Source organism: Colletotrichum lupini, chromosome 8 (assembly GCF_023278565.1).
Source record: "Colletotrichum lupini chromosome 8, complete sequence".
Taxonomy (NCBI): domain Eukaryota; kingdom Fungi; phylum Ascomycota; class Sordariomycetes; order Glomerellales; family Glomerellaceae; genus Colletotrichum; species Colletotrichum lupini.
Window position 1 is genome coordinate 57975 of NC_064681.1, and position 121896 is coordinate 179870.

Sequence of the window (121896 nt, forward strand, 5' to 3'; positions counted from 1 at the left end):
ACGTCTACTACCTATACGACGCCTCCTATTAGTACTAGTCCCCTTAGCAACCCGATTAATCAGTATAAAAAGACTAACAATATTCTCCCATCTCTACACCCGATAACTCAACATCTAGTATACTAACTACATATCTCAGCTTTCCCACTTACCTTCCTCAATACCTCATTACCCGCCTTTTTCAACACCTTCTCTAACACCTTCCTCCCGGTTCAGCTAGATATACTCTTTAAGTCCAGCTCTAGTTCCAATTCCAATTCCAACAGCCCGAACCAGCCTCTACCCCTAGATATATCAGTATATACTACTACTTCGGGGGCTAAGTTATCTCACCGGTCCTCTCCGAATAACAAAGCTCAGGACCTAGAAGTAGCCACTCCTTATACTAACAAAATCCTGCGCCGTCAGCAAAACACGATTACTACTCGCAAGTATAAACAAAAGAAGGTTAATCGCATCGACGAACTAGAATTATTACTAAAGGAGATAACTCGGGAAAGGGACGATTTACGAATCCGCCTCGTTCATTAAGAGGCTAAGACCGAAGCGCTTAAGAGTGTTATGCATAAGGATATTAAGTAGTAACGCCTTACCGGGCTTCGCCTCCGTTACTAAGCTTATAGTAAATAAATAGGCGCGCTAGGTAGGTCGGATATTCTCGTAGAATAATCAATAAATAAAACCCTCGATTAGTTATAATATATTCCATAAAGCTACTTATAACGTCGCGGCACCTTTATAATAACCCTTTGGCACTTATTAAGTTATAAAATAAGATTATAAATTAAGCGCGATCGTAATAATAACAATGCACCCGTAATTTAACATAGCTTATTCTATATCTATACACTAGTTTACCAACATTAGTATAGTCACCTTCAGGCTCTTAGTTATAATAGAATAGCAAACGATAATTAATATCTTAATTAGTCTATAACAAGTAAGGGTTCAATCACGAATAGTTCAATACGGCTCTCCGTTATATATACTCATATACCGCCACATAAGTAAATAAAACACCTCCTCTCTATAAGTCGCGACGACGAAATATACCAGTCGTCACTAACATAAGTACCAGACAGTATTAGCGCGCCTAGGAGGGAGGAGGGGGTTTCTAAGGGAGGGGCAGACTTAAAAAGCGCTCACTTTCGGGATCTCCATTAGCAACTCAGGGTAGCGCCAGTCATCCTTTAACACAAAAATCCCTACTAGCGCGGATAAATCATCATAAGCTATGCTTAGCGTCTCATTTAGATCTAACCACTAACTAACTAATTAAGGCTAATCAGTCTAGGATTATAACTAGTTACGGGCGGAATACAAACGGAAACTTTATCTACCGATTATCCGTTTTAAAGTCACCAATTAAGAAACGGGACGGCAAAGGACCCCGAGCATTCATATAATTGCATTTATAAAGTTAAGGGTTCTTCAATACGGGTTCCACCCCGTTAGTACTAGTTTAGTCAAAAGGCACAAGCTACACAATTTACATAATATATCCATTTATTCCCGCCAGCAACGAGCTACTCCAGTAATATACATCTCTATATTCATATACGGGTCGATTTAACTTAGAACGCATTAGCCGCCATCTATCCTACCTATTCTAGGGTTCTAGCTATTCGTTATCTTTAGCTAATTATAACATCACGATATTATCATACTAGTAGCATCGCTTAATAATCTTATACGAGGTTAGGCGAGGCCTCGGGACGGGACTTAGGTACAACCACCTCATATCTTCGGGACTAGTATCTATTCAGATCCCAGCCTCTTTAGGCAAATCAAAGTGTTTTTCGCTTAAAACTCCATGCATTTATAATCTTATCAAATAAAAACTAAGTAAGTAACGATAAGAAGCCGAAAAATAAAAAGTCCTTGCGGTCGCAAGGGTCATAATACTTCCTTCGTATATTAAAGGGTTACGTACGATCTCGATGTTTTTAGCATAAGCTATACTAAAAAGCTTCTTTATATATAATCTTATTATAATTAGCGAGATAATATCAGTACATAGCATAATATCCTTATATTTTCAAATAGGAAAAGAGAAAATATAAGATATTTTTATTAGGATGTTAATAAGTATACGACATAGGGAAGAAGCTCATAGAGGCTAACTACTATTAAGGTCTAAAAGAGGAATTACTAAAATCTGCCCTTCCCTCGAGGTATATTACTAGCGCTCTATATATACTTAAGCTACTTTTTTATTACTTAGTCCCCTTTTTTATACTCCCTTAAGCTATCCCTTAACTAACGAGGCCTAACTAGCAAGGCTTAATAAGGTGCTTCCTCCCCTAGGTTTTATCCTAAAGCTTATTTATAGTTTATATACGCTACGTTAATCCCTTATTTAAGAGGTCCTTAGATATATAGTACGAGGGCGGGTATAAGCGGCGCCTATCGGCCCGAGTATAGACCCCTTACTTTAGATAATAGCCCCATAATTCTATACCTAGGTCGCTCCTATTTATAAACCGTCCTTACGACTACTAGTACCTGGGCAGTCGTCGCCCCACTTTTATTTATTAATATTAACCCCCTTCTAAGCTACTATAATTCCGAATTCCTTCTCTCTTTTTTTTTTTATCCGTAATTATCCTTTTTATATATAGTCTCTTATTTTTATTAGTGTCTATACTACTCCCTCGTTACGTAGATATTACGGCTAACGAATATTTCTTAAATCCCTATTCTCGTATACTCCCCGCGCCTAAGTAAGTCTTTTCTAGAGTCGTTCCGTAGTCGCTACTAACTTATTCTAATATAACTATAGCCCCTAATCGTAGCGTCGCTATTATTAATAATAAAACGGTTATTAGTACTATAGGTATACTTAATAGCGGCCGTAGTAGCGGTCTACTTAAAAAGCCCGATATCCCCTTTATTCGCCCTAACCTCGTACGTATATTACTACTTATATACTATTTATATTAACCGTTATAAACTCTTATTAAAAAAAAAAAAAAAGCGAACGCTAAAAAGATCGGGGTCGGCTAGGTATACCCGCTCCCCTACCCCGCTTACGTTATATATAAGGCGCTTAATCTAAAAGCCGAGTATTATAATTAGCTAGGTTAGTAATTTATAGCCCCTAGTTCGCTCCTTTATTTAATACTTTTTTAAGATCTAGCGTGCGTTATATTAAATATACCGCACAGAACTATTTTTATAAAAATATAATAAGCACTTAGTACTATTACTACTCTGTCGCTTTTTTTAAGTATTATACTAATAGCGTCTTAGGTCCCTAAGTCCGCAGAATCTATAATACGAACCCTTTAGAGTACCGCACTCGCCTCTAATAGTAACGTCTATAATTTAGAGGTTTATCGCTCCGTTATCGCTCTATTATCGCTACTACTTAGGTCGTTAATATTACTCTATAGCTCTAATAAACTTACTAAATCGCTACTAATAATACGCAAAGGGTACTTAAGCGCGCTAGTAAAAAGGCCCGCTCGACCCCCGTTATTAATAATAATAATAATAAAATAACTACGAGCTCCTCTTACGCTACATTTTTATCCTATAACGACGCTATAATCGCACTACTTCGCACTATTTATAACGAAGTACGCTGCTTTAATAACATTCTAACTAATATATAGTCGCCCCGCCTACGCTCCGTATTCGTAGCTAATTATTTATAAATTCGCTAATAATAAGGAGATTATTTCTTCCGTAACGACCCCTAGGATAATAACTAGGGCGGCCCTTTTATATATAAGGGCGGTCCCTCTATAAATAAGGGCGGTCCTTTTGCGCGTCGTAAGGATTAGAGAAACGGTTAGTAATTAGCGCGTTTACGTTACTTAGTCGTAGCTATATAGCCCCTTTTTTTTATTATTAATAGCTAGTTCGCTACGTTATTAGGCTCCTTAAGAGCTAGGGCGCGCTACCTAATTAAAACTCGTTCTTTATATATACTAATTAACGCTACGTCTTTAATATGCCTAGCTAGCTCTTACGTATCTTCGTCGCTACTATATCCTTTTTACTAGATTAGGTATTATCGCCTCTTCTTCGGCCCTCTATATTATATAATATTTTCTATTTCGTAAAGTAGCTCCCTATTTATATCCCCGATAAGTAAGGGCTTTTAAGGGGCTTCCTCGCGGTATTAATACGGCTCGAGTAAGGATATATAGAACATATTATATATTTTATACTACGTTAGTATGTCTAGTTAATAAGCGACCCCCGCCGTTCTAACTATTAATTTAACTTCGAATAGGCCTAGATACTTATTAGCTAACTTCTAGCTAGGACGCTACTTCCTAATATTCTTTTTTAATAATAATACTTAGTCGCCTATTTTATATAATATATCTATCCTAGCTTTATTAGCTTATTACTTATATATCTTACGTACTTTTTATATAAGGGGTCGTAGAGCTTCTTAGTTAGCTCGTAGTCGGGCCGCACGCTCCTCGGCTAAAATATTCTATATACCGTCTCGAGTCCCCGTTAAGATTAATATAGGGTACGTAAGTAAGAACCCGAGTAGGGCCTTAGTAAGCGCTTTACGGATTACTAAGTACTAAGCGTTATTATATATAAACTCGGCTAGGTAAAGACGCTATGCCTAATCTAATTAGTCCTAAGTATAAAAATAGCAAAAGTACTACTCTAAGTATTAGTTTTGCCGTTTTATCTAACCGTCCGTTTATAAATAGAACGCAGTATTAAAACGCCTCTTTATTACTAAAAGGTAGTAGAGATAAGTCTAAAACTTATTTATAAATAACGACCCCTTATTAAAGACGATCCCTTAAGGTATTCTAAACTTAGTAAAGATCTTTACGAATAGGAGGTTTGCAAATCCCTAGGCTATAAGGGTCGTCCTCGTAATAATATAGACGCTATATTTCGTAAATCGGTTTATTACGACGAGTACTGCGTCGTAGGGGCGCCTCCCGATTAGCGTAATTAATATAAGTAAGCCCGTAATAAAGTCTAGCGATATCTCTTATTATAACTTAACCGGGGTAGGTAGGGGGCGTAATAAGCTATATAGCTTATAGTAACGAGGCTTCGTCCGCTAGTATACTATATAAGTATTAATATAACTTTTTATATCCTTACTCAATCTATCTTAGTAATAGTAGCGTTTTAGTAGTACTATTATCCGCTTTATACTATAATATCCCGCCGTAGGCGTATTATAATATACTTCGATAACCTCCCTTTTTAGCCCCTTATATAATAATACGTAGGCGCGGCCGCCATAGTATAGTAACCCTTTAGAGTCGTATACCTAGCTCTATTATTACTTTTTTCTAGCTAAGCGAGGCCGTCGGTTCCTTTTAGTTTACTACCTATTCCTTATAAAAGCATCCTCTTATTAAGCAGCCCGTAGTTAACTTATTATTAATAACCCCTCCTTACCGAATACTATTTTAAGTACTCCTATTACGTCGGAGTCCTATAAAACGAGTAACTCGCGATTTATAGTTTTAATAATAAGCTTAAGTAGCTCTCTAAGTACTATACTATAACTCTAACGCCCTAAGCTCGTAGCCCCGTTACGCTTCTTAAGGTACTCCTCGGAGTTCCTTTAAACCAGAGTTCCTAACCTCTTTTATTTATTTCTTTATACTACTATTAGTTCTATTTTTAGAATACTTACTATCCTTTTTACTTAGGAGCCGCTCCCGCGGCTCGTTTTTATATACTTTATTATTATAACTCTAAGGGGCTCTTATATATTTCTAGCGTTATAGAGGTCTTCTCTTATTTTTAATAATAACTCCTCCGCTCTACTATTATTATTATTTTTACCGTAGTTAGGTCTTTATAATAGTCTATCCGCTAGGTTCTTTATACTTAGCTTAAACCTAATCTCGATATTAAACGCTACGAGTTCGTTTAGTTAGCACAGCTATCTCCCGTTTAGTCTCTTTTTTATATTTAAGAACTATAAGTTAAAATAATCTATAAATACTACGACCTAATCTCGGCTATAAGCGAGGTAGTATTATTAGTTCCTTAATATATTTACGATAGTTAGTAGCTCCGCGTCTTTTATACCGTAGCGGCTCTCCGTATTTATTAATTTCCTTAACTTATAAGTAATTAGGTACTAATTACCCTTAAATAATTACGTAATTACTAAGCTAATAGCTCGAGCCGAAGCGTCTATTTATAACCGTATAAGTAGGGTAGGGTCGAAATGTCGTAATATTAGCGCGTTAGTAAATATTATTAATAGCTTTTTAAACGACTCTACGGCTAATATTAATAGCTCTAATTATCCCGGTTTTGCTTTCCTTAGTAAGTCTATTAGAGGTGCCGTTATTTTAGTATAGTTACTAATAAATCTATAGTAGAACCCCGTAAATCTAAGGAACGTCTATATATTTTTAACGCTCTTTAAAAGTAGTTAATTCGCTATAGTTTCGGTGCGCGCGGGTTCTATTTTTATACCTTTATTAAATATAATATACCCTAAGAATCCTATACGCGATATATAGAACTCGTATTTACTACCGTTTAGATATAGGTTCTATTACTATAATCTCTATAATACGCTACGTACGTGCTCTTTATACGCTACGTAGTCGTTACTATATATTAAAATATTATCTAAGTATACGATATAAATAGTATTAACTAGGCCGCTTAGAACGTTATTAATATACGCTTAGAAAGTCGCGGGCGCGTTAGTTAGCCCGAAAGGTACGACTAAGTACTCGAACTACCCGTATTTAGTATAAAAAGCCGTTTTCTACTTATCGCCCTCGGCTATACGTATATAGTAATACGCGTTCTTAAGGTCTAGCTTTATAAAGATAGAAGTATTAAATAGTTTATTTAATATCTTTTTAATTAGTAGTAACGGCGTTCTATCTTTTTATATAATCTTATTAATCGCTCTATAGTTAACGTAAAGTTATAGCTCTCCTCCTTTTTTAGGTATAAAGAGGATAGGTACTCTTACCGGGCTTATAGAGGGGCGTATCTAGCCCCTAGCCTCTATTTTTATTAAATAATCGCACAGGATCTTAAGCTTATAGTTTAATAATAGGTAAATAGGTCCTTAGGGAATAGGCGCCGCGTCGTTTAGCTTAATATAATAATCGTACGGTGCTCTATTTAGTAACGAAATAGCCTTTTTTTTTAAAAATAAGTTATTAAAGTCTTAGTAACGTAGCTTTTAGTCCTCGGCTACGCTCGCTAGTACTACGTCGCTATTTATAACTAGGTTAATTATAATATACGCGAGTATTACTAAAACTAAGTCGTTTAGTAGCCCCCTTTTTAGGGCGTCTAAGCGGATATATTATTCGTAAATTAGATACTACTACTTCTTTTATTTCTAACTAATTAGCGGGTCGACATCCTCTAGCTAAGGAAAACCGAGGATAAGCGTAAGTACTATAATATTAGCTATTATAAAGCGATATAGCTATATTTTTATTACGTAGTTATTATTAGTAATTCGAAGCCGTAAGTAGTAGCTTCTTAGCGTCTCTATCTATTTACCCTTAATATTTACTAGCTATAGTAATAGGTAAATTCGTAGATTAGCGTTAAAGCTATTAAGTAGCCCAATACTAACTACGTTCCCTTTTGCTCCTAAATCGATAAGGGCGCTTAGCTTTTCCTATGCGCAGTTTAGGTATATATAGGTCGGGACGTCTAAGCGCCGCCCTTATTAATCGCTAGTTACTCTTCTTATTAAAATAGTATTTAAGCTCGTTACTAATCCGCGCTATTTAGCTAGGGCGAGGTCTAATTAATAGCTAGCGGCCTTGTGCCCTTTCTAGTTATATTTATAATATATAACGCTCGGGTAGCTATTAATAAGGTGCCCGGTTTTACTATAGTTATAGTACTATTAATACTACTCCCGCGGTCGCGGGCAATCCCTTATAATATAGCTAGTCTTTTTATAATTATAATACGTAGTATCCTTACTAAGTAAGTTACGGCGTGTTCTTTATGTATTCGACTTATTAGCGCCCCGGTATCTTCTCGCTAGCTCGTTCGAGTTTAAATTAAAATATTACCTAAAAGACGTTCGTAGGCTCCTTACTAATAGCGAGGATTATTCGATACGTCTTATTAGCAATACTAGCTATAAGTAAGTCCGCGGAAGTTCTATTTATAATATTATTACGAGGTATAGTTCGGGCCGTAGCTTACTTATTAGCGTAGAGATCCTCTATTTCTCTATCGGGACATATTCTAATTCTATCTCGAGCTTATTAATACGGCTAACGAACTCGTTAACTTTCTCTTTTTAACTTTACGAGGTACTATTTAGTTATATACTCGCTACTATTCCTCGGCTAGTAAGATTAAATAGGTTATTTTATAAGAAGGTCTTTAGTTCCTCCTATATAACCTAGTTTATTATAAAACTAGGGGTCCTTTAGTAGTTAAAGATATAGTATATTTAGGAGGTTTTTATACCGCCGCTTAGGTAGCTAATTATATATATTATTTTATCGTAGTCTATTCTTATTTATTAAGCCTATAAGTCGAAGCGATAGTAATAGTTAAAAAGGAAGCTCTATAGATCCCGTACCGATTTACTAATATATAATAAATTAAAAAAGGATAGCGGTTTAAATATAAACGTTCTACTTACGGCGCTTATTTAAGTTAGGAAGGAGCTAGTAAATAGGGGCTTAAATAGTATAAACTTATTACTTTATCGTTACTCGAGCGGCGCTTTAAGTACGGCTTTATTTATCGAACTATTCTTAGTCCGGGGGTTTATATTTCCGTTTATATTAAAACTAACGTCCGAGGCCGCTATAGCTAAAACCGTAGCCCTTAGCGCGGGGGCCGGGCTATTTAAAGAGCTCTATAAGCGTTCTAAATCTACTCGTTTTCTATATAAGCGCTCTTCGTACGTTACGATAAGGATTTTTTTTTTAATTATCGTTTTTATTCCTATAGTTTTACTAGCCTATTACTTATCGTTCGGTTTAAGTATTAGTGAGTAAGGGTAAGAGGTTTACTATTTTATTTAAAATTTATTAATATTTCTAGCGATGCGGTCCTTTTACGTCGCCGCTATGTTAATAATTTTATTATACTTCGTTCTTATATCGTTTACTAAGGAGGAGGCGACTCTAGGGGGTCTAATAAAAAAGAGTCGTCTTTTTCTTATTATTATAGTACTAACTACGCTCTTTTACTACGTCTCGTTCTTATTAGCATTTTAAGCTTCTAGCCTAGTCCCCTTCGTAAGTAGAGATTTTAAACTATTAATAGGTATATAATATAGGGAAGAAGCTCATAGAGGCTAATTACTATTAGGGTCTAAAAAAGGAATTACTAAAATCTACCCTTCCCTCGAGGTATATTATTAGCGCTCTATATATACTTAAGCTACTCCTTTATTACTTAGTCCCCCTCTTTATACCCCCCTAAGCTATCCCTTAACCAACGAGGCCTAACTAGCGAGGCCTAATATAGGATCCTATTAGTATCCCTATTATAGGGTAGTTAGTTCGAACCGTAGTTAACGAAGAGATTAATTAAACTATATAAATATCTGCGTAGGTATAAAAAGGAGGTTCTAACCGTAGGTTAGGCTAGCTACGATAATCGTAAATAGGGCCCCCAATTAGCCCCTGCGCAGTCGGCTATATACCGCAGTTAAATTAAACTTCTAATCTAATACTAACTTTCTCTTTCTTTTATTAATTTAACCGCTACGGTTAGAAATATAATTCGACCTCGGGCCCGTCTACTAAGTCGTCTCCTTTTCCCCCTTTTTTCTATTCTTTTTATATAACCCATCCCTCTATTCGTACGGTAACTTTTCCACTACCCACGAATTACTCCAATCCCTTATTTAGTACTACTTTTATAAAAGCGTCTACGAGGTTATTTTTATTATTAATCTAACGGATCTCAAGTATCTCGCGCCTTTCGTATAATTACCTAAGGGCTATAATATCGATTATAAACCTCTTTTCCTTCGTCGTTCCCAATTTAATAAGGCATTCGTATAGCGAGTAAGAATCGGTATAAATAACCGTTAGAATAGGTAAAAGGCTAATTTAATTAGTAATCTTCCTTAGCGTCGTTAAAATCGTATAAAAGAGGTTAACGCCGTTAACTATACCATAAACCTCCGACGCTAATACACTTCTTATTACCCACTTACTTTTAGTTAACGAGTAATAAATTATATTACTATATATAATAAATTCGCTCTCGCCCATACTCTCGTTAGCTAGGATAATAATATACCCTAATTATAAAATAAAGTCGTTATTATTCGTAAATAACCTATTAATAAAGACGTAGAGCTTACTAATCGTAAGGTCGATCGGGTAGTAAACGAGACCTCGATCGAGATTCGTTTACTACTACTTAAGCCGCTTATTAAGTACCTCGACGTCTCATTTAGTTAGATCTATAGCCTACGCTACCCTAGCGTAGTTAAAAGTTACTTCGGGCTAATAAATACTTATAATATATACCCCTCGCATAAGCTTAGCCTTATACCGCTTTTTAATATTAATTACGTTCGGGTTAACGAGGTTAATCTTCTTACCCTACCCCTTTTACTAAAAAACGACGGTTTCCCTTTCGATTATAAAAATCCCGCCGTTAAATACTAGGGGGGTATTTATTATAAGGACCTCTTTTAGCTTCGCTACGAAGCCCGCTTTTTAAAGCTCCTTATCCTCTTTTTTTATAAAGTTAATATCAGATAGGCCTAATATATCGTCGGTTTATATTCCGATGATCCTAAATTAGTCGCCTTCGTACTCCGCGACTAGTAAGCACGGGTCGTACGTAGAGGTAACTATTAATAGTTAATTAATATAAAAATCGTAGTAAGTAGCCCACTAATAGGTACCCGATTCTACGAGCCTATATAGTAGCTTAAGCACTTTAATAATCGTGCTTTCTAAGTACTTACTAGCCATTTCCTTCGGTAAATGGGCCAGGATTTTCTTTATAAGCCCTGTAGCCGATTAGGTATATGCCTAGGTAATATCACGGCTCTAAATCTCGTATCCCTTCTTCCGCAACGATACTATTAGTACCATTATTAATCGTTAGCTACAACGCTATATAGTAGGTAATTATATAAGCAGCGTCGCCTTTTTAATATCGCCGTACCCCTAAATTACGTATCTAAACTTCTCGTATAGTTAGGGTATTCCTTTTCCTTTAATTTTACGAACCATTCGCGATTTAAATATACGGAGGTTTATATACTTTTCTAGATCGTAGAGGATAAATTAATAGACCCCTCGATCGCGCAGAGTATCTATTTTAATAAGATCTAATCCCTTATACGGCTTTCTAATAGTTATAATTACGCCTTCCTTACGTAGTTTAACTACTAGCTCGAAATCGGCTTTCTCTTTTACTATATAAAAGGTATTAATTACCTCGTCGCTAGTAATAAATTACCGCGTTAGTACTTACCGTTATAATCTCCCGCGACGTATTAGTACCCTTTTAGTAATTTCCTCTTCTTTATCGTCTATTAGTACTACTACGACGATTTCGTTAAGGATAATTTCTTATACTTCTACCGCGGGTTATATAGCTTCCCCTAGCTCTTCTTCTTCTTATAGGCTAGAAATTACTTCGATAGGATCTATATAATATAGTTTAACTACCGTAATTAATACCTCGAGTAGCTAGTCGCAATCTCTCGCGACTACGTAAGAACGCTCGTTAATAGAAATTAATTTATATAGCCTAGCCTATTATTAAGTAATTTCGCGCTATACTCGTATATCTAAATTTAGGGGTATATCTAAATTAACCCCTATATCGGGCCTATTGCGCGTAGTAATTGCCTTATTAACTTACCTTCTTACGCTTACCTCGCGCAGTGCCCGTATTACTTTTTTAACTACTTAAACTCGCTAGCTTACGTCTAGTAACGGTAGCGAGGCTAAGGTCGTTCTTAAATATACTCTAAATACTAAAAGCGTCGGTATAAGCCCGTTAGGCCCCATAGTATCGTTATAGCATTTAAGTACTATCTAGAGGCATTCGTCGTCGTTAGAATCGGGATTTTCCTCTTTAATAATTTTAAACGCTCTTTTTAACTACTAGTGCGCCCTTTCTACTTTTCTAATACTATAGTGCGCTTCGACGGGCACGACTTTTAACTATATACTATAGGCCGTCGCATTTTCCTTAAATTTTACTAACTTAAAACTAATACTAGCGTCGGTTCTAATACCGTCTAGCGGTCCCTAGTATATATCAATCTAGCTTTTTTATAGAGCTACCTATACTATTTTTACTTACAGATCCCGTAGGAATTGCCCTGCTTAGAATAATATAGCCTCGTCGATTATATATAGGACCGGTTAACTATTTAAGTAGAAGATATCGACGACGATCTCCTAATTAAAGTTAAGCTTATTACGCAATTTAAATTTAAATCTGCGTAGGCTCTGCGCATTTATTTAGCATTAGTAATATACTTTCGTTAACTACTCTAGCGCCCCTATTTCGATATTATTATTACCTAAATACTTTAAAAGGTTATATAGCCTCGCAACCGACGGGTAGCTAAATCTTTAGTATAGTTATTTAAGCTCACTTTCCGTTAGGTAATTAATCGACTTCGTATCGTTAGTAAGCTTTATAAACGCGTACCCCCATCGTCGTTCGACTATTTCGAAGTGCTTATGGCTAGAGATTTTATTCCTCGTATTATTAAATATAATACCTAGTCGATCCATATTTTTTAGATATAGGAGAAATAGGGTATTAACGGGTAGGATATAGAAAGTTATCGTTCCGAAGTGCGTCTCTACTTCTATCGTACTTAGGGCGACGATTTCTTTACTTAGGCCGAAGCTAATTCTCGTAATACCCGCTATTAACGTATTAAGCATTATTAGCACGATTTTCTATAGCGCTTAGAATTGCCCTTTTCCTCTTATTAACTATTATAATGCCCTAGTATCTAGGATAATTTTATAGAAATTATCTAGGCCGTACCTTTCGTTCGCGTGGAATGCCTATACGAGCTTAGTATTTGAGTAATCTAAGTAGTATAAAAAGGACCCCTCTAGCTACTCCTAAAATTACTTAGCACCCTATCTCTTTTCTTTAAATATTAAGAGAGTAGAATTCTATGCTATTAGATTCGTCCTTTCGCCCACCTCCATATCCATCGTCTAAGGGACCTTCCTTTACTATTTATAAATAAAAGCCTACTTATTAAGGGCTTTTACTACCTTTTATTCGTTTAGCCTCGTATATCCTCCTAAAGCTAACGGGGCAAAAAAAGAGTAGTTAATATTATCGACTTCGTTATAATCCAATTCGTTAGTATAAGGGGTAAGATCTTCCTTATCTTCTAAATCTCCTATAGAGTACGGGTACTTTAGGCCGCTAAATTAGCTACTTTCGCTAGGTTCCGTACCCCCGGATCTGCCCTTATATATAATAAGGAATTAGTTAAATTAATAAGGGCTAGTTTTACTATCTACTACCCTCGATTTTCTATATTATTCGTACGATTTAGCACGCTCTTCCTCGGAGTAGTTACTTAACTAATATCTATCTTTTTTATAAATAAAACACTACTTCTTCCGTTACTCTGCTCGCGAGTTAAATCTCTACTTATTTAACGAATCTAGGATTCCCTACTAGCGATTACCATACCTAGCTTCCTTTCCTTTCCTATTATACGTTCGGTCGACCTAATGCTATTAGTAAGGGCCGTCGTATGCCTAAAAGTAAGTTTAGCGCGGCATTCTTACTTTAATATTAAAACTAGATCTTAACCTCGAGTAAAGCGTCTCGTAGTCTTCGGGTACTTAGTACAAAGTTATTTTCGCCTCTAGAACGCGCTAGACTACGGTATAAAAATATCCAACTTTTCGCTCGTTAGTCCCCTTATTTAGCTAGGTTTTTACTAGCTTATTAATTCGATCGATAAGCTTTTCGAGGATTTCTACTCGCGATTTGCCCTCTATTATCCTAGCTATAGATATAAAAAAAATCGCTCGTAGCTTAGATAGGAGCTCTAGGTTCTTATTATAAGTCTCGAAGCGGCTTCGGATTATATTAATTATACTAAGAAAGTCGTTTTAATTAAGATTACGCACCGCTTCGTAATAATAATCAGAGGCTTTACCTACGAATACGATATTAACTACCGAATAGTACTAGTATTCCTTAATTCCGACTTTTTCGTAATAATTATAAAACATCGTTAGGGTTTCTTATAAGACCTCATACTTCCCTCTAAAATACAATTTCTCTTTCGGGAAGATCTTTTTAAAGTCTATAAACTACCTCGTATTCGCCGCTAGATTTTTAATATTTATATACGATCCCTACGTCGCTACGTACTATTAGTAACTTTAGGTAGTCTACTTCCTTTCCTACTAGCTAATTAGCACCGAATTTCGTATTAGTAATAGCGACGAGCTATAGATCGAAATAAGCGGAATTATCAATTATCGTACTTCTAGTACTATATTTTGCCTCTATATATCCTTCTACAACGACAGATTGCCATTAGTAATTATAAAAAGGAAATCTAGGTCGTTTACCCTTTTTCTAAATTTGTTAAAGCGATTATACGCCCTATCGACTTATACCTAGGTCCATATTACGAATTCCTCCTCCGTAATCGTTATTACTAGGATTTCGTAAGGTTCTTACGATTATAATTGCGCTAGTAGTACCCCTTACCTATAAAGGAATCTATTAACCGCTTTTACGATTCCTAGGCTTACGCTTACGAACTATTCGTCTAGCTAATAGCTAAGGTCGTTTACGATCTCGTAAAATAGGGGTTACCCCTATAGCCCCTTTTTCTCGTAAACTTTAGTTAAATAGATTAATACTATGTTAATTTACTCGCCGTTAGGCTAATCTGCGATTTTATATATCTACGTCCCCTAATAGTCCGGGTTAATATTTACTTACTTATAAGGGATTGGGATTCTATTTAGGATCGGGTTTCGTCCTCTTTTTCTTTACCTTAACTCGCTAAGGGTCGTGCTCTAGCTTATGCCTATATTAGCGGTCGCTAGCGTATTTAATCTTAACGGGGATATATCTAATCCGCGCGCCGGTCGTAGTAAATCCGTACTTTCGCTACCTAACGAATTTATCGGGGTCTAGGAGATTCCCGCTTCCTCTCGCCGTCTTGCTACTACTTTCGTTTTTACTATTTCTAATAATTATTACTACCTTTTTAAATCGCTAACTATCGTACCTACTAAGATCCTCCTTTTCGTTTAGTATAAAAAGGTAGGTTCTAGTAGTTCCTTTTAATAATAGTAGCAGTAGACGTTTATATTACTATAGTAAGATATAGTAATTAGTCTCGGGATCTTTACCGGTTACCGATTTTTTAAAATTAGTAATCTTATACCGTAAGCTAGTATAAAAAGAAGCCCTTTAGCGGCCCTCTAGAGGATTCTTTTCTTTTCCCTTAGATCCTCGTCTTTTTAGCCTTTTCTTAGGCTAATAGTAACTCTAGCGGGAGGTCGTAGGACCACTTTAGGGTAGCCGCCTTCTTCTTAAGTTAATCTCTAAGATCCGTAATACTCTTAACTCGATATTATTAGGACCTCTAAATCCCCTCCTCCCTCGTTAGACCGTCCCCTATACTATATTCCTAAGTAATACCCGGGGGGTAGTTAAGGGAGCTACGAGGAGGTCGTCTAGATCGCGGGCTTAAGGGCGTACCTATAAGATCCCCGTAGTAATAGACTTTTTTATATACTATAGATCTCTTAGCTTAATAACTCTTATAGGGTTATTTTCGTCGCTAAGTAAGAATATCTATGTTTAGAGATCCCCTTCTTCGATCGCGTAGTACTTTTTTATATTATATTATTAAGCCCGTTCGTCGCGCTAGTTAATTAGGTAGGTAGTCGTTATATAGGGAATTCCTTTTACTAATTTAGCTAGTTAATTTCTAATCGCAGGCCGGCCGCGGGGAAGTTATTTAATAAAAAAGGCTACTTAAAGCGACGGTAAAATACTAGTTACCTAAGTAGTTCCGTCGACTAGCGTAGTTTAATATAATAAACGTCGACCTCTCGTAAGTAATAAAAGGCTACGATTACTTAATTCCGTATAGTATTCGAGAATCGCCTCCTTTTTTATTTACTTCTATAAAGTTAATTAGTATAAATCTCCTATCCCGTGCGGTATTAAGAAGTCGTTTTTTCTACGTAGTGAGATACCTTACCGATCTACGATAGTAAAATTTAATTACTAATTAGTATTAGTATCCCTATTATAAGGTAGTTAGTTCGAACCGTAGTTAACGAAGAGATTAATTAAACTATATAAATATCTACGTAGGTATAAAAAAGAGGTTCTAACCGTAAGTTAGGCTAGCTATAATAATCGTAAATAGGGCCCCCAATTAGCCCCTGCGCAGTCGGCTATATACCGCGGTCGAATTAGACTTCCAATCCGATAGATCCTTTCGCTTTTATAAGTATATAATATAAAAGGGGGTTTATCGTTAAAGAAGCACAAAATCATTAAAGAACTATTCTCCTACATGCTCTGTCGTAGATACTTTAGCACGCCGGTATTACCGGTGCCGAAGTAAAGTACGTCTTATAGTATACGTTATTACCAATATGCTTGGCCACACTAGGAGGGGGATTGAGCGGACCGCCCTGCTGGTTGGCATTAGGGAACAAGATGCTAGGGCCGTTTGGAGAGAGAACGCTGGTTGGGCAACCGAGAACGGTGTTGCCGAAGTAGGGGTCAAGCTTGGAAATAGCCCATGTAGTCGCGGCAGCCACCTGCTCCGTAGTCCCGGCGACGAAGAGTGGCACCAGTGAATTGATACCCTGGTAAACATCACACAGCAGAGTTGTGGCATTCAGATTTCCTGTGCCAAGCTGCGCAACAGCCGGAGTAACAGGGTTGCGGAGGTAGATGAGGAGACCCTCCAGCACTGTCTGAACTGCAGTGTACGGCGTTGCACGACGGTACCAGTTGGCGGGCCATGTTTCCGGTACGTACTGGAATTCCCCCGTGGCGGAGTCGTACTTGGCTCCGATAATAGAGGAGATGGACTCATAATTGGCAACACCTCCTAGTCCATAGGTGCCATTGCTGAAGAACTTGGACGCCAGATGTTAGTAGCTACTAGAGAATTAGAGAGAAGGAAGGAACTGACGTTAGGGTAGAAGGCAAAAGCCCCAAGAGAGACGATCAAGGGGAAAGGGAAGTAGTAGAGGTAAGGGTTGTTTTTCTGAGAGAACATGGACAGTTGTTGGTATTGTGTACCCATGTTGGTCAGATCAAACTGCTTCGTTCCGCTCTTCGCTACGATGTCAACGTTCTGCTTGAACAGACGGGATGAAAGGTGGTGAGCATCGCCACATCCGTTGTAGAAATCTTCTCGGTTAGGTGAAATATCGGCCTAAGAGGGAGGTTAGACATATTTCACGAGCCAGAATTCAACTCATAGTCTCACCTCGACTGTTGAGTGCCTGTTCAATCCGCCAACATTCCCTGGGCCAGATCCCAAGTAGAAAGACTCAGTTGCGATATCTCCGTCCGTGAGGACAGCAAAAACACCGAGGATAGTTGACAAATCAGGACCCATGTTGAACCCGCGAGCAGTGGCTTCAATTACTTGGCCCAGGTTGACGTGGCCGTCACGAGGCAGGTAGCCGTGATTCGCAAGCAGATTCAAACCCGGGCAGGGTCCTCTGCTATCATTGGGGCCAGGTGCAATGAAGTCGTAGCCTGGTTCGGGACGCTTGTTTGCAGGGTTTAATGCCCCTTGAGCCACAGCGCCGAGGAGTCCGGTAATGGTGTTGGTGAGTGAGCCGATGATTCCGCCGAGGATCTGTGGCTCGGGGTTGGCTTCAGGTTCTGCGTTGCGCTTGATCAAAATTTCAAGATCTTCCTTTGTTGCCATAGATGGAAATGCGGCTGCTGAGGCGGCCAGCAAGGCTGGCAATGTACATTGATACCTCATTGCAAATAAGCAGCAAGTAAGTATCCGTGTTATGTGAAGTTGTGAAGAAAAATCAGGCCAAAGAAACAGCTAGAGAATCTCTGGATGACGACGAAGGCTTGAGGTGATGAGAAGACGGTGACTTTATAACCAATATATTTGAATGACATAGTCCGTTGGACTACATTTAACAGGAACAAATCTCGGAATGATGACATAGTTCCAAAATAAATGCCCACGACACTTCGTCGACGCACTCTTCCCGGGGAATATTTAGTAGTGGTAGCGACATGGAAACGGCTATGCGGGAAGATTTGATCCCGAGTGTAGCGTATCGGTCCGCGGGAATGGCGTCGTCAACGGCGCTGAAGCGTAACCACTAGACACTATAGTACCTATTGAGCTTGTACTTTCCCCGGATATGTACTCCGCAATAACATGTCTGGGGATCGGGAGGGCACGACAAAAGAACCTGGCTGTTGGTATCCCTATTACAGGGTAGTTGGTTCGAACCGTAGTTGACGAAGAGATCAATTGAACTATATGAATATCTGCGTAGTAGGTGTAAAAAGGAGGTTCCAACCGTAGGTTGGGCTGGCTACGATAATCGTAAATAGGGCCCCCAATTGGCCCCTGCGCAGTCGGCTGGATGCCGCGGTCGAATTGGACTTCCAATCCGACACTGGCCGTGTGCTAAGAACGATTCCAAACTATTACCGACATGCTATTCCTGTCCGCCACGCACGCAGCATCCATGCAGTGGCTGTCCAATATCAGCATTCTCTCAGGTAGTCTTGTCTGAAAAGGGAGTAGTGTTCAGACTATCGCGCGGGACAAAGGACTTCCGTCGGCAACGCTCGTGGTATTGCGCCCTTGTTATGACGTCTAATTTCGCTATGCTATACGTTCAAGTGCCCAATCACCTCTTCGGAGAACTAATAAGCTCGTCCAGGAGCAGCATAGGTGACAACAAACTTGCGGACGCCCAGTTGATTCGCGCTTATTTCCATAGTTTAGTATCAAAAGATCGTCATGGACGAGTCGATGCTAAACCTCGGCACAGTCCGTGGAACGAACATGGCTCAGATCTAGGCATGCAGCTTTGCAGATCCCCTATTAACTCTGTCTTAGCTCAAGTTCTTTCCGTGCCCTCATTGACAAATTCGTCACGTTTGATTGGTGAAATGCGCTTGCCAGCTTTGATCATCGGGAACGATGTTGTTGTTGGAGTAACACCTGGTCATGCTTTTTCCAATAAACTGTCTCATCCCTTTGAACAGTGTCATAGAACCAACCGGGCTAGGGGGGCTCATCGTCCCCTTCGCTCAAACTTCCCTCACCTCCTACGGCCGGTTTTCCCAGTCTGAACTCCCGTACATCTATAATTCCTATTATTGCACCCGGGTGCTACTTCTAAGCCATGACTCTATGTTTGAGACCAGACTTGCAGCCTTTTGTCTCTCGTCTTCTTTCGGTTCGGCTGCATTCGTGCTAGACCCTCCATTGGCACAAGTAATGATTGATTGAAAAAGAAATAGAACAGGGAGGAGAAATAAATAAAAGGAAGCTAAGTCGAGGCATCAAGGCGTTTCCCAGACGGGCCGAATCGCAGAGAGTAGCGCTAGTGCACAGGATGGGGACACGAGTGCATCAAGTTACAGGCCTCTCTGGATCGTATTCGGAAGATGCCAAAAGGCTCCATCCGTGTGCCCTGTTCACCTTTCCCTCAGATGTTGCGCAAGCGCACCTGCGGCCCACGCCGTGCTACGACGCACATCAACATGGTCAACCAGAGAAACAAGCTCATCTGAAGGCGCCAAGACCCACGCATCCCAGGTATTATTCCTTCTTCTTGTTCTTCCCAGGGAATACCGACAGCTTTTCTCAAACTGGGTGAATGCTGGTAGATCAACTCATCCGACGGCCCGAGCCGCAACTCTCTGAACAGGAATGTGTGATTAGGATAAGATGCTATGGCGATCTGTGCTGAGTGATGCTTCAGCCTGTGATCATTTTGCGTGTCAGATTCTGAGGACTCTCGCGGAACATGCATATGAGAGTCAAGATACAGTCTCAGAAAAAAAAAGCAGCCTTTTCTTAGACATGCCGTTGCCTCATAGGAAGGTCGACTAGCATTTTCTGGAGGACCCAGGGGTGTTCATCTCCCTTGCTCCCTGCTCTTCAATCAAGTCGGCTTGTTTACGACATGGGATAATCCAAAATTTTGGAAATTTGTTCGGCCGAATGGATCTCTCATTCTGTATGGTTCCATGTCCGCACGAGCACATGAGCCAGAATGCAATGACACGTATATCTATTAACGCATTAAACCCTGACTTTGTCAATTCTACATGCCACAAACGGAAAGATCTTGGCAGCACGAATGTTGCAGAGTCAATGGCAACATAACTAAGCGTCATCTCACAGATGGTCTGCTTGAAATTGCGCATGTTTTGAGTCACAAAGCTTGTCCTTTTCCTCCCTTCGTGTGTCTACATCCCACATCCTCGACAGCTTTAGGCGTGGTCTGACGCTCCATCTTCTTTGAGGATCTGACATCCACCACGACGTCCACTTCGCTCGTCAGCAGGACGACATCTGAGACTCTTCAATCATCTCAAACTTCCCCGAAGCGTCTGTCCCTCTCACAGTCAGCAACAGCAACGAACCCATTGACGGCCTCGAGGGACATCTTCGTGCAGCAAAACTTTCCCGAACGACCAAGCTTGACAACTTTGCGAGCGTAGTTTACCAAGGATCAGAGTTCATTAGCATCCTGTATCCTCTCCATTTCGCCGGGTACCCTGGCGACCATCCATAGACACCTACGATGAATACGTCCTCCAAATCTTTACGTAGCAAGTATGAATAGGAAGCCTCAGTGCGAAAACGACGTTTATTTCGTCTACATCGTACATTGAGCACCAATAGAGCAGCGCGAGACACCATTGATGAGAACTTCTGTGAAGCCTACGTATGAAAACGGAACAGTTGCTCATCATGGCTAATTGCCAATCAGACATAAATAAGGATACATATGAACAACCCAACGGTTCTCATTCCCCATCTAAAACAACTGTGAAGAGTTTTGGCAAGGTGAACACCACACCAAGCACGCGCACAACGTCCTCACAAATCACCCCTCACGTACCTCATAAACAAAAATTCTACTCTTGCCCTCTTCCGGCGCAAAATACAGCCTCACTCGTCCCCCAACGACAGCAACATCCATCGGGTTCTTCGTCATCAACACGCTCTTCCTCCCCATGCTCGCTTCTATGTGGTCCTCATCCCCCGTCCACGGCATAACCCCTGTTCTTTCCATGAACGGCACCTCCCACAAAGGAACCATCCCTTCCACTTCAACAATCGCCAACCCACCCACCTCCAACCCCGGCGCCAGCATCGCGATGCCGGAACAAAGCATCAGATGCCTCCCGTCGACGATGCCGAGAGATTTACAGTCTTGGTAATCGATCCAGTGTGAAGGATTCACGATTGTTGTCTGAGGTCCGTCGACTTCCCCATTGTAATCCACTTCACCCCGTTTGCCAAGTTGAGCCTGTTTCCCCTTTCCTATCCCACCGCCAGTTTCGCCCTCCCATGTCATCCCGGCCTTGCTGATATCCCATCTCCTCGCAACTCTCCCACCCCACCCCAATGTCGTCAACGTCCCATTGTGGACATCATGCACGATCCCACCCTGGTGATCCGCCACCTGGAAGACCCTCTCCATTTCCACGCTGACCGGATTAACCCTCACCACTGTTGCCGTCGAATTCGGTCGGTACTGCGAGAGCGTAGCCCAAATATGTCGCCCATCAAAATCAATCCCTCCGTTATGATACTACATCCTTCGTTAGCCATCCGTCTGACTTCAAGGGGGCTGCAAAGTGACACAGGCCCCTAAAGAAGAGAGAACTGGGGTGAAAAGAATATCTGAGTCGAGATTTACCTCCAAGTCCCCTTCCTCGGAAACAACCCAGTCCCCAACACGTCTTCCGCGCCCGTCAAACACCACGAAATGCGCAAAGCCCGCCCCGGCACTCCGATCCGTCCCATCAATCCATTTTCCGTCAGGATACTTCTCCGTCGGGACGGTATACTCCCCTGCCGAAACCCAAAACCTTTCCTCATCACCATTCTCCTCATCATCAACGTCCACTGGATCTCGTTCTCTGTCATTCCCCTCCATATCACCACCCGCAAGCCTCACAATTCCCTCCGGCTCCCATAACTCCCCCTCAAGCTCAATAACCTTGACAAGATCCAGTCTCGCACCCTGGCCACCACTCATACTCGACCGAGACAACCCCGTCAACTGCTTCACAATCTCTGCGCCATCCCGGGCAGCCCCAGGCTCAGGAAGTGGTACGGGCGCTAGCGGGACATTGGGCGTCGGCCTCGTGAGATTCTTCCACTTCATTGTTCCTTCTACGACGCTGTTGCTGGCCAAAAACAACAAGAGGAAAGGGTGCGGCGCCCGGACCTTCATCACGGTTACTCCGTGAACGCGGTCTCTGTCCAAGGGCGCGAGTCTCAAGGGAATGCGAAAATTGTACAATCTGCTGCAGGTTTTGGGGAGAATGTAACCACAGAAGGGGCAAGTTGCGTCGAAATGATGCAAATTTGAAAAGGTCAAGTGCTGTGGATGAAGCAAGATGAAGCAATCCCTGGCCCAGCCGGAGATGTCGGAAGAAATCATGTCGATCAGGGCCCGCCCCGCACTCCCCGCCTCGGCCCGTGTTGTCCTCGGTTGCCTGTCCCGGACGCATTGGAGGTACACAGGTCGAGAGCCCCAGCACTGCATCTATTGACATGACGCAGATCCCAGTGCCGTATTAGGGCTTTCTTACATTCGATGCAAGTTGCCTGAGCGTCGAAATCCTTGATTCGATGCGCTTGCCAATCGAGAGGGGGCGGGGGGGGGGGGGGGGCCAACCTGAGAACACGAGCAGGCACACGAAGCATTTCAACTAATCTATTCTTTCCGATCAATCAAATGCTAAATACAGTGTGAATTAACCCATACGAACAATCACCGACATGGTGTACACGGTATAAAACATCATACCATGATGCCGGCAGCTTTCAAGCCGGGCATGTTTAGGCCCCCAAACTCCAGAGTACTCCGTCATGTACAGTGCTGCGTATCGCTGAGTAGCAGATGCAGGGCTTGACTATCATCCTTCATCCATCCATACATCAAGTCTCGTAACAGTCATCTGGCATCAATGTGTCAGACCGTCTTGCCGCCGCAGTCCGGTATAACGACGCCAGACTTGACCTTGCGGTTGACGTCCATCAGACCCCATTGGTCCTCCCAGTTCTTGTCTTTTTCGTTATACATTATCTTCCATGGCTCATCAAAGGCCGAGAACCAAAAGTAGTTGGTACCATTAGTCAAAGCGGGACAGACCCACTTGTCCAACAGCTCATTCAGCTCGTCGATACCGGCAACTGAGGCATTGGGGCAGCCCGTAGCAGTGCCATCGCCGCAGCTTGTGCCACCTTTGGTCGGCCAACCAATCTCGGCAATCACGTTCTTCTTCTTGTCCGACTTGAAGAACCCACCGGCTTGATTCTCCCAAAATGCGTAAGTCCACATGGCTGCGTCCTTGGCGTTGGTTCCAGAGAAGAACGGGTGGATGTTGGCCATGATGTAGTCACTCTTTGACGCCAAAGATGCCGTCCAGTCGTCGCCCAGGTCTGAAGTTGCCACAGGCAGGCTAAGTCCCTTGCTGGTCAAGTTGGTTCGTACCTCTTGGAGTAGAGTCCCCAGTTCCGACTCGGTCATTTGCTTCCGGAACAGAATTTCGTTGGCGACGATGAGACCCTCGAAATGCTTGTCTCCGTACTGGTCCAGAATATCCCACATTTGGGAAAGTTGTCTCGCGTTGGTTGTCTTGTTGCCATCCTGCCATACACCCAACCAGATCTTCACTGTGCCCTCCAGTTTGAGTTGCTCAATTGAGTGAATAAGCATCTGCGTCTGGTTGCAGTCTGTGCCGTACAAGCGGACAGTGTTGGTCAGTTGACTGAGAACAGCAAGATCACGGGTGATGTTGTTCTGTGAAGGAGGATTGTGATAACAATCGGGGTACTGGGAGTTGAGAGGCGTGTAGTCCATTCCGGGGAACACCTTATGCAGTTCCTTGTTGTTCATAAGCGCTTTGATTTCGGCACTGTCGGCGCTGAGGTCACCGTTGGAGTTCTTGTCGTCGTCTGCTGATTGTCCATTTCCTGAGCTGTTGCCGTCGCGACTGTTTCTAGAAATTAATCCACCTGCAATGCCACCAGCAATGGCACCGGCGATGAGGAGGATCACTCCGAGAATAATGCAACACTTCCACTTTCTGCGTCCCTTGTTTTGCTGCGCCATCCACTCTGATTTCTTCTCTGGTGAGCTGAGGTCAATGGCGCTGCCGTTTTGATACTCGGCCGTTCCCTTGGGGTCGTAGTAGCCGCTGTGATTTCGGTTCGCCATCAATCCTGCTGCGGCACCTCCCGCAGCAGCCGCGCCGGCTGCGCCAGCTGCTTTCGTCTTGCCTGTTCGATCGCTGTTGGAAAGACTAAGCATCGAGTTTCGTCCACTTTTGGGCTTGCCGTAGTCGAGACCATCATCACCATCGTCCGCGATAGAGTTAGGATCCACCACGCCAAGGTGTTGGGGGTGTCGTTGGTAGTAGGGGTTTTCGTTGTAATAGTCGTTGTAGCCGTATGGGCTCGAAGATGGGGATAGCCTGGCCGGAGAAGCGCCAGCTCCGCCGAGAGCCGTCAGGCTGGAGTGGGAGTCTCGGTCCGGAAGACTGCCTTGGTAGCTACCTTGGTAAGGACGCGGGACGGCATTGCTCATCTCGTATACGTCGCCTCCCGGTTGACTGTAAGCTTGCGGTGGTGCACTGGGCTGCTGAGACTGTCCTCGCGGGGTCTGGCCAGCACTTCTCATGGCACCAACCCCGCTCTCCCTGGCGTTACGTTCGGCGACGGTGTAAGCGATACCAGCCATACCTCCTGATGCCGTATCGCTAAAGTTATCCGCGCCAGGTGTGATATTCGGATTCAGATTGCTCTGCTGTGGAGCCGCATAACGATCGGGGCCCCAGTCGCGGTGCACCGGAACCTGCGGAGAGTTGTCGATGGGGGATACGGCTTGATGAGCTCCATATGCTGTAGCGGCACCGCCCACGGCACCGACAGCAGCCGGTGGTGGTCCCTGGCGATCGTTCCTCCGCTCAGCTCTCATGCGGCCAAAGTTCGGGTCATGATTGGGTTCGGAGTACTGGTGATCATGATGGTATTCATGAGGCGCGCCGTGGTGGTACTGATTATCTTGGTAGTACTCTGGGGGATTGGGGGCATGAGACCGATAAGCCTGGTCTAGGGGCTCTCGCTCGGCATCGCGGCCGTCTTCAAAGTCGTATCGTGGCATGTTTCGGGCAGGATGTATATTTTCGAGGTAACGTCTCGCAACCCTCGTGGGTTGAATGGTTGACTGACCAACAGCCAAGAAGTTCTGCTCGATTGTGGTGGATGAGGGAAGCGGAGAAATCGAGGGACGCTGGGTAGACGGGAGTCGACTTTGGAGGATGGCCGGCTAATGCGTGCGGCGGTTGCAGGAATGCGGGTGCAATTTCAAAATGTCTCGGAACAACAACTGTTTAATTGTGAGTGCGGTTCTCGCTGAAATCGGCATGTGTAAAAGCCCGCCTAATCATTCCAGCGTAGCGACTGCAGCGAGATCGGGAAGAGACCGCATCAAATTGAAGAGGTGCATGGAGAACAGGTGATGCAGATGGGAAGCAGGGAAAGAAACACTAACCTCCGTGCACCAGGTCTCCCGGTGACTCGGATTGAGAAGCCGGCAGGCGGACGACGCAAGCTAGTCGCCTCCGCCTAGTAGAAGTAGTGTCGCGGCGAGTTTGGCGATGGTTGAGCGTACAAAAGGAAGTTCGTGGGACAGTCGCAGAGACGTTTGGCACGTTTGTTTGTTCGAACGGGCGAGCAGCGAGAAGCCGGGGAATTACCGGTGCGACAATGTCGAGGCGAGGAATCGCGCGTTTTTGAGATGACTGTCTCGAAACCCTGGGTGGGATTAGGTGTATGGAGATTGCAAACCGTCAAAATGGGCTTCGCTCTGCCAGAAACCGTAAGGGGGAGAAAAAAGGCAGATGTTGAGGTGAATGGGGTGTGAGCGAAAATGGTGAGCAAGCAAGCCCCCGAGAGTGTTAGGCGCGGAAAATCTGGCTGGGCATTTAGGTGTTTCGCCCGCAGCAGCGCCAGGTAAGAAGTTCGTATTTTGGTACACCCGTGCGGCTCCCTTGTCTGGCGTTGCGCTTGCTCGTATTGGCTTGCGACCCGTCTCCAAGTGTTGTCGAGGAGCTCGAGTACTGGTATCTGCCCGCGGGGTGCGCGCGCAGGAAGCGGGAGCCGGAGGAATCGTTGTTTGGAGTGGTTCGCCTTGGAGATGCTGAAGACAAGGCTTGGAAGGATTGTTGTCGGCGTCGGGCATGAGGCATTCGACAGAAAAGAAGGAATGATACGGATACAATAAGGTGGGTAGCACGATGGACGGTGGCTTGGGTGGTCTTGTGTTCGTGGATGTTGGCTTTTCAATCTTGGCCCATGAAGACAATGGACGACCCGACGTCAATCAGTGGAGAGGGACTGTACCGTAGTACCGAAGCTGCAACGACGATATACGTAGGTACCTTGGAAGACTCTATGTATACCGCGGGACTTGCGAAAAGAGGCAAAATGCGCCGCGTGTGAGACAAATTGGGGGGCCTTTAAGCTCTAACAGGATGGGATGGCAGGAACGGGGGCAGGCACAGCTGAAGCAAAGGTACCTTCAATGTAAAGCACCCCGTACCTAGGTACCGTAACCTCTCGTGAATGCTTCCTTCCTCAGCCATATTCTTCCCTTGTGTGAACAGATTGGGGACAGATTGGCATTTTCACGGGAGGAAGTAATTGCCATAGCCATTTACAGATATCCTTCCTTGGCAAATTGGTTTGGTCGCCGCCTCCTTTCACTGGCACCCGTTCTCCATACCATATATGGCCTCATGAGTCTCGACAACAACGGGAATGGTGCGTCGATAACAACGGCCCAGCCTTGTCCCTCCAAGCTGGAATCTGGGGAGGAGGAACCTAGCTATACCTGCCTCCCCTCCGAGCCCCAGCCCCTGTGCTCACGGGACTCCTCCCTGACCCCATCTGCTTTGCCGAGTGCCGTCATCCAGGACAGGGGGGCGCCTTAGGATGATGGGATCAGACTGAGAGAGTGGAGTGAATGCTGTTGCATTTGCACCTTAAAAACCTAAGCCCAGGCAATACCAGACCCGCCTGGTATCCGGCTAGGTAGTTTTCTCGGAGTGAAAAATAAAAGCAGACTAGGGGAAAGGAGAGGCACATACCACACCACAGTGACGGGGGGCAAAAGGCCCGCTGCAAAGCTGGGAAAAAGCAAGGCAGCCCGAGCCAAGCAGGTTTATTTTGAGTCCCCGGCCGGGGCAACAAGGGAAAGAGCGGCCCTTTCTGTGCAGCCACTGATCCATGCCTCTCGTTCTCCAGCCGTACGCAGTACTTGTACAGAGTAAGCTCATGATATGCAAACACCACTCTCTGTTTTTGACTTTGCCTTACCTTGGTTGCCTTTCTATCGTACAATACGTAAACCTGGGCCATCATCCATGCCTTTTGCTGAGACCAGCTGAGACCGTTGGAGATGGCGGAGGCCAAGGTGCTAAAGAGTACCTAAGTTGGGTGCATAAGGAAGCGGCTGTGCAGAGACCGCAGATGAATGAATCCCCGAAAAGCAGCCGGTGCTTTGCTCATGGTACCTTACCTAGGCGGCACTCGAGTCACCACTGCTAAACGTCCTCCTTACACCAGCTACTCGTCTACCAACCGGACGTCTTCGAGGGGCTTCACTTTTGGGACACGTTTGCGACTGCAATCTAAGTAAGACCAGCGACAAATCGCTGACCGCAAACTGAGTGTGCCCACTCACGAGTCTGAATGAATGTTTCTTTAGTGGGCCGAAGCCCTGGCTGGCTCTTGTCCCTCCGGGCCTATGGACAGACCGTGGTTGGCTGAGCGACCGCTGGCGCCTACCCTGTCTATTTGAGGTGTGGCTGCGCCCCTCTCTACATAGTACGGAGTACCTACTGCAGTATACCTACACAGTAAACCAGCCCACCACTTCTCCTGGAAGCCCGTGACCCTCACTTCCCCCGCCCTCGCTGATCCATCCATTCGATTGTCGTTCTTGTCGTCCAACCTCTTCGTCTCACTTTACTTAGTACGAATGCGTGCCCGCCGGTAATCCGTACCTGAGCGACAGCATTCGCGAACAGCGAAAGAACCGACTTCGTCAGCAACACGGGTCCTCACCGACAATGCTCCGACCACCAGGTCGTTGACGGCTGCCGAGTCAACGCTACGACAGAAGTCTGTTTTTCCAACAAAAGTATCGTCCTCAGTCATGCAAAATGCGACGGGGGGCCGGTGATCGTCAGGCCCACATGCAACCAAGTCCATCAAAAGCGAACACACAGAATCAAGCATCATCCACCCACACAACCAACCTCCAGACAATCAGACTGTCGCAAATCGAATCCCATCATTTCCCGCCCGTAAACACTTCACGCAACTCTGCGTGTTGGGTTCGCTCGTAGCTTTGTACGGATTGACAGCGATGATCAGCAAAATCCGAAACTGTCATCCCATCCTTTGGCTATTTTACTTCCTCCCTCCAGTGCCGCAAAAGCTCCTGACCCCTCTCAAAAAAAAGAAACCCCAGCAACCTTCCCTACTGAATCAATCTGCCTCTAAAATCAGCAAGGAAGTCCCTTTTGCCATCACTCTTGAAGAGTCCCCGGCTTCTCAGTGCCCCTTCATCTCAATCACCATTGCCGCCTTCCGCCTTCACCGTAGTCGTATTCTATGCTTTGGCTCCCGCGAACCCCCCTACCAAAAACACCAAACCTGAAGCACACTGAAGCAGCACCGGCCCTGCTTCACTCTCCCTACGGAGTACTGCTGCAACGCTAACCCATGTTTTACGCATGACATCACCAAATAGCTTCAAACAGGATGGATTCCCCTTTCAGTCATCGGCGCTCACCTCTGCTCTGGGACAATTGATGCTACGTAATAATTTGAGCTTTTCCACGAGTGTTCACTCACACGGCTGAAAGCGAGAGTAAGAGTGAGGAAAGCCACGCCACACTCTTCTACCTACCATATTGCTGACACTCCACCTGACGCCACGTTCTGCCTGCCATCTGCTCTTCCAGCGTCCAGCTTTACGCCGGCCTGATCAACCCTCGTAAAATACACAGACCACCGTCCTATTCTCCTGAGAGGTTCTGCGAGACTGCAAAACCTCGTATCGGCGAGTCAGGCGACTTGCGAAAAAGGCAGCTCGACCAATATGTAGGTCCATAGCGCCATTAGTCAACTCTCAGTGAAGTGAACCATCATTTCTATCTGTCTCCAACTACCCTCAACTAGTGCCCGGCATCCTTTCTCCCGACGTTTCCCGCCAATGCCCATCATCTCCCACTTTGAGAGGCTCAACCTAGATATTTTGCGAATCACTCCCGCAACCTTATCCCCAAACTCTGGGACTAACGCGTGCAGTATTGCGATACTTGGATCAAAATCGTGTTCTCTCCTAGAGCTCCTGCAGCTTTATTTCATAAATGGGTATTGATCTGCCATACTAGTGCTTCAAGCACCGTCGAATGGGCAGAGCTAATGTAGCCCTTTGCAACACAATCGAAGGGTAGGTCAACGATGATATACGCTCTATGAATCTCTCGTCACGTCACAATCATTATTGAAATGCTGGGGAGTTCGTTTAAATGTTATGTAACCGCCAGACAATCTGATACTTGTACCTCCAAGTTCACAGTACATCAACAAGCCAGACGAAGTATGATTTCTCAGGTTCAAGTAGTGTATTCACACCAACTGAATTGCCTCAAGTCAAGTCATTCCAGTGTAACTGAAACAATAATCCCCATTCGGAAGTCATTCATTCACATCATGATGGTGCTTTTCCAAGCCCGTCTCGTATGACCTGCATCACATGCACCGATGCTAAGTGGAAGGCCTGATTTCGCAGCTGCGGTAGTCTAGAAGAGAGTCTTGACCAGAGGTTTGTGATTTCTTCAAATTACAACCGCTCGTAACGAATCACAGTAGCCCTAAATGGGACGTGGAAGTAAGAGCCCTTTCGACAGCACGTCGAAGACAGGTTTATTTGCTATCAACTTACATCCAAGTGTGGCTATATATGCTTGAGCCAGTCTCAAACACAACTAAGTGGACTTTATGCATGGACTTGAAACATAGACTCTTTTTGAAACTCGAACGAGTACACACAGGTTAAAATCTTTGGCCACGGATGTCGAAGGCTTGGCTTCGATGTGCCCGGAAACTTCACAGCGATGTACGATCCTTCTTGTTTTCGCCCATCAGGTATAATTATGAGCTTATGTCAGCGCTGTAATGGCAGGCTAAAAAACACCTATATGATCTGATAAACGACAGTAAGCCGTATTTATGTACGCCAGACTTTTGAGTACTATCTGTAGTCGCAGTGCTATCGAGCCGTTACGGGTTCCGAAGTCTAAGGAGCATCCATTTCGGCACATCGTGTATTTGAAAACTTCACCGGCTGTATCTAGTTGAATGACATCTGCAGACCTTTCTTGCCAGATTCCTAGTGAAAGATTCGTTCTATCTGGGCTGAAACAGTCGGTCCAGAAGCAAGAGACCTTGAGGCTTAAAATTAAAAGCCTTGGGTGAAAGCATCCATATAGTCTACTGGAATGGCAAACCGATATCGAGAACGCTTCATTCCATCTAGTAATTCTTTTTGAGGAAAGGTGGCGCTTATAACATTTTAGGTACTGGTCAAGTCACTTGCAACGATCACAGTAGTATATAACGTTTACAAGACGAAGTTACACGTATTATATCATTGCTATCGGACGTCACTCAGTGCTTATGAACTTCTATTTTGATGCGATTAGCAGTACTAACAGAGCCTCCAATTCTACCATAGCAACAAAAGCCTCATAACGCTTATCGTCTAAGATTAGTTAATGATACATGAAGATAGTTAAGGTACAGAGATAAGACTAGCGTAACCGCCCTCCGCTGCCGTTATATCCCATTTACGCGACGTTGCTATCCTTCTGATTTGTTTTGTTCATGCTTTCATGGGGGAAAGGAGCACCCTTGGAAGTAAGAACAATACCGGGCTAAGAATTAAGTCGTGAAAACGTGGTAAGTTCTGAACTCTTCCGATAGTGATACTTATGAGGGAAGACAGTGCATTTTATGTCATTAAGCAAGGGCGGCGTACATGGGTAATAATACAACTTTATTGTTTTGTTCAGTTCGACGAACGTTTACCCTAGAGCGGAACGCTACGTATCCCTCGAGCATCTCATTTTACGTATATGCATCTTTTGAGTAAAGATAAGGCTTAAGAAGTTTTTGATAATCACGACTATTAGCAATTATCCTTCTTTTATCCATGTAAATACTCTTGATGCAACATCTTGAACTGAATCGTTCTGCCCGATTCTCAGCTACGATGAAGCCATTCACCGAATAGTATGTATCGTCTTCAAACTGGACAGACGTGCTTCTGATAACTGAGATTCAATTTGCCAGCTGATGTCTCATCTTAGTCAATAGCATGAGCACTCTCGGACCAGTGCTCGTGGAGAGCGAGAGGTTGCTAGTGTGGATCGACTCGGTTATCGGCAGGCAGGTGAGACGCAGTTGGGCCCCATCACACGTGTTCCAGATTTCGTTTAAGCCCCTGGCTCAGACTGAAGGCCCCCCCAAAATGGCAAATCTCCCAACCCCAAGAACATGTCACCAGCCCGAAAGCTCGCACTTGCGTGATACCTCAGGCTTTACGTTTACAGGTAGGTTACTGTAGAGTTGAAATCACTTGGAATTGATTTTTCCGTCCTAAAATCATATTCTACGGTCGTTCCATGCACAAACCGTCTTGATAGACGTGCAGAAATTGCTTGCAGCCTCAAGCTAGGGCTCGTTTCATGAGAGCCCGTCCTGCGCTTAGCACTTGAGAGACATGAAACACGTCAACGCAACACTCCAGATGTATCAAAGGGTTTGCTTGGCTGAGCACAGATGACAAGAGCAGGGATCATCGCGAGCCCACCCGACCTTCTCTGCAAGGGAACCAGGAGTTGGGAGTGCAAAGATTCGTTCGGGGTTTCATCGGCCATCGTCCCTTCCATGAGGAGATGGCCAACCCTCGCTCGTGAATCGAGCTCTCAAACAGCCATTGTAGCCGAGTAGAATGAGCCGGTATATCCTGTATGACGGGAGAGAGAACCCCGTATGCGGATCTTACGGTAGACAAAACCAAGGCGATCCCCAGGTTTGATTATCCTCTCAACAAACCAATGTGCGGTTGCTATTGTTCCCTTGTTCTGCATTTTCTAGCACGTTGACCCTCCCGCTGTTACTCTCTTTTCCAAGATCAAAATGCCCCCCAAAAGCAACCACTACTCAACAGTATCGCACTCGGATACATATGATGATTCCACTACTGAAGTCGACGAGTCACTCATGGGCGATGAGAAGCAATGGCACTCAATAGACCTGAACGTGAAAGGGAACCAGGGAGGAAGCACTTGGAAAGAGGTCAAAATTTTCTTGCGGAGATATCGCTGGCTTATCGACACACTTCTCCTCCTCACGAATATTGGTCTCTCGCTAGGACTGTCGTTATTGTTGTACTATCAGTTTGAAGACGCCAAGTTCCCGTCGCGAATGACACAAATTGGCGGCGATTACACAGGCGCTGGCCCGCAATGTAAGTCAGCCCCCAGACTAAGCCATGGTATGGTCCGCTAAGCTAACTGTTGTGACCTTCAGTCCCGATCGAGATCAAGAAATTTGATGCCGACCATGCCGTGGTGCCTCCCAACGCAACAGAATTTCTTTCCGAAGCTACGCTGAACCAATGGCGATCGCTTTTGCCTGGTAACGCCACTAGCTGAGACCTCAACTACAAGATTGATAATTCACTAACACCGGTATAGCTGGTGCCGGTTGGAAATCCGAGGATGATGGCCCTTTCTTCACCACTACCATGACCCATCAATTGCATTGCATCGTACGGTTCAACTCTATTGCTTCCTTGGAGATACATTTACTGACTTCTTGTAGTTCATGATGGGACGCATCTACTCTGGAATGGTCACCAACAAGACTGACATGTCTAGAACCGAGGCTGATATCCATTTCTATCACTGCATTGACTATCTGAGACAAGCAACCATGTGCTTAGCGGATCTGGCACTTGAACCACATCTGATTACGGACGCGGATGACAACGGGCCTGGAGATGGTAGTTGGAACGGCATGCATGGTAGGCGACTTCTCCCCCCTCGACAAACTGCAGATAATTCCAAGCAAAGGTGTGTCAATCTCAAAGAGCGAGAACTAACCCGGACGTACTCTCAGTCTGCAAGAATCACGATCAAGTGATCAAATACGTAGATCGTAAGTTCAAACAATAAACAACTCTAAATTGACAACAGTCTAACACTGAGTCACAGGGCAAATCAAGGAAGGAGTTCGTGTGGTTCTGCCGATAGATGACTGAGCACTAGAGATTGGAGTAGTTTTTGAGTGGCAGCGTCTTTATCCCATTGAGAATACAATACAACAGTAATACTCTTCTTCGGACTCTCAACGAATGAATCATACGCAGCACCATGGGTCCACACAGTCAGCCTTTTTGGAAAAGAGATTGTGCAATAGGCGACATCCACCTACGGAATGGATTCCAAGTAACCCAAACTCATGTTGGTTGGCGCCAAGACCTTCGCCGCAAGCCTGTACCCACGTTCTCAATAAAGGATCTCTTCTGCGCAAGACATAATTGGACTACGCCGCACGCAACAGCTGACTTGAGTCTAGTCAGTGCAGCTGCACACATCGGCGCCAGCGGATCGCGAGGACTGGCAACCAGATTTGAGATCTGTGATTGGAAGTGTCCTTCAAGGATGCCTGTCAGTTTCCCATAGCCTCAATGCCTGTGGACGGAGCTACTCGCATGCCTGCTCTCGACCTTGCTTGCCAGCTGAAGCTTTGGCCGCAGCCTGATTTCCCTGGTATTAAATACCTCTGGCTCCGGAAGCCAGGCAGTTGGACAATACAATGAGTTTCTTCTGCATCTTCCCTTTGTCATCCCTCGACCTGCGCTCCGTCCATCTCGTCTGATTGAGCAGCTGAGCAAGCCAGCGATAATCGGAGGCTTTGAGGGACTAACACTCGTCATGCATCTACTAGGTCGCGTCTCACTCTGCCTTCTCCTCTCGGCCCACGGAACACAATCCGAAAACCGTTTTCGAAGACCGCCTGGTCCGGGTCCCTCAGGTGACTTCCGAGATAACCCTGTTTACCCGTTGGGAACCCAACTTGATCTACAATGGGAAACGGACTTTACGGCAATCGACTTAATCATCTGGCATGAAGCGACGTATCCGAAGAGTGAAGCAACGTATGCTTCAATTATCTGTAGGTCAATACATTGCGAGAGATTCTTTGGATGAGAGCTCAGAAATGCAGCAAACACGCGTGCGCTGGGCATGCTCTGGACGGTCAGCTTTACTGGCTTCCCTTCGCACCATGATCCGACTTTGAGCCCGGTGTACTTCATTCAGATGTTCAACCACAGTGCTTCAGTGGGAGACATCACTTGCCACTATTTCAACATTACCAACTCCGTAGCATCCACCTCGGCGACAACATCGACATCCCCTACGTCGACAGCTTCGACTTTGACGGCAGTTGCTACACTGGTTGAAGCATCCCCAACCGCGTCACCTGGCTCTATTGGAATGAATAACGGCGCATCTACCGGTGTAGTCGCTGGCATTACAGTGGGCGTCGTTTTGGGAACGCTGGCTATCATGGGCCTAGTGGGTTGGGTTATCTGGAGGCACTTGCGGAAGAAGAAACAGGGTCATGGGAGCGGTGATGCCGGGGCAAGCGACGTGGGGAACTTTTCTGCTGTTCAAGAAATCGGGCCCTCTCCTCCTCTTCGTTGGAAGTACGAGCTTCCTATGAATGCTCAGCAACATCGTTATGAAGCTGATGGAACAGAAGTTGTGAGGTATGAGATGGCCAGCGAACTTGGTTCGACTGACAATGAGAACAAAACTTTGAGGGTGAGGGGTGACGCAATGTTGAGAGAGCCGTGAGCAACCTATGTATGGATCGGAGGTAAATAGGACTTACGTGAAAGCTGTCGAGAGGAAGGCTCAATATCCAAATACCTAGATGAAATACTCCGCCATTATTGAACAGCATGATACTAGCATTCACGGCAGGCTCGGGAATGCCGTCGGTCTGTGGCATCTAGCAAATTGCCCTTCTTGAGGATATTGGAAATCATCATGTAATGCCTTACTTACTTGAAGCATTATATCCAGCTTCGGAAGCCGCCTCTTCATATTGATATAGCTGGAAACCTCGAGGCTTAGCTTTTCATGTGGAATCCTCAATACTGAATCCGTTGTTTGAGCACAAACTAAAGGGTTGAACAACCACCTCAAACTACTTATGCTATGATTGCTTTCTAATTATCCTGGCCGATAATTTCTGAAACCGGCTCAACTACCTGCTGCTGGATAACCGACATGAACATCACCTCTCGAGATCGGTTCAATGTTAGAATCAAGGTCCTTCTCGCGCACCCGCAAGCCCATTTGGAAGACGACGCTACGGGCTTACATCTATAATACTCAAAGTTTCCCACAATTTAAGACTCTTTCCCGGGGTAAATAAATGGTACTGAGGCATGTGAGCATGTCGTTTCTCGAAATGCTACAGTTCACTCATACGATGAACACAGGAGGTCTCAGGTAGACAATGGTGTGAAAAGGAGTGTAGGCTACTGGGCATTGAAGTCCAATTAAAGTCACACCTAGCAGTGAACGTGAGTCCATTATTAATGATGCCGCTAACGTAGCATCCAGGTTAGACAGGTTAGACAATCTACTGTAGCCATGCTTTCACCAAGTTCCTCAGCCCACTCGCCATCCATTCTTCATCAATCTTCGTCATAGCATCAAAGCCATGCTCACCAGGCTGGACCGCTAGATTGAACTCCAACTCAGGGTCAACCTCCCTAACCAACTCTTTCAACGCGACATTTCCTTTCGCCGGCACAACACTATCATCAGCACCCTGCCACACGAATACACCACCGCGCGGAAACTTCTGCCCAGCCCTCAACCTCTCAAACGGAAAAAGCTGCTCCTTCTCGAGCGGGAACATCTTGGGAAAACCGCCGTGTTGAAGATTAGCAAACATGAGGAGGCCCCTCTCGAGATCTCGGTCGTTGGAGATGAGTGCAGGTGCCTCCCCATTACGAATCTTTTCAAAATGGTCGTCAACGATGCTCTGAGGCAGGGCTAGTCCGAATACCGGAGCCGTCGGCTTCTCCATGAAGTGTGCGTCGGCAAGGTCGATGCAAGGATAGGCGGCTGTCACAGCCCGGATTTCCTTGGCATGAGACAAGCCTGTCATGATACTCAGGTAGCCTCCCGCACTGTCACCAGCCGTCAGGATCCGATCCGTGTCAACATCAACGCGGCCTCCAAGCTCTTTCTTGAGAAAAGGGGCTAGCTCCTTATGAACCCAGGCCCAATGATCCTCTATATCTTCGAGGAGGTCTTCGATAGTGGACTCCGGCGCGAGACGGTAGTTCGGGCTCACTATTACAGCCGAGTGGCGTGCCGCAAGTTCCATGTGCCAGGGCGCGAAGAATCCGGGATAGAGACTCGCGCCGCCGATAAAACCGCCGCCGTGGTAGCGTAGTATTATGGGGCATGGTGAGGTCACCGGGCTCGAGGCAACTGTCAGCTTCTTCGGGATGAGGACATCGGTGGTGATGGAGTGGTCTGAAATTGTCTTGTAAATCGTTGTCAGGGTGGTGAAGTCTGAGAAACGAGACATGTCGTCTGGATGCGGCAGGAGATCCATTTTGGCTTGTTGGGTGCGTATCTGGGCCAAGTAGCTTTATGATAAGCAACGCTAGTTGTCTGAAAAGATGAGAGGACCTAGCCTCATGTAAATGTTCCGTAGTCGCAGGTCTTTCAGAAGAGAATGGTTTCTAAACAGTATCTGTTGAGCTCAATATGGGTCTCTCGGTTGCTTTCTGTCCCCGACAGACACGCAGACCCACGGAAACTTATTAAGAAATCTCCACACTAATATACATTCTCAAACATCCCAACCCCGCGAATAGCATTGACTAGTGGTCTTCGGATGTCGAACATGACATTTGGAGCTCCGTGCTTCGGAATCCGGTCTTTTGAGTTTCGGGAACTAGCAGTCGTAGTCTCAACTTGGACCAAGCTGCAGGAGTCTTAATCCGCAAGCCTGAGAGTCCGCGCCAGTGGTAGATTAGACTTGAGGGCTAAAACGTCTGTTGGATCCCACCCTCGGGCCGGCATTTGCGGACGGCATGTGTCCGTATTGAACGAGGGCCTTCAAATTGGGTGGCCAGGGGCGTCAAGTTAAGGCCTCAGATGATCGCATTGATGGCCTATTTGACGTCAGTCTCATGAAGTTTGTCGGGTAGAAAGCCAACATTGTTCGCGGCAGACAAGCCCGCGTCAATACGCGGAAGGTTGGCAAATCCATAGCACGTTCAATACCACCAGTGAATTTTTTGAATTACAATCCAAAAGGAACCAAGTAATACACCGAGCTCTCTCTCTTTGTTGGGTCAAGGCCGTTTAGTTTTGCAATCACTGAAATACATAATTCTAAGCCCCCAACGAAAGTAGCCTCCTAGCCACAGAAAGGAGCATCTACAAGACTTACCGATGAATGTTATCCTAGTTAATACATTGTTTAGGAGTAATCGATATGAATCTAGAGCAAACGCATAGGAGATGCACCAATATATCACAAAAAGCGTCTATACGGCATCTTGCCATGTATACTTACCTACCAAAGAGACAAAAGATAGGTAGCTAAAGTGGGTAGCGTAAGGCTACTCCTCTTAAATACTGACATCATCGATCCTCTTCTATTCAACACCTGAAGGGAGAAAGAAGCTTAAGAGAAAGAGGAAAATTACATGAAAAGTTTTATTCCCCAGCTAAGCCACAACTGCAAACAAGGTCCACATCTTGACAACAAGTTCTGTTGATAGAGTACGGAAAACACATACTTAAATTTTCGTTGCAAAGGCAGAAGTCCTAAACCCCCAAGAACCATGTCAACAGAAGCGTAGACTAAATAAAGAGACTACCCCAGGAGACAGGGAGGATTACGTTATACCGAGAGAAGTTAGTACATAATAAGAAGTTGGATAGAACGCTATTGTCACGGCAGTGGGCACCAGGGCCCTGTGGGCCCTGTGGCTCAGCCTCAGGCTGCGAGGCTGAGCTCCCAGTGGTCACGTGACGAGCTAGACCGCTGGGCCCAAAGGGCCAGCCTGCCAGCTTCTACCTACTGTTCTGTTTTTTCCCTCTTTACGTTAAGTCTTTAGTTAATTAGGTTAATATAGTAGCGTTCTAACCTGCCTCGAGTTCCCTTTTATAATACTACTTAACGTTACTTAATTAACTATTCTTTAGAAATAGAATAATAATATCTTAATTAATTAACTACTAGCTACCCTTATTAAGAAAGCGTATAAGAGAGCCGAGCAATAGCTAGTTAAATTAATTACGTATAAGTAGTATAATCGATACCCTCTAAATATATACCCCCTTTATTAAACGTAATAGTTAGAGGATATAGCTAGGGAGGCTAGGTTTCCTTTTATACTAACGGCTTTTAATAGAGCCGCCGCCTTTACGAGTCCTAATAGAGTATTATAAGCCCTAATAAAAGTACTAAGCTCCTAGTTATCGACCTAAAGGTCGCACTATTTAACTAGCTAATAAAGCGCTTCTTACCCTCTACTACCTAGGCCAATCGCTTAGCGTACTTTAGTAACGTAGCTAACTAGCTTACTTCGCCTATCTATATCTATAATAATATCCTCTTTAAAAAGAATACTAAGTAATATATCGACCTCGACCTTATTTAAGAGCTATATTTTAAAAACGATAGAAAGACCCTATTTAAGTAAATCGAATAGTAACTAAAGATACGTATCGCTTAGTATTAATTAGAGTAGGTCCTAGCGTCCGTTATTAGCTAGCTAAGTAATAGTACTAAGCGCTTATATATAATAACCCGTAAAAACCTCGACTTTATACGTACTACTACTATAGAGCTCCGTATTATAAAAAAAGCCCTTACCTAAGCCTATATTAATAATACGGCTATAGCTAAAAAGCTAAAGTAATTAAAAAACGGCTCTTAGGCTAGCTCTATTTAGGATACCGCTACCCTTAGCGCGCTAGAGTAATAGCTAGTACGCTTAGAAACGTAAAGTAGTTACGAGACTACTCTAACCTCGTCCTATCCCGTTACTTACGGCTCTTAGAAAATACTTAACGTACCTATTTTTATAAGTAATAATACTAGCCTTAAGTTCGACTACTAGCTTTAGCATATTACGAAGCGCTTAGAGAACGCTAATTATAGTACGAATAGGTACTACTTAGAGTATATTATTAATAAGATTAGAGGTAGCGCTACGGAGTTTATATACCTATTACTAACCTCTAACGAGATTACTACGGCCGAGTAGTTACTTTACGAGCTTAAGTCGGCTTATACTAACCCGACCGCTATAAATAACGCTAGCTATAAGCTAAATATACTTATAATTATATTTAAAGACGTTTACTAAAAGCGCTCTATATTCGCTAAGCTCGCGCGTATTAATAAGCTTTTAAAGTCCTAGTAAAAGCGCCGTTTTTATAATAAGCTATTTATATATTTTTATAACTAAGCTATGTTAAAGTACTTAAACGATACGGCTACTTTTTAGAAATATACTAAATACGTCGCTTAGCTAACTAACGTAATATAGCCCCTTTTTATAAAGGACCGCGCGGTTAAGGCTTCTAGCTAGACTCGCTAAACCTCGGGTAAAAGTAATAAAAATAATAAAAGTAGCGGAAATAATAGAAGTACTAGAGGTACTAAATAGGACCGAGGTCGCACCTCTACCCGCGAGACGATCCCTAAAGCCCTATATTAAAAACTTAAAAATAGTAACGCTTACTTCGTTTATAATAATACTAGATATATCTTTAAGGACTACCCTAAGAAGCCGAAGACTACTATAGCCGCTATTAACGCTATTACGGGCCCTGCTAAGATAGAGTCGGGTTTAGAAAACTAGACCCCTTAGTAAAAGTAAACTCCTAGCTAGGGAATACTATTACGAAGGTAACTTTGTTTACCTTATTATTCGCCTTATTATCAATATTACGTAAGCAAACTATATACCATATTAATCTACGATTTCTGTAGATTATTATAGGTATTGATTATGTAAGCAATACTGCTTATATAAGCTTACGTGAGCAATGGAAAGTACTGGAAGGTAACTAAATAATCTAGAATTTACTCGAGGCGGAATTACGTACTACGATTACGCATTTATTTACGTATACGCTTATTAATTATATCATAATTAATAAGCAATGGAATATTCTAGTAGGAGGTTTTTATGCCTATATGTAGGCGTGTATTTGCCTACCTAGACCTTTCGTTAAGCAAGCAACTTCTCATATAGTAATTTAACTATATTACTCTCTTTACTACAAAAACCTCTTTTATATACGCTTATATCCCCTATGTTCATATATTCTTGCTTCTATATGAATATTCACTTTTTATATTCTTTATAAGAATACCCCGCATTACCTCGTTAAAGCTATACGTGCTAGAAATACGTATAAAAAGGATAAAAGATTAGTAATTAATTTAGTAAACCTATAGGATCTCGTAGGGGGTTAGCCCCTTAAGATAGAGCTTATATTAGTATTTAATAGATATAGAATTCGCCTAAGAGCCTTACTTAATACGGGAGCTAATAGGTATGGATTTATAAATAACTACGTAACCCCTTTATTATAGCGGTTCTACGCGGCCCTATTTTATAAATTACTGTACCTAATCCTTACTACCGGGTTTAATAAAGAGCGATTAGATAATACTAGTATAGTATAGACCGCTAACCTATATATTAATTAACGGGTCTTTTTAAAAGCACCCCTTTTTTAGCTTAATATGGGCCGCTACGACCTAATCCTAGGGTAGAAATAGTTCGAATACTACGGGGTAAACCCTAATATTCGCTACCGACGGCTAATATAGCCTAAGGACCTACTACTATAAGAGACGCCCTTTACTATTATTAGGGATATCGAGGACCTATATACCCCGGAAGTTATTAATATATAATATTAAATCGACGCCGACCGCTAGTAGGACTTATTTAAAATAGATATAACCCGCTATAACTAAAAGCTTTAGTAATAGCGGGCGAAAGGTACGCTAATTAGGATATTACTACGCTTATTAAAAACGATAGCCCGTTAAATATAGTGGTTAGATAAGGCTAAGGATACGAGGAAAATAGAACGCGCCCTTAACGGTACTACTATCGCCCCTATAAAGAGGGTTAGATAGTAAAAACTATATTTAATAATATTATAAATAAATATTACCTTTATTAGCGCTCTCGTATTTAAAAAGAACTTAAGGTAGAACGACGTTAAAATAGGCTTTATATTACTCTATAAACTAGACCGTATTATAGAGGATAAGAAAGAGGAGGCGGACCCCTTATATAACGACGACTAGGTCACTCGCGACTTTATAATAACTAACTTACTAAAGTACCTACGGCCCTAGACCGACGTTTTTAATAAAGCAGCTAGCGATATACTTATACCTTATAGGCCGTATAACTATAAAATTAAGCTCTTAAATAGCGGTAGAGAGAAGCTAACTTATTACCCTCTATATAAGTAGTCGGTACCGGAGCTAGAGGCTATAAGAGCCTATTTACTAGAGTACTTATAAAAGGGATTTATTGAGCTAAGTAATATTCTTTTTACGTCGCCGACGCTATTTATAAAAAAATACGATAGTAGTTTGCGCTTTTATATTAACTTCCGTAAGCTAAATAAGGTTATAAAAAAAGACTACTACTTATTACCGCTTATTAATAAGACCCTCGCGCGGCTAGGTAGGGTAAAGGTATTTATTAAACTAAATATTAAGCAGGCCTTCTACCGTATTTACCTCGACTTAGCTTCCGAGGACTTAACGACGTTTAGAACTCGCTACGGGGTATATAAATATAAAGTAGTACCCTTTAGGCTCTATAATAGGCCTATTACGTACTAACGATATATAAACGAGATATTAATAAAGTACCTAGACGACTTCTATATAGTATATATAAATAATATCCTAATCTTTTTAAACGACCCCCTCTAATACTAAGAGCACGTTACTAAAGTACTAGACCGCTTACGAAAAGCAGGCTTATAAGCGGATATTAAGAAATATAAATTTAGCGTTACTTTTATAAAGTACTTAGGCTTCGTAGTTTTTATAAAAAGTATATAACTTAATAAGGAGAAAGTCTTTATAATTAGAGACTAAAAGCTACCTATATTACTTAAGAGTATTTAGTCTTTCCTCGGGTTTTATAACTTTTATAGGAGATTTATAAGGGATTACGGCCGCTTAACTAGGCCCCTTATAAGACTAATAAGTAAGGGAGTTCTTTTTAACTTTAGCGCTAATTATAAAACGGCTTTTAAAGCTATAAAGCTAGCGCTAACGTTAGTACTAATCCTTTACTATTTTAAGCTAGAGTTACTAACGCGGCTAAAAACCGACGCTTCTAACTTAGTATATACCGGAGCGCTACTATAGTAATAAAAAGATAACGGGTTATAGTACTTAGTAACCTTTTATTTAAAAATAATAAGTAGCGCAGAGCTTAACTACGCTATTTATAATAAGGAAATACTAATAATAGTACTATATTTAGAAAAATAGCGCGCGGAGCTTATAAGCTACGAGTATAAGTTCGACGTTATTATAAACTATTAGCTATTACTATTCTTTATAACTAAACGCCTACTTAACCTATAGTAAGCCCGCTAGGCCGGTACGCTAGCGGACTTTAATTTTTAAATCTATTACCGCCCGGGGAAGGAGAACGTACTAGCTAATACCCTATTACGAAAGATAAAGGATATCCGTACTTAGTAGGTACTAAAGGAGGCTAATAGGACCTAAGTCTTCTTATTACTAGGACTACGATCCCCCGATATTATAGCAGAGCTATAGGCGCTATTAGGCGCCGTAGTTAGTTAACTATAGCTTATAATTAGCTCGCTCTTATTAAAAAACGAGCTCTAGGGGTATTTATTAGTAAAGAAGATTCTAAAGCTTAATAAAGACCTTATTATAGCGTCCTTCGTATTAATATAAGCGTTAGCGGCCGAAGGGCGCGAGCGCTAGTCTATTTAAAACGACGGATTATTAATAATAAACGGGAAGCTCGTAGTACTTAAAGAAGAGAACTTTCGTATTATAGTTATCCACAAGGTCTATAAATAAAAGCTCCTTACTTACTTAGGGCGTAATAAAGTTATAAAAATAATTAAATAGCGATACTACTAGCCGGGCCTAATAGTAAATACTTATTAGTACGTACGGAACTACTATACTTATTACTAATTATAAAAGCCGCGCAATAAGCCCCTAGGGGAGCTAAGGCTACTTCTAGTACCCGACTACCCGTAGTAGCATATTTCTACCGACTTTATAACTATCCTTACTAATTAAAAAGGATTCGATAATATTTAAGTAGTAATAGACTGCCTAGGTAAGAAGGCGATATTTATTCCTTATTATAAAACTATTATAATAAAAGATATAAGCCGAATGTTCTATAAATAGGTACTACTTATTTTCGGCTTATTAGAGACTATTATATTAAACCGAGGCCCCTAATTTATCTCTAATTTCTAAGGGGAACTCTATAAGATCTGCGGGGTTAAGCTATAGCTATTAACGGCCGACTACCCTTAAATAGACGGCTAAATAGAAGTATTAAATTAGTATATCCTATAGTAGTTAAGACTATTAGTTAACTAATACTAAGATAACTAGAGTAATATACTACCCGTAGTCGACTTTATTTATATTACTTAGCCTAGCGAGACTATAAGGCTATTATTATATAAAGTAGAATTCGGTCGTTAGCTACGGCTCTTTTTTAACTAGTCTAAACGAACTTACTAATTTAGCTTTATAAAAGAAAAGCTAAACTATATTAACGCGTAGCGTATAGCCTAAGGGATATATAAGGCCTAGGAGACTGCTAGGGGTAATATAAAAGTTATTTAGGTACGATATAAGAAGTATACCGACCGCCGCTAGCGCCTAGATAACCTAAAGCTAAGAGACCGGGTCTTTATTAATACTTTATATTAGAAATCCGCTAACGTAAATAAACTATAATAGCCGTGGGCCGGGTTATAGCTTATTATTAGTACTAAATAGGGGGGTATATAGATTATAAAACTACTAGTAAGTAGCTAGGTATACCTAGTCTTTTACTTAAATAAGCTAAGAAAGGCTACTAACGACCTACTACCCGGGCAGAACTAAGACCTACTACTATTAATTACTAACGACGATAGCGAACTAGAGTATAAGGTTTTAGAGGTCGTTAAATTACGTTTATATAAAAAGAAACTATAGTATTAGGCGGATTAGAAAGGGTATAATACGGATCCGACTTAGTATAATATAAAGAGCTTTAAATATATACTAGCGGCGCTCTAGGCGTTTTATTACTAGTACTTAATTACTAAGGGCCCGCTATAAAACCTAAATATATAAATAAAAGCTATTATAGCTAGCGATTTACTATTACTAAAAGAAGACGATAATACGATAGTAGTAATTACGGCTATAGATTTGCTAAAATAAGGGGTAATTTAGAAGTTTATTTTTTTAGTACTGCGGATAGCGCCCTCTGGCATAGAGGGGGGGGTAATATTACGGTAGTAGGCACTAGGGCCCTGTGGGCCCTGTAGCTTAGCCTTAGGCTGCGAGGCTGAGCTCTTAGTAGTTACGTAACGAGCTAGACCGCTGGGCCTAAAGGGCCAGCCTACTAGCTTCTGCCTACTGTTCTGTTTTTTCCCTCTTTACGTTAAGTCTTTAGTTAATTAGGTTAATATAGCAGCGTTCCGACCTGCCTCGAGTTCCCTTTCGTGACACTATGAAACAAGGAATAGCTTGAATTTGCTGCGTGCTTCACGATTTCGGCAAGTCTAGAGTCTATACTGTTGGGTATCTGGTCGAAGACTATGACTAGCCTTCCTTAGGCTTGCGAGACTTCTACTAGGGACGTTCTTACTAACACTATCGATGATCAATTGTTCCCTTGACTGGGTGTTCCAGACGACTCTTTGAGGGCTGTACATAGTACATCATAGATCTTTCTCAAGCGTAATTCCTAGTTCCACACCCAAGCCTCCTTGGGTGATTTATGTCGCGGGTTGTCTCGAGCAAGTCGTTGTTCGCTGTCCTTTCTGTAACGTTGCCTGCCCAAAGGATCTTGTCGTCTGGCAGGCTGGGTGGAGTGAATGTAAGTGATGCTGGAGCTTACTTCTGGGAACTTTGCAGTTCGCAAAGGACTTTACCCAGGCTCTTCAAGCGACGAAACCGGACTTCGCTAATCACTGCCGCCGGGGCACCTAATTCTATCATCCTCGTAGCAGGCTTTGCAACGCCGAAAATATGTGGTTGTGCAATGGGATGAGTGGTGATCTCGCTAATCACGATATCATCAACAGATGTCCCATCTGTTGATCTACTGAGGGGGCAACCAGGCCAGCTTCTGGCTTCCCGAGACAAAGAGCGTTCCTAAAGAGACTCAGCTGAGGGAGAAAAACAATGATAGTAACGGATGGGGACTACGGCAAGGCATACCGCACCGCCGCACCACTAGCCACAGCCTGTGTCATGTCATTGAACCCAAATTGTACATGGTTTATTGTAACATTAGCCGCCATTGGTGGCATTCATCTAGCCTAATTCTCGAAGCCTTGGCCGCTGTAAGCAATCCTTCATTGTTGGTTTGCTCGTGCGTGCTTTTCTACAAAAAAACATATGGCCACCAACTGAACTAGTAGAGCCAGCATCTCAGAGGGCTTTACTCTGTTCTGTGCTGATGAGAGTCTCTGTCAATGAGTCTAGAGGCGGGGATCCCAGCCTCGAGCTTGCTCGTCGCCGTGGCAAAGAAGCGATCCATCAGCTGGTGGGCAATTGCGGGAGTTTCGGTGACAGAGTTGTTGCTCAAATGAGAGACTCCGTCCATGAACGAGCCCGACGAGACTCTGCTGCTTGTTGGAGTGATTGCGTCACTTCCTTCGCTGCGAGATACTGTGCTGGAAGACGTGCTCCTCTAGTCCACGTTACGTTCAGCAGTCGGGGCACCGCCACGCCAGAGACCGTAGAAACCGTCGCAATTCTTCCACATCTTGATCGTGCCGTCCTCGGAGCCAGTTCCGTACAGCTTGCCGTCGGGGGAGAATGCGATGGACCAGATGGGGCCATGGTGCCCCTTGAGAGTTTCTAATAGCGTGTTAGTAGGTATCCTGCTTCCAAGTTTCTATCCACCAACTCACCGATCTCGCCAGCGTCGTCCCAGCGGCAGACGCGTGCCCAGGTACCCGGCTCTTCGCCCATGATAATCTTGCGACCCTTGAGGTCCAAACCGACGCTTGCAACGCCATGCTTCAGTTCCAAGCGCTTGAGTTCGTCCATCGCTTGCGGGCCTCCCCAAAAGTATACCCATTTGCCGGCGGCCACAGCCAAGACAGGAAGGCCGCCTCCAATATCACCGGGCGAGGTGTGCTCGGGCGCCAGGGAGACGAGCTCACAGGACTTGATTTCGCCGTCGAGGACCTCCTGACGAATGACGTTACGGGTGGGCAGGTCGAACCACCTTAGGGTGTTGTCGGACGCAGTGACGATCGTGTTAGGATCCTTGGTCCAAGCAATGAACTTGATGGAGCCAGTATGGGTGCCTTCGCCAATCTCAAAGCCGGCCGAGGCAGGCACGGTGATGGGCGTACCGGTGGGAGAGTTAGGATCGGGGGCGAAATCGCTGAGGTCGAAGACGCGAAGCTTCTTCTCCATGCCTCCTGTGGCGATGAGCTCAGAGTTGTCAGGCGGGTAAGCGACGGCGCGGACGATGTGGTTGTGCTGAAGGGTGTAGAGGACTTCTCCACTATGAGTGTCCCAGACCTTGCTGCTGGTCATTAGTCACGGTTCGGAGTATGAGTGACGTGTGATAAGACTTACGCGGTGAAGTCGGCAGAGGCGGTTGCGGCGTTGGAGGCATCAGGACTCAATCTGGCCTGCCAGACAGCACCCTTGTGGCCAATGAAGGTTCCGATCCTGTGTGAGCACTCGTCAGCCACGCGCGGTCAACTGGTCTTGGAGGAGGAAGCTACCAATCGCCAGTAACACCATCGCGCAACATTGGATTTCCATCTGCGACAGGGTTAGCAAAACCCTGGTGGCAGCGCAGGATCATTTATCTCCAGCTTACCCTTGCAAGCAGAGATCATGTAGTATTGCTCTCCCTTCTCAAGGCCAGAGAAGCAGACGTGAGGAACAGGTCGAGAGTGACCATGGCAGGTCAGAGGAACATATTGACGCGAGGTCTCGGCAGCGGGAGGGGCAGCGGCAGCCATATCGTCGTTGAGGGGAGGAATTCGGGGTGCTAGGTGCTTGTTGGTTTCGTGAGAGTCGCAATCGCAACGTTTGCGCTGTGGATGGGTATCAAGTTGTCGACAAGTTGGATGCTTTGTTTTTTTTTTTTTTTTTTTTTTTTTTTGGCGATTGACAGTCGAAGGAGATGAGGAAAAAACGAAGTCAAGGAGAGTCAGTCAGATACAGCCGTTACGTCGTAAATATCGTGAGGAGTAGGTACGATGGATCGCGTGAGGGCAAGCAGCGCAGCAATAGCTCCAGGAAATAGAGCGAACGCACGTCAAGGGAAAGGAAAGAAAAAAGGAGGACGGGGAAAGCTGCAGGAGGATGCGAGAAGCAATGGGAGAGCGGCGCAGATGAAATAATAGTGGGGGGCTCCCCGAGTCGGAGCAAGGCCGATTTGCGCCTGGATTATGTAGGGTGCGATTGTTTGATGGAAGCCGCTGCAAGAGCAGGTGCGAAATGTGAGAGTGTACCTACTTGTTGGAAGCCGGTTCCATGAAAGGAGGTACAAAGGCACACCTTGTACCTTGTTCGGGAGGAGTCAAGGAGATTCGATGGACCCCTGAAACCAGGCCGGTCCTGCCACGAGCAGCCAGAACTTCAGAGTGACCCCGCGCTGCTCCGTGCAGGTCGCGGATTCTATTCCTACCTACCTAATACCTAACACCTAAGAGGGGGAGCTGCTGAGGTAAGCGTTCTAGCAGTGTGGCTTGCAGGCAGCCCTGCCTGTTGGAAGCCACGTGCTGCTTTGCTTGCTGGCCCCATAGATGTGGCTGACGGTATCCGTAGGCCCGCAGTACCTACCTAGGTATCCGTGAGGTACGTAGGTACTGTGGCGCATTGGAGCTTCAGCGTTCCCGCTTCCGTCATCATCGTCTAGCTACCTTACCTACTTGACTACCTACCTCCCCTCCATAACGTAAGGCAAGGAAGGTACCGCCCACCACCTCGAATCGATACGAGCGAGCTTTCCACCTAAAGAGCCACCCTCGGACTCTCTGGACTCTTTCTAATACCTACTTACTTTTCCCGACCTCCATCACATATTGCCAGCAATGACGACAGACTTCAAGCTATCCGCCCAGCTGTCTGGCCACGACTCGGACGTAAGCAAACGAACCTTCAACGCTCTATTCATCAGCTAATGCAAATGCAATCCACAGGTCAAGGCAGTCAGCTTTCCTTCTCCTCAAACCCTACTCACTGCTTCTCGAGATGGGAGTGTACGAGTCTGGCGTCAAACGTCTGGCCCCCCTCCGACTTTCGAACCCGCAATCTCAAGTCAAACATCCGAATTCGTCAACGCTGTCACATACTTTCAACCCTCCGAATCATACCCGGAGGGACTGATTGCCTCCGGTGGTAAGGATACAATCGTCGAGGTCAAACAACCCCAAGCTGCCCCGAGTGACAACGCCGAGAGACTTTTGATAGGTCACTCCCAAAACGTGTGCACTCTGGACGTGTCACCTCAGGGATCCTATCTTGTATCGGGCGGATGGGATGCTCAGGCCATCGTCTGGAATATCAACACCTGGGAACCTGAGATTCGTCTCAGCGGTCATGATAAGAGTGTGTGGGCTGTCCTTGCTCTTGACGAGGACACGGTAGTCACGGGATGCGCCGATACTAGCATCCGCATTTACAAGCTTTCCTCCGCCATTGCCGGGGACGCCGAACCACAGTCAACTATCCACACACCTGAAGTCATTCGTGCTCTTGCAAAGGTTCCCAAGGGCCATTCGAGCGGAGCTGATGTTGCAAGTGCCAGCAACGATGGCATCATCAGGCTTTGGAAGCTGAATGGTCAGCAAGTTGGGGAGCTAATCGGCCACGAGAACTTCATCTACGCTTTGACAAGTCTTCCTTCGGGTGAGTTAGTCAGCTCCGGAGAGGATCGCACTGTAAGAATATGGAAGGGGAACGAGTGCGTTCAGACGATCACACATCCCGCCATCTCGGTATGGGCTGTTGCTGCGAACCCGGAGTCTGGCGACATCATTACAGGAGCCAGTGATGGTGTTGCGCGTGTCTTCACGCGCAACTCTGAGCGGGCAGCCAGTGCCGATACCATCTCCGCGTTCGAGGAGTCGGTGAAGGCTTCAGCAATTCCTCAGCAACAATTACCAGACATCAACAAGGAGAAGCTACCTGGTCCCGAGTTCCTTCAGTCTAGGTCAGGTACTAAGGAGGGCCAGGTGCAGATGATCAACGAGGGCAATGGACTAATCACTGCCCACCAATGGTCCCAAAGTAAGTTTGATCTTAAAGCACTCTCTCCCATACACGGCTAACGGCGCAAAGGTCAACAACAATGGATCAACATTGGCACCGTAGTTGACTCCGCTGGAAGCAGCGGGAAGAAGACAGAACACAATGGCAAGTCTTATGACTACGTTTTCGATGTTGATATTGAGGACGGAAAGCCACCCTTGAAGCTGCCTTACAACCTATCCCAAAATCCTTACGACGCCGCGACAAAGTTTCTCAATGACAACGAGCTGCCTCTGAGCTACCTGGACAACGTGGCCGGCTTCATCACCCAGAACACCAAAGGTGCCACTCTAGGCCAGTCAGCATCCTCAGGTGGTGCTGATCCTTACGGCACCGAGTCGAGATATCGCCCAGGCGAGTCTGAAACTTCAGCTCCCAAGCTCCTACCGCACACCGAGTATCTCTTCATCACGGCCGGCAAATACGATGCCATGATTAATAAAATTCTCACAATCAACGCGAACATGATTTCGTCTGGTCGCAAGGACTCTGCCCTGAACCCCAACGAGCAAAGCATACTCAAGGCTGTCAAGGAGGCCATTGGATCTTCGACGGCGGTTAACCAACAAGGCATCGATCTTGCGGTCAAGATTGTGACACACTGGCCTTATGCCGAGCGACTCGCTGGCCTGGATCTGTTAAGATGTGTTGCTCCGGCACCTCTCGCTGCTAAACTCTCACTTCCCGGTGCTTCTTTCCTCCAGATCGCTGCGACCAGCGCTTTAGAGGCGACAGACGGTGCCGCGCCCAATGAGAATTCTGCAATGATGGCACTCAGGGCATTTGCCAACATCTTCAGCTCCCCTGAGGGTCGAGCGCTAGCCACGAAGGAGGCTCCTCTTGCAGCGAGCGTTCTAGAGCGTGTGTTGGGTATCTCCGGTGGTGCTGCGATTGGGCCTTCTAATCGCAACGTCCTACTTGCTGCGACCACTACTCTAATTAACTATGCCGTGCTCGCCTCGAAGGAGGAGTCCAAGCAAGAGTCGAAACGTTTCATTCAGGCCCTTGGCAAGATACTCTCTACGCAATCCGACTCGGAGGTTATCTACAGAGCACTTGTCGCTTTGGGAACGTTTGCTGCTACCAACAAACCTGAGGTGAAGAGTCTGGGAGGCGAGGGTTGGATCAAGGGGGCTATCGACCGCGTGTCGGAGCCGCGGGTGAAGCATGTGGGACAAGAAGCTCTCCAACAGCTGTGAACGGTGCATGGTGTGATAGGATTGATGTGGGATAATGAAGCTTGCTTTATGGAGTTTCCGGAAACATGACTTGGGTGACGGCTATGTGATGGCCGTAAGGGTGCGCGCCTGCTGACGCTCCGGCGAAACGGGAGGGAGGGGGGGAGACGCCAGGGGGGTTTGCGGTTATCATACAAAGTCAAGTAGCTGGCCATCTTGGACCGCTACCTATAGAGCAATGCATGCACCGGTAGATTACTGTTCATGGCGTTCTCCAGTGTGGCTAATTGAGCGTCTGGTACAGCTAAGCGTTCGATGTGAGGATGACGAATAAACCCGGCGTTATCGTTTGGCCATCATTATCGGACAGAGCTGCAAAGGGGATCCAACGAAGACGTGCTAGTCAACATCCCGATATTCCTCTGTCACATCTTATAGTACCAGTCTGCGTAATATTTCTGAACGTGTTTGTAATTGTGACCGCGGTAAGCGAGCATTGTTGATGGGGTGTACTTCAGAAAAGAATGAGTACTTCGTTTCAAAGAGGAAAAGACAGGGGGAAAAAAAAACACCTGCGGGCCGCAGCCATTTGAAGCTATCCCTCCATATAAAAATAAAATAAACATAAAAACGCCGTCTTTAATGCCTCCCAAGAATGTACAATAGTTCCCAAGGTATAATCCATCCATTGCGTCCATCCGACTCTCAGAGCAACTCATGCATAAAATTGGGCCGTGCTGCTCAGTCACGGCAGGATCCAGAGCGCACCGAGCACAAGCGGGAGCAAACCAGCGACGGAGAAGCTCGTTGTCGTCCTTGCGCCAGCGGATGTTCCTTGCACATACCCCGCGCCAGACTCTTTTGTCGTGATAGTGTAGACGTCGCCGAAGCCGATGTCGGTGGAGTTGAAGCAGTTTGTCTCGTTGACTTTTCCGATTTTCGGGTCGCCTGGCTCAGCGAATTCAATATCGACGCACTGTTGTTGCGGTATTAGCACCTTTCTACCTACCTCTCTCTCTGTGTCTCTTTCTGGCCGAGGTAGAGGGGCAGGGAAGACTTACTGAGAACAGAGCGGCGCCGTGAACAGCAAGCTCGACAATTTGGATCGTGGCGTGATCTCCGGCCTTGACGGTGGTGTTTGCCGGGAGGGGCACTTGCGGGAGGCAGACGGTGCCCGGGTAAGGGTTTTTGCTGGGACCAAGGATTTGGAAGACGGGGACCATGGGGAAAGACATGTTGATGGGACCGCCGTCGGGCCCGTCGCTGCCGAAGCCCATGTTGGCATACATCATTGCCTGGGCGTGGCCCTGGAACCAGCCTGGTTGGAAGGCGAGAGCACCACCCGTCGTGGGCCAGTAGGTGCGGTTTTGGGTGACGTGCATGCCGCCGCCTTTGGGGATTGATTAGTGAGGCTGAGTCTTTGACTTATAGAGTGTATGAGGGTTGAAGTTTGGCCGGGGAGAGGAGCCATGGCGATAGCGAAGGTAAGTGATTGACGGCCGAGGAGTGAGAACTTACATGGGTAGTTCCATTGCATGCCGTAGGGGAATGTGTCATTGGTAATGAGGTTATTACCGCGCCAGCCCGGGTATGAGATGACGATGTGGGCTGACGCTGTCGCGGCGAGGACGAGTGCTGATAGTATTGAAAAGAGCATCTTGGCGATTTGTGTATGGAAGGTGGCCGTCCAAAGTCCACGATTGTCTTATTCCAATGGCGAACACTCCCTTTTCTGCACTTGGAATCCGGATCGACGAATATACACTTTCTTCTTTCACAAGCTTTTCGTCTGACTGTCTGTCTGTCGGAACGGCTTGCAAGCTCGCCTGGAGATTTTTGAGGTGGTTGGTTGTTCGGATGGTTCGTTTGAGCTTTTGAGGCAAACCTCGCTTGAGATAACGAAAGATTCTCGAAAACAAGTCCAACTAGAGGGGAGTCCACAGCTTTGTTCAAGAACAAGGGTTCTGTGAGATCAAAGAATATTCTGGTGGTGGCACTAGGTGAGTCGAGTTGGAAAGAACAGAAGGGAGAAGGCGCAAATGAGAGACGACAGGCTGAATGATATTTGGGCGGGGGCGGGAGCCTGCATGGTAAGGTTACTATCTACTCCGTACTTCAAGGTCAGGAAGATGGCCCGGCCGACCGTTCCAGCCGCCGAGCCATGGATGTTCATTTCTGCCGTACCATTGGATTCGCACCTTGCAGCCATCCAATCGAGTCGGGTCGACCTGGCGTGCGCGTGGAGGTGTGAATGCGAATGGGGACACTCAGTCACACCAGGAAAGGGACAAGAGGACTGGCAGACAGACTGCAGTAGCCAGTAGTATAGGTATGCCTTCATCTGCAAGACGATGGGCAATGGCTGCCGTTCCCCTGCCGGGCTAGCGACGCAACCAATGGCAGACAGAAGCGCCCATGAAAGTGAGAGTCGCTGCGGGAGTGGCAGGGGATTATTCAATCGAAGGTGTTTGGGGGCGCACGAGGCCAATGAGACCTCGTATCACTTCGGTGGCAGAGGGGATCTCGACGATGAGTGGTGAGAGGGGGAGGCGACGAACAGGGATGCTGCGAAGTGTAAGCGCCGGCTTTAGACTACATTAGCTGCAAGATGCAACCTGGCACCGCTGTCACAGCAAATCCCCGTCCTCGGCTTGTGGCTGTTTGTTGGAGCTCTCCACGCTCATGTCTCGTCGAGGCACAAATCAATAAGACGGTGATCCAACGATATACGGCGTACTATCTGGTTTACTGGAATTGAACAGGACTGACTAGGGTGTTGATGGTTGTTGGTGTTGGATTCGTGCAACACCTCGCGGTGATGATTCGATCCCGTCGCGCAACATCCGAGTTGAAAGGACCGTAATGGCATGGACGCGTCGGCTCTGTCAACCCTAACGAGCGCTTGCTCGCCCTCGCTCGCTTTTCTCTTGTACTCTATGCCATGTGGTCAGTAAAAAAGAAAACAAAAAAGTAGAAGTTCAGACACAGAGTATTCCCGTCGTAGGGGACCTCCTGACCGCCATCGATGGAAGCCGAAGGGCGGTAAGCTGACGGCGTGGGTTGCGTCTATTCCGAGATGTCTGGGCCGCCTTGTGAGGTGATGCTGATCAAGAAAGCCAGCCTAAAAGAAGAAAGATTGACATGGTTTGGGGGTGGCCGAAGGAGTACCTGGGTGGGTAAGAGGGCCCGGGCAGGGTCTGACCTCAGAGGCCAGCGACATGTTGTGGAGAGAGGGGTTTGCAGCTTGCTGCAGCTTCCTGGCTAGACACGGAGCACATGTAAGTGCTGTACCTTAAGGAAAGGTATCTACTTTGCCATACCTGCCTTACTGTGTAGGTAGGTAGGTAGGTAGGTAGGTAGGTGCGAGTGGCCTCAAAGACCGACGGAATGAGAAACTTGAATTGATTTGTTTTAGCGTGTACATTTGAGTCTTTGGGTACCTTAGGTGTCTCGGTGAACTCTTTCCACTCAGAATTTGGGGGGAAACATGGACGTTGATGGATACCTTACGTCGATGCTTCTATTCTTGGCCTTCCCTCCCAACCTTTCATCCTTCCTCCTTGGTCCTTCTTGGAATCCTGCCGGGGAGGACCAACGCCACTGTCAGATTTTAGCTGGAGCCGTGCAACCGCAACCTTCTGTGCACCTTCCAGGTCTCCCTATTCTCCTACGTTCCTTGCCTTACGTAAGATGGCTGCGAAGCTACGTAGTCTTCACCGCCTGCCAACTGGCATTCATGGGTCCTACCCTATCAGTAGGCGGTAGCCGAATTCTGCCGGACAAAAAAGTTCATCCCACCAGCGCAGCATCTTGCTTCCAAGGCATAATCAATAACCCCGCGCCGTTGGACACGCCCATCATGGCCACGGCCGAGCGACCCAAGGCCGAGGAACCCAAAGATGACGAATGGATTCACGTTAAATCCAAGTCCCGGCTCCGGCGAAGCGCCCCCAAGCTACCTGTCAAGGGTCCTGGCGCAATCTCCAAGCCTACTGAACCCCGCAGCCACAAGTCAGTCATCGACATAACGGCCGAGTACGACTCCTTCAAGTCCAAGTGGCGCAAAACAAACTGCTGCCTTAGTTTGAAGAAGCTGGTGAGGGACTATTACGAAGGCCATCGGAGAGTTCGCAAGGCGGTGTGTCTCGGTGTGGGCACGTTTGATCCTGAGGACGGAGGCTGGGACGCAAAGAGGAGGAGTTATATCCAGCTCGACGCCTTTTTGACCGTCGTCGAGGTTTTGTGTATGCCTACGCTTAGCCGTCGCAGTCCGGTATACCAAACTGCACTGCAAGCTCTCAGCTAACCGGATACCCAGCCGAATTGTGTAAAGAGTCGATCTCGTGCTCCTTCCAGGAACCTCGCTTCACTCCCAATGACAGAGCATTTCTTACCAGTCTTGGTCATGAAGTTGTCGAGTCCCCTGCTGCATTCGAAGCCGTGGATGAAGAGACGCTGGTATTTGCGGTACACATGTACCGGCCAATATATGAGGCGACGCTCGAGAAGGCCATGCCTGCCATGTTTGTCGGGACAGGATGGGACATTTGGGATGAGTGCGTAAAGGTGCTACTCCATGGCCGCCCAACGTTTATTGACACTTTGCTAGATTTGCCACGATGAAGGATGGTGAGTTCAAGTGCATGAGTGACATGCATGCATCGCATAAGCACTTCCGCTTCCCACAGGATGGTACATACACAACATTCTCAAGCACGTGTGTGTACTGGCGGCCAAAAACCGAGACTGTCGTTCAACACGAGACTTCGGCCGGCGAGAAAGATGCATCGCCACCTCAAGGAGGTGTCACAACTGTCGTTCCTGGGACAAGTACCCAGATAGAGGAAAATTCACCAATTCCTCCAAACAGAGAGTAGGGCTTGGAGCATTGGACACTGACGCTGTCGATAAAGGAGTGAGACGTCAAGTCATAAATTCCTCAAAGAAATCAGCATTACCACCACGGGGCCTTTATGTCACTGTACTCATAAGCTTGCTGTGATTGCATTGGACATATATTGGCTCTCCTACTAAGCGCACCGCTCGAGTAGTCAGTGGTGTTTTGCAATGAGAACGATGCATGCGTCGAAAACATCCGATTAGCCCCAGAAACATGTATTCCCTAGCATCTATGGCCAAATCATCCTTTGCAACATATCGGATGACTTTGGTTTGACGCCAGGCGCAAATGCCCTCTCTCTCCCACCAAGATCAAGACTAAACAGCAAGCCCTCATACTTGGAACTCGTCCATCACAGCTCTCCTTCTCTTGGTCGGTCATCACAAATTTCACCTCCTTGGCACCAAAGAACTGCTCAAAGTCAACACGGAAGATCGTCACGTTCAAAGATGCGCCTTTGCTCTCACAGGAACGTCACGCGCCAGATAGTTTGGGTCAAGGCTCATTACCGTGATCTTGACCGTGCCCATCACTTCACTCTCCATAAGTACCCTGGCATAAGCGGCGACGACACCAACATATCTCTCGACGCAACGACAGGGTGAAGCCCTAGCAGAAAGCACGTCAACAGTCTCGCTTTGGCCGCATTATCATCGCTACCCGATGGTTCATTGCGGCTGCTGTTGACATGCTCTTGCACAATCCTCCCGACCTACACGACCGACTCAACAGGCTTCTCAACATGACAACACAAAGCACCGGCGTCTGGAAGCCGTATAATCCGTTGGCATTTCTTCTAAAAAAATACGTGATCCTTCATGGCCCCCCTGATTGCTCAGGCGTGACACTCGAAAGCCGAGCACTTGAACTAGTTAGGACCGAGACTGCTCCGCCGCGTAACGTTCACAAACACCCGCTTATCAGCCCAGTCTGCAGGCATATCGACGTAGACAGATAAAGGAATGCTCCGAACTGTCCGTTCAATCCAGCGCTAGGGTCAGCAAAGAGCCTTTAGGAAAGGTATACCGTCCTGGGGACGTTGCCTGCGTAGAAGCTAGCTCAATTCGTACGCTGTTGACGGGCGGCGTGCTAAAGGAGCCAAGGAACTCGTGTCACTGGTGCCGTCACCGACCTGTCGCAAGGATCGCGGCTCCTCGAGCATGGGGCATTCCGCAATGATATTGCACACGACGGGAATGATGCTGAAGTTCCTGTAGCTGCCGGCTGAACTCCCGTTTCTGGAGTATTGGAACAGAATACGCCCGCGTCAATCCAGCTGAGTCGGACATGTAGCCGGCCGGGGAGTAGCCAGCGAGTTGGATGGCAAATTTAGCCATGCCAAAGGGGACTGACGCTCCGGCGAAGACATCAATAGTGTCGCCGTTTGGCCCGTGCCTGAGAAGATGTTAAAGTGCTGCCCTAGAGGGCCGAGGATTCCAGAACACGATGTCAATACTGCACACCACCCATTTTCCATCATTTGATTTAGCACTCGATAGTTATTATCGACTCTAAGACCGGCTCCAGGGCGGAAACATCGGATGCTCATGACAAAATTTTCCCAAGCAAGTGCCGACATTGCTTTGGATGATCAGGCGTGCAATGTCATCTAAAATAGACTTCTGCGGACATGCTGTGTAACACCCGCTAGCCAACCTATACCTTGGCCGTTCAGCTTCAAGTTTCCGGGACTTCCTTCATGTTACCTTCCTCTTGACGCTCACTCTGTCATCCTGACATATTATTCACCTAGTCTCGATAGAACCCTTTCGTTTGTGCTCGTACCTCGCAATTCCATTGCATAGATTACCAAGATAAGGATGCCTCTGACGGCTCGACTTTCCAGACCTTTCCAACAAGGTTCTCTGGGGTCCCGTGTCCGGAATGATAAGGTTTGTGTCCAATAACAGTTACATATACTTCAGACCAACGTTGCAAGAGGAACTTGACTTTTATCACATGAAATGAAAGGGAAAGCCCTAGGTTTAGGTCGATCAACTATTACTTGCTTGAGCTATTATGATTATGCAAAGGAAAGACCAGGTCAAGACGGTAACAAAGCAGCTCAATGAGATATACACAAAAGCGATACCTCTACCTAGGAATTCGAGTTAACTGGATCAATTATTTTCCAAGCTCGCTGTTGATGAAATTTGAGGAGACTTGCTCCAAGTCATCCATATTTTTCATGTCGTTGGGCCAAGCGGGGCCGTCCTGAAAGCGGCCCGATCCTGAGCTCCCAATGCCCATGGAAAGCTTCACCCGGCCTGGACATCCGCTCGGCTGCAAAGCGCAAGTTTGCTGACGGACATGGCCGAAGTTGGCCGTGCGGAGCTTCAAGAAACCCCCCGAATCATGGGATGGATGCCACCCCGGAGCACAACCCACTTGGCCGTAGAATGGACACCTCTGAGTTCTGGGCCCTCCGTTGTGGTTCTGGCTTCTTGTCCTTAGCTTATGCGGGGTTCGTAGCTTACCAGATGATTGCCGGGGATCCCAGCCAACATGATCCTGAGACCAGCTGCGGGGGGGGGGATGGGTATTCCTTTCTTCGGTCGTTTGTCGGACAATAGCCTTACTCCTACTGTGTACGCCAACCTCGCAAACCCCTCTCGTCAACGTTCGTCTTAATTTAACGACTAATCTTCACCCATCCAGCTCACTATCATCCTCGGTCAGACGTTCGCTTTGTCGAGAGCTTCTCGCATGGCACCAAACCTCTCGAATAGCCGTCTCAAATGAGGACATCGCCCCATGAATACGACCGCGCTCCAATCCGTCTCTCAAGGCATAACAGCGACTGTGCCGCTGCCGGAGAGTGCGCCGGGCAAAAAGTCCACCAAAAAACGCGTCAGGAACTTTTCCGCCGATGACCGCGCCGCCCATCGCATCTTTGAAAGGGGTCGCCGCGAAGCCTTCAAGGAACGCTTGACCGTGAGCATTGACGGGAGAGACAGGAGCAGCTGTTAACTTTGTAACCAGACTAATCATCCATTCCACAGGAACTCGCCGGCCAGCTGCCAGTCCTTGCAGACACTGATCCCGAGCGGCTATCGAAGCATGTCGTCGTCAATGAGAGCATTGCCCGCCACAAGCTCTTGGAAAACCGATGCGTCGACGCTCTTCGCGATATTGAGTCCTTGCTACGAGAACGCGATGAGCTGTTGGCAGAGATCAATGTCTGGAGAGGCAACGCCGGCGCGAGTTCCCGGCTGCCGAAAAGCATTTCTAATATTGCGGGTCTTATGAAAACCGAGGATGAAATGCTTAGTCGCGAAGCAAAAGGCCATCACATACGCGAGGGAAATGGTTCCAGCGAAGACAAGGGGTCTCGTGGTGGTCAAGCTCAGGCTGCGATGGCAATTGAAACCCACCCGAGCGAAGCATCTCATCTCTCGCAGCTTCTAAAGGTGGATCAGACACACGATATTAACCCAGTCCCAAACCTTGACGAGTTATTGCGCGACACATCTTGGCCTCAGACTACCCAAACTCATCTCCCAGTGTTCCCCCCCGAACCTCCCCTTGCGAGCCCAGACGACATCCCAATCATACCACCTACCATCACACGGGATTCTCTGCCAGTTGCGACATCAGAAGCAGCCGACTATCGAATGTTCGTCGACGTAAACCCAACACAGCAGGCGCTGCTTCTCAACATGGACACGATTCAGTTTCCTGCCCCGGACGAGAACTCCATCGAGCTACCGAATGTTCTGCTCAGGCCTCACTATCTTTCTCGAACCAGCTTAGATGAAGAACCATTACTTGAGCACTCTCAGCAATGGGTCTCTTGGCATGGATAGTCTATTTCAATGTCCCGGATTCTCATGTACTCTAACGAACGCCACTTCACGACTCATTCGTACCCAGGACATACCGACGATACCGTTCGTCTCAAATCTGCTTCAGGACCTCCTCAATCTTTCCCTGACTGCTCTTCTCCCCGCCGATGAAGAGCTTCAGCGCATCCGAGAGCCGAGTCGTCGTAACGGGGTCGGCCTCGATAGCCTTCTGCAGCGCAGCACCGCCATCAGCGAGGTAGTCAACGTCAGTACGGGCCAGGTTTCCGTCCCACTCGGCCGCTGCCAGAGGGTCGATGGTGGCGAGCTTCTTCAGCCGCTCAGGGGTCGGACCGATGTCTTTGTAGACGTGAACAGGCTTCGGCACGCCTTCGCCTGGCTGTTTGCTACCATCGTAAGGAAGCTTGGCTAGTTGGTCAAGGACAGTGTGGGAGATGGTTGCAGAATGACATCCCATTTCCCCTGCCGCCATAGCCTCTTTGGCTGAGATGAAGCTAGAATGAATAGCTTAGCGATGCTTGGAACAAGAACAGTTTCATATGCGCTCACCTGGCGTTCTTGACGAGTGGCTGTTCTTTGCCGGTCTCTTTGTACAGCCGCTTGTATGTCTCGATGATCTGGATGATTCGTGCCGACATAGGGTGTTGCGTTGCTGGGTCCTCGACATTCGGCCAGAGGACATCCGGTTCATCGTGGGCCCGCACCTCTGCGACAGAAATCAGTAAATAATGCCAAATAAAGTGGTTGGGCTGACCCGACCATTGTAATACGGGCTGATGTACAGCATGCCGGCCTGGCTGCAAGCAATAGCTTGAGGCAAGCTGAAGAGCGCTGTCCCTAGGGTGGAAATCCTTTCTGAGGACAAGATCTTTGCAGCGTTCAAAGCTGGTCCAGTCGATGGTATTTTGATGCAATATCGATCGCGCCCGATGCCGGCTTTGGCAAATTCACGATCATAAAGGCGTGCATGATCGAGAGTTTCCTGTGTCTTGTACGCGTTGGAGGGGAGGGTTTGCAAAAGGACTCGGCCGCGGATAGAGTTGATGTTCTTTTTGCACATGAGAACGGCCTGAGGATTCGATGTCAGCCTACCATCATAGGGCACGAGGAATTGATGTAGTGATACCATGCGAGTGTAGATGGCGAGCCACCCTTCATTCTTCAATTCCTTTGCAGTCTCGAGGAAAAGATGCCTGTTCGATTCATGGCCAAGCTGGATATCAACCCAGAGCTGGTTGCTTGTTTGGTCGTGGGGGACAATGGGCATGCTCTTGATGTACTCAGGATCCATCCAATCGACATCGACGTTTACTGTGTTACGTTGATGAGTGTCCAGGCTTCTGTAACGTTGATCCAGGCGCAAGTTTTCACTTACTCTGTTCCTCAAGCTTGTCAAGCCATGTGATTGCGCCCTGGCTGCCCATGATTGCGGATTAGAGGTAAATTTTGCTGGTAATCGAGGTCGTGACGTTCTATTTCCTGGCGTTCTCAGTTATTCGATCCTTATTTCACGTTTTTGAACCCATGGGAAATCTTCCTTTAATAGCAAATAACTCAACTCAAACATTTCGGCATTGCTGTCTCTAGAATAACTGTCTCATGCCCTGCGTGTGGCGGCATCTTCGCAGTCATCACTAGACTTATCGGTGGTCCCATTCCGAACACCGTAGGACCAATCATGCGAACATCTTTTCGAGCCCCCAGGATGCCACACGCAGGTCAATGTAAGGCAACACGCAGGGCGCTGTTGACCCCGCACCGTGGGGGCTTTTACCCTTGTTCATCGTCTGTTCACATCGACGATTGGGGTGGGAGGAGGCGAAGAGGATACTCTGGGGTAAAACCAACATAATACGACTGTGCTAGGGACCATTTCCCTGGGTCCTGGCGACCCCACTTCGACTTTGACACTGGTATAGACGACGTTGTCAATGTTGTGTCTTCACCGTTGATGGGGATGCCCTGAGGTCAGACTATGATGCTGCGAACTTGTACTAGTTTTGGAACATCAGATGCCACACTCATTCATTACTACCTACTCTAATACCAAATGTCCCCAAGAACCCCGAGTCTTCCAGTCGGGCGAAAGACCTTCATTAGTCGAGGCTACGCGGCCGCCTCCCCAACAGCCTAATATCAAGGTTCAAGACCAACAACTTTCCATACACATCGCCCTGCACGGGCCAGAGAAACTAGCGTGTCTTAGCATGCTACCTAAACTCTAGAGTTCTTGGGCACACACAGGGCAGCCCCGCATTTACCCCATCCTGAACAAACAACCACCATGAAATGCCCTGCACAGGGAGGTTTGCTGCAGCGTGTTTTGGTCACGGGAGCAGGTCCGAAGGATCCCCCCAGCCGTCCAACAGCCGATGAGACTGAGACGTCCGGCGTTAGTGACGAGGACCCGGTAATATTTCATCTGATCCCATGGCTGACGATGCCGGAACTTGGGGAGGAGCAACCAGGATGGGATGGGTTGATGTGAATCAAGTTATAAAGGAGCCTCCATCGTGATACTCTACTATCATCTCCTGAGTGTATTTACTTTATTCTTCTCCTCAGAGACGAATTCTTCCTTTGATTCAAAAAGTCAGCCACCATGTCACGCGTATCCGACCTCGAGGGGGACGTCAAGTCAAAACTTGACGTCAATCACGTTGAGCACACGGATGCAGACTACAGCCGCAATATCGACGCAAAGTAAGTAGTTATTCACTCATTTATCTTATGTAAATAGCAATTAACCACGGCCAGTAGAATCCGCAATCCACTCATCGGAGTCTCGAAGACAGATCTTCGCGTTCAGGTGTCTGGATTCTGCCGCGAGTATGGCTTCCGCGAAAAAGAGGAAGTCTTTTATCGCGGCGCTCTCGCAGCTCAAAACCCAGAGACGTACGATTCGTTCGAAGAACTGACTGAGGACGACAAAAATGTGCTCCGCCGGGAGGTCACCCACAAATGGCATCTTCCCCGGGACCTCTACTGGAGCATCGCCCTCTGCTCACTCGGCTCTGCTATCCAGGGATGGGATAACACGGGTGCCAACGGCGCCAACCTCTCTTTCCCTCAAGAGTTCGGTATCGTGGACAGGCAGGCACTAGTTGGTGTCATCAACGCCGGCCCGACCTTGTTCGGTCTCCTGAGCGCATGGGCTGCCGACCCTATTAACAACTACCTGGGTCGCCGCGGAACCATCTTTTTGACCGGTCTGTTTTGTGTGTTTCCCGTTCTTGCCCAGGCTTTTACGCAGAATTGGTGGGGCCTCTTGATTTGCCGTTTGTTTATGGGCCTAGGAATGGGAGTCAAGATTTCAACAATTCCGGTATACTCGGCCGAGGTTGCGCCTGCTGCTATTCGCGGCGGAATCGTCACTAGCTTCCAGCTGTGGGTGGCTTTCGGTATCTTCGTCGGCTTCTGCTCCAACTTGATATGGTTTCGTATCGGCGATTTAGCATGGAGATTCCAGTTGGGTGCCGCATTTGCTCCTGCTATTCCAGTTCTTATCTTTGTTTGGTTCTGCCCTGGTATGTGTCGTGATTTTCAGTTCTTTGTCTGGGAAGTCTGACCAGAGATCCAGAATCTCCTCGTTGGTTGATGAAAAAAGGTCGCTACCAAGAGTCCTTCAAATCCTTCTGTCGCCTTCGGAATACCGAAATGATGGCTGCCAGAGATTTGTACTATGCCCATAGGCAAGTCATTGAAGAAAAAGACGCGTTCGGTGGCCAGACGCTTTTACGGCGAGTGACCGATCTGCTTGTCATTCCCCGCCTCCGCCGTGCAACCATCGCCTCATCTTGGATAGTAATTTCGCAACAATTCAGCGGGATTAACATCATGGCCTTTTACTCTTCGACAATCTTTGAGCAAGCTGGCTATTCCGCCCAACAATGTCTCCTCGCCTCTATGGGATTCGGCCTCGTCATGTTTGTCTTCGCCTTCCCGGCGGTGTACATGATGGATACTTTCGGCCGAAGGAATCTCCTTCTTATCACCTTTCCTAACATGGCTTGGTGCCTATTAGCCTCGGGCCTTTGCTTCCTTATCAATCAAGGTTTAAGCTCGAGAGTATTACTCATTGCATTCTGTCGGATTAGAAGTCCAATTCGACCGCGGCATACAGCCGACTGCGCAGGGGCTAATTGGGGGCCCTATTTACGATTATCGTAGCCAGCCCAACCTACGGTTAGAACCTCCTTTTTATACCTACTACGTAGATATTTATATAGTTTAATTAATCTCTTTATTACTTACGGTTCGAACTAACTACCCTATAATAGGGATACTAATACTAATTAGTAATTAAACTTTACTATTATAGATCGGTAAGGTATCTCGCTATATAAAAGAGACGACCTCTTAATACCGCACGGGATAGGAGATTTATATTAATTAACCTTATAAAAATAGATAAAAAAGGAGGCGATTCTCGAATACCGTACGGAATTAAGTAATTATAGCCCTTTACTACTTACGAGAGGTCGACGTTTATTATATTAAACTACGTTAATTAACAGAACCGCTTAAGTAACTAGCCTTTTAGTATCGCCCCGAGTAGCTTTTTTACTAAACGATTTTTCTATAGCCGGCCCGCGATTAGAAATTAACTAGTTAAATTAGTAAAAATATAGTATAAAAGAGTACTACGCGATTAAAAAAGGGGATTTCTAAATATAAATATTTTTATTTAGCGGCGAAGGTAACCTTATAAGAGTTATTAAACTAAGAGATCTACGGTATATAGGAAAGTTTATTATTACGAGGATCTTATAGGTACGACCTTAAGCCCGCGATCTAAACGACCTCTTTATAGCTCCCTTAACTACCCCCCGGGTATTATTTAGGAATATAATATAAGGGACGGTTTAACGAGAGAGGAGGGGATTTAGAGGTCCTAACGGTATTAAGCTAAGAGTATTACGGATCTTAAAAATTAATTAAAAAAGCTATTTAAAGATTATAGAGAGCACGAGGCTTAGGAGGCTAGAAGTATACGGGATAGCGGAAATCGGTAATTAGTAAAGATCCTAAGACTAATTACTATATCTTCTTATAGTAATATAAACGTTTACCGCTACTATTATTAAAAGGAACTACTAAAACCTACCCTTTTTTACTAAACGAAAAAGAGGATCTTAATAAGTACGATAGTTAGTAATTTAAAAGGGTAGTAATAATCGCTAGAAATAATAAAAACGAGAGTAGTAATAAGATAGCAAGAGGAAGCGGGAATCTCCTAGACCTTAATAAATTCGTTAAGTAGTAAAAGCACGGATTTATTACGACCCGCGCGCGGATTAAATATATCCTTATTAAGATTAAATACGCTAATAACCGCTAATATAAGTATAAGCTAGAGCACGACCCTTAGCGAGTTAAAAAAAAAAAAAAAAGGACGAAACCCGATTTTAAATAGAATCCTAATCTCTTATAAGTAAATAAATATTAACCCGGACTATTAGGGGACGTGGATATATAGAATCGCGGATTAACCTAACGGCGAGTAAATTAACGTAGTATTAATCTATTTAACTAAGGTCTACGAAAAAAAGGGGCTATAGGGGTAACCCTTATTCTATAAGATCGTAGATAACCTTAGCTATTAACTAGACGAATAGTTCGCGAGTATAAGCCTAGGAATTATAAAAGTAGTTAATAGATTCCTTTACGGGTAAGGGGTATTACTAGCGCAATTATAATCGCGAGAGCTATACGAAATACTAATAATAATAATTATAAAAAAGGAATTCGTACTATAGAACTAGGCATAGGTCGATAGAGCGTATAATCGCTTTAATAAATTTAAAAAAAGGGTAAACGACCCAGATTTCCTCCCTATAATTATTAATAGAAATCTATCGTTATAAAAGGATATACCGGGGCAAAATATAGTACTAGAAGTACGATAATCGATAATTCTGCCTATTTTAATTTATAACTCGTTACTACTATTAATACGAAATTCGGCGCCGATCGGCTAATAAGAAAGGAGGTAGACGACCCGAAGTTACTAATAGTATATAGCGACGTAGGGTTCGTATATAAATACTAAAAATCTAGTAGCGAATACGAGGCAATTTATAGACCTCAAAAAGATCTTCCTAAAAGAGAAATTATACTCTAAGGGGAAGTATAAGGTCTTATAAGAAACCCTAACGATATTTTATAATTATTACGAAAAAGTCAGAATTAGGGAATATTAGTACTATTTAGTAATTAATATCGTACTTATAAGCAAAGCCTTTAATTATTACTACGAAGCGGTACGTAATCTCGATCGAAACGACTTTCTTAGTATAATTAACGTAATCCGAAGCCGCTTTAAGACTTACGATAAGAACTTAGAGCTCCTATTTAAGCTATGAGCGATTTCTTTTATATTTATAGCTAGGATAATAGAGAGTAAATCGTAAGTAGAGATCTTTAAAGAGCTTATCGATCGAATCGATAAGCTAGCGAAAACCTAGCTAAATAAGGGGATAAACGAGCGGAAAGTCGGATATTTCTATACCGTAATTTAGCGTATACTAAAAATAAAAATCACCCTATACTAAGTACCTAAAGACTACGAGACGCTCTACTCGAGGCTAAGATCTAGCTTTAATATTAAGGTAAGAATGCCGTACTAAACCTATTTCTAAGCGTATAACGGCCCTTATTAATAATATTAAATCGATCGAACGTATAATAAAAAAGAAAAAGAGGCTAGATATAGCAATCGCTAGTAAGGAGGCTTAGATTTATTAAATAAGTAGAGATATAACTTATAGGTAGGGTAATAGAAAAAGTAATACTATATTTATAAAAAGGATAGATATTAGTTAAGTAACTACTCTAAGGAAGAGCGTACTAAATCGTACGAATAGTATAGAAAGTTGAGGGTAGTAAATAGTAAAACTAGCCCTCGTTAGTTTAACTAATTCCTCGTTATATATAAGGGTAGATCTGGGGGTATAGAACCTAGCGACGGTAGTTAAAGTAGCGGCTTAAAGTATATACCCCCTATAAGAGATTTAGAAAATAAAGAAGATCTTACCCCCTATACTAACGAATTAGATTATAATAAAATCGACGATATTAACTACTCTTTTTTTACCCCGTTAGCCTCTAGAGGATATACGAGGCTAAACGAATAGAGGGTAGCGGAAGCTCTTAATAAGTAGGCTTTTATTTACGAATAATAAGGGAAGGTCCTTTAGATAACGGATATAGAGGCGGCTAAAAAAGTAAATTTAATAAGGCCGAAGCCTATTCTCTTAACGATTAAAGAGAAAACGCTATCTCTTTTAATATTTAAAAAAAAGGAACATAGTACTAAGCAAATCTAAGGGTAGCTAAAGGGGTCCTTTTTATACTACTTAGATCCTTTAAATACTAAGCTCGTATAAGTATTTTATACGAGCAAAAGGTACGGCCTAGATAATTTCTATAGGATTATCCTAAATACTAGGGTATCGTAATAGTTAACTAAAAGAAAAGGGTAATTCTAGGCACTATAGAAGATCGCGCTAGTAACGCTTAATACGTTAATAGCGGGTATTATAAGGATTAGTTTTAGCCTAGGTAAGGAAATCGTCGCCCTAGGTATAATAGAAGTAGAGACGTACTTTAGAACGATAACTTTTTATATTTTACCTATTAATACCCCATTTCTCCTATATCTAAAAAACATAGATCGACTAGGTATTATATTTAATAATACGAGGAATAGAATCTCTAGCGGTAAGTACTTCGAGGTAGTCGAACGACGATAGGGGTATACGTTTATAAAGCTTATTAACGATACGAAGTCGATTAATTACTTAATAGAAAGTAAGCTTAAAAGACTATACTAGAGATTCGGGTACCCGTCGGTTACGAGGCTATATAACCTCCTAAAGTAATTAAGTAATAATAATATCGAAATAGGGGCGCTAGAGTAGTTAACGAAAGTATATTACTAATACTAAATAAATACGTAGAGCCTATATAGATTTAAGTTTAAATTACGTAATAAGCTTAACTTTAACTAGGAAATCGTCGTCGATATTTTCTATTTAAATAGTCGGCTAGTACTATATATAATTAACGTAGCTATATCCTTCTAAGTAGGGCAATTCCTCCGGGATCTATAAGTAAAGATAGTATAAGTAGCCCTATAAAAAAGCTAGATCGATATATACTAAGGACCGCTAGATAGTATTAAAACCGACGCTAGTACTAGCTTTAAGTTAGTAAAATTTAAGGATAATACGACGGCCTACGGTATATAGCTAAAAGTCGTACTTATTAAAGCGTACTATAGTATTAAAAAGGTAGAGAGGGTATATTAATAGTTAAAAAGGGCGTTTAGAATTATTAAAGAGGGAAATCCGGATTCTATTAATAACGAATGCCTCTAAATAGTACTTAAATACTATAACGATACTATAGGGCCTAACGGACTTATATTAACGCTATTAGTATTTAGAGCATATCTAAGAACGACCTTAGCCTTGCTACCGTCGCTAGGCATAAGCTAACGAGCCCGAGTAATTAAAAAAGTAATATAGGTACTGCGCGAGGTAAGCGTAAAAAGGTAAGTTAACGAGGTAATTATTATACGCAATAGGCCCGATATAAGAGATAATCTAAATATACTACTAAATTCGGATATACGAGTATAGCGCGAAATTACTTAATAATAAACTAGGCTATATAAGTTAATTTCTATTGACGAGCGCTCTTATATAGTCGCGAGAGATCGCGACTAGCTACTCGAAATATTAATTATAATAATTAGACCGTACTATATAGATCCTAACGAGGTGATTTCTAACCTATAAGAAGAAGAAGAGCTAGGGGAAACTATATAACCCGCGGCAGAGGCATAGGAAATTATCTTTAATAAAATCGTCGTAGTAGTACTAATAAACGATAAAGAAGAGGATATTACTAAAAGGGTACTAATACTACTAGCGAGACGTTATAAAAGACTACGATAGCAAGCCCTAACGTAGCAATTTATTACTAATAACGAGGTAATTAATACTTTTTATATAGTAAAAAAGAAAGCCGATTTCGAGCTAGTAGTTAAACTACATAAGGAAGGCGTAATTATAACTATTAGAAAGCTATATAAGGGATTAGATCTTATCGAAGTAGACACTCTTCGTAATCGAGGGGTCTATCGATTTATCCTATATAACTTAGAAAAATATACAAACCTCCGCATATTTAAATTACGAATAGTTCGTAAGATTAAAAGGAAAAGAACACTCTAGTTATACGAGAAGTCTAGATACGTAATTTAGGGGTACGGCAACGTCGAAAAGGCAACGCTACTTATATAATCGCCTACTATATAGCGCTATAACTAACGATTAATAATAGTACTAATAGTATTATTATAAAAAAAGGGATACGAGATTTAGAGCCGTAATATTACCTAGGCCTATACCTAATTAGCCACAGGGCTCATAAGGAAAATCCTAGCCTATTTACCAAAAGAAATAGTTAGTAAGTACTTAGAAAGCACGATTATTAAAGTGCTTAAGCTACTATATAGGCTCGCAGAATCGGGCACCTATTAATAGGCTACTTACTACGATTTTTATATTAATTAACTATTAATAATTACCTCTACGTACGACCCGTACTTACTAGTCGCGGAGTATAAAAGTAACTAATTTAGGATCGTCGGAATATAGACTAATAATATATTAGGCCTATTTAATATTAACTTTATAAAAAAAGAGGATAAGGAGCTTTAAAAAGCAGGCTTCGTAGCGAAGCTAAAAGAGGTCCTTATAATAAATACCCCCTTAGTATTTAATAGCGGGATTCTTATAATCGAAGGGGAAACCGTCGTTTTTTAATAAAAGGGGTAGGGCGAGAAAATTAACCTCGTCGATCCGAACGTAACTAACGTTAAGAAGTAATATAAAGCTAAGCTCGCGCGAGGGGTATATATTATAAATATTTATTAGCTTAAGGCGACTTTTAATTATACTAAGGTAGTATAGGCTATAGATCTAACTAAACGAAACGTCGAAGTACTTAATAAGCGGCTTAAGTAGTAATAAACGAATCTCGATCGAGGTCTCGTTTATTACTTAATCGACTTTATAATTAATAAGCTCTATGTCTTTATTAATAAGTTATTTGCGAATAATAACGACCTTACTTCGTAATTAGGGTATATTATTATCCTAACTAACGAGAGTATAAGTAAGAGCGAATTTACTATATACGGTAATATAATCTATTACTCGTTAACTAAAAGTAAGCGGGTAACGAGAAGTATACTAGCGTCGGAGGTCTATAATATAGTTAATAGCATTAACCTCTCTTATATAATTTTAATAATACTAAGGAAGATTACCGATCGAATTAGCCTTTTATCTATTCTAACGGTTGTTTATATAGATTCCTACTCGCTATACGAATACCTTATTAAATTAGGAACGATAAAAGAAAAGAGGCTTATAATCGATATTATAGCCCTTAAGTAATCGTACGAAAGGCGCGAGATACTTAAGATCCGTTAGATTAATAATAAAAATAACCTCGTAAACGCTTTTATAAAAGTAGTACTAAATAAGGGATTAGAGTAATTCGTAAGTAGCGGAAAAGTTATTATACGAATAGAGGGATAGGTTATACAAAAAGAGTAGAGAAAAGGGGGAAAAAGAGACGACTTAGTAAACGGGCCCGAGGTCGAATTATACCTCTAACCGTAGCGGTTAAATCGATAAAAAAAAGAGAAAGTTAGTATTAAATTAGAAGTCTAATTCGACCGCGGTATATAGCCGACTACGTAGGGGCTAATTAGGGGCCCTATTTACGATTATTATAGCTAGCCTAACCTACGGTTAGAACCTCCTTTTTATACTTACTACGTAAATATTTATATAGTTTAATTAATCTCTTCGTTACCTACGGTTCGAACTAACTACCCTGTAATAGGGATACTAACACATTCTTCATCTATCTATTCATAGCAATGTACGGGCCAGGTCAGTAAAACAGCAGACTTACATTCCAAATCCAAAAAGAAAAATGAGAAAAGCTAAAACACGAACAGGCATGGGCCCTCTCCCATCCATTTACTTTTCAGAGGCTTTCCCTCTGTCTTATCGTGAGATTGGCTCAGCATTCACGATCTGCGTCAACAATGCGGTTGGTAGTGCCCTCACATTAACCTTCCCCGAGCTTTTACACAGGATTGGGCCGACTGGGGCATTCTGCTTCTATGCCGGTCTCAACCTGCTCGCTTTCGTCGTCATCTTCTTCCTCATTCCAGAGACAAAGTGGGTCCATCTTCATATCGGTCAGAAAGCCAGAAGCAACTACTCACTCTTGGTACCAGGCAACGGACACTTGAAGAGCTTGACTATATCTTTGGAGTCCCCACACGTCGCCATGCTGCATATCAGGTCCGTACATGGTTACCTTGGTTTGTGAGGAGATATGTTCTTCTTCAGAGAAACACTAAGCTCGAACCACTTTATCATCTCGAGTGATCAAAGACGTCAGGGGCTGTTACAATGGATGGAGGGATTCCTAAGCTAGATAGGTACTCCAATTATGTGATCTGCAGCACTGCGAATTAACGATACGAAACTCTAGAGATATTGTTCTCGTTGGAAATAGTGACGACGATGCTCCCAACCCTTTTCGATGAGATGACTTTCAACGACTGTTCAGAAATGAAGACTTCGCCAAGATTAAGTGTCATTCTTGGTGCAGAAGAATGATCATGACTCTCGCATACCTAAGGTAATGAGCAGCGTCTCTGATTATGATTATTTTTTGAAAATGTTGCCAGGAAAAACCATGATCCTCAGGGCCGCCAGAGCCGTGTGCGGTTTGTTGGCGTAGATGTCACGGAATGCAGTTGCCTCCATAACCTGATCATCAAGGCGGTTCTCTCCCCGAACGAGCCCGTCTTTGTGAATTTTGGAGTGGCTTTTCCACATGTGCTGTCCAACGACGCGAATGAAAACCAGTACAGCCGGTTATTCGGGGCCGAAAATACCATGTACTCACGGAATGTGTATTCCGGAGCAACCCACTCGTTGACGGGAGGCTTTCGCTCCGCCTGGGTTGGGCGTGAAATCATCCGGAGTAGCAAAAAACCGTCACCAGGCCAGCAATTGCGGATAGTCATCCAGGGACCTCCTTAGCCGACTTCGTATTATAGTTGGAAGCTGCCTGATGTCAGGGAAAGACTGACGAAATGCTCCACAGTCTGCATTAAGTCCGGCAACGAGACGAAGAACGGAGATCACCAGTTTAGACTCTAGGCTCTCATCTCTGACACAGAAAACTTGGAAAAAGAGACCTCAGCAACAAATGCAAGTAATAAATCAACTAGGTTTTTGTCACGTTATTGATGTTCTTTATCAAGCAGACCTTGATCGCCTTGGTGAATTCATCGCGTCGATAAAAGATGCTGCTGGTGTTTGAAGTGCTGCAACTCATTTCACTCTGTCCGATCGTATGACATCTAGCCATAGAGCGATTCCGAAGTTCACTGGTACTTGCCGCTCTGGTGATTCATTCAAAATGGAATGAGGTTGGTGGCCGGCAGCTTCAAGAAGGCGGTTCAAATGCTCCCAGAGATAATGCAGTGGTGGACAATCAACAGTGCAATGCAACATCATTGGGTAGGACAAGCATTTGAGTTAGCGTGAACTGCACATGAATGCGAATAGGACACTAAATGGAGTTGAAACTTGGTTCTATAAAAGTGAGGCTATGATGGGTAACATTGAGGCAATCTGAGACTAATTCCCTAGAGGAGACCTAGACAGGTCATTACCATAAAATAGCAGAATGGTAATCGAACGCAGAGACGTATGAGTACGAATGTGGACTTGGGCCGGGCTCGGCTTCAGATTGTCCGAGAAAGTGGCTCATCGTATGGTTCTGGCGTGTCGAACGCGGAATAAACAACCAAAGCAGATGTGAAGCAGCAGTCAAATGCCATCTCAGAGGCTAGATAAGCGTCTCACGCCCGCTGAGTGCTAGAAACAGGCGTATTTCATCGCCATATATAGGATTCAGAGCGAGTGCACTTCATTTTTTTACTTCTTATTGAAAGGGAAGGAAAGAGGTGGGAGAAAGTAGGTGTTAGAAGGGCACTCGAAGAGGCTTTCAACAGCTTATAGAATAGAAATCACGCTTAAAAAATCACTCCGCCACCAATTCAGTTATTCATCTCTCGATACAAAGCGCAAATGGACCATGTGGTTACGTCGATGAAAGACACAACGAGATTGTGATCACCCCAAATATCTTTTATTCTCCTGAATTTCCAATTCATCTCTGAAGAACTCATACGCGACGAAGGGTGATATTCGCTTTGTCAACGGGGCCTTCAAGGCCCTCAGTACTCTCGTTGGAGTACCCAGCAGGGGCCACAATCTCTGCCGTTGTTCCAACAGGGAGAGTTGCCTGGATGAGTATCACCCCAGCAGTCTCATCGACGCTGACCTCAACCTCAAGCACGCCTTGCGAAAGTTCGGTACGATAGTGAGCAGACTTAAGACCGGACAACACTGGCGCAAGCTGTACTTTACTCCAACCCGGTTGTAGCGGCTTCACGCCAACCACATACTGCGGCAGGAGAAACACTGGCCAACAGGACCAAGCATGCATAAGTGAGGTGTCATGTCCGAAGGGCTTCCCCTCAACTGTCATCGCTTCCCAATGTCCTCCCGAGTAATTTGGACTTGACGTGTCCGCCATTGGACCCCACACATTTTCAATCAGTTGGATTGCTTCACGACCCTTTTGGCGTGAAAATAGTGCCTCTACGGCAAATCCTGTTGCGTAGGGACTCACAACTCCTGTACGGTCCCAATGTTGAAGACCCTTGAAAGCTGCAGGCAACCAGCCTGGAGGTCCGGAGAGGTGAGATGCACAAAGATCGCTGTCTTCAGCAACATCAAGTGCAACGGCATAGCCATTCGTGTCCTGACAGATTCCTTCCTCTGGCAAAGCGGACCCCATACGGATGCAACCCTTTTCAGAGTTCCATAGATTGGTCAGAATGCTCTTTCTCAGAGTCTCGAGCTTCTCAGATAATTGGGACTTTCGTTGGTCGTCGGTGGTCATAGTCTTCACAGCGTTCAGGGCGTCGTAATATGCCAAATTCGTTGTACCAGAAGCTCCAAAAACAGGTCCTCCGAGCGGATACCAATGCACTACGGAGGATTAGCCAATACACCATGCAGCCGAGAGACAGATTCTTATCTTACTTGACATGTCAGGTGAAACTTCGATCAGTCCCGATGGCTTCTCCTGGGATTTGGCGTACTCGAGCAACTTCTCCGCTGCCGGAAGATAACGCCGAAGAGCTTCATGGTCTCCAGAACTCAACCAATAGTCCTTGATGGCGACAACCAACAACAGGGCGTAAGTCATAGAGTAGAATGCGTAAGTTGGAGGAGGCTCGGTCCCTGCGTGGATAGGGGCCTGGATAGGACATAAATTTCCAAGGTATCCTGCCTCAGTCTGATGGCTAGCAAGAAGCTCGATGCTTCCTGCAACAGCCTCACTATCCATACCGGAATATGCAACGCCTCGACCTGAAACAAAGAGATCTCCTCCAAATGTTGCTCGATCTCTCTTTGCACCATCTACCATGCATGATACAGCATTCGTCCCAACTTGGAAGTCTGCCAGCGTCCTCTCCTTGTTGCCGAATAACAAGTCATTCTGGTAGAGACAATCCCCGTTCGCGTCTCTGACATCCAAGTTGCGATAGAGAGCAAGCCAACCCTCAGGACCTCCGAAAGCTACAGAGCCAGTGTTGATTCCCGAACCTCCAAGAAGGGGTCGGATCTGTACGTCTGTGATTGTTGCAACTTCTCTCTCGTTGATGATGACGGTGATCCGGTTGCCGCTCGTAATGGTAGAAACCTTGATCCATTCGCCTTGCTTCACAATTCCGTGAGTAGACCAGCTGCCAAAGGACTTGACTGGGAATACGGCTGATACATGTGACATCCCCTCAAAGGCACGAAGCTCTTCCTGGATAACGTCCAGGCAGAAGATGACTCCATTGGCAACCATGTGGACACCCCAACTCGCACCTAGCTCTTCAACAAGAACCTGGAACGAAACTTCCTTGTCGCCCCATCGCGTGCCTTGGCGGCAAGGAGCCCAATGCTGACCAAGAACCCTGGTCCCTTGGTCGGTGATGTCCCATGCTGGGGCCGTCTCGCCTTTGACCACGGTGCACATTTCTAGCGTGTTGACACCGTCATTCCAAATGCGGTTGAGAATCTCGTCTGAACAACTGAAAGAAGCCTTGGGTCGTATTGTTGGCCTGATTGACTCGAAACCGAATTTGCTGATTACAAGAGTGGCATTGGAAGTGATGAGAACAACTTTCAAGTACCTCTGGGATCGTTGTGCGAGTCTTGGTTTGATAGTTTGCTGCGATTCCGAGGGCGCTACAGTCATTGAAACATTGCGATAACAGTCCATAGCATTGGAAAAGAAAAAGTAGGGGCCATCGCCTCGAAATTGTGTTAGTTGAGACACAATAACGGTTAAAGGAGAATATCTCTACCTGTTTCGCATTCGATTCCTTCATGAGTTTCGCTATAAAAGATTCTCGCGCTGATGGGACCCTCGCCACTCGCACGATCAACCAAGAATGTAGGAATTCCGCCAATGCATCGGCCAAAGTCAAAAGTTATTGATGCCTGTTTCGAAGATCCTGATAGTTCGCCATTTGTAAGAGTAACGACCCCTGACTCAGCGTCGCGCCAAGCACCATTCGAGGTTGTAACTAGCCGGGTTGGCTCCGACAGGATGGCCTTTGAGGGATCCATTTGAATTGCAAGAGAAGCAAGATATGATGAATAAGGATTGCTGGATTGGCATGAGTTTCGGCCTTGAAGCCAAGTGACGTGCAGTTACCCAGGTTTTGAATGGCATGCCTAGTAAGTGTGGATAGGCATCTCAGTAAGACCCGTTTCGGGAAATCCGAGCGTGTCTAACACTAGGCTTATTTCGGATCAGCGTCCACCCGGATGTGTGGGGGAAAGGTGGACGAAGCTCATAAAAGGGGCGCTACGTCCACCTCAACGCCAATTTGCTTCACGTCTCCGTCCACCCGCGGAATCACTCACACATCTCGGCAACTCCACAGAGACTTGGGGCGCAGGAGCTTCCCCAGATTGCCCAATAGAGTCGATGGGTTCACCAAACGAGGTTGAACAGACTAGCCACACTTGTGGGGTCTGTTCTCGATCTTTCACTCGCATAGAGAACTTGAAACGTCATCAAAAGACGCGTAGGTCATTCATGAACGAGCACGAAGGAGCTGGTGACGCTTGAGTCCTGACTGTTGTAATGCATAGACCAGGGAAACCTACCTCACCGTTGTATGATTTGCCAGAAAAGGTTCTCACGGAGCGATCTTCTCAAGAAACACCAACGACTTCATCAGAAGCTTAGCCAAGAGGATGCAGTACGTGACGAGAATGAATTATCATCAGCGAAAAAGGTGGATTACTCCTTCATCATAGAGAACCCCAGCCAACTTTCGTCCCAACCGCGAGATAGATACAGAGAACCGGGAACACACCCGCTACTTGTTGGCGACTCACGACTGCAGTATCTTGATGTTGACCGCGCCACGAACAAGACGCCCAAGGCTAGGTATGCAGCGTCTTCGGTTCTTTCACCATCATACGTCGCGTTCTCCAGGCCACAAGATACAATGGCAACAACCAGTGAGCTAGCGGCGAACATGGACTTCTCGTATTTTGTTCAACCTTGGCAGGATAGCCTGTGGGTTGACTCAAGCCAGTGGTTCACACCAGATTTCTACGATGCAGTAAGAGAGACATCACATATAAGTGATCCTTTCATACTCCAAGACGATTCGATGTCACTGTCTGCTCACTGGAATTGGCTGGGTCAATATCCAGCCATGCCTGGCAGTAGTACACGAGTGGCCTCAAACGACGACCGAACAGCACCTTTAGTTCTAGCCGAAATCTCGGATGGGCCAGAGAGTATATCGAGAGTTAATTCTCCTCCGAACGTGCCCTCTAGAGAGGACGGAGTAGCATTTGCGTGGAACCCGTCGTCGAAAAGTCTTTGTCAGACACATTCTATTTCTATCAACGCGTCACACCCTCTTATGATTTTACACAATCCTCGATTCGACATACTAGAATCAACATGGATTCGCGTTCGAGAGTTCCTAAAGCTTGAGACTCCCGGCTCGGAGAATCTGATTCCGCCGTCTCTGGCAGTTGCGAATGTCTTTCTGGGGCTCTTTTTCGACCGTTTCTATGAACAAAGTCCTGTACTTCACTTACCAACGCTCTTAGTTGATCACTTGCCGTCATCTTTACTCTCCGCCATGATCATCATCGGCGCCACATACAGCCGTATCCGGCACACAAGACGCTTTTCCATACTCATGCTCGATAGAGCTCGTCAAAATCTCCAAGCGCTGATCGAAGCCGACAAAAGCTTGACCAGACATCCCGAAACTATCTATGCATCTTCACTACTAGTGTATACTGGGTTATGGTGCGGAAACAAAGGGGCATTTGAGACTGCCGAAGCACTCAGAGGAAGTTTGGTGACATACGTCAGACGTCTGTTTCAACCGAAAACGAAAGTTGCGGATGTCGCAGGTAGTCGTGTTGAAGATCATTGGAGGGCATGGGCAACATCTGAGTTCAAGCGCCGTTTACGCTGGTACGTATTCATGATCGACTCACAGTTCCCCGCCATTTTGAACATGCGGAGTATGATGTCTCTCGCAGAGGTCGCTAGGTGGGAGTGCCCGGGTGATGACGCCGCATGGTGTACAACGAGTGCTCCAATCTGGGCAACTCTAGTTAAACCCTTGGGGAGTTTATCGGCACCAGAGTTTGGCATTGTTTTTAAGGCTCTTACGAACAATAGAAGAGCTGATTTCACCAACTTGGCACCATCAGTCTCTGCTATTACTGATAGCATCAGCCCGTGGACACAATTCCTTGTTCTGAGTTGCTTGGCTAGCCAGGCACTGGACTGGTCGCACGATTGGTCAGTACAGGTCGGCAGTGACCCTGCCATGATACAAGATACGGGCAGTGATTGTCATCAAGAAAGTCTGCGGATACGGGACAACATCATCGGTAAGTCACACTGTCTTCCACTTGTCTATGCCAAAGCTGACGCGTTCATTTCAGCATCTTTGAAATCATGGGAATGCTACTACGGCACCAAGTACAGTGGCAACCCGATCCCGGATGTGGCGCAAAGTCTAGTGCTGTACTTTCAGAACGCATCTCAAATACTCCGTGGCCTAGTAAACATTCAACTACAAACGTGCGTTGCTGATTTGCAAGATGCTCTCGGAAAAGGCGGAGCAAATGCTGTTGACGAAAGCCTGGGCCGACTTCGAGTCTACTTCACAAACGGATACACCAACTGTGTTGGAGCACACCAAGAGTTGCCATTTGAGTCTCTAGATGCCTTCGCCAAATCAGTCCTGGAAACTACATCAATCATGAGCAACCCGACACTACAGTCTGCCACACCTTATAGCATCTTTGGAATCTTCCTAAATCATGTCTTGCAATGGGCATTTCTAAAAAGCAGCCCCGAAACATTGAAGTCGCACCTTCGTGAGCATCTCCGAGATATGGCTTTCTCATATCACGGACGGGGCATGTCGGAGCTCAGTGGAATACTTGATTTCGGGCTCTCCTCAGCAAACCCGACAGTCGTGAACAGGGACAGAAGCCACTTAGTTCTCATGCAAGCTGCGCAGAATTTGGCGCTGCTTGGTACTTGGGGCGCATCGTTGAATCTGGCCCTTCTGCTTCAGTTGAGAGCGAAAACTTAAATTTGACGCTGTTGATATTAAGAATTAAGTCTCGTAAATTATTGTGTAAAAGTACAGCTCATGCCTCCAGCAGCAGCATTAGTAGTAGAAGTAGAGGTAATAGGCGATTCGTTCAGCACTGGGAAAGTGTGCAACGAATATGAGGTCCTGTCATGGTTGACTTGTTCATGGCAAAGTAATACGAGCAAAGGATCCGAAGCTACGATACCATACTAAGTCAGTCTAGGAAATCAGCCTAACTGGGTATTGCTAAGGTTATGCATGCCTCCCATCAGCAGGCCTTAGCAGCATCTGGGGTAGGTAGATCCACTTCCTTTTGAACGTAGCACTAGCTTATCCGCGTCCGGTTGCTTTCGAAGTTCTAATCAGTCATCAGTACTTTCCCTGTTGGGAATTTCGCAAGAACCTCCCATACTTTCACCATTATGTCTGGCAATTTTCCTCTGTACGTTGCGGTAGGGGTAAGTTCTTCATGGGGTCCTCAATCCACCAAGACATGTTACGTGTCTAGTGATGGCCAACTGAGGCCGAAGCCAGACGATGGGAAAGAGGGGAGGCAAAAGGTACATTTCCACGGAACTGTCGGCCTGAATGCCAATAATTTGAGAAAGATTCAGTGGGTAATTGTAAGTCAGAGTCAGTGTGTGGAAATGTCAGATAATCGGGCTGATGCGACTCACATTCCTTCCTGGAAAGTGTGACTTTTCCGTCCGTTGAGCCTCGCCATGTTGTCCTACCGGTGGAGCCGGAAAAGCTGGCCAGGTTCATAACCGAAGATTCAAATGGGTTCGGAGTATTTGGAGAAGTGGTTTTCCGTCGCATCCTCTTCATGTAAGACCCTGTCAACACGCGTCCAGGTCACTACCATGTCGGTACTAGTGCAGGGTCCGAATTGAAGACCATCATCTCCCCGAACCCCGCACGAGCGGAAAAGCTCGGCGCCCCATCTCCCCCATGGGGGAACGCTCCACCTGGGGGAGTCGGTCTTATCGTGACTTCAGGCGGAGCCAACGGAGAGATGAGATAGTCTGATTTTCCTTGTTACCTTATATAGAGAGGCTCTGCACAGACGAAAAGATGCTTGGAAGTGTTACCGTCTAATACCGAAGTCTCGCAATTCGAAAGCCACGTCATCCCACGATCTGACCGGTGTCGAGACAACGCACAAAGGGTTCAAATGCCAGCGTCTTTCTGAGTCATCAAAGCACAATGACTGAGCCAAGAAAGTCCGAAGAGGACAAGGCAGATGTCAGACAAATGGAGCGTGTCTTGACAGGCGGTTCTAATGGAGGCGCCGAGAAGCCTGTCGCCAAGATTGGCAAGGTTGACGAGTTTGGGGCGCATACCAAGACCGACCCCAAGGAGATTGCACTCGTGAAGAAGATTGACTTCTACATTCTGGTACGAGCTTCAGTTGATGGTTGGGAAAATGCTTCCTTTACTAACTCGACCGAAGCCTATTCTCTGGATCATGTACTTCCTCAATTTCCTCGACCGAAACGCAATGATCAATGGCAAGCTTAACTCGCTGTCCGAAGACCTGAAGCTGAAGGGAACTGAGTACAACACTTGCGTATCCATTCTATTTGTTGGGTGAGTTATGTATCTTTGTGTACCAAATGGCCACTAATCTCAATGTCGGTAGATACCTGTGTGGCCAGATCCCCTCGAACATGATCCTGAACCGAGTGCGACCCTCCTGGTACATGGCGGGTATGTATGCCAAGCATCCAATCAAGAACGCGTAGTTCTAATGGGTGGTCACATCGCAGGCTTCATGTTGACTTGGTCGATAATAAGTCTGCTTACGTACCTTGCACACGACTACAAGACAATGCTAGTGTGCCGGTTCTTTCTCGGTATCACAGAGGCTCCGGTAAGTATCTGATCGTTGTTGTCGCCGACATCGAAGACATGAACGGGCTGACATTAGTCTAGTTCTACCCTGGCGCACTCTATATGCTCAGCATGTTCTACACACGCAAGGAAATTGCGACTCGAATGGCTGTCTTTTACACTGGCAACATGCTAGCTAGCGCTTTTTCCGGGCTGATTGCGGCTGGCATATTCGCCGGACTCGATGGGAAGCACGGCCTTGCAGGCTGGCAATGGTATGATAAAATCCGGCTCACCCCACTCAGATTGTAGACTCACAGTTGTAGGCTATTCACTGTCCAGGGTGCTGTGTCCATTGGTGTGGCGATGGCGGCATTCTACTTCCTCCCCGACGCTCCGCTTCAGACTCGCTGGCTCAGCCCTGAGCAACGACATATGGCACACCAGCGCATATTCGACGATACGACCGATCGTCGCGAGGGAGGCACCAGTGTCTGGAAAGGATTGCGAGAGGCTTGTACCGATTGGAGAACATGGCTCTTCTGTCTCATGGACAATTTGCACCTTTCCGCAAATGGTTTCAAGAACTTCTTGCCGGTAAGGATTCGCAGCCATAGCTGATCTTTCAGATTACAATAAGCTGACTGGAGACAGAGCGTTGTCAAAACCCTTCACTACAACACCACAATCACATTAGTTCTAACGTGCCCGCCGTACATTCTAGCTGGCATCATGAGCATTGTTGTATCGCATTCATCAGGCCGTTTCAATGAACGCACATGGCACACAACAGTGAGCAAGCTCATTGCTTGTGCGGGCTTCGCCATGGCTGTGGCCACACTCAATACTACTGTTAGATATGTCGGTATCATGATTTTCGTTGGAGCAACGTATGGGGTTAGTTCATCCAAATGCCGATTTTGATTCCACAAAATTTACTTCATCCTAACGGAATTTTAGGTGAATAATATCATTCTCGGATGGACCTCGGCAACTTTAGGCCAGACGGATGAGAAGAAGGCCGTTGCGATCGCCATGGCCAACACATTTGGGAACCTTGCTAGCGTCTACACTCCATACCTATGGCCAGAATCAGATGAGCCACGATACTTAACTGCAATGCTTGCTAGTATCGGCTTCTCTCTCGGTGTCGTTGTTTGCGCCTGGATCATGAGGATTGCGCTACAGAGGCAGAACAAGAAAACGTTGGCGTCTAACCCAGATGCCTTGAACTTGTATGTCTACTAAAGCTTGTCATACCCACAGATAGCATGGGGTTGTTTATTTGTTACGGACTATATATTCGTTGGATCCATCCATACACTGGTATTAGACCAACTACAGGTCTCGAGAGGACTTTCCAGTAAATTACAATGTGAGCAGATGTCAATAGGTGCACGACACAGGGAAGGAGCTCACAGAGGTCAACTGCTCTTAGGGTCTAGAAGATGTATTACTGAAATCTGCCCTTCCCTCGAAATATACTCTCAGCGCTCTACATATACCTGAGCTGCTCCACAGGGCTTTGATAGTCCTACAAAGCAGACTGAATAGTAGTTGAAAGACCAATTTTATGATTACTGGGCCTGCTCGTCCAAAACCATTTGAAACGCCTCTACAAACGAAGCTTCCCAATCGGCCTCTGTCTTCGTGGGCCTCCAACCGAGCTCTGGTGCCAAAACAGGCTTCGTAGAAGAGCTGAAGAAATTAATCCCTGCTTGTACTCGCTTAAATCTTTGGTTGGCACACTTGGAATGACTCACTGTGCAGCATAATTCATCTCCGCAATCTGGGGTGTCGCATTCAGCCATCTTGATCCAGCTTCTTCCAAGCTCACCGAACGAGGCTCTCTTGACTCCAAAGCACCAAGCGAGGCACCTGCTTTACCAACCAAGCCCGCAAGATCTCGCCAATTGTGACTGCCAGTGTTAGAGAAGTAAATACCTCTCCTGCCTGAAGGAATCGTCTCTCCAGAGAGGACCTTGCTCAAAATAAGCTCGTACAGCATTGCAAGATCCGTAACATGGACATGCCCAAGACGGGCTGTGCCCCCGCCGACGTATTCAGGGACGCCGGCCTTGATCGCGCCACGAATGATGCTAGGAATTTGCATGGATCCTTGATTGAAGAGGCCGGTGCCACGCCCGTAGACTGTGGGGGGCATCATGATGTATGCTTTGACTCCGGTCTTCTCTGCAGTCCTAACAACAGCAATATCTGTTGTTCGCTGGCCGTAAGCCTCCTGGGATTCTTTCTTTTCTTCATATTCGTATACCTTCTCCTTATCTGACCATTGATGAATGTCACCCGACCGCTGGGTGATCGTTCTTTCAGCAAGGTTGGACGTTCCCGATGTCTGGCTCATCCATGTTTTGTTAAAGATATTACAATAAGAGTCAGAATAGCGCGAAAACTTACGTGAACGAAGTGGACATCTCTTCCCGTCTGCTTCTTCCGCTCCGCTAGCCCTTCCAAAAGAGCTACAGCCGAGCCTGTATGGAAGCCAGTTGGTGTGTGGATAACGTAGTCGTGCTCACTTGCAATCTTCGTCAAAAATTGAGAGTCATCTAGGCCCGTAAAGAGGACGGCATGGATGCCTTTTTGGCTCAGAATATCCGCTTGTTCTTGCCCCCGAACTAAAGCGGTAATCGACAGTGCATTGATGTCTTTGTTAGAAGAGTTTAGGAGCTGTGTCAGAACAGTGCCACCTCTACGAAGCAGTCAGTTTGACAGGGCAAGTTCGAGTCGGAAAAGGGCACGGAGCGCACATAAAGCCTGTGGCGCCCGTGAAAAGAAGTTTCTCGGGCATAATGAATAATTTTGATGCTGTCTTGGTAGAAAATGAGAAAAGACATACACAGAATGATGGAATTTGGCGCAATGTTAAGTCCAGGCTGTGAAGGTATACTGTAGACCTGACGCGTTACTTTAATGTCGTGGAAATGCCGGGATTTGTATTCCGCGGAAAGCCGGGACCATCCGTGGCCAATGGTGACAGATCTGTGCCTGTCTTGTAATAGTCAGCATCAGTCGACCTACTGGGTACGACTGCAGGTTGACCGCACACCAGAAGTACACCTCCAGTCATTGACGTCATAATTAGCTTGGCCCTCAACTTCGCATCTAATCACATGCAGAAGTCACATCCAGACATACCGGTCTGATGGATATTAGATGGTAGTAAAGGAATGCAACTAGACACACTTGAATACACTGGAGCTAGTCTCGCTGATGTGGAATGGACTCTTCGATTTCTTCGCTGCCTCCTTATTACCAATTCTACCATAATACTGCTACGACACATAAGGTAGATAGCGGTCTCGATAAGGTAGTCAGACGCAGCTCATCAATCTGATTCATTGACCTCCTATGGAAGTGCAGATATGTCAACAACACTAACCCAAATGTTCTCCTTGTTCTCGCTGTAAGCAATCAGCAGTTTCCTGCCAACCTGAACTGCGCTAGGATAGCTGAAGCCAAACGCCCGATTCTTGATTCCATCACGCGTATCCGGGACAATCGCCTTTGTCGCATTTGTTCTCAACACACCAATCGACTTATAAGTCTGGTCGGCTCCACGAGATAATGCTAAGGTCAGTGGCTGTCGTTGAGGATCTGCAGCATTGTATCTTGGGTTTGACAACAGAAATCTGTCGCCGGTACCGTCGAGCTTCCCCAGAAATTGTTTTGTCTTCGCATCCGGTATGTTTGTTTGATGTATTGCATTGCCGTGCGAGTTCAAGATTTTGGGATACCAGCCGTTCCCTTTCGGATCTGCGTTGTACTCAACCCAGACTGAGTGGGTGTTATTTGCCTCTGAAGTGATGTCGCGCCAATGTCGTTGCCAGTACCCTCCTGTAGATGAGTCACTGTCGTTGTGCCAAACAGCAAATGTCTGTTCTTCCATTTGATGCAATCCATCAGCGGCATATAGACCGTTATTGTAAAGCCATGGCGACCAAGCCGGTGCCTCATCCGGCTTTCGCAAAACCGCGTTGATTTCGCAGGCTCTGGCGCAGTATTCCATGCCATACTCAGTGCCGTAGACGGTCTCTGCGTACAATTCGGATTTTGTGAAGTCATTCTGTTCCAGCCAACAGGGGTCCGCAAGCGGTTCTCCGCTGAGAGAAACTTTGCGTGCGATTCGACCTGCAGCTGCCCACCGCCCTGGACACCACCTACTGCCTGATTGGCCAACGGCGTAAAGTTCGCCCTCGAGGTGCACAAAGGTCAACGCCTGCCATGCACGCTGAGCAATGCCTCGGTCACACCAATACTTCCAGTTGTGCGTCTCTGTCTGGTTTGGAAGAAGAGCAGCCGGCATTAGGCTTCTCCCAGAGCTCCAAGATGATCCATTGTCGCTTGAAGTCGAGATCCATATATCTTGGCCCATACTATCCTCGTCGACTGGGGCAGAGGAGTAAATGAGGAGGACATCGGAACCGATAGCAAACAGTTCCGGATGGTGCGCGTATGTACGATTCTCGGCCACTCCGTTGTATATTTGAATCTCTGCTTCAACCGATATCTGCTTCCATCCCGCAAAGAGCTTATCGTTATAGTCCAATGGCGGTGATACTTGCCACAGAGTATCGGATGGTGGAGGTTTCGCGTGCGTTCTGGTCAGCCATGTAGAAGCGAAAAGCAGACCTATGAAGCATGCGGCATTGGAGATTCTCGATGTGGCCATGTCTAATAATCCTAGTGTTTCGTTACTGGCATTCGATGGGTCGATAATCGTAGTTGTGAGGATTTTGACCAAAGACGTATTGTAAACCCGGCGGACAAAGCTATAGCAGACTTGAGAACTGTCCAGTGGGCAAAAAATTGTGTTATGTAGGAATAGCTAAGAGGAGGACAAACCATGAGTTTTACGCGGCCTGCACGTTGATTGGGGGAATATCCTGTGAGTGTCTCCCGGCGGCATGGGTAATTGGAGGAGCAATGAGGAATCTGGTTTGTGCTTCCGGCGTCACCCCACCACACATCTAAGTGCCAGCTGCCAATACATCTTGCTTTCACGAGAACATCTCAGAGGTATGGATTTGTCAAGAGAGCGCTAGGACCGATAGACATCTTGCCTGAACAGATTTTCAAATCGCGCTCCTTCGCTTGCATATGTGTGCCCGTTCTCTATAAGCACGTGAATCCCCAGAACTGAGAGTCTTAAAACAATAGAGCGGATGATGTGAATGAAATTGCACGAATTGGAAACCACCTGTGGGAATTATGGGGATAATGTGGTTTCATTTCCTTTTTCTGAAAGATGAAAGGAGATTCAGCAATCAAAGCAATCGTGCCCTTAGAACCGGCTAAGATAGCCGAGCTCTGGAGACGTAATTAACTTTTGCTAAGCTCTTCATTTAAAGTACCAGCTTCAGCCTGCCATGTGTTTACTGCCGGCATCTGTTTCGATAGCTAAGCAGAAGTAGGGAGATGTTGGCTATTGTTTGTTTGTTTGTTTGTTTGTACTATTTTACGCCGTGATGTCCTTAAGTAAGGCAAAAGGCGACTACATCGCGTTAAAATTACAAGACCATATGCCGTGCCCCGTAGAGCCTATATAATACCCTCTTATAAAATAATATAATATATACTCTAAGATTAACCCTTCTACCTAAGCATGGCCCCCTATAATATTTTATAACTTAGGGTAGATATACTTAGCGAGGTTCGAGTATTGCGCTAGTAATATAATAGACTAACTAAGTAGTATTCTATATATTTATAAAAAGACCGTCGTCGTGCTATAGTAGGTATTACCGCCCGAGGTAGAGAGTCTAGCTCCTTTAGTAAGTAGAAAGAGAGTAGTATAATATAAAGTAGTAAGGTAAGGGGAGGAAGTATATAATATATATCGTATTATAAGGTAATATAATATGTTATATAGTAAGGTAAAGTGTTAATATAACGTAAATAAAGAGTAATATTACTATTAGTACCGCTATATATAGACGTAAGCTTCGTAGGGCCGACGGGGCATATAGCCTATTACGTATCTTAGTTAAACGAGCCGTATTAATATGCTCGCCCTATAAGATTAATATCCGCTAGGGGAGCTAATAGCCGTACTAATAAACCTACTATAGTAGGGGGGTTTAGCTTAAAAGGGTCTATTCTAAATAGTCGGTTAGGATACGAACTATATAGCACGTCCTATTGTATCGGTTTGTTAATATAAGGGCTAAGGGGGGCACCCCGAGACCTCTATTATAGCCGTATTATTTAGTAATAAATATAGGTTTAGTATTACTATAGCTAATTCCGCGCGCGCTAACCCGATTCTAATAAATATTAGTTTATTTTAGGTAGATATTAGTAAAGAACCGGGAGCTCTATAGTAGTATAATATAAGTAGACTAGTCTTTACTAAGTTAACGCTAGATAAAGTTAGCTCGGGCGAACTATAGCGTGCCCCTGCGCGAGACTAGATAATAATAATAAATATAGTCGGGTGCTTTCTTTTTTTTATATAAGTAGCGGAAGTTAGTATTATCGTAGTTATATAAGTAGTAATATATAGCGTAGTCCTTATAACCGGACCTAGCTAAGAAGAGCTAATAAAGCTAGCGTTACGTAAGTAACTTTAGCTCGGGGCTCGCTATACTATCGATAGGTAAAGCGAGGGCCCTATAGGAGTCTAGTTAGTAATCCTCTTACTAGCCCCGAAGTATAGTTAGCTATTTCTCCCGGGTACGACGCTTAATATAAATAGTAATTAGGGGGCGTATAAGTAAGTTAGGGGGACTTATAATAGTACTTTTTTTAGCTAACCGGTCTATTATCTCGTTCCTTATAATACTCTTATAACTAGGCGTTTAGTAAGAAGTAACGGGGACCCTAGCGTTTTTAATAAGCTCCCTAAACTCGAGAATAATATATTAAGAGGATAAGGGGGGGGTACTATTTAAGTACTTAATAGCGGCCTAGTTATTTAAGTAGACCGTAATAGCTATAATAGACTTATTTTTAAGCCTTAGCGCCGCGCAGAGACCCGCGGCAGCCCCTTTTATTTTAATATTAAAAACCTCGGCCCGGGGGAGGCGGTAGTACCTAAGATAAATTAGTTACGGTCCTTAATAAATAGTATACCTAAAGCCCGTAGCTTTTAGAGTTATTTATAACCTATTTATATAGGCTATAATATACGTAATAGGGAGAGATTTATACTATTTATAATAGCTTTATATCTCTTCTATCTTAGTTACTTCTTAAGTATTACTAGAGTTATTTATAATCGAGAAGTTACGGGGTAATAAGGCTAGTTATAGGGGACGTTCGACTTAACTAGCTACTTAAATAAGCGTAGTTAGGTAAGAGGGGTTCTTATAGTCGCGTAGTAGCCTATAATTACGGATCCTCTAGGCTAGGGAATAAGAGTAGTTTAGTATAAAAAGCCTAACGGCATAGCGGTCTTTAAGGGAGTCTAAAAAAAGCTTTATTAATAAAGTGCTCGCTTTACGTAGTAGTACTATAACCGGTATAGTTTATTATATTAAGAGGGAGCCCCTTAAGGCGATATTAATAGGGGTCTAGAGGGTCCTAATAACCGACTTTAGCCTATATTAAACTTTTAGTTAGGCGCGTATCTCGGAGTTAACCCTAACTTTAAAAATAGGTCGGTTCGGGCCGGGGTACTATTGTTAGTATCCCTATTATAGGGTAGTTAGTTCGAACCGTAATTAACAAAGAGATTAATTAAACTATATAAATATTTACGTAGGTATAAAAAGGAGGTTCTAACTATAAGTTAGGCTAGCTACGATAATCGTAAATAGGGCCCCTAATTAGCCCCTATGTAGTTGGCTATATACCGCGGTCGAATTAGACTTCTAATCCGATACTAACTTTCTTTTTTTTTTATCGATTTAACTACTATGGTTAGAGGTATAATTTGACCTCGGGCCCGTTTACTAAGTCGTCTCCTTTTCCCCCTTTTTTTTACTCTTTTTATATAACCTATCCCTATATTCGTATAGTAACTTTTCTACTACCTACGAATTACTCTAATCCCTTATTTAGTACTATTTTTATAAAAACGTTTACGAACTTATTTTTATTATTAATTTAATAGATCTCGAGTATCTCGCGCCTTTTATATAATTACCTAAGGGCTATAATATCGATTATAAGCCTCTTTTCTTTCGTCGTTCCTAATTTAATAAGGTATTCGTATAGCAAGTAAGAATCTATATAAATAACCGTTAGAATAGGTAGAAGGCTAATTCGATTAATAATCTTCCTTAGCGTTATTAAAATTGCGTAAGAGAGGTTAACGCCGTTAATTATACTATAAACCTCTAATATTAGTATACTTCTCGTTACCTACTTACTTTTAATTAACGAGTAGTAAATTATATTACTATATATAATAAATTCGCTCTTGCCTATACTCTCGTTAACTAAGATAATAATATACCCTAATTACGAAATAAGGTTGTTATTATTCGTAAATAACCTATTAACGAAGACGTAAAGCTTACTAGTCGCAAGGTCGATTAGGTAATAAACGAGACCTCGATCGAGATTCGTTTATTACTACTTAAGCCGCTTATTAAGTACCTCGACGTCTTATTTAGTTAAATTTATAGTCTACGCTACCTTAGTATAATTAAGAATTACCTTAGGCTAATAAATACTTATAATATATACCCCTCGCGCGAGCTTAGTTTTATACCGCTTTTTAACGTTAGTTATATTTAAATTAACGAGGTTAATCTTCTCGCCCTACCCCTTTTATTAAAAAACGACGGTTTCCCTTTTAATTATAAGAATCCCGCCGTTAAATACTAGGGGGGTATTTATTATAAGGACCTCTTTTAGCTTCGTTACGAAGCCCGCTTTTTAAAGCTCCTTATCCTCTTTTTTTATAAAGTTAATATTAAATAGGCCTAATATATCGTTAGTTTATATTCCGACGATCCTAAATTAGTTACCTTCGTGCTCCGCGATTAGTAAGTACGGGTTATATATAGAGGTAATTATTAATAGTTAATTAATATAAAAATCGTAATAAGTAGCCTATTAATAAGTACCCGATTCTGCGAGCCTATATAGTAGCTTAAGTACTTTAATAATCGTGCTTTTTAGGTACTTACTAGCTATTTCCTTCGGTAAATAGGCTAGGATTTTCCTTATAAGCCCTGTGGCCGATTAAGTATAGGCCTAGGTAATATTACGGCTCTAAATCTCGTATCCCTTTTTCCGTAGCAATGCTATTAGTACTATTATTAATCGTTAGTTATAGCGCTATATAGTGGGCGATTATATAAGTAGCGTCGCCTTTTCGACGTCGCTATACCCTTAGATTACGTATCTAGACTTCTCGTACGGCTAGGGTGTTCCTTTCTCTTTAATCTTACGAATTATTCGTAATTTAAATATATAGAGGTTTATATATTTTTCTAGGTCGTATAGGATAAATCGATAGACCCCTCGATTATAAAAAGTGTCTACTTCGATAAGATCTAATCCCTTATACGGCTTTTTAGTAGTTATAATTATACCTTCTTTACGTAGTTTAACTACTAGCTCGAAATCGGCTTTCTCTTTTACTATATAAAAGGTATTAATTACCTCGTTACTAGTAATAAATTACTACGTTGGGGCTTGCCGTCGTAGTCTTCTACGACGTCTTATTAGTAATATTAGTGCCCTTTTAATAATATCCTCTTCCTTATTATTTATTAGTATTACTACGACGATTTTATTAAGGATAATTTCTTATGCCTCTACTACGGGTTATATAGTTTCCCCTAGCTCTTTTTCTTTTTATAAGTTAGAAATTACCTCGTTAGGATTTATATAATACGGTTTAACTACCGTAATTAATACTTCGAGTAGCTAGTCGCGATCTCTCGTAACTATATAAGAGCGCTCGTTAATAAAAATTAACTTATATAGCCTAGCTTATTATTAAGTAATTTCGCGCTATACTCGTATATCCGAATTTAGTAGTATGTTTAGATTATTTCTTATATCGGGCCTATTACGCGTAGTAATTACCTCGTTAACTTACTTTTTTATACTTACCTCGCGCAGTGCCTATATTACTTTTTTAATTACTTAGGCTCGTTAGCTTATACTTAGTAACGGTAGCGAGGCTAAGGTCGTTCTTAAATATGCTCTAAATACTAATAGCGTTAGTATAAGTCCGTTAGGCCCTATAGTATCGTTATAGTATTTAAGTGCTATTTAGAGGCATTCGTCGTTAGTAAAATCCGGATTTTCCTCTTTAATAATTCTAAACGCCCTTTTTAACTACTAGTATACCCTTTTTACTTTTCTAATACTATAGTACGTTTTAACGGGTACGACTTTTAGTTATATACTATAGGCCGTCGCATTATCCCTAAATTCTATTAACTTAAAGCTAGTACTAGCGTCGGTTCTAATACTATCTAGCGGTCCTTAATATATATTAATCTAGCTTTTTTGTAAGGCTACTTATACTATTTTTACTTATAAATCCCGGAGGAATTGCCCTACTTAGAAAGATATAGCTACGTCGATTATATATAATACTAGCCGACTATTTAAATAGAAAATATCGACGACTATTTCTTAGTTAAAATTAAGCTTATTACGTAATTTAAACTTGAATCTGCGTGGGCTCTGCGCATTTATTTAGTATTAGTAGTATACTTTTATTAACTACTCTAGCGCCCCTATTTTAATATTATTATTACTTAATTATTTTAGGAGGTTATATAGCCTCATAACCGACGGGTACCCGAATCTCTAGTATAGTTTTCTAAGCTCACTTTCCGTTAGGTAATTAATCGACTTCGTATCGTTAGTAAGCTTTATAAACGTATACCCTTATTATTATTTAACTATTTCGAAGTACTTACTACTAGAGATTTTATTCCTCGTATTATTAAATATAATACCTAGTCGATCTATGTCTTTTAGATATAGGAGAAATAGGGTATTAATAGGCAAAATATAAAAAGTTATCGTTCCGAAGTATATCTCTACTTTTACTATACCTAGGGCGACGATTTCCTTACTTAGGCTAAAACTAATCCTCGTAATACCTACTATCGACGTATTAAACGTTACTAGTGCGATTTTCTATAGCGCTTAGAATTACCCTTTTTCTCTAATTAACTATTACGATACCCTAGTATTTAGGATAACTCTATAGAAATCGTCTAGGCTATACCTTTCGCTCGTATAGAATACTTATATAAGCTTAGTATTCGAGGGATCTAAGTAGTATAAAAAGGACCCCTCTAGCTACCCCTAGATTTACTTAGTACTATATTCCTTTTTTTTAAATATTAAGAGAGATAGCGTCTTCTCTTTAATTATTAAGAAAATAGACTTCGGCCCTATTAGATTCGCCCTTTTAGCCGCTTCTATATCCGTTATCTAAGGGACCTTCCCTTATTATTTATAAATAAAAGCCTACTTATTAAGAGCTTTTATTACCTTTTATTCGTTTAGCCTCGTATATCCTCCGGAGGCTAACGGGGCGAAAAAAGAATAGTTAATATCGTCGATTTTATCATAATCTAATTTATTAATATAGGGGGTAAGATCTTCTTTATTTTCTAAATCTCTTATAGGGGGTATATACTTTAGGCCGCTACTTTAGCTACTATCGCTAGGTTCCGTACCCCCGGATCTGCCCTTATATATAACGAGGAATTAGTTAAACTAACGAGGGCTAGTTTTACCGTTTACTACCCTTAACTTTTTATATTATTCGTACGATTTAGTACGCTCTTCTTTAGAGTAGTTACTTAACTAATATCTATCCTTTTTATAAATATAGTATTACTTTTTTTATTACCCTACTTACGAGTTAAATCTCTACTTATTTAACGAATCTGGGCCTCTTTACTAGCGATTGCTATATTTAGTTTCTTTTCTTTTTTTATTATATGTTTAATCGACCTAATATTATTAATAAGGGCCGTCGTATACTTAGAGATAGGTTTAGCATAGCATTTTTATTTTAATATTAAAGCTAGATCTTAGCCTTAAGTAGAGCGTCTCGTAGTTTTTAGGTACTTAGTATAGGGTAATTTTTATTTCTAGTATATACTAAATTGCGGTATAGAGATATCCGACTTTCCGCTCGTTTATCCCCTTATTTAGCTAGGTTTTTATTAGCTTATTAATTTAATTAATAAGCTCTTTAAGGATCTCTACTCGCGATTTACCCTTTATTATCCTAGCTATAAATACGAAAGAAATCGTTCGTAGCTTAAATAGGAGCTCTAGGTTCTTATTATAGGTCTCAAAGCGGCTTCGGATTACGTAAATTATACTAAGAAAGTCGTTTCGATCGAAATTACGCACCGCTTCGTAATAATAATTAGAGGCTTTACTTACGAGTACGATATTAATTACCGAATAGTACTAGTGTTCCCTAATTCCGACTTTTTCGTAATAATCGTAAAATATTATTAGGGTTTCTTATAAGACCTTATACTTCCCTTTAGAGTATAATTTCTCTTTTAGGAAGATCTTTTTAAGGTCTATAAATTGCCTCGTATTTGCTACTAGATTTTCAGTATTTATATATAATCCCTACGTCGCTACGTATTATTAGTAACTTCGGGTCGTTTATTTCTTTTTTTATTAGCTAATCGGCGCCGAATTTTATATTAATAGCGGTAACGAGTTATAGATTAAAATAAACGGAATTATTAATTATCGTACTTCTAGTACTATATTTTGCCCCGGTATATCCTTTTATAATAATAAATTTCTATTAATAATTATAGGGAGGAAATCTAGGTCGTTTATCCTTTTTTTAAATTCGTTAAAGCGATTGTATACTTTGTTAACCTATGCCTAGTTTTATAGTACGAATTCCTTTTTTATAATTATCGCTATTAGTATTTCGTATATCTCTCGCGATTATAATTACGCTAATAATACCCCTCGCTTATAAAAGAATTTATTAACTACTTTCGCAATTCCTAGGCTTGCGCTCGCGAACTATTCGTCTAGCTAATAACTAAGGTCGTCTACGATCTTATAGAACAGGGGTTACCTCTATAGCCCCTTTTTCTTATAGACCTTAGTTAAATAAATTAATACTACGTTAATTTGCTTATTATTAAGCTAATCCGCGATTCTATATATCTACGTCCCCTAATAGTCCGGGTTAATATTTACTTATTTATAAGGGATTGGGATTCTATTTAAGATCGGGTTTTATCCTCTTTTTTTTTACCTTAACTTACTAAGGGGCGTGCTCTAGCTTATACTTATATTAGCGGTTACTAGCGTATTTAATCTTAATAAGGATATATTTAATCTGCGCGCTAGTCGTAGTAAATCCGTGCTTTTACTACCTAACGAATTTATTAAGGTCTAGGAGATTCCCGCTTCCTCTCGCCGTCTCGCTACTACTCTCGTTTTTATTATTTTTAGTAATTACTACTACCTTTTTAAATCGCTAGCTATTATACTTACTAAGATCCTCCTTTTTATTTAATAAAAAAGGGTAGGTTTTAGTAGTTCTTTTTAATAATAGTAGCGGTAGACGTTTATATTACTATAAGAAGATATAGTAATTAGTCTCGGGATCTATACCGGTTGCCGATTTCCGCTATCCCATATACTTCTAGCTTCCTAAGCCTCGTGCTCTCTATAATTTTTAAATAGCTTCCTTAGTTAATTTCTAATTACGGGCTGGCTACGGAAAAGTCGTTTAGTAAAAAAGCTACTTAGGGCGATAGTAAAAGGCTAGTTACTTAAGTAGTTCTATTAATTAACGTAGTTTAACGTAGTAAACGTCGACCTCTCGTAAGTAGTAAAAGGCTATAATTACTTAATTCCGTACGATATTTAAGAATCGCTTCTTTTTTTCGTTTATTTCCGTAAGGTTAATTAGTACGAATCTCTTATCCTATACGGTATTAAGAAGTTATCTCTTTTGCGTAGCGAGATGCCTTACTGATCTATAATAATAGAGTTTAATTACTAATTAATATTAGTATCCCTATTATAGGGTAGTTAGTTCGAACCGTAGTTAACGAAGAGATTAATTAAACTATATAAATATCTACGTAGGTATAAAAAGGAGGTTCTAACCGTAGGTTAGGCTAGCTACGATAATTATAAATAGGGCCCCTAATTAGCCCCTGCGCAGTTAGCTATATGCCGCGGTCGAATTAGACTTCTAATTCGATAACTATAGCTTAGCGCCGTATAGGGCCTTAAGGATAACGATAGTATAGATCGCTTTGCGTATAGTAGCGGGGGGCGTACTATTAAAGACTTTATTAAGACTTTTAATATAACTAGCTATAGACCTAGCTTTACTTTAGTAGTTAGCGATATAGCTATAGAAAAGTAGCTTCTTATTAAAAATAATACCTAGCTACTTTATAATACCCTTTTCGTAAGGTCTAATCTCCCTATTATCATAGCGGATAGGGGGGGGGGCGATATCTCCGGCCCTCGGCAAGATTTACCTCGTAAAATAAAGGACTTCGGTCTTTTTAAAATTAAACCGAATAGTATTATCCCTACCCTAGGTAATAGTATCGTTTAGAATTTACTATGCCCAGGAAGTAGCTTTAGTAAGGTCCCTCTTAACGCTTAGTATCGTATAGTTATTAATATAGCTAAATCTAGAGGACTCCGGGCTAATTTAATAGATCTACTTAGTATATAATAAGAAGAGGATAAGTAAGATTAGTAACCCCTATAGTAAACTATAAAAGAGGGGGGATATAAGAGTCTAGTATCCTTTATAATAGACCGAGGCTCGGCGCGACTAGTTAAGGTATTATACCTAGGTAATAATATTCTTAAGCTAACCCTGTACCTAGAGCTAGTTATATAGCTAGTTATATAGTACTAAGTTAAAGGCTCTTTCGATATTTATTATAATAATAATAGTAACTAGCTTTTTATTAAAAGTAGCCTATATATCGTAAGCTATTACTCTAGCTATATCCGTAGCCGATCGCTTAGGTAGTGCCCCAGTTACTTATAAGTTAAGCACGCCTTAGGTAATAGTAATATAGGACATCCTCCTAGCTATAAGGCGCTCTAGCCCCTTCCCTAGGGTCGCTAGGAGTAAGATTAGGCGCTAGCCCTTATAAGTGCGTATATTCCGGTTAGGCTTCGGTATTATTACTACCTTAACGTCTTGCTAGGCCTTAGGGTAGTACCTAAGTATAAAATAGGCCTAGTAAAGGTAACGGACGTAGTTACTAATATATAGCTAATAAGCCCGTAATATTAAAACCGTAATATTATCTGCGCTAGGGGTAGTATTTCCCGCACTAAATACCGTATTATTTACTTCGCACTAGTAAATAGTAAGATCTTAAAATAATAGCTAACGAAAGCGTATTATAGGGTCGAGATATATGTCGTCCTTTATGGTCGCACGCTCTAGGAGCTTCTTTTAGAAGAGTATCGCTTTTTTAATAAGTTCGGTAACTATATTCTTACTATTTTATAAAAGAGGGGATTAGACCTAAGGCCTAGGCCGGTTCTAACTTATAATTTAGTATATATCTAAATCCTTTTTAATAGAGGAGACTATTCTAGCCTATATAGCGGCCTTAGCCCTCTATATAGTACTATCGCGCTACTAATTAGCTATAGTTATAGTAAGAGATTAGGGGTCGGCTACGTATGCCGCTTTAAAGCGTTTATTAGCTTTAATCTACGATTCGTCTTACTACTTTATCCCCCTACTCCCTATATAGCACGGGGTAGAGGAGGAAGTATAAGTATACTAAAGTACGTTATTAAGGCTCTCTGCGGCCTAATCGAGGTCTTATATAGTATCGTATATAGTATATATTACTTAAGTTAGCTCTCTAACCCTCTCCGCGAACTATAGTATATTTTTTAGTTTAATTCTCTATTTCTTCTTTCTTAGCTAATACATATTACCTAAGCTAGCGAGAAAGGGGATAGTTATAATAAGGGTATTATAGTCTGATTTAGTATATATATAGCTAGCAATCTGGGTCCGGGCTAGGGGGACGTTAGAAATAGCTAGGTCGAGTACGTTACCCGCTTTATAAGTAGGGACCCCTACGGGGTTTAGTATAATAAGGTAATAGCCGTCTATTTAGTTAGTAAGGTAGTTCCTAGGGGTATATAAGGGGGTCCCCGGCTACTAGTTAGTATAATAAGAGTTTAGATCCCCCGTAATAAGCAGCTTCTATAGGGGGGTCTAGTAGTCGAGTACTATTAATATATACTTTTTATTAGGGGCGCGGTAAATATTAAGGATATAATACTTTAAGATACGTACTTTAAATAAGTCTTAGTAAGGGAGCTTTATAATATTAAACGCCGCTAAGTATAAGAGGGTCCGGCGGACGTATATAAGGACCCGGGGTCTATTAGTAATCGTAGCTTAGCTCTAAACTAATAAGTATAGGGCGAAGCTAGGGTAAGATTTAGTAATATTCTACGGTTTACCTATACTATACTATAGCTTTTATAATAATAAGATATTTACCTATTCGAATTTAGTAGTAGTAAGAGCGTAGTCGTATTTACGGCCGTTCTTTTATACGTTAGCTTATAGTACTTTAATTTTAGTACGTATTAAATACGCTAGCTACGGGTAGTTATAGAGCGCCTACGCAAGGCGCTCTTATATTTACTCTTACTCTTCCTCTTCGGGGCAGGCTCTTCGTATTCTAAGCTGTTTTTAGAGGGGAGTTTAGAGCCCTATTTCTTAAAAAAGGGGTAGTCGCCGCCTTTTAAAATAAAATTTATAATACTATCTAATTTTATAATAAATAGGTAGGTTTATTCTCATCTACTTAGGTAGTCTTTAGTATTATATATAGCTATACTAATAACTATAAACCCCCGAATAATATCCTTAGTAAGTCTCTTTATTTTAATACTTATAATCTTATCCTAAAGCTAGGCGCCTAGGGACTCTATAGGGTCTAACCTAGGGGCAGGGCTTAGGGAGAGGTCGAGCTTCGTAGCTTATATATAAAGTTCTTTATTTACCTTGCGTAGGAGTTTTTTTTATTAAGAAGTCTAGCGGATAATAGTACCGTCTTTTCTCTAGGGGCGTATAGAGTAGCTCATATAGTCGCTCATATATAGCCCTTAGTAGTTTACGTACTAAGGGACGATCGTAGTATAGTCGCCGTTATATCCTAGCTTTTTATAATAGTAGTAGTATTAAGTCCTAGTATAGTCCTTAGAGCTATACTAATCTAAGTAGACCTAGTACTACTTAGGAAGGGGTCGGTAAGTAAGTAGCTAGGCTACTACCGATCTAAAGATACTAAAGGGCCTTTTTATTAGTTTTAAAAAGGATATAATATAAGTTATATAGGGGCCGTTTATTGGGCTAGAGGTTTAATAGCGGAGGGGGGTTATCCCTACTACTACTCTAACTTCGTCCTAGATATACGTACTAAAGTCGAGGGGTTACTTATTAAGGCTAAGGATCCGAGTCTTAATGCCTCTAATAGTATAAGTAAATTAAATCTCGGATCCCTTAATAGTAATTATATTAAAGAGTTTAAGTAGCTAAGTATAGTAACTAAGTATAGCCTATCGTGCTCTTAGGGTTTTTAGAATAAGTACGTAATTAGTTAGAACCCTAGTTACTAAGCTAATATTTTTACCCTTAAGCGAGTAGTTTTTAATAACTTTTTTATAAATAAACCGTGCTTCTACTTAGTAGCGGGGATTCTTAAGGTTAAGATAGATAAAAATACGGGTATCGGGGGAGGGAAGTACGTTTTTAACTCTTTTTTATAAGTTACTCGTTATACTTAAAGCTCGAGCTATAAGCCCCTAGGGCTAGTAATTAATAAGACGTTAAGTATAATAACTAGAGCTCTAAGAGAGTGCTTTAGTAAAAGAGAGGCCCGTCGTAATTTTATAATCTAGCTTATATTAAGAGGTTCCGGCGGGTAGTAGCTAAGGTTTTTTAAAAAGAGCCTCGAGCTTAGTAATATAGTAGTTTATAATAATAGCGTATTTAGAGTTTTCTAATAGCTAAAAGGACTCTTAAATAGTTATAAAGGTAATATTTTTTATAAAATAAAGGCTAAATAGACGGGTCCTAATCTTATTAATAATTATAGTCTTATTAAAACGCGCTCTATAGTTAGGGGGGGGGTTAGGTTATTATTATTAGTCTAAGCTAAGTTATAGTAATAGACGCGTCTAGCCTAGGTCTCGTAGTTAGAACTTTTATAATCTTAGGGGTTATAAGTATTACCTTAGTAGAGTCCGGAATGCGGCGTTTTTTAGTTAGGGACCGAAGTAGTATAGATTAGACAATCGTAATAAAGCCCGAGAGGGTACTAAAAGTATTTAAAGAGAGTAATAACCGTAGCGGCGTATAGCGGCCGTTACCTAAGCTAGTTATAGTTAGTATAGGAGAAAAAGGGGGGGTAGAATAGGCCTTATTAAGGAGGTTAGTATAGTAGAGTGGCCCGCACTAATAGTGCGTACTAAGAAAAAGTATATAGGAAGAAGGTGGATATCGGCTATTACCTTATCGCGATAGCTACGGAAGTGTAGAATATTATTTATAGGTTCAATTCACATGGCGCAGGTAAATAGTTAGACAGCTCCTATTCCATTAAAAAACACCTCGTCCAATAAAGTATACAGTACCTGCTGTCCTTCCCACTGCTCCTCCGCGGCGCCAAGAATGCGATCGGGAGGTAAGACAAAGCCGAAATCGCCTGTATCAGGAAGCTCAATGGTGTAGGAAAAGTCCGCGCCGCCAATTGCATAAACATGGTCAGGTGCTGCCCCTGTGGTGGTATAGAGGGTAGCACCGCTGGGCCCAAATGTGAAAGTAGTACGTCTCTCGGAGCTGTCACGGATGACCTCGCTGAGCACCGAAGCAGTCTTGGTCCACTTGCCGAGCTCGGGAGCATACCACGTCTCCTTGGAACCGAAGGGTGAAAGAATATACTGGCCGTAACTGTGCCAGTCAATGTACAGTTTGATACCGCTGGTATCGCGCAGCTTGCGAACGTAAGCATCTAGGCCTTGGTTTTCGATGGTGTCGGAAGGCTTCTGGCCGCGGTAGGATTGGGCACACGGGTTGGTAGAAGCGCCAAACGGATTTGCATCCCATCCGTACTCCCAATTTCTATTGATGTCGGTTCCGTAGCAAGTTGAATTCAGAGGTGGGGGCGTGCGTGTCTTGCGCCAGAGACGGTCGACCTCCTGGGAGAATGTGAAGCCTGGTTCCGGTTTGAGTTCGTAGGCTCTTTGTTGAAAGAACTGCAAGGTCTGACTTACCATCTGGATTGACGATAGGGAAGATGTGAAAGTCGTATTGATTCAAGATGGAATCCGAAGTATTGGTGGCGTTCTTGTGGGCGTTGATCAGCTGTAGAGTAATATACTCAATGACCTGCGCAAAGAAACGATCAACTCAATTATGCCCAACCGATTATCAATGTCATCCATCAACTCACAGGAGCTGCAATCCACTCTCTTGCGTGAACAGTACCGCTAGTATCTTCGTCAGAATTTGAAAACCTACGCAGTAATATTTGTAGCTGGCGGCTAAGCCATCGTTCTTACTGGTAGAGTACAGCGGGCTTTCCCGGACCCTCATCGCCGAAGAGGTGGATTCCGTGAATTGTCCGATTCTCGAACGACCGCCCCGAATACACCAGCTCAGAGTTTCCCGGAAAGGCTTCGTGGAGGTCGGTGAAGTATTGGACATGGTCCTTATACGAGTGGTACGAGTCGAACCACGAAAGATCGTCGATGTCGCGCTTATATGCGGTGCGAACTTGGGATTCGGCGGCGATTGACTCGCCGAGGTCACTGTGCATGATGCGGTAATCTAGCCCAAGTGACTCAACAATATTGACTTGGTCTGGCGAGATGACGATGTCAATATGAGTATCCACATCGTGGTTCCATTTGTGATGAGGAATCGTAGCAAGTTTGGCTTGCACGGTTGCCAATTGGTTGAGGGTTTTCACTCGGAGAACCTGGTAGCCCTCATAATTAATTGGACTTCTCCTTTGAAAGTTGAAGCCAGCTGCGAGCGTAGAAACTACGGAAATAATGGCGGCAGGTCTCATCTCAAAGATACGTCAACAAAGCTCGTAGTATAGGAATATCACAAAAAGACAATATTTTGACACCCTAGCTACTATCGACGAGCTTATAAGTACGTTGTTTTCGATTACCAAAATCAAACCTCACGACACACCATCAGTGCCAAGCTTCACAATAGCAGTAGGTTGATTGCGTGCGAATTAGGCAGCCTCCGGACTGAGCCACGTAGTCGATAAATTCTCCAAGCCTGCAACTATCTCTCTCTAGGAGAGGCAAGTGTCCAAAAGTTCTCTCGCCGTGCATGACGTAAGAAACAGCCTCACCTTCCCCTTTAATCTTAGCCAATGCATGGCATTTTGTGACCCCTCAGCAAAGTCGACTTTTCGTGATTCTTGTTGATTAAGACGTCTTACTCAGGGGATGGATCCCCTGCTTCTTTTGAAATCTCGCAGTACTTCATCGCGGAGCCACGTGCTAGTCACAAAACAGTTGTAAACAGCCATGCGACTCATCAATTTACCAAAAGTCTGGCCAAAGGAAGATAGGTAGATGTTAATAAATAAGTTGTTCTTCATAATTGGAGAAGTTGTGTTCGGATCTTGCTCAAAGCCCCGAAGACAATGCCTTGAAGCCACTGGGAACAACGGAAAGTAGGACCAGAGCTACAAGAAACGTTTCAAGCGTAGCTTGCTCGCCGAAGCTTCGTGCCGCAGACTTGTAGTATAGAATGGTCGGTCGTCAAGGGCCTAGTCAATATTAGACCGCCAGAGGACCATGATGTCACATAGAGTTGTGTTATTCAGCCAAATGGCCTCAATGGTAGAAAACATGGCTAGTCAATCACCTGAAGAATATATGAATGAATGCAAGCCCGCCACCCGCTCAAGACATGTTGATACCGGCTGCACGGTGAACTAAGTTGCTTACCTATGGTTATCAAGACCGAAACCGCCGGACAAGTAGTCAAGTTTAGATAGAGCGATCCTTAATCTTTACGTAGAGCCATACAACATAGACAGGATGCAGCCTACTGGGTTCATTGGGCCAAGCAAGTCGGGGTCAAGTTTCCTACACATGGCTGGCCTCGGGTCAAGGCTTCAACTGGCCGGATGTTTGTCCCGCTTGACAACAGTCTGCGGGCATTGAATCGGACCATGAGTTTTGTCCTGAGAATGACTTCCGGGTCAGAAATAAGAGATGTGATCGTCAAGTACCTCGTGACTTAGGTACTCAATGCAAGTAAGGGAGAACTTACGAAATTGATCAACACGTGGTTAGTTACAGTGGTAAGAATGCTATTTAGAGACTCAAGGTAGCTGCAGATCACGAGGGAATAACAGCATCAGAGAGTCACTGAGAAGCCCACAGTTTGAGAGCGTGAAGCATCTCTCTTCCAATGATTTAAATGTAATCCAATAATTTCCTAATGATGTTTTGGATCACGCCAAACACAAACAATCGGCCTCGCGAAACCATTCTCTCGGAGCCTCCAAGAACGCTGCTAAGACTTTGTCAATTTCCCACAGGCCGTGATTCAACGTTCGATGTCGGTGACTGGTGTAAGATTCTTCTCGTTCTCATTAGCGATGATTAATAGAGGTCATACAGAGTTTTTGAAGGTTGACTGACCTACCTCCGATTTTGTCGTCTCCCTGAACTAATCGGCATCACAGTTGAACGTGACACCATCAGGTTTTCCACCAGCCTGGCACGCCGCATTCGCAGATTTGCAGTGCGTGCTATCGGGTTTCACATCCTTTGCGCAACAAAAGTTGCACATCGTTCCTTGAATAGTGGCTCCGCAGTTTTTAGGCTCCACGCAGTGTCGTTGGACAAGGGAATTGGGTGCGAAGTCGGATGAGGGCATAGTCGCAGCCACAGGCAGTAGGATGAGGAAGATTCGCCCAGCGACCATGATTACCACAGTTGAAATGTAAGCTTTGCAAGGCCAATACACGATAGGATGTGTGTCATAGAGGATTAATCGCCTACCCACCAGCAAAGCCGTGAGTGGAAATCAGCCCTCTTTATTCTTCCTCCAAGATTGCCTAAAGCTAGGACCACAAACGGCAATCATTTTCAAACTGATTATGGATCAAAGTTAGACTTCAAGTGCGCCTTGTCACAAGGCACGCTTTGAGCCTAGCTAGTTGGTGATGGGCAGGAAGGTTTGCCATCCGAATCCGCCCAAAGAGTGCATCAAAAGTATACCAAGGCTTGCAGAAACGGCGGCTTTGGGAGATATATTCTCCAACTTTCTCCGGAACTCGTGTATTCGCGAAACGGCTTCAGAAATCTGCGTTAGTCATGCAACCTTCTTATTTAAGACTAAGGAAGTGTCGCGACGCCGCTATTCTTCACAAAAACTACTACTCCCAGGCGCCGACTTGCAGCACCGTTGGTTGGATTTGCGGAAAGTTGATGAGGGTATTCGAGGCTGTTTTGCTTTTCACTAGCCCTCGTCAGATGTCCGTTTGAGGGAGAGTCCCTCAGTCGACAGAATTGTATATTTGGGGTGGTTTCGTCCGATGAGATGACGCACTCTCGCATCGGCTCCAACAGCCCTCCGTGAACTCTACATACAATACGGTGCCTGCCTCGTGACATATATCATCGGGATATGAAGACCAAATACTGCAAACTCCATTCATGGCCACCACCCCAGAACCCATCGGCGCCAAGGCAGGGCCATGCTCATGGCCCACGACCCTGTCCCCATGTCGACGGATTGTGGAAGCGGCTGTATGAAAATTCCGGCTACTCTTGCCTTTCATGCACGACGATTTCGTTCTCGGAAACTGTCTAGGTTCCTTTGTCGTCTCAAATATTTAGGCTTTTGAGCTCGTGAGCTTTCTCTCCCCACATTGGTCACGGAAGAACCCGCGTTTGAAATTGGAAGGCTAACTAGTAGACAGACGAGATGGGTCACGGCAGTCCGGAGATGGGTCTTGATTAGTATTGATGCTAAGAGGCACTGCTGGGGATGTCAGACTACTTCCACTCCATTGAAGTTGAGAGGCTGGGTGTGCAAGCCCTCTGGGTCAAAGATGGCAGGGTAAGTATGTATGAGTACTGGTTTAGGCACCGAATCAACAGAGTAGATAGACCAAACGAAAGAGAGGCCTGGTCATCATTCGTTACAAGGGTGTTCAATAATATTCTGTAGAAAATGCGATGCGCGCGCCGATAGCTACATCGACCATAGCTTTGAAAGAACACACATGAGGAATGCATTTACTGCTGGCATCATCTAACGTAAGCCCTTCTCTCCCAACACAAATAATAGCGGCAAACGAATGAACAGGGGGAAAAAGAAATAACGAAACTCCATCCAGGGTCTAGAACCAGCCATACATATAATAGTACAGTAAGGCAAATAGCTATTACACACTCAACTTCTAAGCCTTCCCATTGGAAGTTATAAACTCGAACTCTTTGAAGTGGGCTCTTGCAAGTTCTTTTTGAACCCAACTTGCGATGCTTTCTACCGCATGATACGGACTCTCTAGATGTACCTGGAAAAACCCCTGCAATTGAGATGGGGTCAAGGTGTCTTCCGGTATCACGCTGGAAAACTGGACAGAAAGCTTCTCAATTTCTTCCATTTTCAGGTGTGTTGTGCACCCTAGTTCGGGAGAGAACATCCGCACAAACATTTCCGCCGCTGACTTTGGGCTAATGTTGCCCAGAAGGACCTTCATGTCGACTCGGCCGGGCCGAATCAAGGCACTGTCGAGTTGCTCGGGTCGATTCGTAGTCATGATGACGATACGGCCCTCCTGCGATCCAACGCCATCCAAAACATTCAGCAGTCCGGAAAGAGTGCAGTTGGGCACATTGCTGCTCTCCGGTGAATGTGCTCGTCCATTCCCGTTGCTGGTCTTCTCATGGCTGCTTGAACGCTCCACCCAAACGGCATCGATGTCTTCGAGAAGAACCACACATCGCGGCGGAATCTCCTGAAACATCTGCTCTAAATCGGCATCCGTTGCCACACTGGGGATCTTGACCTCGTAGAGATCTAATCCAAACTCGCCGGCAATCGCCACAGAAAGCGAGGACTTGCCAGTTCCAGGCGGGCCGTAGAAGAGGTAGCCTCTCCGGTACGGCATACTCCGGCTTTGGTAGCGCATCTGAGTCTTCGGATCCAGGTAATTCCGGATATCAGCAAGCAACTCCTGCTTCAAGCTGAGGTCAAAGTGCACGGTGTCCAGATGGCGGAGGGGCTTGCGGGCTTTAGGTTTCCAAGACATGCCGTAACGGTCGCGGGAGTAGATGATGACGAAGTACTGCGTCTGCCTGTCGGCGTACTCGCGGCAGGCTTCGATGAGATTCTGGACAGGATGCGCCGACCATCCGAAGCAGCTGATTGTCAGGTCCTCGCCTCCGATTCCATCGTAGCTGGGATCCGATAGTGAAGAATTGAAATCTCCAACGGCACGGGTGACGACAAAAAAGTTGCCTTTGAACCAGAGCCACCGTGTGTTCCAGTGTGGACAATACTGAACGGTATGGCGCGACTTCTTCAGAGCGGCAGCACGGTCTGGGTTGGCGCGTCCAACTTCGGTACGACCGGTAAAGGCGCGATAATGCCGGGGCCGGTTGGCGAGGACCCATTTCACGACGCTCCGATTAACCGGGTCGCCGCCCGGTATTGTGACGGAAGCGAGGAAAAAGCGCCGAATACAACTATACGCTTCCTGCCAGGCACATTGCATGAGTCTCCAAGCCGTAGGAAGGGTGCCGGCTATGGCAACAAGAGAGCCAATTTGTGTTATATCGAGCTCGGACCACCGAGTGAGAACGTCCCTCACCACGCCCGCTCCTTGAGACCACGGGTCGAGGAGAGCGTGGCTCGCGCCGGCGATGTGGAACTGGTGGGCCATTTAGGCGATGGGCTCATTCCGAGCCGCCCCGGCCTGTGAAAAGATGCAGACTAAGGAATCGGTTCACAAGTGAAGGGAGATCAGGGTGCCTTCGGTTGGCCAATCCTATTCGGAACAGCAAGGTCCGAGAAATCTGTTCAAAGAGTGAGGCTCGCGCAAAGCCTGGCAATGGAAAGATCAATACAAAAAGACAAAAAGAATAGATCGAGGCATTTTGATGAAACGAGTGACAAGAAAGTGAAGCAAAAATGTGAACAAGCGATTGTCTAGGAAGATCGTGTGAGGCCAGCTTGTGTTCATTTCGAAGGGTCGGAAAGCTTTTTCTCCCCAAACCTGCGCTCCAGAGAAGCCACATTTACCAGCCACACACGAGCCATATTACTAGAGATCCCATCATCGGCGAGCACCTTGCGGAACATCAAAACCCCGACCGGGCACCCGGTGTACCAGGAACAGCTTCGGCCCGAAGGGAGCAGGGACCCCACTGGTCCGAGCGGTCTTGCTTAGGTAAGTACTCTCAGTAGTCTCCAAAGGTACGAACGATACCTCCGAACGATGTGCCGCTTAACGAAGTACTCTTGACTCCGAACATACATCACAAGTGAAGCCAGGACCATACTGCAAAAGACTGAATACCATATAGATCTAGACGGTTGCAGTCACACTGCTGTTTAACCGCCATCTAGCTGCAGCAAGGATGGCAGCTCCAACCACGAGAGTTGCGCCGGTCCACATCGACAACGCAAGATATCCGGCATGCGCAAGAATCTGGCCGCTGATGGGAGGCCCGACAAGAGCGCTGTCCATTAACATGGTCAGTGTCCACAAACCGCCCTAGGCATGGAATAGCAGAAGTGTGACGACTCACGTTACAGCGATGGAGCCCATCATGAAGCCGACAGCCAACCCCTGATGACGATGATGGGCAATTTTTCCGACGCATGCACCCTGCAAGCTCATGATGGCCTGCAAATACGTCAGCCATTGTCATGGAAGTTCAAGATGTGAATCTACTCACTCCAGAGGAGAATCCGTACGCCAAACTCCACACTGCCAACCCAGGAAGAGACGTTGCCGCCGTCCAGCAAAAGCCAACGATACCAGCCGCAAGAGTTGCCAGCATGCAAAGATTGAAATGCCCATACCGGTCTGCGAGAAACCCAGGAATAACTCGTCCCAGGAATGAAGCACCGTTCAGCCCAGATAACAAGTAAAATGCCGTCGATGTGGACAAGCCATGTTGAACGCCGAAGCCCGTAACAAAGAAGACGGGAGTAAACAGTCCAAAGTAGCCGAGTGCTAACCCTCCACAGAGAAGGATAAAGGTCTTGTTCTTCAGGATAGAGTAGTTGGCCTTCGATTTGGACTGTATCTCGTCATTCGATGAGGTCGTTCCCTTCTCGTCCCCATCTAATGCCGCATGGATTGGACTCAAAGATGCTTGGGGTGCGGGGGCATCAACCACAGTGATGCAGGCGAATGCTAAAAGAGGAGCCATAGTGAAAGCAACAACTCGCATAGTCCATCCGAAACCAAGCTGGCGTTTGTTCAGAAGTTGCTCTAGCAGGATCGGCCAGATGATGCCACCGATTGAGGACCCGCCAATTGTGAGACCTAGAGCAAGGCCACGGCGATGAGGCATGCGGCGTGACACCACAGCCACAGGGGGGCAGAAAATGAGCGACATACTCACCCCAAGCAAAATCCCCTGGGCTAGGAAAACTTGGTAGTACTGTTTACAGAGAGAGGTCATGAAAAGAGCAAACAGTTGACCGATACTGCCAATACACAGGAGAATCTGTAAAGCGTGCACCTTAGTACGTGGAGGTCGGCAGGGCTGCAATCAATTTTCACATACCGTAGGTCCCAATCTGTCGGTTAAAACGCCTGATATTGGTGCACATAGGTAGACGATAGAAATAGATATGGATCCAATCCAGGAAATATTGGACTCAGATTCTCCGAGAAACGTCTGGTAATACTCTTGGAAAATGCCGAATGCATTAAGGAAGCCAGCTGTGCAAAAAAGCGAAAGCGAAGCACCTACGACAGCGAGCCACGATCTAAAACTGATAGTTCCGAATGAGATTTTGTGATTATATTCACATTCCGAAAACCATAAGCTCACCTATCGTAACCGGGAGGAGGTTGAGATGGCTCCATGGCAATGTAAGTTGTGTCTTGTGGCTAGAATATCAAGTTCAGGACACTGGCTGGCGTAAGCAACGGCAAAAAAAAACAAAAGCCAAAAGAAAAACAAGGTTGATTTAGGCACTTAGCATAGCTAGGATTAATTCCAGCAGTTCCCCATGGGCATTTAATAAATATTATCGCTTTGCTGTCGTATTGTTGCTCTGGATGAGGTGGCGTAGATGGAGTTGGTAAGCACCGCGGATTATCCGTGGAGTAACCCGTTGGCGTCCGAGGAAGGTCCGCGGCCAGGAGCGAACTTGGACTTTGCCTCATCAACATCAACAAAGTCCAGTGGCGAAGCACAAGAAAGCAATCACGAATCATTCATTTCATCATGAAGCGCACAATGCGACCTGATAGTGATAGCGCAGCCCAGAAACGACGTCGTCAACCCCAAGTTTCGTGTGACTCGTGCCGCAAGAAGAAGCTCAAGTGCGACCGCGGAGACCCGTGTTCGAGCTGTGTGATGCGCGGCTTGTCATGCGCAGGGCAGCCGGGGACACAAAATCCGATTGTAGAATTGAGGTAACCACAGAAATGGTGCATACATATCGACGACCGGTCTACCTTAGCTAACTACGGATAGCCATGCGCCAAGGTTGAGCGAGAATGCCGACGGCTCTATCCTGAGTCGGCTCCGCAATCTAGAGCACGCTGTGTTCGGGCCAGTGTCTTCTGCCGGCACAGAATTTTCCATGCAGCAGCTTGCGGACACTGTCGGACCTGAAAGGATAGAGCGGTCAAAACCATCCCGACGCCGAAGTCTGGGTTTATCAACACGCCATCCTCATCTACGGAGGTTCATGGATAACGAACGGCAGCAGACCGCGAAGTTTCTCGATTCAACATTCACGCGAAATAGTCTAAACGTGAGAAACACAATATCCAGACTTTAGAGTTCGAAATCCTAATGGACTGTTACCCAGGTCACTCTACCATTTGAAAAGGTGGACTATCACGTTACCAATGTCTGTCACTTTCCCAAGACACCCGCAAGCACAACCTCCGGCCTTACACCCTCCATTGATTCAGAAGGACGATTATCGACCTGGTTGATGACCCAAGAAGAGGCGTTGCTGCTACTACAAGACTTCCTCGACAATCCGTTTCATCTCCTTCCCATACTTCATCCAACAGCAGCCAGGTCCATGATCGTCAACTTCTATTGCACCTTATCTCGCGGAGGTGAACCAAATCCAGCACACGCTGCACTGATTCTAGGAATCGCAGCAACGAGTGCTTTCTTCTTCACCGAGGGGTCCAAAGCCAACGGGACCTTCGAGTCTTTGGAAGAAGCTACGCACACCGCCATAGCTTGGTTCAGATCTTCTCTCAACATACTAGAAAAATCACATGCCAATACTTGGGTCTGTCTGGAAGAGGTACAAGCACGTTCGGTCCTCGCTTATCTTGTCTACAATATGGAAGGCTGCTCAGCTAGGTTTAGATTCCTTCATGGCTGTTCGTTGTCGTCCGCTCGAGAAATGAGCCTGCACCTAATCGACAGCCCTGGCTCGGAACAGCGGGACGACGAGTCTGCAAAGGAAATCAAGAGAAGGGTATGGTGGCATATTACTGCTACAGACTGGTACGTCGCTCTCATTCCTCTTCTATCGACTATTGCTCATCATAGCTCAGGATGCTGGGTCTCATGGGAGGGCCCACGGATGGGACGTACAACGTTCAGCCGCGACAAATGAATGTTAATGAGCCTCGGAACATCAATGATGACGAGGCGAGCCTCTCGAATAAGGCCATTAGCATGCCTTCAGATACTGCGACAACGATGAGCTGTTTCATCCGGCGCATCCAACTCGCTGGTATTTCTCGTTCTGTCATCGATGCCAGAACACCAGGAGTTCCAGATGCTGAAATAACGGACTACGAACATGTAATCGAGTTAGATCGTCTGTTTGCAGATGCTATTGCCGACTTCCCCCCATTCCTCCGTCCCGATGGGCCCATTCCAGAGACCGCGCCGCCCTATCTATCGCTGCAGAGAGATGTTGTTCTCCTCGGTTTCCTCTCGCGACGCGCTCGATTACACCGACCATTCTTGCTCCATGACAAACAAGATGCCCAATACCAGTCATCGCGAGAGATATGTCTGAGCTCAGCCCGGACTGTCCTCGCAATCGCCACACGTCTACTAAAGGTTTCACAGATTAGAGAGCCAGTGCAAACCTTTAGCTCGCGAGCAATCGGTTGCCGTCTAGGCTGTGTTATCGGTCATATGTTCATGGCGTGTACAATATTGGCACTTCACTCAGGAGGCGTCTCAAGTCGTGAGGGCTTAGCAGACGGCAAAGAGTCATGGTTAGTATCTGATGCATCAGCAGAGCTGCATGCCGAGGTTGTACAAGCTTGCCGTGCTTTGGCATTGGCCGGAAAAGAATCGGTGATTGCTGCGCAGCTTGTTCAGAACCTGACGGGCGTTTTGCGTCGCTATCGTGTCCAGGGGATGGATGACGCTGTCCCATCAGAGGTAGAAGATGACAGAGAGTCTGTCGACGCAGGACTCTCGACTGACGATCCCGAAGCGGTTGCAACGGCCGGACTGAGGACTGTTTATGATGATGGTGGCAGTGCTGAGAAATCTAGTTTGGCTGGAGAAGACGTCCTCGGTCTTGACAGCCTATGGAACGATCTCCTTGGAGACGCCAACACATTTGGATGGGATCAACTTTTTGCAGGACTCGACTCCTATTGCGGCCCGACCTAGACATTAGCTTGCAAAAGGCACTAGGACTTATCACCGATGTCGAGGTACACCAGAAGTAGACATCCGGCTTGCTCTCGTCACACTCCACAGTGGTCCAACAATATCTCAGTCAGCCGTTACTATCATTCGGCGAAAGTGATCTGGTGTACAGTCGATTGTAATCAACATTACTTGCTATTTGTGGTACTCTTCTGCATCCCATCCCACCTTTCAAAGTTTCTCGCATCCAAGTCGAAAAGATCCAACAACCTTCCGACCATCTGATCAAGAACATCATCAATTGACGACGGCCGCGTATAGAATCCGACGACAGGCGGCGCGATAATCGCCCCCGCCCTCGTGACCTCCATCATATTCCTCAAATGGATCTCACTAAACGGCGTCTCCCTGACAGACAAGACCAGCCTCTTGCGCTCTTTCAGACAAACATCTGCTGCTCTCGTTACCAAGTCATCACAGATACCCGCATTGATCGCAGCGAGGGTCTTGACGGAACACGGTACAACAATCATGCCATCCACGCGATATGAGCCACTTGCGATAGGTGCGGCTAGATCGTGCGAGCTATAGGCGTGGTCTGCAAGTGCTTTCACCGCCGCGGGTGTGTAATCGGTTTCCCACTTTATCGTCTCGGCGGCCCACTTGCTGATAATGAGGTGCGTTTCGACATTGAGCCTCCGGAGGGTCTGAAGAACGTGAATACCAATCTGGGCTCCTGTCGCGCCCGTCAAGGCAACAATGATCTTTTTGCGAGGTGTGATGTCTTTCATTTCGTTGATGGCTTTTTTGTTGGTAGTTCCTCACAAGCATTTACCGACGTGGTGTCTCTGAAGTGTAAATGACAGTGATTTGCCGAAGATGTTGTGGACGTATTCTTGCTTTTGGGTCTGAAAGTGCTTGGAATGATTTTTGAGCCAGTTATAATTGCGTACCTCTGGATCACACTCTTCTTGCAGCGATACTACCCTACATATTTAATGGGATCACGATAAAAGTCTTTTCGGCGAAATCGGAGAGTTCAGAAACGATCGATGGGACGGTAACCGAATTGTCCGAACCCGGAGCCACTCGGGTATCCACATTCTCGACTTCCGGCACCGGTACGGAAGAGGACCGACTTCCATCCTAGCTCAGGGATCTCTGAGCACGTATCTCGGGGAATTCGGGGATATTGCATCACTACCACCGCTCATCGTACTCCATGCTGGCGTTCGGTGTTGACGAAAGTGATATATATGAACGCAACATGGTCATCTACATTGGCTGCATTATAATCACATCCAACCACCAACTACAAATCAAATATCCTCCATTTTTGGACTGCATACACATCCAATTTATCAATCTCAATCAACAGAACCAAAATGCCATCATCAAACTCTCAAGATCTCCCGCACCTCAGCTTCCGCTCCTTTGTCGAAGCACTTAAAGCAGACGGCGACCTCGTTGAGATCAACGAAGAATGTGACCCGAATCTCGAAGTCGGCGCCATCATTCGGAAGGTTGTTGAGACCGATGAACGAGCACCCCTCTTCAACAAGCTCAAGGGTCAAGATGCAGATGGCTTCTGGCGTATCCTCGGCGCGCCAAACTCTCTGCGGTCCGACCCCTCCCAGCGTTTTGGAAGACTGGCGAGGCACCTCGGTCTCCCTCCCACGTCGACTATGAAGGAGATACTCGATAAGATGATCGCCGCCAAGAGTGCGACTCCAATCCCCCCCGTTGTCTCTGATACCGGGTCCTGCAAGGAGATCCGATTGACTCCAGACCAATTTGACCTCACCAAATTGCCGGCACCGATGCTGCACCAGTCTGACGGCGGAAAGTACATCCAGACGTACGGTATGCATGTCGTTCAATCGCCGGACGGGAAATGGACGAACTGGTCCATCGCTCGCGCCATGGTGTACGACAGGAACCACCTTGCGGGGCTCGTTATTGAGCCGCAACATATCTGGCAGATCCATCAGATGTGGAAAAAGGAGGGTAAGGATATGCCGTGGGCGCTGGTCTTTGGCGTGCCACCGGCCGCCATCATGGCTTCGAGCATGCCTTTACCGAGCGGCCTGTCTGAGGCGGAGTACATTGGGTCACTGGTTGGAGCACCGTTGGAGGTTGTCAAGTGTGACACCAATGGGCTTTATGTCCCTGCCAACTCGGAAATTGTCTTCGAGGGCGTTTGCTCTGCTACAGAGACGGCACCTGAGGGTCCCTTTGGAGAGATGCACGGGTATGTGGACTGTTTGGAATTGTTTGCAAGAAATCCGCAAAGATACTGACGATCCTTCAAGATATGTCTTCCCTGGCGACGCGCATCCCCAGCCGAAGTACAGGGTTGACCTCATCACACACCGAAAGGATGCTATTCTTCCAGTATCGAATTGCGGCCGATTGACCGATGAGACGGTAGGTCATCATCGCCACCTGTTCTCATAGCAGTACCAAACTGACACGAACTAGCACACCATGATCGGACCCCTTGCCGCTGCTGAGATCGGATTTCTATTGAAGTCTAAGGGTTTGCCCATCAAGGAGGCTTTCTCCCCCTTCGAATCCCAGGTGACATGGGTCGCCCTACAGGTCGACACCGAGAAGCTTCGCGCAATGAAGACCAACGCAAAGGATTTTTGCCGAACCATCGGCGATGTTGTCTTCAATGATAAGGTCGGCTACACAATCCACCGCCTCGTCATTGTCGGCGACGACATCGACGTGTACGACTTTAAGGACGTAATCTGGGCCTTTTCCACCCGCTGCCGCCCTGGCCTGGATGAGTACCATTTCGAGGACGTCCGCGGCTTTCCGTTAATTCCATACATGTCGCACGGCAACGGTAACATCCGCATGGGGGGAAAAGTTGTTTCCGATTGTCTGATGCCGACTGAGTACACCACTGGCCGTGACTGGGAAGCTGCGAGCTTCCAGGGGTCCTATCCGACTGAGGTCCAGGAGAAGGTGCTGCAGCGTTGGCAGTCATTTGGATTCAATTCCAACTGAATATCAAAGTGTTTAGACTGAACGTTAATTGAATGATTACTAAATCCCAACACAAAGTTTTCAACTTCACACTAGATTGGGCAGAAATGAATTGTTGTCATAATTTTGATCCGACATGATGTAGTCAAACGCGCCCAGTGGGGACATGTCGAAATCGATGGGAAATTCCCACTGAGCGTCGCCCATGTCCCAAAAGCTGGCTTCTTAGCATTCGTCTCGGAATCTAAATTATGGATTGACTCACTCAGCTTGCTCCGTGACCCGAAACGCATTATCTTGGCCTATTGCAGGCCTTTCGCCGACGGTGGGCATATGGCCAGGAGTTGGAATGTCTTGGTCGCTTTGCTCCTGGTTTGAGCCACGCGAACTGACGTCACGCTCCGTCAATGCTCGAAGAGTCCGCAGAGCCTTCAAGGCCTTATGGAGAGTGCCTGAAAGCTGTGCGTTGGTATCGGGGTCTGTGAGCAAGGCGGAGTTACCTTCCTCTGAAAGACTTGCAATGAGCTCGTCCTGAAGGGTTCTGGTCTCGGCAAGATACCTAGTCTCTCGCATTAAGCTCAAGAGAAGAACCGACGTTAGCCCATTATGTGTAAAGGCCCAAGAACGCCTAGCATGTCCCGCGATTGACCTCAACCGAACATAAGCCCGGACGCTGCGCTTGAGAGATTCTCGAAAGTGCTCGAGGACGTTCGACCTGTCACTTTCACTGAGCCCTGTTGATCCACTCCTCGATACGAACGGGCGACAAAGAGTAGCCATGACAAAATGTCGGTGAAGTTCGAAAGCGTAGTGTTCTTGAATCTGTGGTATTGCCGTACTTCTCGTGGGATCGATTAAGTGGGGCGAAAGAGAGGCTTCGATGGATTTGATGCCGTCGAGTACCGAAACTGGCCCGAGTGACGACTGCAAATGAGACGAGAGATGGCGCAATGTGACATGACATAGCCAGCTCATAGCTTGGAGGTAGGATAGACCCGAATTCTCGCTAGACTCTGAGAGCTGAGGCAAGTCGCTTTCAAAATCCAACTCATAGGAGGCTGGTGGGCGACCAAAAGCGAGCGCGAGGAGGGCATCTTGCCAAACAATTGCTAATCTGACCAGTGGTTAGCAGATGTATTCCTACAGAGAACCTCGATGTAATTTACCTCAAACACTTTGCGTCTTCATCTGTGAGCGGAGATTTTGGCGGGCGGGCTGTCTTCTTGTGAAGACCGAGGCATTGCGCGAGGCGGATTGTTGTGCCCCCAAGAACCCAAGCCGCCTGAGGTTTCATATCATTTTGAAGCACATTCCCTAAGAGAAGGAGTGTCTGGACGGCCTCCTTGGATGGATTCGCGAGATAATCTGTTGACCGTAGGAGATCAAATGACTGCTTGGCTGTAGCTGATCAGCATCTCATCGAGGTGGATGGAATGCTGGGCTGATCTAGAACATACTATGCCGTTGAGACACTGCAAGACGGTCTTGCAAATTCATATCGGAAAATTGAGCTCCAGCCGCCATGATAGCGTGAAGTAGAGACAGCCACCTAGGATCTTCAAACGACTCGGAGCCAAGGTCTGATCCTCTCCTTGCATTGATTAGTTGACAAATTCGTTGCTCGATGGTATCTAAATTAAAGGTTATGACGTGAAAGGGGTGGACTCGACGGCGAAAGAGTTCAAACAATCTGACTATCTCTTGGTCGCTTGGTAGAGACTGATAAGATGATACAGACGTGTTCACTTCTTCATTGACGCCAAGAAGAGGTAGTATGCCTGTTTCGAAAGCAGATTGTCGAGCTGGATCATCTCTAGACCGGATTGAGCGCCGTCTGATCATGCCTATCACCGAACTATCGGCTAGGAATAGTCGATCGCCATCTTCTCGCGCAGTGGATGCATTATTCGACGTTGTCGATATATGTGGAGTGGGCCTGTTTTGGGCTTCTGTGCCAGGGACGAGGTCTCCTACACGTTCCTCGACGATATCAAAGCTGATCGCGTCTGTTTTCTCGAGTTCTTGAGATCTGTTTGAAGTTGGAATGACTACAGAAGTTCTTCTTGCCGATCGTGCTGGCGACTGCGGGATACCGAGCGACTGTCTTGTAGAACTTTCATAGTTGCATAGATCCGGGTGTCCCCGTTTGTCGCAGGTCGAACACGGCAACTCCTTGTCGCATTTGACCTTTCTTTCGCGGCACGGTATACATGACTTAGGGTTACCACGGACGCCTTTGCGGTCCCGTTGACGAGATTTGAGAAGGTCGCGGAGGGCTGAGCGGTCATCGTTCGGGGTGTTGGGAGATCGACGGACGGATGAGTCCATCGGGAACAACAGGTGGGCGTTGATGTTAATGTCCGGATTAGGTACTCTAAAATATTAGTCTGCATCAAAACAGTTCAGATCTGGGCAAGATTTTCGGGGCTGTGAATTCTCAAACGCAACGAGCGCAAGACAATTGCTTTTGTGTGTCCGTGACGTCCAAATCACGGTGTCAGGTTTATACCGGACTTTACCTAATCGAGACGCCGACTTCGGCCTTCGGAGAAACCTTGGCTCGGAGCAAGTCCGGGTCCCGAATTTCTGTGGAGAGATCACGACCAGATGCGGATATATATGTCTGGACCAGAAAATGTATTCAACCCACTTCTTCGCTATGCTATGCTAGAATGTCTCGAAGCCCATCCCTGGATTTGCCTTTAATTCGAGAAGGTAATATGTCAATGTCAGGAATGCCGCGCTTATCCAACTATTACCCACCAGGGCCTGTTGCTTTTCTTGCACTGGGCACTTTGTAAATTGATTCAAATATCAAAGAAAAAAGAAGAAAGAAAAAGAAAAACAGAGAATCTTGAACGAGGCTATAGCGGACGGCCGAACCTCTATTGAAATCAGAAAGACCAGCTTTCTTTCAACTATGGTACTCGCCGGGAGATGAGATCGGGTAGTGGCTACAAACCACGGCTTAGAGGACGATATAAAGAGACGAAGTACTGTACTTTTACACTTCTTGTGACCCTATACTAACGTAAATTTCATTGATGAAGCGGTGGTCTATCTTAGCGCCGGTTCTTTAGTCGGGGTTGACAACCTATTTTCGCCTCACAAGGTAACTTCGGGACTTTGACCAAGCATTATAAAACCAAAAGTGTGCTTTCTAGAGTGAGAGTGTAGATATGCGAGATTCAAGATATCCAGTTAGCTATCTGAAGACCACCAGATAGACTACATAGCCCTTCACCATAAAATTCTCGACCTCTCCTTCCGTGATTAACCCCGACTTCGTTCGAAGCCGCTTGCCCCTTGGATCGACATTGACTTCTGACTTATTTGCCGGTAATGCTGGTGATTCTGGGGTCCTTGGAGTTATATTCGACATAGTGCAGGCCATTGGTTCGGAAGACATTCAGGCCATATTGATCCGGCTCGTTGTCGAAGAAGGTATAGTTGTAGGAGTCAGTGGTGGATATAGTCAGGCGGTACTTCTTGACCGAGTACCAGGGAGCCTCCTCGAGCTTGTAGTAGGTAATGCCCGTCTTGTTTCGGATCTCTGGAGAGGGTGAGCCCTCGGTGTTAAGTCTCCAATCAACCTGGACATTGAAAGGGGGGCCGTTGGCAGCAGGGGCGTCGCCACCCTGGTCGGTGATATCGTAGTGAGAGGCAGAAACCTGATACTTCTGTCCGCTCTTAGACTCAGATTCTTTCCAGGGAGCAGATGTCTGGTCGGCCATTTTGAAGATGTAGGAGGAAGATAAGGTTTACGTGAAGGTGCTTGTCTTTGTAGTGGAGGTATCTGTAGCTGAAGAAGTGCTTCTCGATGACAATCAAATTCTATTAGAGAGCCGAATCCTGCTGCCTTTTATACGTAACGTGAACCGCTCGTTCATTGAGGGGTAGATAATTTTCTAGTCACTTCTTCGACACATACAGCAGGCCATGATGGGAGGACTCGGAGAAGCCGTGAGACAACGTAAGCTGGCTCTCGCGAAACTTCCAAGCCATATGCCGTTACTCTGGTGGCTGCTATACCTATCACATCACTACAAGGTGGATCAGGGGTCTTCATTTGAGTACAGCTCGTCATTAACAGCATGGCTTGAACGACCTGAAAATACACGAACTCAGCCGTATGTGAGGGTAAGAGATCAGCTGGGATGCGAAGAGGCAGCTTCTGCATCAATAGTTTCGCTAGCAGCTTTGAACCCAGGCTCTCACCTGATTAAGCGGGGATGTACAGTCTTAGTCTCTGCCAGCTGTGCTTCTTGACATATCCATCTGAGCCAATTATCTTGATTACCTATTATACCACTGCACCTGATTATGGCACAATGCCACAATGATACATACTACAGCGCTGTTACATTTGGCTTAGTTTGAACGGTGGTTTGTCTAGATACATCAACTAGTGTTGTCCGATAGGTTAGTGCCCCGGGATGTGGCGGGCGGGACGGTCCTGACATGGGGCTAGGTACTGGGTCGAGACTCGCGCTTACGGTCGCTCCGCTTTCAGCCCGCCACTCTAGTGGAGTTTTGCCCGCGCAAGCTGTTTCGCAACACCTCAGTCACTTAGTAGTGTTGACTATTCGATCTTTGAGGCACAGGAATCACATCTATTTCTTGACCAGGGCCTTCCTACCACTCTCCTTGGCTACCGCGATCACGACGGATGATCCGGAGCACAACTTCAAAGCAGGATTGGGGAAGGGCTCTAGATAGACTGGGGGCTGAGACATTAGCAGCCTCAGGCGAAGTCAGCTGAAAGATAATGACCTGCACACTGGTCGTGAATGGACTCCCATGCACTCGCACGACGCCCTCCCCGCTTTCGGAGTGTCTAGACTGCCATAGCTGGTTCTAGCGTGCTTACAGCCCAGAGCAATTAGTTATATAGGCTGTGAATTGTAGTATACGCATTTGCACGTTAAACTTGTCTTTTCAGCGTCTTCCCTCAGCAAAAGATTCTAGCGGCGAATACCAACCATGGCAACCTCAGCAGATCACGAAAATGCAGACACCAGTGGCCAAGCTGGGGAAGAGGTCGCCCCCCAAATGTCAGTCAGTGGAGGACTTTGGAATGGGATCATCGGCAAACCATTCCATGAGTCTCTCACTTTGTCTGCTCTAATCAGCAGCAAATCTGGGACCCCACAGGGCACAACTCTTGAGAGCGCCACCAACGACGACTGGGAGCACATTCGCGGAGCAGTGTGGAATGACGATCCTGATTGTCAACTCTTTTCAGACACTCACGACTCAAATCATTCATACACACTCGGCTTTGACTGGGCACTGAAGTTCAAGTCAGCGGAAAAAGAGTGGAACCCAAACAACCTCGGCTTCACTAGGATGAAAAATGTTACCGGTCGCTCACACTATGGTGACCTTCAGTTTCTTCACTGTATGGCATCTGACAGAGATGAGGAGCCTGAAGTCACAAAAGCAAATATCATGACCTGGATGGAAGTTATGTATAAGCTGGCAACTGGTGAAGATGACGAGATTACCCCCAGCACTGTGGTGTCACAGTCACCTCTTGGCGTTTTGTTTCCTGACGATTCTCTCCCGCCAAACTGGCTGTCTCTTGCCTATCTATTGTCCAAGGACTCCAAGTTCAAGGGCCTTGACATCGGGCGACGCGCACTCGGCAGTATGTTCCATGTTATCCAAGATTCGTATGCTATTGGCCATGCAAAGCGTGAACTACTGAACGAGAAAGACAAGGTATCAGACGGTAAGGATTCTTATTAGGTCCATCCAGTTCCCACTGCTTACATTTCTTCTCCAGATCCCCTCAAATTTAAAGACGGCACTATAGATCGTTGGGGGCCCATTCAGATCTTCCACACTTATTATGGCCAAGACAGTGCTTCACACAAGCATTACGACCACTTTTTCGATCGTATTCCGGATCCGGAGCATTTAGATAATCTAGAACAGTGGAATAACTTAATTGGTTGTCGTGACGCCGTTGATAGGTGTAAGGTTCTAGTAGAAAAGAAGCTGGAGGGCAAGAAATGGGAGGGCGATGATGGAGTTAGACAGTTTCTCGATACAGAAGTGTTCGCGCTGTCTGGTCAGGAAAGTCTAGTCAACAACAAAGTTCTATAGTAGCTTAATCCGTACTGTACAAGGATTTAGACCTTATGGATATTTCGAGATTATTTGCTTGAATTACGCTTTTAACCAACGTTCAAGATTGATGCCAGTAATCTACTGTGTTTGACTTGAAGAACTAGCCTGTACCATGCATTCACTCACTATGGGGATTGCTTCCGTTTACTGTTCGTCGCAATAACCATCGACTTGCTTTGGTTAAGATTCTCCCCCTCTTCTTTGGCTTAGGGTTACCCATCCGAGGCGCTTCTGCATAAGTAAGTACATGGGCCAGAATCGGCTAGGCCATGTCCATTGTCTCAGGCTATTGCCTCTAGTCCTGCAAATCCCAGGCTGCCACCTACGTTCTAGACCTAACCCTGGTATTCAGCTGTTGTTTCGATCACAATGCGTACTCAGCCCTCTGAGCTGGCATTGGCAACCACACATTTTGCCGTTGGCCAATTCCCACCGTATTAGCGCCTACAAGGGAGAGTGCGACCCGCAAAGCCACCTAATGCTGGTTGCTCAGCTTCGGCAAGGTCTCTTCCTCTCCATTCCCTTCACTTACAACTGCCGTCTTCCATCACAGGGTTACTTCACTCCGCTTCGACATCCTCTTTCCACTTGCCTCAGGAACGATTTTCCATTCCATACGAAGATGGCTACTATTCAAATCAACGGCAACACGGCCAATCTCGCAAATTTGCCTGATAGCGTGCCAAAGGATGCAGAGAGCACCAATTTTATCCTTATCCAGGGTCACAGTGACTTGACCCCTGGTCAAAAGCAGAAACTGGAGGACAGTAAAGTCAAAATCCTGGAATATGTCTCGCGCAACACCTACCTATGTCGATATGAGCCCAAAGACCTCAGTGCCATTCGGGCTATGGCCGCTGTCAAGAGTGTGATTCCGTGAGTAGTCATTAACATTGCAGAGTAATAATCGCTAACTGTATCAGATATCTGCCCGACCTCAAAACCACCGTGACTCTCAAGGAACTTATAGAGAGGGACAACAAAAAGACTCGCTATGAGGTAGACTGTATCCTTCATAAGAGCCCCAACGTCAACGCCAACAACCTGGCAACATCAATCGCACAGAAAGCCAGAGTAGATTTACAAGATCTTCAAATCTCACCTTCAATTATCAGAGTCACCGTGCACCAAGATGACCTCTCAGAGATTGCGAAACTTGATAGTATTAGCAGAATTGAAGAGGTGCGGCCAGTGGGGGTGCTCAACAACGAGGCGCGCGCAATCCTCAATGTCGATCTCTTGACCTTGTCAAGCTCCTACGAAGGGGCTAACCAACGTATTTGCGTTGCAGACACTGGCTTCGACCTGGGAAGGTCAAATAGCGAGCCTGGCGTTGAAGTTCACCCAGCACTTTGTGGACGTGTTCAGCACCTAGACTCCGTCTGGCCCAACGACCCCAAAGACCGGAACTTCACATTTGAGAAGTTCATGGACGAAGAAGGTCATGGCACTCATGTGTGTGCATCCATCTGCGGAAGCGGTATTTACACAATCAAGGAGCCCGAGAACGGCACGGTTACAATCAAAGTCAGAGGAACGGCGCCTGCCGCCACTCTTATAGTCCAGTCCTTGATGTTATATAAGCCCGCAGGGAGGTACTGGAAGATGGAGACGCCATTGGATCTGGCCGCGCAGCTTTTCAAAAAGCCATATGACCTAGGATTCCGGATCCATAATAATTCGTAGGGTAAGAAGTGTGTTGGTATCCCTATTATAGGGTAGTTAGTTCGAACTATAGTTAACAAAGAGATTAATTAAACTATATAAATATTTGCGTAGTAAGTATAAAAAGGAGGTTCTAACTATAAGTTAGGCTAGCTATAATAATCGTAAATAGGGCCCTTAATTAGCCCTTGCGTAGTTAGCTATATACTATAGTTAAATTAGATTTTTAATCTAATACTAACTTTCTCTTTTTTTTATTAATTTAACTACTATAGTTAGAGGTATAATTTAACCTCGGGCCCGTTTATTATATTATCTCCTTTTCCCCCTTTTTTTTACTTTTTTTATATAACCTATCCTTCTATTTATATAATAACTTTTTTATTACTTACGAATTACTCTAATCCTTTATTTAGTACTACTTTTATAAAAACGTTTATAAGGTTATTTTTATTATTAATTTAACAGATCTTAAGTATTTTGCGCTTTTTATATAATTACTTAAGGGCTATAATATTAATTATAAGCCTCTTTTCTTTTATCGTTCTTAATTTAATAAAGTATTTATATAGTAAGTAGGAATTAGTATAAATAACTATTAGAATAAGTAGAAGGCTAATTCGATCGGTAATCTTCTTTAGTATTATTAAAATCATATAAGAGAGGTTAACGCTATTAACTATATTATAAACCTCTAAAGTTAATATACTTCTCGTTACCTACTTACTTTTAGTTAATAAGTAATAGATTATATTACTATATATAGTAAATTTACTCTTACCTATACTCTTATT

The 121896-nt window shown here is 44.8% G+C and overlaps 31 protein-coding genes across 31 annotated transcripts; 13 read left to right on the forward strand and 18 right to left on the reverse strand.

Annotated features, from left to right (window-relative positions):
- Positions 1-153: 153 nt before the first annotated feature.
- Positions 154-531, forward strand: CLUP02_14507 (bZIP transcription factor; the record flags this gene model as incomplete). The annotated part of the gene is made up of 1 exon (XM_049293435.1): positions 154-531. A coding segment is annotated over one exon (378 nt), but the record flags the coding sequence as incomplete, so codon positions are not given.
- A 15989-nt stretch (positions 532-16520) lies between these two features.
- Positions 16521-17881, reverse strand: CLUP02_14508 (uncharacterized protein; the record flags this gene model as incomplete). The annotated part of the gene is made up of 3 exons (XM_049293436.1): positions 16521-17075; positions 17132-17377; positions 17432-17881. The coding sequence occupies 3 exons, from the start codon at positions 17879-17881 to the stop codon at positions 16521-16523; spliced, it is 1251 nt and encodes a 416-aa protein (XP_049150582.1).
- Positions 17882-21056: 3175 nt separating this feature from the next.
- On the reverse strand, positions 21057-22730 carry CLUP02_14509 (uncharacterized protein; the record flags this gene model as incomplete). Its single annotated transcript, XM_049293437.1, has 2 exons — positions 21057-21710; positions 21876-22730. 2 exons carry the CDS (start codon positions 22728-22730, stop codon positions 21057-21059), a joined length of 1509 nt encoding a protein of 502 aa, XP_049150583.1.
- Positions 22731-23159: 429 nt separating this feature from the next.
- Positions 23160-25352, reverse strand: CLUP02_14510 (endo-beta-1,3-glucanase; the record flags this gene model as incomplete). The annotated part of the gene is made up of 1 exon (XM_049293438.1): positions 23160-25352. One exon carries the CDS (start codon positions 25350-25352, stop codon positions 23160-23162), a length of 2193 nt encoding a protein of 730 aa, XP_049150584.1.
- A 7115-nt stretch (positions 25353-32467) lies between these two features.
- On the forward strand, positions 32468-35196 carry CLUP02_14511 (uncharacterized protein; the record flags this gene model as incomplete). Its single annotated transcript, XM_049293439.1, has 9 exons — positions 32468-32798; positions 32861-32968; positions 33028-33101; positions 33155-33356; positions 33452-33490; positions 33547-33563; positions 33911-33973; positions 34222-34510; positions 34562-35196. 9 exons carry the CDS (start codon positions 32468-32470, stop codon positions 35194-35196), a joined length of 1758 nt encoding a protein of 585 aa, XP_049150585.1.
- A 796-nt stretch (positions 35197-35992) lies between these two features.
- CLUP02_14512 (uncharacterized protein) lies at positions 35993-36982 on the reverse strand (the record flags this gene model as incomplete). The annotated part of the gene is made up of 1 exon (XM_049293440.1): positions 35993-36982. The coding sequence occupies one exon, from the start codon at positions 36980-36982 to the stop codon at positions 35993-35995; it is 990 nt and encodes a 329-aa protein (XP_049150586.1).
- An 8246-nt stretch (positions 36983-45228) lies between these two features.
- Positions 45229-45972, reverse strand: CLUP02_14513 (uncharacterized protein; the record flags this gene model as incomplete). Its single annotated transcript, XM_049293441.1, has 4 exons — positions 45229-45340; positions 45426-45522; positions 45577-45823; positions 45895-45972. 4 exons carry the CDS (start codon positions 45970-45972, stop codon positions 45229-45231), a joined length of 534 nt encoding a protein of 177 aa, XP_049150587.1.
- Positions 45973-46364: 392 nt separating this feature from the next.
- On the reverse strand, positions 46365-47661 carry CLUP02_14514 (WD repeat domain-containing protein; the record flags this gene model as incomplete). Its single annotated transcript, XM_049293442.1, has 5 exons — positions 46365-46534; positions 46588-47213; positions 47267-47362; positions 47419-47458; positions 47517-47661. The coding sequence occupies 5 exons, from the start codon at positions 47659-47661 to the stop codon at positions 46365-46367; spliced, it is 1077 nt and encodes a 358-aa protein (XP_049150588.1).
- Positions 47662-48738: 1077 nt separating this feature from the next.
- CLUP02_14515 (uncharacterized protein) lies at positions 48739-51156 on the forward strand (the record flags this gene model as incomplete). The annotated part of the gene is made up of 3 exons (XM_049293443.1): positions 48739-48789; positions 48847-49936; positions 49988-51156. The coding sequence occupies 3 exons, from the start codon at positions 48739-48741 to the stop codon at positions 51154-51156; spliced, it is 2310 nt and encodes a 769-aa protein (XP_049150589.1).
- Positions 51157-51880: 724 nt separating this feature from the next.
- CLUP02_14516 (uncharacterized protein) lies at positions 51881-52792 on the reverse strand (the record flags this gene model as incomplete). The annotated part of the gene is made up of 3 exons (XM_049293444.1): positions 51881-52111; positions 52197-52525; positions 52654-52792. The coding sequence occupies 3 exons, from the start codon at positions 52790-52792 to the stop codon at positions 51881-51883; spliced, it is 699 nt and encodes a 232-aa protein (XP_049150590.1).
- A 1830-nt stretch (positions 52793-54622) lies between these two features.
- On the forward strand, positions 54623-56781 carry CLUP02_14517 (uncharacterized protein; the record flags this gene model as incomplete). The annotated part of the gene is made up of 7 exons (XM_049293445.1): positions 54623-54788; positions 54846-55372; positions 55438-55691; positions 55745-55965; positions 56049-56116; positions 56239-56636; positions 56667-56781. The coding sequence occupies 7 exons, from the start codon at positions 54623-54625 to the stop codon at positions 56779-56781; spliced, it is 1749 nt and encodes a 582-aa protein (XP_049150591.1).
- A 2008-nt stretch (positions 56782-58789) lies between these two features.
- CLUP02_14518 (uncharacterized protein) lies at positions 58790-59841 on the forward strand (the record flags this gene model as incomplete). The annotated part of the gene is made up of 2 exons (XM_049293446.1): positions 58790-58969; positions 59038-59841. 2 exons carry the CDS (start codon positions 58790-58792, stop codon positions 59839-59841), a joined length of 984 nt encoding a protein of 327 aa, XP_049150592.1.
- Positions 59842-59932: 91 nt separating this feature from the next.
- CLUP02_14519 (transaldolase) lies at positions 59933-61262 on the reverse strand (the record flags this gene model as incomplete). The annotated part of the gene is made up of 5 exons (XM_049293447.1): positions 59933-60332; positions 60388-60544; positions 60598-60907; positions 60965-61149; positions 61214-61262. The coding sequence occupies 5 exons, from the start codon at positions 61260-61262 to the stop codon at positions 59933-59935; spliced, it is 1101 nt and encodes a 366-aa protein (XP_049150593.1).
- A 159-nt stretch (positions 61263-61421) lies between these two features.
- On the reverse strand, positions 61422-62260 carry CLUP02_14520 (uncharacterized protein; the record flags this gene model as incomplete). Its single annotated transcript, XM_049293448.1, has 7 exons — positions 61422-61458; positions 61525-61625; positions 61687-61800; positions 61878-61929; positions 61993-62030; positions 62079-62149; positions 62206-62260. 7 exons carry the CDS (start codon positions 62258-62260, stop codon positions 61422-61424), a joined length of 468 nt encoding a protein of 155 aa, XP_049150594.1.
- Positions 62261-62440: 180 nt separating this feature from the next.
- Positions 62441-63898, forward strand: CLUP02_14521 (uncharacterized protein; the record flags this gene model as incomplete). The annotated part of the gene is made up of 4 exons (XM_049293449.1): positions 62441-62541; positions 62599-63365; positions 63419-63786; positions 63863-63898. 4 exons carry the CDS (start codon positions 62441-62443, stop codon positions 63896-63898), a joined length of 1272 nt encoding a protein of 423 aa, XP_049150595.1.
- Positions 63899-67352: 3454 nt separating this feature from the next.
- Positions 67353-67592, forward strand: CLUP02_14522 (uncharacterized protein; the record flags this gene model as incomplete). Its single annotated transcript, XM_049293450.1, has 1 exon — positions 67353-67592. A coding segment is annotated over one exon (240 nt), but the record flags the coding sequence as incomplete, so codon positions are not given.
- A 3265-nt stretch (positions 67593-70857) lies between these two features.
- CLUP02_14523 (proton myo-inositol cotransporter) lies at positions 70858-72831 on the forward strand (the record flags this gene model as incomplete). Its single annotated transcript, XM_049293451.1, has 8 exons — positions 70858-71258; positions 71506-71541; positions 71627-71963; positions 72049-72226; positions 72318-72447; positions 72516-72550; positions 72654-72721; positions 72796-72831. The coding sequence occupies 8 exons, from the start codon at positions 70858-70860 to the stop codon at positions 72829-72831; spliced, it is 1221 nt and encodes a 406-aa protein (XP_049150597.1).
- A 306-nt stretch (positions 72832-73137) lies between these two features.
- On the reverse strand, positions 73138-75647 carry CLUP02_14524 (uncharacterized protein; the record flags this gene model as incomplete). Its single annotated transcript, XM_049293452.1, has 3 exons — positions 73138-74009; positions 74064-75329; positions 75383-75647. 3 exons carry the CDS (start codon positions 75645-75647, stop codon positions 73138-73140), a joined length of 2403 nt encoding a protein of 800 aa, XP_049150598.1.
- Positions 75648-76204: 557 nt separating this feature from the next.
- On the forward strand, positions 76205-78673 carry CLUP02_14525 (uncharacterized protein; the record flags this gene model as incomplete). Its single annotated transcript, XM_049293453.1, has 1 exon — positions 76205-78673. The coding sequence occupies one exon, from the start codon at positions 76205-76207 to the stop codon at positions 78671-78673; it is 2469 nt and encodes an 822-aa protein (XP_049150599.1).
- Positions 78674-79098: 425 nt separating this feature from the next.
- Positions 79099-81757, forward strand: CLUP02_14526 (MFS transporter; the record flags this gene model as incomplete). The annotated part of the gene is made up of 9 exons (XM_049293454.1): positions 79099-79134; positions 79844-80074; positions 80130-80266; positions 80319-80386; positions 80446-80549; positions 80612-80784; positions 80836-81106; positions 81164-81406; positions 81470-81757. The coding sequence occupies 9 exons, from the start codon at positions 79099-79101 to the stop codon at positions 81755-81757; spliced, it is 1551 nt and encodes a 516-aa protein (XP_049150600.1).
- A 329-nt stretch (positions 81758-82086) lies between these two features.
- Positions 82087-85915, reverse strand: CLUP02_14527 (uncharacterized protein; the record flags this gene model as incomplete). Its single annotated transcript, XM_049293455.1, has 10 exons — positions 82087-82207; positions 82273-82865; positions 82928-83219; positions 83278-83335; positions 83367-83515; positions 83549-83632; positions 83714-83802; positions 83910-85309; positions 85369-85539; positions 85882-85915. 10 exons carry the CDS (start codon positions 85913-85915, stop codon positions 82087-82089), a joined length of 2991 nt encoding a protein of 996 aa, XP_049150601.1.
- A 5421-nt stretch (positions 85916-91336) lies between these two features.
- On the reverse strand, positions 91337-91570 carry CLUP02_14528 (uncharacterized protein; the record flags this gene model as incomplete). Its single annotated transcript, XM_049293456.1, has 1 exon — positions 91337-91570. A coding segment is annotated over one exon (234 nt), but the record flags the coding sequence as incomplete, so codon positions are not given.
- A 7485-nt stretch (positions 91571-99055) lies between these two features.
- CLUP02_14529 (zinc carboxypeptidase) lies at positions 99056-100548 on the reverse strand (the record flags this gene model as incomplete). The annotated part of the gene is made up of 4 exons (XM_049293457.1): positions 99056-99690; positions 99749-99863; positions 99928-99964; positions 100037-100548. The coding sequence occupies 4 exons, from the start codon at positions 100546-100548 to the stop codon at positions 99056-99058; spliced, it is 1299 nt and encodes a 432-aa protein (XP_049150603.1).
- Positions 100549-102182: 1634 nt separating this feature from the next.
- Positions 102183-102392, reverse strand: CLUP02_14530 (uncharacterized protein; the record flags this gene model as incomplete). The annotated part of the gene is made up of 1 exon (XM_049293458.1): positions 102183-102392. One exon carries the CDS (start codon positions 102390-102392, stop codon positions 102183-102185), a length of 210 nt encoding a protein of 69 aa, XP_049150604.1.
- Positions 102393-103923: 1531 nt separating this feature from the next.
- On the reverse strand, positions 103924-107574 carry CLUP02_14531 (ATPase; the record flags this gene model as incomplete). Its single annotated transcript, XM_049293459.1, has 10 exons — positions 103924-105399; positions 105479-105573; positions 105643-105677; positions 105745-105895; positions 106011-106056; positions 106123-106210; positions 106280-106377; positions 106430-107209; positions 107270-107480; positions 107540-107574. 10 exons carry the CDS (start codon positions 107572-107574, stop codon positions 103924-103926), a joined length of 3015 nt encoding a protein of 1004 aa, XP_049150605.1.
- A 364-nt stretch (positions 107575-107938) lies between these two features.
- On the forward strand, positions 107939-110326 carry CLUP02_14532 (uncharacterized protein; the record flags this gene model as incomplete). Its single annotated transcript, XM_049293460.1, has 4 exons — positions 107939-108036; positions 108191-108473; positions 108531-109192; positions 109243-110326. The coding sequence occupies 4 exons, from the start codon at positions 107939-107941 to the stop codon at positions 110324-110326; spliced, it is 2127 nt and encodes a 708-aa protein (XP_049150606.1).
- A 167-nt stretch (positions 110327-110493) lies between these two features.
- On the reverse strand, positions 110494-111096 carry CLUP02_14533 (3-octaprenyl-4-hydroxybenzoate carboxy-lyase UbiX; the record flags this gene model as incomplete). The annotated part of the gene is made up of 1 exon (XM_049293461.1): positions 110494-111096. One exon carries the CDS (start codon positions 111094-111096, stop codon positions 110494-110496), a length of 603 nt encoding a protein of 200 aa, XP_049150607.1.
- A 594-nt stretch (positions 111097-111690) lies between these two features.
- CLUP02_14534 (uncharacterized protein) lies at positions 111691-113323 on the forward strand (the record flags this gene model as incomplete). The annotated part of the gene is made up of 3 exons (XM_049293462.1): positions 111691-112556; positions 112618-112732; positions 112787-113323. The coding sequence occupies 3 exons, from the start codon at positions 111691-111693 to the stop codon at positions 113321-113323; spliced, it is 1518 nt and encodes a 505-aa protein (XP_049150608.1).
- A 66-nt stretch (positions 113324-113389) lies between these two features.
- CLUP02_14535 (fungal specific transcription factor) lies at positions 113390-115630 on the reverse strand (the record flags this gene model as incomplete). Its single annotated transcript, XM_049293463.1, has 4 exons — positions 113390-113519; positions 113568-114416; positions 114469-114700; positions 114760-115630. 4 exons carry the CDS (start codon positions 115628-115630, stop codon positions 113390-113392), a joined length of 2082 nt encoding a protein of 693 aa, XP_049150609.1.
- A 1001-nt stretch (positions 115631-116631) lies between these two features.
- On the reverse strand, positions 116632-117036 carry CLUP02_14536 (uncharacterized protein; the record flags this gene model as incomplete). Its single annotated transcript, XM_049293464.1, has 1 exon — positions 116632-117036. One exon carries the CDS (start codon positions 117034-117036, stop codon positions 116632-116634), a length of 405 nt encoding a protein of 134 aa, XP_049150610.1.
- A 1249-nt stretch (positions 117037-118285) lies between these two features.
- CLUP02_14537 (uncharacterized protein) lies at positions 118286-121123 on the forward strand (the record flags this gene model as incomplete). Its single annotated transcript, XM_049293465.1, has 5 exons — positions 118286-119036; positions 119091-119392; positions 119542-119648; positions 119723-120313; positions 120361-121123. 5 exons carry the CDS (start codon positions 118286-118288, stop codon positions 121121-121123), a joined length of 2514 nt encoding a protein of 837 aa, XP_049150611.1.
- Between the last annotated feature and the right edge of the window lie 773 nt (positions 121124-121896).